The sequence below is a fragment of the Dermacentor variabilis genome, chromosome 5, assembly GCF_050947875.1.
Source record: "Dermacentor variabilis isolate Ectoservices chromosome 5, ASM5094787v1, whole genome shotgun sequence".
Classification (NCBI taxonomy): Eukaryota; Metazoa; Arthropoda; class Arachnida; order Ixodida; family Ixodidae; genus Dermacentor; species Dermacentor variabilis.
In genome coordinates, this window is record NC_134572.1 from 102,932,396 (window position 1) to 103,076,574 (window position 144,179).

At 45.8% G+C, this 144,179-nt stretch overlaps 1 protein-coding gene across 1 annotated transcript; it reads right to left on the bottom strand.

The window, feature by feature from the left end:
* Positions 1-23,953: 23,953 nt before the first annotated feature.
* On the bottom strand, positions 23,954-73,834 carry LOC142581936 (uncharacterized). Its single transcript, XM_075691372.1, has 7 exons — positions 73,513-73,834; positions 30,895-31,245; positions 26,978-27,292; positions 26,402-26,653; positions 25,405-25,562; positions 24,396-24,518; positions 23,954-24,187 (listed from the first exon to the last, which is right to left on the bottom strand). Exons 1-5 carry the CDS (start codon positions 73,625-73,627, stop codon positions 25,459-25,461), a joined length of 1,137 nt encoding a protein of 378 aa, XP_075547487.1. The 5' UTR covers positions 73,628-73,834; the 3' UTR covers positions 23,954-24,187; positions 24,396-24,518; positions 25,405-25,458.
* Positions 73,835-144,179: the final 70,345 nt, after the last annotated feature.

Consider the following 144,179-nt stretch of genomic DNA (forward strand, 5'->3'; position numbering starts at 1 on the left):
ATTTCGCTTCACAATGCGATCTTCTTTCACTGTTTTTTTTTCACTCAGGAACCAAGCAATTCTGCCAGATATGAAGCTTAGTGCTTGTCGACTTGCAATGAAGAAACAACACCAGGGCATCAAGCATGTAAGAAAAACCCGGGTTTGAATTCTTTTCCTCTCCTACCCGCTACGAACATTCTTCCATATTCCCAATCATCGTAGTTTCACAGGCGTTTTCAGACGCACAAACGCATTCATTCAATAGCTGCACCACAAGCCCTCAAACTGAGGAATGGTCTCCCTGATAGTGTCGCTAACATTCACGATCCCCGTAAGGCTTCGATATAAATTACCTGCCATGTTCAGATTTCTCGTCTCTAAAAGTTGCTTGTTTAACACGTACTTGCCTCTGGCTAACTACTGTATGACTTCGCGGTGTTTCAAGGTGTATACAAAATTTTAGGTGGCGTACGCGTCTACTTTGTTTGCTGCTTGTTCTTATATTGCCCTCAATCTCTGCTATGTAATTTCACCTTGTTTCAATGCGTATACCAAAATATTTTTCTAAAGCCTGCGCAGATTTTGTTGATTTATATCTGTATAACACTTCTATATGGTATAACTTCGCTTTGTTCACGTAATCCTGCTACTTGAGTTCTTCATGCTTGCAAATAAATGAAATTTACCATAATACATAACGATTTTGGTAAAGAAATGCCCATTTCCGCTTTTCATAGGCATATTGACGCAGGAAATAGGGTACGGCGTAATGTTGCTACCCTCCCTGAAAAAAATGCTAAGCACAAATGTTATAGACACACAAAAACCCTGTTGCTTGCTTAAACTTAGGCCCATTTCATCATCATCATCATCATCAGCAGCAGCAGCAGCCTGGTTACGCCGACTGCAGGGCAAAGGCCTCTCCCATACTTCTCCAACAACCCCGGTCATGTACTAATTGTGGCCATGTCGCCCCTGCAAACTTCTTAATGCCATCCGCCCACCTAACTTTCTGCCGCCCCGTGCTACACTTTCCTTCCCTTGGAATCTAGTCCGTTACCCTTAATGACCATCAGTTGTCTTCCCTCCTCATTACATGTCCTGCCCATGCCCCCATTTCTTTTTCTTGATTTCAACTAAGATGTCATTACCTCGCGTTTGTTCCCTCACCCAATTTGCTCTTTTCTTATCCCTTAACGCTACACCCATCCTTCTTCTTTCCATAGCTCGCTGCATCGTCCTCAATTTAGGTAGAACCCTTTTCATAAGCCTCCAGGTTTCTGCCCCGTAGGTGAGTACTGTTAAGACACAGCTATTGTACACTTTTCTCTTGATTGATAATGACGACCTGCTGTTCATGATCTCAGAATGCCTTCCAAACGCACCCCAGCCCGTTCTTATTCTTCTGATTATTTCTGTCTCATGATCCGGATCCGCCGTCGCTACCTGCCCTAAGTAGATGTATTCCCTTAACATTTCCATTGCCTCGCTACCTATCTTAAATTGCTGTTCTCTACCGAGACTGTTAAACATTACTTTAGTTTTCTGCAGATTAATTTTTAGACCCACTCTTCTGCTTTGCCTCTCCAGGTCCGTGAGCATGCATTACAATTGGTCCCCTGAGTTACTAAGCAAGGCAATATCAGCGAATCGGAAGTTACTAAGGTATTCTCCATTAACTCTTATCCCCAATTCTTCCCGATCCAGGTCTCTGAATACCTCATGTAAACACGCTGTGAATAGCATTGGAGAGATCGTATCTCCCTGCATGACTCCTTTCTTTATTTGGATTTTGTTGCTTTCTTTATGGAGGACTACGGTGGCTGTGGAGCCGTTATAGATATCTTTCAGTATATTTACATACGGCTCGTCTACACTCTGACTCCGTAATGCCTCCATGACTGCTGAGGTTTCGACAGAATCAAACGCTTTCTCGTAATCAATGAAAGCTATATATAAGGGTTGCTTATATTCCGCACATTTCTCTATCACCTGATCGATAGTGTGAATATGGTCTATTGTTGAGTAGCATTTACGGAATCCTGCCTGGTCCTTTGCTTGACAAAAGTCTAAGGTGTTCCTGATTCTATTTGCGATTACCTTAGTAAATAGTTTGTAGGCAACTAACAGTAAGCTGATCGGTCTATAATTTTTGAAGTCTTTGGCGTAGAAAGGCTTTGGCGTAGAAAGGCTTTGGCGTAGAAAGAAGGTATTCATTATTTGCATATTATTCTGTTCCGCAAACTCTACTAATAACTCTCCCCTGCTATTCCTAGTGCCTATGCCATATTCCCCCACTGCCTTGTCTCCAGGCTACTTCTCACCTACCTTGGCATTGAAGTCGCCCATCAGTATAGTGTACTTTGTTTTCACTCTACCCATCGCCGATTCCACGTCTTCATAGAAGCTTTCGACTTCCTGGTCATCATGACTGGATGTAGGGGCATATACCTGTACAACCTTCATTTTGTACCTCTTATTAGGTTTCACAACAAGATCTGCCACCCTCTTGTTAATGGCATAGAATTCCTGTATGTTACCAGCTTCACTGAGCCCTATTATATCCCATTTATTGCCCTCTAATTCCTCACTAGACTCGCCTCACTCGCCTCAATTCCTCACTAGATTCGCCTCACTAGAGAACGTTCTAGCGTTAAACTTTGCCAGGTTCATATTCCAATGGCGGCCTGTCCTATCAAACACTATCAACCTCTCTTTAAAACGTTCTTGTTCATAGCAGTATATTACAACAATGGCCACAAGCAATGACAAACCTTTTCTGTGTTCGGAATTTCCCATGTCTTGTTTGCACAAAAAAATTAAGGCGAAAACTAGTTGTTCTTTATTTGGGTACTCAGTTTCCCAGCGAAAAACTCATGCCTGATGCCTTGAATGACAAGTAAATAATCCTTTTACACATCGAGATAAGGGAAGGTGGCCGCACAACACTCATTTTTGTACCAGCAATGTTGTTCATATATGTGCTGAAAAGTGCACAGAAGATCTGTTCTGGGCTGCACGCCAAACAGTTTACTATAGTGACGCAGTCATAGCCTTAATACTGTAAGTCATAGCATATTCGAATGTCTTTTTATAAAAGAAGTGCACCTAATTTAAAGCAACATGTTGAATACGCTTGGAAATATTCTTGCTTCCTAGCTGGTTAGCGGCCGCAATTTTTAATTGTCCTATAGTATGACATTTCGAATGGCTGAGCACTTCATTAGGATGGATAGTTGGGGGTGTTGGTTAAGCGTGATGTGAACTAAAGGCGCTAAAACGACGGTGGACGAAGAAGGAACATTGTCTCTCTCTCTCTCTCTCCCAAAAATGTGATAAGCCTTGACAACAACAATAACTACTGAAAGGTAGCAAAATATGACTGTATGGCAGAGAAAAAAAAAGTCATAAAACAGTCGTTATAACTGCTAACCTCCAGGCGTAAAAGAGCTAATCTGGGATCTTTTTTCACTAAGGAAACTACACTCGGAGGTAAAATACTGTCCTATATTCGGATCGTACAATGCAGAAAATTCAGGAAATGTCGGGGAAATCGTTCCGGTCTCCAGAGATAATGCTGGCGGGTGTGTATACAGAGTTGCATCGCTCCCGGTTCCGTTGCTAAGCAACCGTGTTTTGCCGCGTACGACAGTCACGTTTGCACAGCGACGGTGAATTCACAAATGAAAGCGCCAGCGATAATGTTTGCGCTCGGCATATGTCGCGGTTAAGGATGAGAGTGGAGGGAGGGGAGGGGGGGGGCATTGCGGAAGCAAGGTCATGCCTTTATTGGTGTTCGTCCTCATGCCACTGAGGGTCCAGGTCAAACAGAAGGGGCCGGGCGCAAACGTGGCATGCATACAAGATGCCAATGGTGACATTTCACCGGCATCCTCAGACAGGACGAGCTTTGCCGTTTTTCTCGATCACGTCGCCATCTGATGCCCTTTCTGACAGAATGACGGAAAAGCCAGTCAATACGCCCCACCCACCTTTAAGACTGAAACTTTGTTCTTCGGGACGTGAGGGCTTTTTTCACTGCGCCACACTTTTGCTTTCCTCAATAGCAACGTTTTCTTGCCTGTTTTATTAAAGCGGATTTTTATAGCGCGAGGCGAAACGAAAATTCCTCTGACAACGCCGGTGTACGGAAAACTACCATCAGCAGCGATGGCTCGAGCGTCAAGAAAGAAACACAAAGACCTAACAAATAAAAGAAAAAAAAACTTTAACGCACCGTCGGAATTAATCCAGTGATAAGCACCGGGGCCGCACGTTTTAGCTTCGCTGGTGAACGAACTGCACGGAGTGCTTGGGCGGTGATTTTATTTTTATTTTTTTTGTACTGCCTCGGGTACGCTGCACAAGATTAACACCTACGCGAAATTACATGAAAAAACATGTTCGTGTTTCTAAAACGTGTTTCCCTTATTTTATTACTCTCCCAACATAATCACATCACTTCCCGGCACTTGCACAGATTGCCTGCCGAAGAAGTAATTATAATTAAGAAGTATAGAGTGCTGGGAGAGTTGGTAATTATAAGATGGTTCGTTTCTTTAATTGACGAGATAAATGAATTTTCACATCCATAAATGTGAAACTTGTCAGTTTTAATACGCGTCTTTCTTTTTAGGACTGTTTTACTCTGCACACAACAACCCGTCACCTCGCACCTTTCTTCGTGATACGCTTCGACAGGCGGCAACTTCTCTATAAGCGACTCTTCATGCGGCCATCATCGTGACTGAGATTCTAAAAAATGCGCACGCTTCACTGTTAATGAGCTTCATGTTACAAATATTTTTTCTGGGCGAGTTTGTTATGGCAGAGAGAGGCTGTATTTACAAAAGCGTTCGTGCGATTGCTTAATGGGAAAATATACCGCCATGTCGCAATAGCTTCCTTAACATTCGCGAAGGAAGTCGTGTAGCATGACGAATCTAGCTGAACAACATGCCTTGAATAATAAATTGTGAAATTATGGGGTTTTACGTGTCAAAACCACTTTCTGATAATGAGGCACGTGTGGAGGACTCCGGAAATTTCGACCAACTGGGGTTCTTTAACGTGCACCTGAATCCAAGTACACCGCTTTTTTTCGCATTGGGCCTCCAACGAAATGCCGCTACAGTGGCCGGGATTCGATGCCGCGACCTTGTGTTCAGCAGCCCAACACCATAACCACTGAGCAACCACTGTGGGTAATAATAAGTTGTCTAGAAATGCAAGTCTAACTTCACCTTTTGGTTGTTTTCTGTGTCACCTTACCATGGGCTTTTAGAGCGTTGCATTTTTTTCTTTGCTGGCGCAGGTTCTGTAAATTACTTTTGAACACGCTTATACATTATTAGTGACAAATTATATTCCGAAACGGAGTTACGACACCGTCGGAAATTCTCCTTAGTATATCCAAAGACTACCTCTATTTGCTGACTCCTGCTTTAAAATTCCTTTGCAATATTAAATAATGAGCCGGAAGGATTGAAAAAAGAAGCCTGATGAGTTTGATATCCGCGTTTTATACCAGTGGGCGCCCTTGTCGTAATGAGACTGGCAGTTGTAAATGCAGTCCGTGTCGTATTATACGTTTCATTAGATTTCCTGTCGTTTGCTTTTACCAATACTCCCAGCTTAACAAGTGCACTTGGCCCAGTTTTTTTTTCTTTTCGTCTCACTAACACGTACCTGAATGCCGGCTTGATCTATCAATGCTAAGAGTACGACTGTGCCAGAGAGTCTATAAAGAGCGAAATTCCACAAAAACAATAACCAAGAAGTGGTCGAGATATGATATCGCGAACACTGAGCGTACACACGAAATCGATATATAAGTCTGATCACGTGATGTCTCAGCGCACTCAAATACTTATCTACTTCCTGTTTGCCTTTGTGCACCAGTTCCCCTTATTGTTATCCGGCTTACATTGCCCGGAAGGAAGAACTAAAAAGAATATAGGCAAGATGCGTATACGGTAGTTTCCTGAGAGGGAGGCCACGTTTTTGTTGTTTTTATCTTCTAAATACCACCCTTATCATTGCGTGTGGCTCAAGCTCGCCATTGGGTTCCTCTGGGAGAAAGGAGCTTCTTGAAGAAGATCAAGAGCAGAGGAGTCACCGCGCTTCGGGCTGGAGGAAAGACAGACAAAAAAAAAAATGCGTGCAGTAGCAGAGGAAACGAATGAATAAAAAGCGCAAAAGCGGCGGACGTTGTAGAGAGGAACAGATAAACGGAGACGCGAAATTTCGGAAAAGTAGGGAACCGATAAATGAACGAGGTAGGTAGCACGAGGATTCTTTATACCAGATCCACACTTCTCATTCGATACATTACAGTCGTTAGGCCCCCGATGAAGGGATGTAAAAAGATAAAACGGAGAACAACACATGCTAGAGGAAGGAGAGGATGGCCGAAGAAGTCCGGGTGGAATTCAATTGTGAAAGGAGTTTCATCTTTCCCTGGGATTCGAGCGCTAGCCAAGTGCAGAGGCTACAAGCGCGTTTGTTTGGCTATTTGTGCAATCTCCAACGCTTTGGAAAATTCTCGTATGCCGAGCTCATCGTATATAAGAAATCTTTCTTTGTTTCTGCGCTCATGTGAAATCTTGATGTGTACTTTCAAAACCGTTGAGAATAAATCTGTTTTGATCGAAATTTCTGCGTTCCTACAATTATTCTTGCTTTCTTTCTCTAGCGATAAAAACAAGTTATCAATTCATTCCTAGGCGGTGTAGAGATGCTAATATTTATTTATGTCGGCTCAGATAACTCAGCAGTCTTGCGCACTGGCGATGCTTCAGGAATTTACAAAAACTTATATGTTATCCCGTCGAGTTAATGCGCATACATCAAAATGGTTATCCTATTTCCAGTGGCATCTTTTTTGTGCCGTCATGATATCTTTGTTCAGTTTTCTCTGTCCACGGAGTTCTTTTTTTCTCGCCTTTTTCCTCTTTCTGCCACTTCTCGCTGCCCATTTGTTCATCCAAGCCATTATCATTAGGTAATTCACGTTTGTGGAGACATTGGTACAAATTCATTGTGTTGAGGTTTCCGCCTCAGTATTATAAAAAGCAGGCCTTTCAGCATATGGTTGTAAAGTGGACTTCGTAGACCTTTCTTGCGACCAGCGTCTTTCCAAGACAGTTACCGTATACCATTAGAGACAACCAGCGTGCCGGCAGATGGCTGCACAAGGCTGTACTTTTCCATGACTTAATGCATGACAATAATCAGAAATATATTATACGCAAATGAGTTCTGCAAAACTTGAGATAGTTAGCGATTATTTTTTTTTCCGTTTCAAGGGGTGGCTAGAGCACGTAACCCTTTGATCTCCTTCATTGTCGGCGTACCCATTTGCGTTCGCGATTTGTTTTTGCCAATTCTGTCAAGTAGCGACAAGGAGGGAACCACGGAGCTCCGGTTGAATTGAACCATCTCCTTAACCTACGTACCTATTACCCTATTGTCTACCTATTACCCAATGTTACCTGATGTTATTACCCAACGGCACCCTATTGTTACCTGATGTCGCCTATCGTTACCTGATGTTATTACCCTATTATCCTAATGTCTACCTGTTACCAAAGGTTACCTGATGTTATTACCCAAGGTTCGTCCATTGTTACCTATTTCAGATCAATGCTCCGAGTTTTGCTGTGCACAACCGCTTTCTGAAGTCAGACGAGATGTGCGTCGGATCGCGTTTCGATATTTTGGAGACGTGTACGGCAGACAGAATACTAGTAGCGACATCCTGTGACGCAGAGTTTAACTAGAGAGCACATGAAGGTACTACAGCAGTGACCTGCCACATTCTGCTTAACGGCTGATGTAAAGCCTTAATAGCGACATAATTGTGAACGTGCAGTTCATTTATGGTTTTAGTTCGACCATGACACTCACGCGACACAACAAAGTTTATCACGCACATATGTAGCTGCAAAAAATGCGAGAACACCCGTGTTCTTACATTTTTGTACTCGTTAAATAATCCCAGGTGGTTAAAATTATTCCGGAGTCCCCCACAACGGCATACCCCACAATGAGATCGTGCTTTAGGCACGAAAAACCTCGTAATCTTAGCGATTTAGTATAGCGTACGCCGTAAAAAACATATAAACAAAGAATAAATAGGCAATGTTGAGCATATCTATGAAGGGCTTTTTCGTTTGCCCTCACACGTCGAGTTCAGATGGAGCTTTGCGGGATTTGCGTGGATTGCCTAATTAGTATAACACGGCGGCACCCAGGAACGCCTCGACCCAAATTCGTCTTGCTACTTACTGACTCTTCGTCACGACTCTTCGTATCAACAAGCAGAAATAAATTGTAAAGACAGCCTTCGCTTAGACTAGTCATCCCACTTTGTTGACCAAATGGTAGCGAAGTTTTGCTGGTGTGTTGACATCATTTGCATATTTACACGTCGCTAAGCCTGAGAAAGACACCCCAGATGCCATGAAACCGCTTTGATTTCTATCTACGTGGTGGCGCCGCAGCATTCCGCATTGTCCATGAGCTACCGGCGCGAAGCGCACTACTAAATCTTGCCAAGAACGGATGTAAAGCTCTACCATAGCTGCATTGCAGCTCGTTGCTAAGTTATGAAAAGTTATGTCTATACAAGTGGACGAAACTTCAAATGCAGGACGACATGAAACTTTCAGGAGCTCCGTTCTGGCAAACTAAAATCGTGACACATTATCGACCGGTGAGAACAGAGACCCAGTTCAAGCGGCGAACGCCGGCACTTTGTTGCTTGGTCCATTATTTGCACACCGCGCCCAACGGGAGAAGGGCTGCAGCTATTACGTGTAGCCTGGAGCCCATCCTCGATCAGTAAGCGCATGCGCACACATAACGAAAGCAAAAAAAATGTGCGAACTATCGATGGCCCCAATTTGTAGCGATTTTTCGTACTTGCATTTCCGAACACCGAATTCATTTATTGTGGACGACCTGCGGGAGAATTTTCGGTTGTATGTGTAAACGGGAAAAAAGAAGTCGTCCCTCCTGGATAATTCGGCGAATGTGAGTTGTGTAGGCGAAACCAACTTTCACGATTTGCGTTTATGTACGCTTGTTGTCTAAAACGTCTAAAAAGCTCTCTGATATACTTTTAAGAAACTACAGCAGAATCTGAATTGTTGAGGAAAAGTGTGAGACAAAAACATGGCGAACGGGCCCGTGATCTACGCATATGATAGAGGGGGGGGGGGGGCGGCTGTTACAAGTTCCTCTCAATTTGCCGCATAGCCTTTCAGCATTTGCTAGTTTGCAGAGGAAAAATGAATTACAACACCAGCAGAGCATGCGCTCTTTGAACAGCTTCATTGATCTCCGCAGATACAGAGAAGCATAACCTCATATTATTAGTGCAGTTGTTGTAGAACTTGTAGAAAGCACTCAGCTGAGGGGTTTGTCATTTGTCACAGATTGTTCGCACCGAAGGTGGCGCACTTTCTCCACACAGCTGTGGGAACGACTTCAAACGTTAACGCGTTTTGATGCGAAAGCACCAAAAGCACACTGAGTGAAAAAGTCGGCGACGTCTGTAGCAGCGGAACCACACGCTCATGACGCTGGCTCGCACTTGCTGGATCGCGCCTCGACGAAGCATATCGGCCAAAACGGAACACCTGATGCTCCGATAGCGTTACCCATGTGACGCGAGGGGAGAGGGCATCGCCGCGACGCCACGTCACCAGCGAGCATCTACGGAGCAGACACGGCGGACGGGACGCCGCGGGGAGTCGTGTCGATGCCCCGTTGGTGACATCTGCTGCTTCCTCCGTATTTCGTCGTGCAGGACGTCGGTGGTGTGCGGTGTCCGTGATTTCTCAGCAATATCGTCCAAATCATTCCAATCTAGAGCGAACATGCTATCGTAGAAACTGTGCATGAACATAACCCGCAACAATTTAATCGCGAAACTCGATAACATACCCTGCAGCAAAACTAGAAAACATTACACGCAGCGCAAACCTCGAAGGACCACTCAGCGGCACTCAATTCAACACTAACGCTTTCACATTCACAACTCGTATGAAATGTTTAGGTTTCCTCGGTTGTTTGATTACACGCCCGTATTACACTGACCCTGATGGTGTTGCATGCACTCTTGCTCTACCTTTCATCTTCTCGATTTTATCCTCCCCCAGCGCAGGGTAGCAAGTCGGACACTTCCACCTGATTAATTTCCCTGCTTTCTCCTTGAAGGTGCATTCACAACGGCGATTCACAAGACCGACCGCAACTAGAGACCAAGAAGCCGCTTACGGCGACCGATGTTCACACCGGCAAACGCGGCCTGCCCGTTGCCACTCCGAAATGTATAGCAATAATGCCGTTAACATCTGCCATCCGCCGTCACGGCCGAGTAAAATAATCGTCAGCGTGTCCTGCTCCTGCACCGTTGATTGGTTCAATAGCTTTTTTAAACATCGAGCAGCGAGCGGCTCACCCGAAATCAGTTGCTTTCGAGAAAAGCAACCAATTGCAACCACATCTGTCGCGCGACCTCTAGGTCTCGTCAGCATGAATGAGCCCTTACTACTCATATGCGTAACATCCATCCCTTCTCTCTTTATTTCCTCCTCCTCCTCCTATACCGATGTTGGCAGCACAATATAAACGAAAGTGACCTATCCGCAGCGTTAAATACTTCTACAGTGAAGAGGAAATGGGAGAGGCCACTAACGTAGTTCCCAATTAAGGCTCTCCAAGTGTCTTTATAGACGCGAGTATCCATCGACAAAGTATCCATCTACAAAATGAGCAAAAGGCTTTGCAGGAGATACATGACACTATACTGAAACCATTAACGTCCAACGGCCGAGCACGAATAATATTGCTCTGCTACCGGCCATTTACGCTTCGGAAGCTCCAATAAAACTGCTTCAGCTATATATGCAAGAATGTGTCGCGCATTTCTCTATATTGCCCTGTTAACTGCTTCATCGAAATGAAGCTCGTTTCTCTTGTGCTCATGGTGCAATGCGTTGCTCCCATACGTTGCCCCGAGTTCAAAGCAGGTCTCGGTAATTCGACCATAAATCACGGGTAATTGCATTGAGCTCGTCCTCTATACAAACTACGAAATTAGCAGCTGTAGGTTAAACCTCTCAAAAATAATCTTTGGTGTAGAGCGGAAATTTGGATGCGAAAGAAAAAGAAAGACACTGTAGCAAGCACCCATTCGTTTTTACTCGGACAGGCCGCTCGAAAAGAGAAATAGTAGGGATGAACTATTGTTTCGCCGTAAGTGAAAATATTAGGGAAAGCATTGAAACAAAGGCAGCACTGAAAGAGGCCCGATGTAAGCCAAATCTACTTGGAATGCTGATTATATATATATACATACATATATATATATATATATATATATATATATATGTGAAAGCCTCTACCCCTACAGCTAGAATAGAACTGGCAGAACTTTCGAAGTTAATCAACAAGCGTAAGACAGCAGACATAAGGAAGTATAATATGGATAGAATCGAACATGCTCTCAGGAACGGAGGAAGCCTAAAAACAGTGAAGAAGAAACTAGGAATTGGCAAGAATCAGATGTATGCGTTAAGAGACAAAGCCGGCAATATCATTACTAATATGGATGAGATAGTTCAAGTGGCTGAGGAGTTCTATAGAGATTCATACAGTACCAGTGGCACCCACGACGATAATGGAAGAGAAAATAGTCTAGAGGAATTCGAAATCCCACAGGTAACGCCGGAAGAAGTAAAGAAAGCCTTGGGAGATATGCAAAGGGGAAAGGCAGCTGGGGAGGATCAGGTAACAGCAGATTTGTTGAAGGATGGTGGCCAGGTTGTTCTAGAGAAACTGGCCACCCTGTATACGCAATGCCTCATGACGTCGAGCGTACCGGAATCTTGGAAAAACGCTAACATAATCCTAATCCATAAGAAAGGGGATGCCAAAGACTTGAAAAATTATAGACCGATCAGCTTACTGTCCGTTGCCTACAAACTATTTACTAAGGTAATCGCAAATAGAATCAGGAACACCTTAGACTTCTGCCAAGCAAAGGACCAGGCAGGATTTCGTAAAGGCTACTCAACAATAGATCATATTCACACTATCAATCAGGTGATAGAGAAATGTGCGGAATATAACCAACCCTTATATATAGCTTTCATTGATTACGAGAAAGCATTTGATTCTGTCGAAACCTCAGCAGTCATGGAGGCATTACGGAATCAGGGTGTAGACGAGCCCTATGTAAAAATACTGAAAGATATCTATAGCGGCTCCACAGCCACCATAGTCCTCCATAAAGAAAGCAACAAAATCCCAATAAAGAAAGGCGTCATGCAGGGAGATACGATCTCTGCAATGCTATTCACAGCGTGTTTACAGGAGGTATTCAGAGACCTGGATTGGGGAGAAATGGGGATAAAAGTTAATGGAGAATACCTTAGTAACTTGCGATTCGCTGATGATGTTGCCTTGCTTAGTAACTCAGGGGACCAACTGCAATGCATGCTCACTGACCTGGAGAGGGAAAGCACAAGAGTGGGTCTAAAAATTAATCTGCAGAAAACTAAAGTAATGTTTAACAGTCTCGGAAGAGAACAGCAATTTACAATAGGCAGCAAGGCACTGGAAGTCGTAAGGGAATACATCTACTTAGGGCAGGTAGTGACTGCGGATCCGGATCATTGGACGGAAATAATCAGAAGAATAAGAATGGGCTGGGCTGCATTTGGCAGGCATTCTCAGATCATGAACAGCAGGTTGCCATTATCCCTCAAGAGAAAAGTATATAACAGCTGTGTCTTACCGGTACTCACCTACGGGGCAGAAACCTGGAGGCTTACGAAACGGGTTCTACTCAAATTGAGGACGACGCAACGAGCTATGGAAAGAAGAATGATAGGTGTAACGTTAAGGGATAAGAAAACAGCAGATTGGGTGAGGGAACAAACTCGAGTTAATGACATCTTAGTTGAAATCAAGAAAAAGAAATGGGCATTTGCAGGACATGTAATGAGGAGGGAAGATAACCGTTGGCCATTAAGGGTTACGGACTGGATTCCAAGGGAAGGGAAGCGTAGCAGGGGGCGGCAGAAAGTTAGGTGGGCGGATGAGATTAAGAAGTTTGCAGGGACGGCATGGCCACAATTAGTACATGACCGGGGCTGTAGGAGAAATATGGGAGAGGCCTTTGCCCTGAAGTGGGCGTAACCAGGCTGATGATGATGATATATATAATCTATATATATATATATATATATATATATATATATATATATATATATATATATATATATATATATATATATATATATATATATATATATATATATATATTAGCGGGAAGAAAGGAAACCTAGGGGCCCGACTTTTATTAGTTATATAGGAAGCCAACAAACATTGACGCCAAGAACAGGATTTTAGTATCTTAGTCAAACGGATATGCTGCTGGCATAGATTCTCACCTTTGTACTTTTACGCGTGAGCAACTATATTTACTCAATCTGCAGGGGCGTTTACAAACCGTTAATACACCTACACTTTTGTCATATTGCCGTTTTCTCTAATGTTTCCTTCATAAGTATTCGTGGGTGACGACAAATTCCGAGTAAAAAAGATAGCACGATCCCACATTTGGCAAATAATTGTACTTCCCTTACAGCAACTGTAAAATTATTATCTGAAGAACGAAAGGGAGTAAGGAAATAATTTATCTTGCGCTTGCGGATTTACTTGCGAAAAGCAATGATTCTTCAGAAACAAAGCTCGAGGTGTCGGGAAAGCAGCCACACTGTTTAAAATTTAGCTGGCAAGAGTACATTTGAAGAAAAAAAACGAATGATTGATTACTCCTGCGTATGCAGCCTGCGAAAGCTCTGAATGATAATCAAGCGTGAGATCCTGTATATACTTAGGCTTTCGAAAAGCCATATTCGCTATACAACATACGAATAAACAAACTTTCTGCATGCGTGCACTCAATGCTCTGGGCAAGAAACCAGACCTGAAAAATGGCGTCATTGCATTTGCGCTCTAGCAACACAAGGGGAACCCATTTTCGCTTCAGTAGAGAGGAACAAGAAAGAGAGAGCGCTTGTTTCTTGCGATCAAAGAAATCCCGACCCGAGGAAGCGTGCAATGGTCACGTGTTTACCATCTGGGGCAGAAAACTGAAGGCAAAGAACCACGCGATTCGGTGACGCCGAAACATGTATTTTTCCACTTCGTTGGTAAATGCGCTTCAAGAAATGTGCCTTTCGCACCACTGCACAGAGGGTTCTATTAAAGGAGGCCATAGTCGCACGCAAATGGCAAATAATAAATTCTATATTGCAAATCTTCACGAGACTCTAACGAGACAATTAAAACTGGTAATAACACGGCACTGTATTCGCATTTCTCTGGCTGAAATTTGATGACTGTTTCCAGAGGAAATAAAGCAAGACTTGAATTTTGGATAGCGCCGATGTCGTCACTGTGACGTCACAAATTTTACTGCATTTTTGTTAGGTCAGCAGTTGCTGTGCGACTCCACCTGACCGTTAGTACCGCAAGTACGTGCGCAAGCAATTTGCTTAATCACTTAATTTTATTTCGTCAATCTATAGTGACAGAAATGCCACCGCATTTCCAACCAGTAGCCAAAAGCTAGTTGATGGTGCGATCAAAACGTGACACACTGGCAACCTGTTTCCTTGTGTCAACAAACATAAATGCTATAAGCAGGTTATGAAAAAGCATCACCAATCAGAACATTTGTCTTCTCTTATAATAAACAACAATGTTGCGAAAGTAAAGTAATTTACAAAATAGAGCACATTTACGCATCAACAAAGACTCACTACTACGTGATAACACTGTAAATGTGCACACGAAAGACATAAAAAAAAATTAAAAGAAGATGGTAACGCTGGCGTGGTAATGGTAATTAAAAAGCATTCCTCTATAATACTGATGAAGTTATATTCTTGAGAAGTTAGACGTTGCTGTAGTAAAATTAAGATGAAGACATTACGATCACACGAACAGGATAGTAAAGCAGTAATTAAACGACAACAGGCTTTCGGTGAAGTCCTCCGTGCGCCTGTAGCCTATACTACGCTTTCACATCAACGCGTCGGGCAGATAGATGGCACTTTAGAATATGCCTCTGTTTTTCTGTCGGTGATCTGGAGGACGAAGACAGACTCGGAATGTAGACAAGAATGACGCATGATTGCCACGTGTTTCGTTTGGTGCCTCGTCTTTGCCCAGGTTTCCACAGCCACGACATACAGTATATAACATTATTTAACTAGCGACCGTATCACGACTACGAACAGAGCACACGAAAATATGGCGCGCATGTAAAATGTATTAGACCCTCGAAATACTCAGATACTCGAAAGCCTGCAGAAAAAGAATAAAGAAACAGCACTCTGAAATGCACTATCGTGACTTGAGAAACGCCATCTCTGTATTCTGCAGCGCAAACAAGGGCCGACTCGCTCACGTTCCGATGTAATGTCCAAGCCAGAAATTAGGAGAAAGAACTGACGCCACTAGCTCACGCGCCAACTGGTCTTCGCGGGAGAAAGGTCCAGTGGCGACCAAACTAAACTGCGACTGAGAGCCGAACGTGCTAACCTTGTTTGTGCATGAGCTAAACCTGTTCTTTATCCCTGCTTGTTTTGATTCGATTCACGGCCTGCCAGCGCCAAATTGAGATTTACTGGCAAGAGTGCAACAAGGTTCCTTCACTACGTGAGTCCCAATCCCGCCTGAAAGACATCGCGAGCTTTGGTGGCAACTGATTCTTCTTGGAAAACGAGGCGATCCCCTGTGGGCCTTCGCGGAGGAATCAATCACGGAAAGAGAGACGACGTGAACGAGGACGAACGCGGGGGGAGCAATCCACCCAAGCAGCACTCTATATGGCCACTGTAAAGCTCTCGTGTCACTGTTCAGTCATTTACTGTCACTGGTGGAGGGAAAAACAGGAAAGAAATCACGCCGTAGAAGACCCATACCTCCTAGACAAGGATTTAGTGCCTGCAGTCGCTTTTAATCGCTTGTGTTCTTTTTGTGCTTTAGGACGCAAGGCGTTTTAAAAAGAATGTTAACATGTAGACTAACTTTCCGCGTATTTTCGTGTCGCCTCCACCCATTGGTTTCATTAAGCAAATGAGAGGCTGCAACGAGTGCATTCTAAAATTTGTGCTGAAAGAAAGTAAATTATAGGTAAATATCTACTTCAAGGACAGGGGAGGCTTGGGCTAAGCGTCGAAACTACAGTGGGATTCAGAACGCTAATGGCAGACTTCTGTCATTAAATAACGAAGCGGGAAAGAGCGGCGTGAAGAAAAAAAATAGAGGGCAACAGTACCTTGAGGTTTCTGGGCTCCTAGCCATTCAGGATGGGCGAACTCGGCCAGAAAATGTTCGGCCCCGGCTTGTAGATCTGAAGTGTGTTGCCTTGATTTATGAGAAGAGCCACAGTACCATGTTCCCGATAGCCTCAAACCTAACTCGGCGAGATACGTGGCAGTTCATCTCAACGAGCGGCACTTCCGCCACTAATGCGTACCGGGCAGCTTTTCGTGGGCGGATGACCGCGACAACGCTGCCGCTATGAAATCTTTATCGAACCCTCACCACACATTTAGCTTTGCGTCGAAGATCGCACTTTTCATTGTCATGACAGTGCAGACTTCCGCAGTTTCTACATGTGCGGCAATAGTTCAGATTATTGATTATTGATTATCAGAAATACTTGGAAACGCTATCACTTCTATCTGCGGCACTAGCTTCCCGCATTGCGGAAACGCAAGAGCCCATGGTAATGCGACAAAATTGGCTAGGTTTTTGGTAGAGGTCTGCTCCGCATCACCCTAAGTTTGGTCCCAACCTACCCACCGCGCTTCCTCGTGGTCGCTCGCGCCGATTGCTCAAGACAGTTGCAACGAAACGAAAAAAAATTTGCCAAGAACACTCATGACTGCTTGCGTGTGGGAAGGCGAAAGCAGTATGCTGTTTGTAGACTACTCCATAGAGGTAATGACTGCGTCACCCTCACCGCAGTACGCCGTATACAGGCGGGCTCGTCAGCCGGTGGCCCAGTAGTCTGTTTCGCAAGTCATGTCTCGAGATCAGGTTGATTGATTCGTGGCTTTTAGGTCTCAAAGCAACACCGGACAGTGGAGAGCGTCGAAGTCACCTGGACTACCTTCGGTTCCTCAACGTGCACGAAAATAGCGCTGCACGAGTGTGTTTCGCATTTCACCACCCTAAGAAATGCAGCCACTGGGGCCGCAAATCGATCCTGTAAACCCCGTGCTCAGGAGAAGAGCATGATATATCCCCGCAGTACCGCGGTGGTTACTCTTGCGTTCAGTACACTCAGTACTTGCATGTTTATTTTGCTGCTGAGTACGATTTTACAGCGGAGAGCACGCAACTGCAGTGAGGTGCGGCGGCCTAGTGTAATGCACTCTATTATAGTATTTGTTTCTCATTTTCCGAAACAAGCCAATGCGATTAACATGTGAGAATTCTTTTTTGTTTAAAGTTATTATTACAAAAAAGGCAAGCTGTGACAAAAGCACTTAAAGTAAAACCATCGAAGCTGTAATTGGATTAACGTAGCGAAATTCTGTGTGCTTCAGAGGCCCGAGTTAAATTAAGTAGCTGTCTTTAAGCGTAAATACTCGATAAAGAGAAAAAAATAAGAAAGCAATAGAACGGTGGATAATCCTTGTCAGCTGAAGGAACGCCTATGCTCCACGGGGGTGTTATTCCGTTTTTTTTTTTTTTCAGACGACAATGACTTTTTCGTAAGCCGCTTTCGAATGCAGTTTTCAACACTTAGAGGACTAGCGTATAGTGCGCGCATAAGGCTCTTTGGTTTCCGGAAACGAATTTGTCTCGTATCGCACCCGCTGTTGTGGTTAATCCTTTAAACCAGTTCAGTAATCTGGATAAGCCTCAGACACTGTCGCTCGTCCCAGCTACTCTGACAGAATGCATTTCACCGCATCCCTCGAGCGGAACGTCTTTATCGGCGTGTCTGTCTGAACCCGACCGCCTCAGCTTGCACTCCTACAATTTGGTAGGAGGGCAGGTGATACTATCTGCAACAACTAAAGAAAGAACACATACACGCAAGCTTGAATTTTTCGTATAGTAGACAGTCTAAAATATGAGCTTTACCTGAAACTTCGTTGCGCAAGATGTGAGAACAAGAGCCAAAGAAAGCACACAGAGAACTGCTCTAGCTTACGCAAGAATCATATGAGAGAATCTTTTGTTGTTTTCTGGAATTGTAATTTTCTGTTTAGGTGTAGTTACTTCATTTCGTTGTCTGCCTGTGCCTGATTGAATGACAGTCAAGCCCTTGTATGGACCCACACACTTTTGTCTAGTGTGTCTGAACGGTAAACGGCGAAGTGAAAGTTGCGTTTAGTTTTCGGCATTTGAACACCTTTTGATAGCGTGCCAAATATTGCCATCACCAGCCAGACATGCACCTCTGAATCACGTAGCATTTATGCTAGTACCTTGAACATTTCCGCTCGTGTATTATTAGAATTTAATAACAAATTTTAAGGATAAATTAAGAAGGTGGCCCAGAGGGTGCTGTAGAAATAACGGCAATTTGGCACGAGAATGTGAAGCTTGTAGCTGCAAAGAGACGATCCAGCCCCTTCTATGCGATTGTCCACGTTTCAGTGTGCATAGAAAGGTCCTCTGCACCACACTCGAGAAGCTTGATAGCCATCCCCTTAAGAAAAACAGAACCCCTGGGCCCTGGTGGCAGCCGACATCAGTCAGAGTAGCTATAGAAGAGCTACAGTGTTTCTCAAAAGCATTGAAATTGATTGTAAAGCAAAAACTGCCACCAGTTAGCTTAACTGTGTTTCTGCGGACATGTTTCCTTCATATCTTCTCTCCTTGTCTCCTCATCTTTCCTCCCCTTTTCCCATCCTCCACTGCAGAGAAGCCAACCTGACACTCAGTCTAGTTAACCTCTGAGCCCTTCATTTCTCTTTTCTTTTTCTCCTGCCAATTTTCTACGGAAAGAAGAGGGCATTCACTTTTTACAACTGTTGCGTGCCCCTGTTATAAATATTTGGAACTCATTTTCCAACGCGAGAATCAATGAGGTTGTAGGACTTTCCTGCTGTTCATCTCACCTCAAAAGCAAAGTTCGGACGTCCTCCCAGCGGGGTTCTTGCGATTGGTTTTTACATCGAGAAATAAGGCCATGTCTGTGGTAACACGAGTACAATGGCGGCTTGGCACGTTACTGGCTTTAATTGGCGTTGCTTCAGGCAGCGTACCCGAGCATGCGCTCGTCATCGTTGATGGCGGCTCACACCTTGGAACAGTCGAAACCGCCACTGACTTGCAGAAGCGCACAAATAGGTCGAAGGCTTAATTTAAACAAATGCAATGGCGCGAAATAAACTAAGACATAAAAACAGATGTCCCTCGTTTTAGGAATCTTCCTGAAGACGGATAGATTGTACATTATGAGGCTTAGACACGCTTGAGGTGTACACTTATTTGTTATTGTGCTCCAGTCATGTGGCATAAATAAGCCACTACAAGGCGAAGATTCAGTACTATTGAAAAACGCCTAAGGACGCAGAGAGGAAAATTATGAAAGCTTCTGACCCATTTGGCTACCCTTTGCTCTCGGATCTCACGTCTAGAGACTATTGAAGCGCTCATTGGCGTTCACAAACGAACAAACGCATCAGATCGCATTCATAATTTTTTCCCTAGTTCTAAATGCATTTTCCGCGATCCGCGCTGATCACGAGTGGGCTATAGAGAAACCTCAGAGTTTCAGTTTTGATTCCTTATTTCTAAGCCGCAGCGAGGCACCTAATTCAGCGCTACTTCACGACAACCCCTCAAGGGAATTGTCGCGACAAAACGCTGCATCGATGTCAACTAGCTGACGGACCGAGTTAGGCAGCACCGCTAAAACGAAACATCGGGCCGATGATCTACGAAGCAAACAAGGAATGCTGTGAACGTGCTATTCATGCCCACTAAGACCATAGCAAGTGCGTCCGACTGGCACACCCCCCATCATTCATAAATAGCAGAGAAGAAGACAACCCATTCGCGCTGTGTCATCTCTTCTTGTTTGTGCCCGTTCTTCAGATTGCTACGTGGTGAACGTAATCCAATTCGCCCGATTCTGTGTTCTCGAGTGCCTCTTTATGGTTGCTTCCGTTGCTCTTGTAGCTCTCGCTAGCCACATCGCTCGCGTTCGCTTAGTTAGTTTCAAAATATCAAATCACCCTATTACTTTCCCGCCAAAGTCAAGTAGTCAAAGTGTTGATAATCAACTTCACAAGTATTGCACAAGGTTCAACCACAAATCGCCCCTTTAAATTACAGGAAATTGCTTGTATCGTGGTGAGCAAGTCATTGAGGGCGCAGTAGAATGCGAACAAACTTTTAAAATTCTCTATTTCAAAAGTTGGCATAAGGTTAGATCAGAGCTTGTAATAAGTTGCCCTCTACCGTTATGCATGAAGATAAACTCTAATGATTTTAGTGTAAGCGGCACTTTTGCGTATTTGGACCACACGTTTGGTACGTAGGGCCCTCTTTTAGCAATAGATTAGGATTGAAAAGTCCGCTTATCATTCAGTTAGCGTCTTGGACAGACGTGAAGTGAGCTCTGCGCTGCGGCGTTGTTATCTTAATTTGTTTATTCTCACTTATTTTCCATTCATTTATATGTTTTAGTATTACTACCATTTCTTTAGTTTTTTCCAATATACAATTTAGAATTGGAGCAGCTGAGGTACTCTCTACCTCAATCTCGCTGCAGCAACCCGTGTATAACAGAACAGAAGAGAACGTGGCAGATCTGATGATCACCACACAATGCGGTTGTTTACAGTCACCACATGCATATGCACACCAATGACACATTAGGCAATCTTCAGTCGCTTGCTTGAGAGCAATTTCTTAGCGCATGAAAGTTTCTTCGCATTTAATGGCCTATCCTATGTCCTGATATATGCTTTAGATCGTAAAACACTATGTACACATGCTGCTGGTTTGTATGAATAAATTTCTGAAAGTGTCAATAGTGAGATTCTTAAATCATCAATGACACTCGGGCTTATTGCAACCAGGCACGTACCCAAGGTGGGGGGGCCGGGGGGGCCCGCCTTCCCCCCCCCCCGAAATTAAGTGGCATACCCCCCCCCCCCCCCATATCCGCCCACGTCACCACAACTCACACACATTCCTGAAACGCTGTCAAATAAATCTACTTGCCGGTCAACATTCTGCTGCCTTTTACAGCGACAGCAGTCTATGTCTAACTTCCGTAGTTTTTTTCGGCCTCCGTTAACAGAAACAATAATTATGTGGGCCGATCCTGGTGATCGTTAAAAAGGGGTCCAAGATCAATGGCCCATACGCCTGTGGACTCGGGAACCTATAACGCGCGCTTCCGAATCTTCGGGATGGGCCCACATATGGATAGTGCTTAACGCCTGCTTCACCTCCGCCGCGGGTGGGCCCGGTATTGCAACATATTCGGGATCGGCCTACGTGTGGGGAGTTCTTAATGCCTGCTTGAAATTGCACTATCTTCAGGCCGACCCGCAGCGGAGGTAAAACACTTTGCTTTTCGTTTGAGAGCTTTGACTGTCGTCAGCTTTCGCTGCCATTCCGTCTCACGGAGTCGAATGGTTGTCAGATGTTTCACTCCTTTTGGATGGCGATAGTTATCGGCATCTCCTGGGGTGTGGAGGCCAGTTTTCTCATCGATGCGGTGCCCGTGCGATTAACTCAAGATGAATTCAGTTAACCGCCTGCAATACTTAGGTGCAGCAGGCAGGGCTTAGTCTATAGTTTAATTATTTTTATTTTTCAATAATTTTGATTGCCCAACACAATCTTTATGTCCCCATCTATTCAAGACATTATCAGTTGATATTATGAATTATTGTAATTTATGCATCATTTTTCAGTAAATCTCGCAGCCATCCGTTCGTTTGGCCCTGGTTTCCACGGTGGTAGACTCTCCCCACTTTTTTACAATACGAAATTAATTGACTACGGTCCTTTTATTTATCTTTCTAATTTGGCAGCCTGGCAATACTTAGGTGCAGCAGGCAGGGCTTAGTTTTTGTTTTAATTATTTTTATTTGTCATTATTTTTATTACCAAAAACAATTTTTATGTCCCCATCTATTACAGCAGACAGGGCGTAGTTTATTGTTTTAATTATAATATTTTATTTATATTTCCAACATAATTTTTATGTCACCATCTATTCAACGATCACGCGCATCGCTGTTGCTTCGTTAGTCCAACCTCTTTGTTTAGACTGATCCAGGGGCCAGGAAAGAAACTCGGTTCATAATGAGCTGGTGTGTATGTTCATGGAATGAGTTGCGGCAGGAGGAAACGCCAGTTGCGTTTAAGTTATCCTTTTGCTTGATTATTTCTTTGAGTAATGGCTCTCCGCAAAGCTAGCAGATCCTCGGAACCATATACCCGCGATATGGGTTAGATAAGGTGGAAAATAGTATATAGCGAAGCAGCGTCCATCATCAGACCCTCCCTTAACCTTTCAACCCATAAGTAATATGACTGTCACCCCTACCTCGTCTTGTTTTCCCGCATTGTACAGCACTTTTCGCGCAAAATTGGCAACTGGAAACAAGAGTCGCAAGGAGATGAGAAATTAAGCGATCTACTAAGCGAGAAAGGCAAGGCAACAGCCAAACAGGGAGGAAAAGCAAAACTTGTTTGTGAAAGTATTGATGAATCAACTTCTGTATTTAAAAAGGAAGTAAAGAAAACGCTGCCGGAAGTGGAGAATAATTTCATGTGTTTTGAATGCCTCTTCTACTGTTATCAATCCAGCCCCTGAAGTAGCCACTTCCCTGCTGTGCTAATGAGAGTGTTTTTCTAACCTTCCGTGGTGGGCGCAGTACGTCTAGAACCGTAGCGTCCTGTGCTATACGCGGTTGTACAGGACCGGTGATCAGGCATCGTTACGCAACTTCCCAAATAACAACAGGAGTCGGTTTTGGCATTTGGTAGAGCAATAAAAGAAGAACCCAAAAGAAGTGTGGTTGTTCCGAAAATATACATTTCGCAATAATTCTTCCAGAGATCAATCACAGAACGCTACTAGAAATCTCTATTTTGCACTTCTTCTGGTTAACTTGTTCTTGGCAAGGTTCTTCCTGCGCATCTTTCATGCCCAAGTCCATTTGATGTGGTTTTCCAAGTAAAGAAGAGGTGTACCTCACAGGCGTACCTGTGAGATACCCGTTATTTCTATTCTCTTTCGCGGTTTTAGGCGTCTTTATGGCGAATGGTGGGCATTATTCACATTTGTACGAGTAAAGATACCCTCCCCCTCATTTGCATAGACAAGTTACCTTGGGTTGCTCCCTCACCCCCCCCCCCCCCAGAAAAAAAATCCTGCGTACGTGCCTGATTGCAACTCTCACAGAAATCCATATTAGCGGTGAAGTACGCGGCAACATGACAGAATGGCGTTCAACGTATTCCAAGGCAGCAGGACGAGGTGGCGAGAGACAAATCGAGGCATGTAGTTCGGCGTTTCCATGGTCGTGAAAATGTTGCAAGCCAATGTTGCTGCAACACTTGCGCGGATTCATCGAACCACAACGTCCTCGTATCGGCAGAGGCCCCGCGTTCTGTACACTCCTAGAGCAGTTATCATTAGGTGTATGGGGGGTGGGGTGGAAAGGATTTCGTTTCGTGCAGGCCATGTTTGCGATGGACGTTTTGGGAGTAGTAGTAGAAGGTCAGCAGCCAGAAGGGACGGTGTCAGACTGCACCTTCCATCCTGAATGTGTTCTGGAGAAGAATGATATTGGGTCATTGTAGCTACGCGCAACTCTTGCAAAAATGATAAGACGACATAAAAAAAAGAAACAACGGCAATGAAAAATGACGCTCGGTTCTACTGAAGTGATTGTTTTTATTCTCCGCACGTAGCGCAGGTGGCGCTGCATAACGCTTCAACTCCACGCTGCAGCTTCGCGTAATGTCTTGTAAGTTGTTGCCGTCGTATTTTGTACATTCGCACCCATTATGCACACGAGGGCACTCACAGTCAGCGGAAAGCGCCTTCAGACGAAGTCTACAATGTCACAAATTCCACAGATGTCTGAATAAAGCTCCTTAAAACTTGCATCACCAACTGAAAATAAAAGAAGAGAAGAGCGGTAAGATAATCTCAAGAAATGTCCTCACCATTGTAAAGTAGTACCAACATTATAATCTCATAACAGCCAGGGATAGGTAATGCCACTGACAGCGGAGAGCAAAGAAGTCAACGGCAATCACAACTCGCACTGCTACGGGCACGTTTCATGAACGATCCGAGAAGCTAAACTTAGATCACCTACCTTGCGGACAACAGCGTCGGAGGCCATAATAAAGATTTGCGGATCGGCCAGCATACAACCATGTGGGTCCCGGGGTGAACTGATGGCCAAACGTAAACTAAGGCACGAGCGGATACCAGGTGACTGAAAAAAAAAGAAGAACGGCGAAGCGGCTTGAACTTTTCTGAACCTCGTCCATAAGCGCTCTACTTCGCAGGATACTATGATGGAAAAACACGTATTTAGAAACGAAGGCAACATATGCGGCTGAGAACGCAATAAACTGCAGACAAATTTTTTTTTATCAAGTGTGGCAATTATTGCAGGAGTAATGATAACCAGGAGCGATATTTCTCGCTGGTTTTTGAACAATCGTGAACAAACGGAAAGGTTTCATCAAACAAAACGCAATTGTCAATTAATCTGTTTTATTTATTATATATGCTCTAAAACAAAAAAAAGCATTGAACCGTGGATAGTTTATCAATTCCTTAAAGATGGTAAAACAAAGAAATATATACAATCGTGTGAAGGAAAGACAAATGGAATGTAAGAAGAGTAGGAGACAAATGAAAGCCTACATGCACCGCTCTTGGTCAGATTTCATCACTCATCACAAGCTAACTTGAGACTTCATTTATTTAATGGATTTATTTGTTTATGCATTTATTTATTAATTCATTTATTTACTTCCTCATTTGACTATACTGCCAGCTGCATCTTGGCAGCCAAAAACAGGAATGGTAAATGACATAACAAAAAGAAAGCGGAGAGCTTTCACAAAGCAAACTGTCGTGAGATGATTAAAAAGAAATAAGACAAACATACTTATTTGTAGCAATATGCATTTTTCCACAGAACAACAGCACCGAATACAAAGGACGGATATTCAATAAAACAAACCACAAAGTGCATCACTGACGTGGTGATAATTGAAAAGATAGCACTTATTAGAATCGGTACGAAAGAAACTTCGCGCTTCACTCATAAGCGCCTTCGATTTGCAAGAAACCTAGCTTTGATGCCCCACCTGTTCTGTCTGCCTCCATCCAGCATGTCCTGGGCAGGTTTGAAAGGAGTGGCTCTATGCTGAAGACGGGATAAGGTGGAGGGACAGTAGCACGGGCAGTGTTGTCATGAAGGCAGTGAAAAAGCGGTTGAATGCAACGGTGGCTTGGCAGCTCATCTCTGGGGAAGAAAGAAAAGGAGGGATCGGAAATGAAATAAATTTTTCTTTGTACACATTGAACATATGCAAGAAAAGAAACCAACAAAAGATATGCTGTCTAGTAGGTTTGTTCTTGAGAAAGCTATTTTTATGAGCTCTTTGTACAGGGAGACGTTGGTAGATTGCTCATTTGCCAAATAGGAGCCACTTTGACCCGTCGAAATCACGTTCCCGAGGGCACGGAAAAAATCAGCGCTTAGGGATTGTCAACGCTTGACAGCGTATTTATTGCTCGATCTAGAGTACGCCGGCGCTTATGGTCGGGTCTGCTACGGCCTGCATATGTTTCACATAGCTTCATATATTTATCTCGAATGCACATGAGCTATAATATACAAGCCTCCTTTAAGCTCACTAGGAATACCATTATTCTGAGGTGGACGGTCATTTTCGGAGACGCACAATGCAGGCAGCTTTAGTACTCGTGTGACCTCGGATGCATGTGCGTTTGGCCTATTTGCTATCTGCATTAGGACTGTCCCTAAACATAATCACTGTCCGGCAGCGCGAAGCAATACACACAAGTTACACACGTAACTTGATCTGTAATTGTTGATGTTTGGTGCAATGTCTTCCCATATGCGCAGTCCAATATAAATTGAACACTGCAGGCAACTTCCTCTCTCTATTGCCGACTTTCATCCAGCCATGTCGATTTTTATGTCGACCACATGGCACCACCTACCTCGTCTCTCGATCAACGTGAGCCTGTAACACGCGTGGCCTGAGCACAGGTTACACGTTAGTCTGACCGCTACTGTATGCATCCGAGACGCTTTACTCTAGTGGAGGAGCCTACCGCAGATGATGTTCTTTAAGGGCCTTCCAGCTGCTGTAGTATGGTGCCTCCTTGAATAGGTAAATAGCGGCGCCGGCACCACCCAGGCGCCATTGTGACAGACCAGCTCCCGGGGACCCCGCAGTTCGAACCCTTCGAGGCAGTAGTAACGCGTCAGCGATCCCTCGGCCGGCGTGCGCCAGCAAGTCTCCTCGCCGCTGACATTGTAGTAGCCGTTCACGATCTCCGGAGGGTCAGGCGAGCACCCTGAATCTGCGTATACGAGAAAATTAACATCCTAGTGCGTTAGAGAACATGTTCGCGGCTCTATAACGAACGCTGCAAGGACGTTGTGGCTGCGAATGGGAACAAGAATCGAACACATATTATAATGTGTAGTGAATACGTAGAACTCTATCCAACGTGCTTCGCAAGCTGTCCTGGTTCCTGCAATATGGCCGAAACTCACATTCGTAATGATTAATTATATGTTCGTTAGTAAACAGGAGAGCCAGAATACTCAGAAAATTTCTCTACGGAATCCTTTTCCGTTGTAGTAAAAAATAAGCGATGCACATTCAGGCAAGCGCAACTAACCTCCGAATAGTTTATGCGAGATTCCAGTTCGCCAGTCCGTCCCAAGCACAATGACGTGGCAACGGAAGGTCAGGTTACGGAAGGCGAGCCAGTCTTGCACGTGGAACACGCGATGCAGTCGCACTTCGTACGTCGAGTTGGCCGCTGTCTTTAGGCGGTCGAATGGCATTGTGTTCAAGTACACTCCAGTCTGATCATTGTAGACGCCGCACGCTGGGGAAGGCTTGGGGAACATGCCACCGCAGTCTAGTTCCACAGTCTCAGTGCACGACACGCGGTCCGAGAACGTAGTCCAGCTGTCTTCCTTGCAGGAGTCTGCGGTATAAGCGAGGTGCGGACAACACCAGGAATACACATGTGCGTATGCGTGTATGTGCGTGTAAAGAATATATATGATCTCACAACACAGGGGCTTAAGAAGACATCGGGGTACAAATATCAACGATTGTCAGGACAGCAGATTGATGGTCAGGTATCATATTCATAAAGGTACGCTTAATGTGTTGAAGTATACGCAAAATCATAAGCACCCGTAGTGCTGCCTGATATATTATTGAATGTGTTCGGTCAATGAAGAACAGCATGAACTGGAGAAACTTTGCGAGTTTGGCCCTTAGATTTTTGACACTTAAGTAAGATGCATACAGAAAAGTAATAATGAAAATACTTGCATTCAGCACGGTAGATTTCAGCAACGTGTTTCAAAAGTAAACGATGACTGAACTACCCGCCGTGGTGCTGTAGTGACTTTGGCGTTGTGGTGATAAGCCCAAGCATCCGGGATCAAATCCTGGCCGGGGTGGCCACATTTTTGGTAGGGGCGAAATGCAAAAAACACCTGTGTACCGTGCATTGAGTGATCGTTAAAGCCCCGAAAGTGGCCAAAGGTAATTCCGACACCCCCGCTATGGCGTGCTTCGTGATCATATCATAGTTTTGGCGAGTAAAACCACAGAAATTATTGAATGAACGAAAATGGAGTAAGCCTTAGCGCACAGTAGGGGCTCTATAACGTAAAACTATTCCAATATGTTTTTATTCCAATCTCCTGACGTCATGTTTGCGTAACCGCCGACGCAAGCATAGGGCGATCGATCGCCCGCAGGGCGGTCTCAACAGACCAATCAAGCGCTCTCCTCGTTCATAGGAAGTAACTTTTGTTTGCTTCAAAAACGAATAACATCGTCTACACTGATGCGGCTTGTCGTATCTAATTGGCTGGCAATAGGTGGGCAGCACGCTCAAGTGGAGAGGTATTCAATGGGGCCTAGCCAGTGCACTGAAAATCGATAACCAGGTGAAGAGGGTGGTGCCAGCGTCTACGATTGGCCCACTTTCCTTTACTTAGTTTGCGGTGACTGGTCGAAAATCGCGGCGGCATGCAACGAAAGCTTAAGAATGACGGTAAAAGGGATCCTAAGCAAAGAGGAGTTGGAAGAACAAGGTCGTAAACGTACCGAAAGTGCTCTAAAACGTTACACGGCCACGCAAAAAGTTTCATAATACGCAAATAAACCCATGCTTTCCGGCTGGTGCGAGTAGCCGGTGCCTGCGCTATCGGTGGCAGCCATCTTTTATTTCTTTCAGAACAAGGCAGCCTGCGGCTATTCAGAAAAAAAGTCAGTTCTGTTAGGCATATTAATGCATCTTTAACGTGTACACGTCACTTTGACGCGGGGAGTATTCGCAGTTTTCTGACGTAGCGTGTCAGGAAGGTGAAGTGCGTGCAGCCCGAAAACTTTTGACCAATAGCCGATGTCAATCGCGAATAGGCATTGAATCAGAAATAACTATTTTTGTTTCGTTCGGTCAAATCATGCATAATCAGTGTGTACACGCCTCATCAAATGGGAGCTATCGCGGTTTTTTGCGACGTCGCGTGACAGGTGAAGTGGGGGTGGTCCAAAAAAGTTTTTGACCATTGGCCGAGGGCTGATTGCAGAACTGGAATAGAAAAGTTTGGAATAGTTTTACGTTATAGCGCCATATGATACTGTTCTAGGCGACTGACTCAAGAATCAAGAAGACGTTTGTTTGTAAGGTGACTATTTATTTGAACACGGAATGCGTAATTACGTAGACGCTCGCGTCTACACGGGGCACGAGCGGCTGGCAGGTTTCGGCATGGGCTAGCGTTCCGAAAGGGATTAAAAAGAATGCTACGCTAAGAGATCGAGTATCGGTTTTTTCTCTCCCTTGAGAGCCCGATACGTTACCGGTATACGTGGTCCCTGGTCGCCACAGCTTCAACGAAACTTTCAGACCTCTTGTATCCTATTAGCATGAACAGAGCTGTGATACACGACGTTCAAGGGATATGCAGGAAGCAAGGAAAAAAGTTTAAAGAACGAACAAAAAGACGTCAAATATCTACACGTAGGAATGACCTACAACCAATATTACACAAACAGTGAGTTTCATAGATGTCATATTCACCGCTAAACTTGTGCCCTGCTGCATCGGCTGAATTACCACATAACATTTTAAAATGTTGTGCAAACTTTGTATAACTCAAATGTAACTTTGTTTGTGATAAAACCGACCTCCTATAGAAGATTTGAAGGCAGCAATGGTCAGCTTCGAAGGCGCAGGCTTATTCAAGGTACTTCTCGCGGTGTTATTAACAGATCCCTGAATTAGAAAGGAACAGAGCCGACTAAGAAGATCACGAGAGCGAGAACGACACAGGACCTGCGTCATCCTGTGTCGTTCCCCCTCTCGTGGTCGTCTTAGTTGCCGCTGTACCTTCCTAATTCATCTACGCACTATCTAGCCCAAATGAATGTTGTTCTGAGCTATGTTAACAGACTCTTCATCATTCGGCATTGTATTTCCGTGGGGCTTGTTCGGGCTCGCACCTTGACTAGGCGCGGAGCTTCGTAGCCCTGACAGTAGACTTCGGCAAAGCACTTATTATTAATTGCACCAACAGCATTGCCTTTTCCCGCTTTCTAGGCCTCCATAGTGACAACACGTGTGATTGGGCCGAATTCGAAGACGTGTGCTGCTTACGAATCCCAAATTGTGACTGCGTGACATTGGGTGACTCAGTGCACTGCGTGATTTATATGTCTGCGCGTGGGAAACTGACACTCTACTGGGCTATGTAGTGACGTGAGATTCTGTGGCAGGTCCCACAGAATAGTGCAATCTTCACATACTGTTGACACGTGTAATTATTTATCTTTATCGGGTGACCACGTTTCGCCGCCTGACAAATGTTGTCGCACAGCGCAGGACGCGCCTGCACGCATCGGAATTTTCCCGAATTTTCTATCCGCTGTCTGTTGTCGCCGAACCTTGAGTAATCTGATTTTATGAATGCGCGACGTGAATGGTGTAGAACTTTCTGGAAGAGCGCAGGCACCAGTGATTACTCTGGAACCTTCGATGAGTGATGTACAAAAGCCGACGCACTTGACTCACTGATCAGATTTTCGACGACCACCGACTGTGTTCGCCGCTATTCCTGTGCTTTAAGTGTAGCCTGTTTTTGAGGGCACAGGTTCACCCAATAAAACACTAGTTTCGCCATTCACAATTTTCTGCTTTCTTCACCGTCACTACCACGGGACAATATCGCCATTTGATGTATAAGCTAGCTTCGGAATGTTTAATTATGCGAGAGAGCAAGGCACGAAAAAATTCGATTTCATCTGCCGCACTTTAAGACATGTTAAAGCTTGCTTATGTCATCAATGAGCGCAATTAGGCGCACATTCGCGCGATGCGATTTATTAAACTCTGAAATAAAAACGCTAAGGTTTTCCACGGACTTCTTGAACATATTGTACTTGTTTACGCCCTCTCCACTAGTACAGGGTTGTGACTATGCGCTCGCTCCCATCACCGCAGTTCCTCAACAGTGAACTCGATAAGTGAGCGAAGTAGCTCGAAGCTTCCCACAGAGGGCTCACCGACGATAACTGTGAGGAAGAGGTCGTTCTGTGACACGCCCACGTCCGTCTCCACCCTGCACGTGTAGTTTCCCTGCATGGACATGTCGGCGTTGAGGATTGTGATGAAGGAAGGGGAGCGGTTGCTCAGGTCGACGCGCTTGTCGAACAGGTTGCGCGCCAGCGGACGGCGCCCCTTGCGCCACACGTAGACCTCGGCGCCGTCCTTGAACCAGAGGACGCGCCGCAGGTCCTCGCCCGGCGACAGCACGAAGAAGCAGAGCAGCGTGGCGCCCTCGCCCTGAAGCACGTACTGCGTCTTGTTGCTGTCCGACAGGAGCCGCACCTCGGTGACCACGATGCCCAGCACACCTGCGTCGATCATGTCAGACACAATGCCTTTTATGTAGCACATTTACTTTGTATCATTAGTTCATCTCACCAACAGTACACGCACTGTAGATTTAGCTCAAAAGTCGGAAAGGGCATTGATAGACACTGCAGGCATTTGCAACATTACTGATAAATCAATCGCCCTTTGTGTGCACCGATAAATACTGGTGGAAAAAAAATTACTTTGGGGACGGAGTTGTAGGAATGACGTTACATCGCCTGTAATTACGTTGTCTGATGTGCAACAAATTATGTAGCTCGCATTGGTGTCATGGCAACTCAAGAAAACTCTTTGCTCGTAAATACTTCCGACACTTAATTGACAAAGGAGCCATTGGTGCGACTCTGCGACAGCTCGACAGCCATCTCCGTGAATTCTCACCGCGCTGTTATCGAGAGCACTCATTATGGGTTTAATACAGACAGTAAAGAGGGCCTCACGCCAAGTTCAACAATGATGAAATGTAAATGGCGTTATGGATGACGTACGTATCAAAGGCGACCACCACAACAAGTGTTGACAGCGTATGCGCACTTAGAAAATCACGCTGCTGAGCTTAATGTGAGCGTACCTACGCCCTCTCCGCCCCAGAAGAAAGGAAAAATGAAGGAAGTCGTTCGGCAAACGCGAATTTGTTAAACATGAGGCCAATTCTTGTTGCAATGTGGAAGCTAAAAATGAATAGAACACCTTTTCACTGCCGGGCGATGTCATACAGGGCGACATGCGGTTATTTTGCAAAAATATACAAGTTTACTTTGATAGAAGGCACATATATATCGCAGGTTGTTGGTAGTACAGAGAAAAAGGTACGAGAGAATAAAGATTACATATATCAGAATTATAGATCAAGTACTCCTCATCAAACCTCGGCCCTCAGTCCCCAGCAGCTGCGAAGCAACTGACCACGGCGGCGGTCAGTCCTGCGACACAGCAGAGGGTGCTAAGAATCCCTGGCTTCGGAAAGCCCGCCTTTGGAACATGAACCTGGCAACGTTTAATGCTAGAACGTTATCTATTGAGGCGAGTCTAGCAGTGCTATTGTAGGAATTAAAGGGCAGTAAATGGGATATAATAGGGCTCAGTGAAGTTAGGAGACCAAAGGAAGCATATACAGTGCTAAAAAGCGGGCACGTCCTGTGCTACCGGGGCTTAGCGGAGAGACGAGAACTAGGAGTGGGATTCCTGATTAATAAGAATATAGCTGGTAACATACAGGAATTCTACAGCATTAACGAGAGGGTGGCAGGTCTTGTTGTGAAACTTAATAAGAGGTACAAAATGAAGGTTGTACAGGTCTACGCCCCTACATCCAGTCATGATGACCAGGAAGTCGAAAGCTTCTATGAAGACGTGGAATCGGCGATGGGTAAAGTCAAAACAAAATACACTATACTGATAGGCAACTTCAATGCCAAGGTAGGCAAGAACTAGGCTGGACACAAGGCAGTGGGGGAATGGGGCATACCAGGGAATACCAGGGGAGAGTTATTAGTAGAATTTGCGGAACAGAATAATATGCGGATAATGAATACCTTCTTCCGCAAGCGGGATAGCCGAAAGTGGACGTGGAGGAGTCCAAACGGCGAGACTAGAAATGAAATGGACTTCATACTTTGCGCTAGCCCTGGCATCATACAAGATGTGGACGTGCTCGGCACGGTGCGCTGCAGTGACCGTAGGATGGTAAGAACTCGAATTAGCCTAGACCTGAGGAGGGAATGGAACAAACAGGTACATAAGAAGCCGATCAATGAGTTAGCGGTAAGAGGGAAAATAGAGGAATTCCAGATCAAGCTACAGAACAGGTATTCGTCTTTAACTCAGAAAGAGGAGCTTAGTGTTGAAGAAATGAACGACAATCTTGTGGGCATCATTAAGGAGTGTGCAATAGAAGTCGGTGGTAACTCCATTAGACAGGATACCAGTAAGCTATCGCAGGAGACGAAATATCTGAGCAAGAAACGCTAATGTATGAAAGCCTGTAACCCTCCAGCTAGAATAGAACTGGCAGAACTTTCGAAGTTAATGAACAAGCGTAAGACAGCTGACATAAGGAAGTATAATATGGATAGAATTGAACATGCTGTCAGGAACATGTATGCGTTAAGAGACAAAGCCGCCAATATCATTACTAATATGGATGAGATAGTTGAAGTGGCTGAGGAGTTCAATAGAGATTTATACAGTACCAGTGGAACCCACGACGATAATGGAAGAGCGAATAGTCTAGAGGAATTTGAAATCCTACAGGTAACGCCGGAAGAAGTAAAGGAAGCCTCGGGAGCTATGCAAAGGGGGAAGGCAGCTGGGGAGGATCAGGTAACAGCAGATTTGTTGAAGGATGATGGGCAGATTGTTCTTGAGAAACTGGCCACCCTGTATAAGCAATGCCTCATGACTTCAAGCGTACCGGAATCTTGGAAAAACGCTAACATAATCCTAATCCATAAGAAAGAGGACGCCAGACTTGAAAAATTATAGACCGACCAGCTTAATGTCCATTGCATACAAAGTGTTTACTAAAATAATTGCAAATAGAATCAGGAACACCTCAGACTTCTGTCAAGCAAAGGACCAGGCAGGATCCCGTAAAGGCTACTCAACAATATACCACATTCACACTATCAATCAAGTGATAGAAAAATGTGCGGAATATAACAAACCTTTATATATAGCTTTCATTGATTACGAGATAGCGTTTCATTCAGTCGAAACCTCAGCAGTCATGGAGGCATTGCGGAATCAGGGTGTAGAAGAGCCGTATGTAAATATACTGAAAGAAATCTATAGCGGCTCCACAGCCACTGTAGTCCTCTATAAAGAAAGCAAGAAAATCCCAATAAAGAAAGGCGTCAGGCAGGGAGATACGATCTCTCCAATGCTATTCACAGCGTGTTTACAGGAGGTATTCAAATACCTGCATTGGGAAGAATTGGGGATAAGAGTTAATAGAGAATACCTTAGTAACTTGCGATTCGCTGATGATATTGCCTTGCTTAGTAACTCAGGGGACGAATTGAAATGCATGCTCACTGACCTGGAGAATTAAAGCAGAAGATTGGGTCTAAAAATTAATCTGCAGAGAACTAAAGTAATGCTTAACAGTCTCGGAAGAAAACAGCAGTTTACGATAGGTAGTGAGGCACTGGACGTGGTAAGGGAATACATCTACTTAGGACAGGTAGTGACTGCGGACCCAGATCATGAGACTGAAATATTCAGAAGAATAAGATTGGGCTGGGGTGCGTTTGGCAGGCATTCTCAGATCATGAACAGCAGGTTGCCATTATCCCTTAGGAGAAAAGTTTATGAAAGCTGTGTCTTACCAGTACTCACGTACGGGGCAGAAGCCTGGAGGCTTACGAATAGGGTTCTGCTTAAGTTGAGGACGACGCAACGAGCTATGGAAAGAAGAATTATGGGTGTAACGTTAAGGGATAAGAAAAGAGCTGATTGGGGTCAATGATATCTTGGTTGAAATCAAGAAAAAGAAATGGGCATGAGCACGACACGTCATGAGGAGGGAAGATAACCGCTGGTCATTAAGAGTTACGGAATGGATTCCAAGGGAAGGGAAGCGTGGCAGAGGGTGGCAGAAAGTTAGGTGGGCGGATGAGATTAAGAAGTTTGCAGGGACAACTCGGCCACAATTAGTAAATGACCAGGGTAGTTGGAGAAGTATGGGAGAGGCCTTTGACCTGCAGTGGGCGTAACCAGGCTGATGATGATGATGATGATGATGATGACGATGATGATGATGATGATGATGATGATGATGATGATGATGATGATGATGATGATGATGATGATGATGATGATGACGACGACTCATCCACTATAGACGAAAATCGGTCTTTTACTTCTTGAAGAGCACGAATTCAAGGCACACTACAAGTGTCCCGACACAAAGAAGAAAGATTATGACAAAGGCAAAAAAAAAACGTGCCATGTATTACGACATCCAAAAATCGCGAGGACTCGGAAGCGATGCAGATTCCCGCTTTTAGAACGCATGCCTCATACCGAAGGTCGCCAGAACAAGAAAAAAAGGTGCCTCGCGGCATTTCTTTAATTTCCTCAACCACACTATATAAGGGCTAACAGAATGTAGAAGTTCCCAACATTCCTATCCTGTTTAGCTGCTAAGAAGGCCTGACACGTGTAGCTCTATAACTTAAGTGACAATTTCACTGCCTGTAATTTTTTATTGTTCTGCGTTTTGGAAGTTTGTTTGGCCATAAAGTGTTTTTCTTTTGCTGAGGCGACGGAAAAAAATACTGCCCGTTTCTTCGCCTGACCTTACACATGCATTTTTACTCGAGACTAGAAAGAGAAAAGGAAAACGACTCCAACCAACAAGAGAAGTCAATAAAGCACTTAGAGTAAATAACAGAGAAATAAAAAAAAGTAAAGGTCTCAAAGCACCATCGCCTGCCAGCCCTGCTCTTTCTCATTTTTGTTCTTTCTTTCCCATTCTCTTTCATTCCTACACAGTGCTATGGATATCAACACGCTTTCTCGACAAGGCCCCGTGCTTCTGTGTGTCACACGTACTCTTGTTTTTCTCTCAGCGCTTCGTATGCCATTTCTCCACGGAATCCGTGAATGTAAATGGGGAATTACGACAACAGCTCGGCGGAGCGTGAAATGCCCAAGTTTCTTTCGCAAACAGCGGTAACACTATTTACGAAAGAGAGGAGAATAGTTAGCGCCCATCTGCTGTGTTTAGCTTCTGCATGGCCGCGGTGACGCGCTAAACTTGCAGCAACGTTGCGCCCACCCCCGAAGTGGATGTAATTAGGGAGTTACCATTGGGACAATAATTTTAGCGGAACCCTGCTGGCGCAGTTGACTGTTGTGCATATTTCGTATTTTTCGCGTGTTTCCTTGTGCGTTTTCAGTCTTTTGAAGTTCTCGGCGTCAATTGTGCTTCATATGCAGCCACCCGGTGGCTCGAATGTTCTGAACGCGAGAGCATTTCAGGATGAGTTTCCTGTGCGGTGCAGCACTTAGTATGAAGACAAGGCTGAAATAGAGAAATGAAGTAAAGTGAGTAGAAAGAGTGCGTTTTTGCAGAGCGTGTGACATTGAAAGAGAGAAAAAAACTGAAATATCAATTAATCTTATATGCTTATCAGAAGGTTACAGTCGCTTCATTAAATCAAAGCTCCGAAGTCACCAGTTCATACAAATTCGACTAGGAGATGTGCTTTTCTGACAATTCTAACAGGTCTTAAGCAGCTACGGTTTTTTGAATATAAACGCTGCATCCCACATAAAAAGATATTCACATACAAACGCAAGTAACGAAATGAGCAGAATAAACTTGTAGCCTCTAGTGCCACCACCATGATGTTAGCGAAGTAGAAGTACGGTTATTTTAAGCTGCTTATATTCTTGTCATGTAAACTTGAGACATTGCCAATTGCCGCAAATCCCCGCGATAAAACCGTCAGATATTTTGATTGCAATATTTTCCCCTAGCATCTCGCTTTCTAGGTGAAGAAATTAAGTTTTCTAAGAACAGGAGCCCTTTTTATGTACTTGGGATGACGTTTTTTCTCTGCAGAGTTTGCGTTGGTTTAAGTGAAGCTTATTAGTCAGTACATTAGATTTCAGTGGTTCCGTTGCGTTGATAGTGGAGATAAATGATTGCCTAAGAACGCAGAGAGCATAAGGCAACCCCGTCTCCTCCCTCAGTAATATTTGTTGCTAGGCTAGTCGGTTCGTACTGAATTACGAACCATAAGAACTGTGGTCCGTAACTAAGTCCCTTGCTCCCCTTATTTTTATGTCGATCTGCGCTAAGTGGCCATACTTCTCCCCGAATGTTTCTTAAACTGAAAATTTTGCTGTTTATTATTATGGTTTTAAACTGGTTTACTGTTCTTTTTATTCTGTTACGTGGCAGCATAGAGTGGAAGGGAAATGTTTGTAATCTCTGAGCCAATGGAGCTTGATAAAATAGACTACACGGTACATAATACGTTGCACGCAAATCTTTAGCTGCTTCTAAACCTCAAACTCACAGAGGGAACTAGCTCTGTTATCTGACCGCGTTTACCGACATGATTACAAGAAATCAATGTTCGGAGATAAGTGAAGAAATTCCTCTTCCGGCCCTACGAACGATGTTAACGCTCGAACTCTACTGCTTTACTAGATTGGTAGGTGCTTGATATTTCCTATTTCGGTAACCAAACATTTGTAATTTTGATCCAAAAGCACTCTTACAAAAGTGAATGTCTATAGGAAAGGTTGTTCGCTGTTTCTGTCTAATCCCGGTGCTCGCTTGTTTTCTCACGCTATGAATTTCTCACCATACTGTTTGAACGACAACGTAACTCAAGCGCTGCAGCTCCTTCATTCAAGCAATAAAGCATGGTCGTGTACTAACAACTGGCGAATACACGCACGAGTATGCAAACGCATGCGCAAGTTCGTACTCGTGAGCCGTCGACCCGAGTTTGGCTGCTCTTTACAGAAGCTGGCCACCAAAATCGAATGAAATGTCCTCGCTGAAGTGCGTACCGTGCGGTTCATGGCCCTGTAGAGCGCTATTGCTGCCCGCTACGGTTAGAGTTAATCTATATGGCTCCGGTTAGAGTTACTCCAAATGGCTCAAGTCAGAATTATGCTATATGGCTGCGGTTAGAGTTATTCTATATGACTCCGGTTAGAGTTACTCCATATGGCCCTGGTTAGACGTACTCTATATAGCTCCGGTTAGAGTTACTCTATAGTGCTCCGATTAGTGTTACTCCATAGGTCTCAGGTTAGAGTTACTCTGTTGAGCTCCGGTAAGAGTTACTCTATATAGCTCCCTTTAGGGAGTCAGAATTGCACTACTATTTTCCGCATGCCGCTCGCGCCACCTCCAGTGATGCATACTAACGCCGCTATTCAGCGAGCTGCACCCCGTGTTTCCACCACCGAGTTCCAACAGCAGCACGTTGTGGAGAAGCCAATACTTCGGAGGCGCAGGTGACAACGCGCTTGATCCCGCCGACCAAGCGCTATCGAAATCGCCACTGTTTTTATTCTTGTCGCTTCTTCCACAATACTGCGGGTCGAAATAAGTGTGTTCGCAAGTTTTTTCTCGGTTAAAGTGCGAAATCAATCGTCATACGACGCACTGATAGCTCTTGCTGTATGACGGGGTTTAGCGTGCCGAACTGTTACAACCGCAGAGAAAATGATTATATACGTATGTGCATCCGTCTAACCTGCTCTATCTGCTTAACAGTGCATGCCGCCACTGTATACGTCACGCCACTTGGCACTCCACGTGACTGAGTACATATGCAGGTAAACAAACGCGTCCATCAACTACGTCACTCGTGGAAAGCCATCCGCGGAGCTTTGCATGTCTGCCAGGCTGATCGTGCGTCTGCACTCACTGTCTTGTGTCAAGGAGCCATCGCCAGGCGTAACCCGCGTACACCGGTGGCAGCCGCTCGCGCGGACTGCACAGTGGTAAATCACTCTGTACATGTCATTCTGTGTGGAAGCAGTACAAGCTCATCTTACGAGTAACCAAGGGCAAATGATAATGAACGCTGTGGATAGGAACCTGGGGTCAAATTTTCAAAGCTCATTTCTTCGTAAGTGTTATTTGCCACAGGTCCTCCGCCTTCGCTAGTGTCCAGCAGAAGGATTGTCTGGAATTCTCTCTCACTAACAATTGTAGGGTAAGAGCTGTTTGTGAACACGGGCGCTGATGATGATCTTTTTTTATGGGGACGGGGAAGGCTATAATGCGCCTCTTTCAGAAAGGAAGTGATAAAGTTGCAGTAGATCAAGAAACTTGAAGGGCATCTGCGGCACTGTTTACCTTTTAGCGCGACGTGTTCCCGTTTTCACCAATGCGATTGTCAACTTCCTCTGCTTTTCAAAACAGCTCTAGAGTAATAAACGCGGATATGCTGTGAAAACCTGTGCTCTTGCAAACGTACGTAGAAGCCATCCAGAGGAAGTGCCACGAAGGAAACTAGTTGGAATGGTGTGTGCTGCCGAGTTCAATGTTTTTATATAACGTAAAAGGGTCAAGACATGTCTTAGTGAATGGCAATATCTATTATGGCAAAAATTGTAAGGTATGGCCAAATGGCTCTTGCTGTGTCCGAATGAGGAACAAACACTAAGCCAATTTGAAAGATGGAGTGTATTATGTTGCATTGTTACAAACTTAACTCATAAATTCAGACAACTAGGTAGGAGAAGAGTTACATAACTTTTCGGGTCATTTGTGACAGAAAAATAAAGAACAAGCTTGAACTGTTTTTTTTTTGTTATATGGAGCTCAATTCATTTTTTGTTCATCAGCCGAACAGCAGAACAACATAAAACGGCTTTGACATCTAAGTAGAACTTCAGCGGTGTTATCTCCAGGAAATAAATGCATGTAACCAGTGAATTTTACCCTGTATCGCTTGCGTTGCTTCATTAACAGTATATTTGTGGATACATACGCGAATTCATTAAATTTTGCGGTATTTGATGCCAAAAGAACAACATGATTTTGACGCACGCCGTAGTAGGGGCTTCGGAATAATTTTGACAATCTCGGTTTCTTTGACCGGCACCTAGTCCACTGTACATGGGCGGTTTTTTTTTGCATTTGGCCCAGGTCAAATTGATGGCCGCCGTGGCCGGGATTTCATCCCGCGCTCTTGGGCTTAATAGTACTCACTGAAAGTCATGTAGCGAATAACAGCTGCGAAGTTACTAGTTTAGAACTACAACTCGTATTGCGGTTTGCTGCAGTGACATTGATTATGAATTACACTAACTGTGTCTTGCAAGTAGTACTACGCGAGAACGCCTGAAAAGTTATTTCATCATCGCGAAGGGGTTTTAAAGGTGCGCGGGTGACAATATAAATTTCTATGCCAAGACAGTGCACTGTCACAAGGACTGTCTGCGCTTGCTTTCAGCGCGACGGATCCTCTCCAGTACACGCCTCTTAAGGAAACATGCGAACCAACGTCATCCTTGATGAGCTGGAAACTCTATTGCATCATTGGACCTCAAAATTTCCCGAGGCTATATACCCAAGCCTCTACGAGTCAAATTGAAATCTATGTTTCGGGCAGATTAAAAAGAAAAGCCGCTTTCGTGAAAAAGTATTCAGTTAAATGCTCCCGCGATCTTTATTTTATTATTGAAATTAATAGTAGGAGAGATTGGCGCCTTTGCGACTGGCCAAAGGAAACAAATATGAGCAAAAAAGGAGAATGATGCCAGGAAATATGACACTCAGTAGAACACCAGATGAATAAAACTATACAGTCCAACAGTGCATGAATCGCAGTTTTCTGCATGAGTTCAGTACACATACGCATACATAAAGTCAAACATTTTGAATACCCAAGCGCAGAACACATACAGTTACACTGCAATCACAGATAGAAGTAATCACATTTAGCGTAAAAATTACGATCACAACATAAATCAATTTTGAACCCAGAACAACATTTATATCACTCATTTAGCTCATTAGGGTCAACTGAAATTTATATGTCCCCGAATAGTTGGAGTCCTCAAAAAACTTTCTCAAAGCAATAAGTTCTCTTTTCTTGAGGGCCGAAGTAGGTCATGCACCAAATATCTTTTTTCGAAGGAATGATCTTCTGTTTAAAAACAACAAATTTGCTTCGAAATATCCTTCGTTGTGGATTATATTTAGTGGACTCGAGGAGGAGATAATGCACCTTTTCGTCTGGATGGCCAGAAAAACACTGAGGACTAGAGGCCCGTTTTATCCTGTATCAAAACTGTCTCGTAAACGTTGTACTAAGCCACAGGCGGTGCACTAATGTTTCGAATTTCATCTTGTATCTCAGATTTGGCGGAATTCATAGGTTTATACGTGGATATATAATGTATAAGTCCGTCCTCTTACACTGCTGATCAAACCAGGTAGTTTTGCTGAGACAAAAGGATATCTGTCTCAGGAGCAGGCGGACTTCACTGCGCAAAATAGGAAGACTGATGGTTTCTGCGTCATTGTTCGCTCGATTCGCAGCTGCGTCCGCTGCAGTATTACCAGGAATATCGCAGTGCGCGGGTATCCACTCAAATGCAATTACGTGATTCACTGCGCTTGCTTTTGTTCTGGCGCACAACTGTGCCGGCCCGACTTATCGCTCGACGCACTTTCTAGAAGTTCAACAACTTTCACACTCTGTCAAACCGCAATTAAATGGCAACCATATCGGCAGGCGAGGCCTGAAGAAGATAAAAGGGCACAAGCGCATAAGGAAACGAGAGATGCATTTCATGTTGCACTGAAGTATCGTGAAGTTCAGGTTAGGAAAACTCCTCTTGGCTGTCACGCTTCGACGAGTGGCCGGTGGGTAAAGAGTTCCTAGGCCCGCTATTGCGTACCGCCTCTCAATGGCAGCCTCTGATGCCGCTGCGTATTTCCCTCCGTTCCAAAGCACTTTTCGTGAGCCGGTGGGTTTCACTAAGCGAAACAATTTCGTGAGGATTAAGCAGGGCACGTGGACAGGGCGAACTAGTCTTTGAAATAATGTTATTTTAACACGATGTGGATTATGTCCTTAATTACGGCCGTGTTCTATCGCGAAGGGCGCTTGTTTTGCTTTCTTTATATAAAGATTATATCGGGTTTTGCCCGCTTAAAAGGTTCCTTATTTGTCATAAAAACAGGCTGTAATTTTTTTTTTTGATAAAGGATTACTATTAAACACTATCATGTTTCAAATTCTCACGGAAAGCTCTCATACCCTATGAATCCTGTAACTCTTGCAGAGATATAACGCATGTTTATTTTATTTTTTCTGTCTTTATTGTCATAGAAACCTAATTACTTTACGCGAAGTGTTATGCATTACGTTCGCGGCGTTTCGCTCGAAAAATATCGATTGTGAGGGAAATATTGGCAAGTGAAACGCATTATTATCTGCGTAACAGGCCGAAAAATACTGCGAACACTGCCATTGCAGTCTTTTGATGAATAAAAGGCTGGTTCTGCTAACTTTTCAAATGTGTATATTGGAAATTTTTAATGTCAATTAAAGCGGGCCATTCTTTGTTGGTAGCTCTTTTTGTGTCATCATACTTTTCTGCCGATTATGAATTTCTGCCTATGTTCACTTGGACTACTGTCAGCAGTTAGAGTGCGCTGGGTAGGCTGGCTACCTCAGAAAGCTTTTCGCAACGTTTCTTAACCAAGTTCGAAGTTGCATTACGAGAAGAAGTTACCTTCACTTCGAACTACAAATGAAGCAATCAAAGCAACCCCGGATCATGCGCTCGCACACAGCGTGCGCTCCAGGAACCTAATCTTGAAGATCTCGCCTGCTTCTGTGAAAGGAAGAAATTTCTATAGCACTTATAGCCTGCCTCTCAACTTCCTTCCCGGATCGATGAAAGAGAGAAAACGCGAGAAGAGTGGAAGGAGAACAAAACTAAAAAACTATTTCGTTGAAACTCTCCGTCGATCGCACTTTCTTGAGTGTCTAGCGATATAACTTCATTCTGCGTTCGTTTTAGAGCCTGGGTAAGCCCTCATACACTACTCAGGTTGAAACGGAGTCGCGATAAATACAAACTTTTCTTTTTGATGGCGTTTATTTTGTGCTCATTGGTTTGTAACTTTTCAGCAGTAGCAGCGTGAACATGGCACCTGCAGCAACACGTGGTTTAAGCACATCGCTGTCATTTGTTATCTTTGTCTCCCCGTCTATGCTTTTCTCTCGGTTTCTCTCTTGCATTCCCAGAAAATTTTAGCATCAACTGAAGAAGAACCGAAATGTAATATGTGAAACAGAGCGGCATTTTAACTTAACAGACTTTGATTTCGTTTTTTCATTGCCTATCAGCGCAGCCATTCGGATGGTCTCAGAAGCCTTGTCTCAAGCCTACCTACCACAAGTATGCTCGCCGCACAGTGTAACGGGCCCATTGTAAATGTACGTTTAATTATTATTCCCTTCAAGCAAGTAGTATAATCCCTCTTTAATCTTCCCCGTTCGAATGTTCATTAGCCTTCACGAAAGGTTTTCTTAATTAGTCGATCGCAATGTACGCTTCACCATGCCATGTCAGTAGATGAGGATCCGGTAACATGCTAACTAATCCCGCAAGTACTACGTTCCTCTATACCACTTCGTTAAATGCTGTGTTCATATAGATGCAAATTTACGGTTCTCATCAGGCGGTCACGAAGACAATAATTATTGGTTCGGGCAATCGGTGGCTTACTCCCTAATGAGTAGAGGATGATAAGCTTGCACGACCTCAAAGCAAAATTTTACTGGCCATTCGCCGTCCCGTGCGTATTGTCATAATTTATCCGGCGGTTTACGCATGGGCTGCTGAACACTCAGATTACAAACCCCGTTATGGACCCCTTTTTCCGCCTCAATGAGCCCCTTCTGAACAGTTTTTTTTTTCATCTTCTTTTCGGCAAAGGTTAAAGTATCATGTTAGGCAAGCTTCTGCCTATTAATCTTCGTGCCTCGCTACTATATTCCTCTATGAGCCGTGTATGTTGACCTGAGGCATCGGATGGCTACAACGCGCCCCCAGATTGGCGCTGGAGCTCTTAGTGTAAGTGCGTCATAAAAGAAGCTTGTTGTGTCGGCTGACGCTGCGTTTATGGGGACTATAGAGACACCATTCTATATATCTGTGCTCTCATAAACGTCAGCCCAAGTCCACTTCTAGTGATTTTACGAAAGGGTTGAGTGGTTGGTTATGCGAGCGCCTGAGAACTGCCGTAAAGGACCTAGGGGTTGTCGGAGTTTTCAGCGGATATCGAGCAACGTCAACGGATCGTTCTATTCTGTGCATTCTTGTCAGGCGTACTTGTGACCTTCCAGACCTCACCGTCTTAACATTACGAGGTCGCTGTGAAAACATGCGAATGCTGTACGACGCATAAACAACGCAATATCTGCTGTGATCGCTCACAAATATCTTGTTCCCATTGGCCACATGCCAGCACCCAGGGGTTCACCCCCTCATTCATTAATTCATTCATTGTCATAGCACCGCAATACCTAAGGCATCTCGGCAATGGCTCTGCAGCCGAAAGCTCGATTTTGTGCGAATGCACGACCGTTCGCAGCAATGCTGCAATTCTACGTTCCGTATCCCTGTTTGCTTCTCACATATTTGATTGTTACTGATTTGATAGGTGCCCTTGATGAGCGTTATCGGTGAGCTAAAGCAGAATTTTTTAGCGTGGCCATTAAGCTTGGTCAAAGGGTTGTATAAAACGGTACTCGAACCTTAGTGCCCAAAATTATGCTCCTTCTCGCAGAACGTGCAACCAACGATTTTGCCAGAAAGCTAGCTTTCGGCTTCTCATTCCTGATTAAGGTATTGAATACCTTCCTTAGATTTTCACTCTATAATATTATAGCTTCGTTCGCGCCGCAAAAAAGAAATGTCTCCTATCGGCAGTATTCCTGCGCTGCAATAAGTGACAGTAGTCATATAATTTTCAGATACGAATTTAATAGTATTAATTGCAGAGCCGCAGAAATAATAAAAAAGGAGCGATACGTTGGCTCCTAGCTACACCATTTTTATTTAGCTGCCACTGAGAGTATGCAATATGGGAGTATTCTTTGAGAGTATGCTTTATAGAATTCGCATTTTACATCCAATGTTGTCACAGGAATGAATGATTCACACTCGATCTGTTGGTTTGATCACTCTCGCACGTTACACACGCCTTATGCCTCCTCATTGTTAGCAACACACACAGAGCTTTCTCAAAGATGCTAATTCGAATGTATTACTCATTACTATATGTTCTGCAGACAGAGATTAGAAAGGTCGTAGGGCTGTACCGTGTGCAGCATTCATAATCAATATTCTAGTACAGCCAGTAGCGAGCCCAACTGCGCCCGCTAGAGCTATTCTCAGCGGCATTAATTGTAGTTACGGCCACGTTTACAGCTTGCTGGCGTGATACGAGCACCCATTACAACTCTGACATTAAGACAACATTTTCCCGCTCGTTAGAATTTTGTAGGAGCGGTAGCTTCGTTAAGAATGCACAGAGTGGGCTGAATCACCTGCCAAGCAGGTGGCCCTTGCCTGCACCGACGTAAACCATCGTTTTTAGACGACATCGCTGCTTGGGGAGCCATAGAAGCGTAAGTGCTTATTCTAGGTCGTTTGAGCAGCACACGCACATTAAATTGTGACATGAAGCGGCTCACACGATGTGTGGTGTCTTCTCGGTATAGGACCACACAACACTCGGAATGGCCACACAAAAGCGTTCGCTATAAGACCACATATAACAGTCTTCGTAGCATGCGTGTCACACCAGTATTCTAACTTCCATCGCGCATTACGACATGCTTTATTAAGATTGCTGACCATTCCTTTACCGTTCAATATTACATTGAATAACGGGATAGACTTAACGTGCTCTTAGTATATTTTGCTATATATCTTATGTTTTAATGTGAAATCATTATAAGCCCAATTGCGCGAAAATCCGTTGGCATAGTCGGCGTGACCAAAAAGATAGCACCAAAAATGAGCGACGATCAAAAAAGTAAAAATACGTTAGAAAATGCTCAGATTGATGTCATATTTCTCTAGGCGGTTCCCATAAACAAAGTAAATTATTGCCTTTGAAAAGCAAGTTGGAAAATTTCAGCCTGGGTGCGAATCGGAACCGAGACCTCCGGGGTACGAGACGAGCACATTTCTCTGACACCACGGCGGCTCCGCGGTTCTGGTTGACCAAAGGTGTGCGTAGTTTGTACGTCACTGCACGCGTTACGGCGCAGACAATGTTGAGGAGGTGGCGCCACTTCAGGAGTGTATAAAATGAGGGTATAAAATATAAAGCGTTCAATCGAACGGGGATGAGTGGTCCTTCACGAGTTTTGAACTTCTCTCGGGCAAGCGAGTGCGTTGAGACGCTTGGCGCGTTTTGATTTGGTCTTGCCGGGGCGCATTTAGGATACAGGCGAGAGCTTGCGCGAGCAAGGAACACGCGGAAGAAACATTCCGCCACAGGGAGCATCATGCTTTCACATTATCGCACGTAAGCAGTCGTAAGTGTCCCTGTCGAATTTTTTTCTGGTAAAGCTTAGCGTCTATACCCATAACGTTGAGACCTGATGTTCCTTTAAAATTCTGTCAACTTTTGTCTGCGTCCGCTGCTTTAGGAATTCCAACACAGGGACAATTCAGTATGTTTTGGTCAGTATTTCAGGAATGCTAAATATGTGATGATTAAAAAATATCCAGGCTTGATCAGGTAGCTAAGAAATCGAGGCGCTTATCTTCTGCCTCTTTCTCGCACATGGCCCCCTCCCACTTGCTTCTCCTATCTTTCTTATATCCAGAATTAGAAGTGATGCAATACTATAAGGCCAAGTATATAAAAGGACAATGGAACGTGCAGCAGAAACTAGATTCTCCATTTGAATGCGGGGTTTGTCCCTCAGAATGCCACTGTCAGTCAGCCGAGAATTGTTTATGGTGTCCACATGAATAATTAACACGTGACGCTTCAATTGTCGCAATCTCGCTAAAAGCTACAGAAGCCAGGAATGCAGTCGTGCTCGATCGGTCACCAGTTATTAAATGTTAAACGCGCTTTTGGACACGACGAAACGAATCGACAATCATTAATATTGCGACTTGAAAATTTCCTTCCACATCACTCGCCTCTGCTATATTACTAGGCCTCATGATGACAATCAATATGTTTGCCTAACAATTAAAAAGGGCAAACTCATGTTTACACTTGTAGGCGTTTATATATTGCCTTCAAATAAATTTGATCCCAAAAGATTAAAGAATATCTTGTCGGTGTGCTCTGCTCCATATGTCATCATCGAAGATTTTAATGCGCCCCGTATGGCATGGAGAAGCACAAAGGCAAATGCAAAAGGGCGAAGACCTGCAAACTGAGCCGGCAACCACGGCCTTTCACTCTTGAATGACGGCAGCCCGACGTTTATACAAGGCGTGAATTATGGCAGCTGTCTTGACCTAGCTTCCTTCTCCAGCTCTTTCACAATATGTGTTTAATAGTTTTAGGATATCGAGACACATGGGAGTGATCACATTCCCACGTACCTTGTCATCAAAGGGATGTCCAGGTCCTTCCCACAGAACACCATTCAATTGATTGACTGGACTAATTTTACTTCCACCATGGAGGATGCCTGTCGGGAGGACTTGTCCTCTGGATTAGAGGAAACAATGAAGTCTGCAATGCGAAACGCCACGCGCACGGTCGCAGTTTTGTCGAAGCACATGGATTTGGATATAGAGTTGGAGCGACTTCGTGCACTCCGTCGTCGTGCGGAGTGACGTTACCGGCGTATAATCATCGAAGAACTCAGGACGACCAGACGACTACAAAAGAAAATTCAACGTCGCATGGGTAAATTGGCATCTCGACGTTGGACTGTTTTGCCAGTCGTTAGACCGCCGAAAGCCACTTTCCCACATCTGGAGAACCATACGTTGTCTGCGTTGCCTCCCTGAACAATGTTTTCCATTCAAAGCGCTGGCGCACTTCCAGAGGCGACTGGATTCTGAAGTTGCAGAAGACTTTTCTGCAAGGGTCGCTAGCCAAGCAACCGGCCCAGGCTCTCCAGCCCACAGTGACATCCCTGTTTCACGCGACTGCAGCATGGATCTTCCTTTCACAATGGAGGAACTAGAAGCGGCTCTTACTCTATGCAGGCGTTCTTAATCCCCGGAACTAGATGGAATATCCTACCACGCCTTGAACAACCTGAGTGAAGGCGCACGGAGAGAACTGTTACATCTTTACAACGTATCTTGGCAAGATGGCATGCTTCCCGAAAAATGGTAGGCAAGCCGCTTGGCCCCTCTCCTGAAGCTAGGCAAGTACCCACTGTACTCACCTCATACCACCCAATAGCGCTGGGCAGCTGTATGGGAAAGATAATGGAAAAGATTATCCTTGCCCGCTCGGAGTGGTACCTGGAGCACCACAACATGTTACCAAATTGCGTGGCTGGTTTTTGTCGAGATCGCTCATCAGTAGACAGTTTTGTTGAACTCGCTACGTATGTCCAGCATGAAAAGTCATGGAAAATATTATCTGCAGCTTTGTTCTTGGATGTGAAGGGGGCATACGATAACGTATCTCACGAGGCCATCCTCGATGCTCTTGAGATGGTTGGCCTAGGTGGTCGAGTTTTCCAATAGATTTCTTGTTATCTTTTTATGAGATCGTTCTTTGTGTGTACCGGCGAAGGTCAAAACGCACGACTCTACACATACCGAGGTGTTCCTCAAGGCGGTGTACTAAGCCCTACCCTATTCAATCTGACACGCATTGGTCTCGTCGATCATCTGCCAGCAGCTGTCAAAATATCAACGCACGCAGACGACATATGTATGTGGACTTCAGGTGGGACACGTCCTCAGATACGTGCAAGACTTCAAAACGCGGCTACTCTGACACCTATATACCTCCGCAACCAAGGTCTTCAAATCTCGACAGACAAATGTGCACTGATGGCATTCACTCGATATCCAAGACACCCTACGCCATCTCAATAAATGGCCAGATAATTGCTTATGAGAAGACTTACACATTTCTTGGCATAATCATTGAGAGAGATCTATCATGGAGCCCGCACTTGACCTACTTCAAACAGCGTCTGACAGCAATCTCCCAGTTTTTCAAGTTTCTGGGCGGAAAGGCTTGCGGAATGTCAGTGCATGCAATGTTGGAATTGTACAGGGCTCTTTTTCTGGGCTTCTTGAGATACAGTTTGCCCGTACTGACCAACACTTGCCAGACAAGTCTTCGTACTCTGCAGGCTATTCAAGCTCGGGCTCTCAGGGTTTTTCTTGATTTACCAAAATTCACATCGACAGTAGCGACTATTGCGATCGTCCGGGACCAACCCATACAAACACAGATTGCGGTGGAAGTGTTGAGAGTGCACATGAGGCACTTTGCCCGCGTCCATTCCCACCATCTGGCAACACTACCCTCAGAAAGGCCGCAGGCATAATTTTGTAGTACGATTTCGGATTATTACACCTACCTCCATCAGGCTTCACCCCCGCCACTAAGCCATCAATTCCTCCATGGTGTTTCGCTCGACCTGCAGTGCACCTCACCGTACCAGGGATCAGGAAAAAATCTGAGCTGTCATCACCTGCTCCTAAACAACTAACTCGGCTCCTTTCTTTCTTTTTGCCCGAGAGGTACGCCGACCACGTACATAATGATACTGATGGATCGGTAACTCTCCAGTGCTACTCTGGAGCCGCGGTTTTCCCAGTGAAAGCTACCGCCATCAGTTTCAAGACATGTCACCCAACGACACCGATAGCTGTGGAACTTGCAGCTCTTCGAGCTGCACTACGTCTCGTAAGCCAAGAACGACCTCGAAGATGCTCAATATTCAGTGACTCGAAGGCAGCACTGCAGTCTTTGCTATCAGCCCTGCGGTGCGGACCACACGAACAACTGGTATTCGAGATTAGAGAACTAATCCATAACTTGACTGAAAAAGGACGCCACGTGACACTTAAGTGGCTTCCAAGTCACTGCGGCACCATAGGGAACGAGCACGCCGACAACGCTGCTCGGTCGGCTCTTCAAGGAGACGAAGAGGAGCCGATACCATTATCAAGGACAGATTCCGGCAGAAAACTTCCAATGCTCAGCCGTGACATCACGTTCTCCTTGTGGAACGCAGGAAGCTTTCAAAGCAACCGGCTGCACAACCTAGACTTTTCTCTACGCCTTTGCATTCCAGCTGGACTTTGCCGTTGCGAAGCTACCCTGCTTTGTCGAATATGGCTAGGGGTGGCCTTCACCAAGTCTTTTGCTTTCCGAATCGGGTGGGCCAATGACGCCTCGTGTGATGACTGTGGTGACGAAGAGACTCTCCAAGACCTTCTCTGTGACTGTCCTCGCTACAATTTACGGAGACGATCGCTCGCAATCGCCTTAGCGCGCTTTGACCGAAGATTTCTAACGGAGAACTTATTTTAAAATACCGCCATCACAAGGGGGAGTAGGAGGGCCATCGTAGTGGAGGGCGACGAGGGCACTGTTGCAGTTTTTAAAGGCAACAGAATTGGACAAGCGGCTGCAGCCAGAAAAGAGGTTTATAGTGCTGCAAGTGCTACTGTGCTGTGCAGTGACAGTATGCGGTGACAGTGACCGGCTGTAATTGTATGTCTCTGCCCCTTTCTTTCTTTATCCCTACTTTGTTGTCACTTTACCTCCCCCTTCCCTCTCTCCCTCGCGTAGGGTAGCAAATGGATCTTCCCCTCTGGTTAACCTCCCTGCGTTTCCCCTTTCCTCTCTCTCTCTCTCTTTCTCTCTCTCTCTCTCTCTCGCCCTGAAATAACATACTGCCGTTGGACCAAACGCGCAGCAAGCGCATACGGTGCACCTCGCTTGGGTCAAGAGACCTGGGTAGCGGGCTCTGACTCTACAAACTTCCAAGGAAAACGATGAAGGCAAGTTTTGAAGGGCAGCAAGGAGGGCTAGTCAAAGATGGACCCATATGGATGACTAGGGGTTCAATGCAAACGCAGACGTGAATCTGACGAGAATGCAAGGTATGCGTGGTAGCAGCTCCAAGCTACGCTACGCCGAAAGAAAGCTGCCGCACTCTAATAGGGCGCGGTATGCGGATGCTTGCGAGGTCAAAGCCCCGCTGAACAGAATGCCGCTATCGGGAAATCGAGATCGATGGCGACTTACCTCGTCCGCCGCTGCGCCGATGAGAGGGGGGAGGGCCCCCAAAGAGGAGTCTTAACATTTGGGGAGCGAACATCCGTGTGGTTTCCACAGAGGCGGAGTTTATTAGGAGGGCCTGAATGAGCCCCGGTGGCAATTGCAGTGAGCTTTGCCGATGGAATTTTGTTACTTCTGCGGGTGAAATAAAACAATCGCGCACCTTCTTTGTGAGTGCCCTCGGTTCAACCCGCAAAGAGCAGTCCTCTCAGCCACCCTATACAAAGTGGACAAGCGCCCAATGACAGAAAACAACATCCTTGACACTGGCCTACGCGAAGAGCAGCGCGATCCGCTATGAAGGCACTGCTGGGGTACTTAAAAGACAGGCTGCGTGACCGTGCCCACAGAAGCAGTTCGTGTGCATCTAGTGTACGTTTGTGCGTGTGTGTGTGGGTGGGTAGGATCTCATTTTCATTTTTTAAATCTTTTCATCATTTTAACGCGATAGCGTTAAGGAGCTCGTGTCGCAGAAAAGCCGGTGTCGTCGGTGTCGGGTGTCGGCGTCCGCGGCGTTGGCCGTGAGCGATAAATCATGGCAGGCACTTCATAAATAAAAAGCAACTTCCAAGATGGGCTGGGTGGGAATCGAACCAGGGTCTCCGGAGTGTGAGACGGAGACGCTACCACTCAGCCACGAGTTCGATGCTTGAAATCGGTACAAACGCGCTTTTAGTGAATGCGGTGTTGCCTTAAAAACGTGCCGTAGAATGTTATACTGCGGTGTATATCGGTAATTATGAGCACGTAACTTACAGAAGTCGCATTTACACGAATAGCGAAGTACGTTTCCGCTACATTTCTTCTGCGCTTACCGCACACGCAGAGCCATCTTGCGGCAAACACAGAAGACCCCTCCTCTCAATGTACGGCGCTGCCCCGACAGGTGGCGCGCCATGCGCGCATTGGGGCTGTGCTGTGCGCGGACCGGTGCCAGGCGCGTTGCGGCCCCGACTCCCTCTCCCCTGGCGACGCTTCGCCGTGCTCCCACGCGGGTTGCAGAATCGAGCGCCGTTCCTTTCTTTAGATTACTATCTGTCTATCTCTCTGCCCGTGCCGATCACGACGTTTGGCTGGCGTAGATCGTTTCCCCCTCCGAGACACCGAGTTCTTTGGTTCGTTCCGTTTGCTCAGGCGCACGTTTCGTTGCCGCGCAGAACCCTGCGTTGCTCGACGCTCTCCGTGTGATAGGTGGGCGCAAAGTCCGATGCGGGGCGCCTCGTAAGTGATCCCTGCGCCGTTGCGCTTTGTCTTACACCCCTTGGCGGGTCGTATGGGAACGCTGTCGCGTTCAACTCTTGAAGGCGAAGCTTAAGCGTCCTCCAATTTTTCACTCTCTCATCTATCGCATCCCTTTGCCCCTACCCCAGTACAGTGTAGCCAACCGGACGTAATCTCTGGTTAACCTCCCTGTATTTACTTTGTCTTTCTCTCTCTCTCTTTCTTTGCCGATGAAAATTATTTCCACAAAAGCGCCGAAGGCGCCCTTTCTCTGTGATCAAGCCCACGCCGAGGATGTACTTACAGAAGCCACGCTTTAAGGAGGAGAATCACAGTGTGCGCACCAAGTGACGCTGCGTAAAATGCGGCGCGGTGAGTGGCGCATCGCGTGGTTTGAGGGAATCGAATCTTACGGGCGCTTCTCGGCAAGGTCACAAAAATCAATTTGAACTTCTGTTGTCATAGAGGACCGTCCTGTTTTTGATAGGATTCCGTGCTCAAAGAGACTAACCTTAAACCTTAATGTCGGCTTCTGTGCTAAATACGGGCCAACATAACGGCGGCGCAGAGAATATTCAAATGAATAGAAATGAGCGCGGCTATAGAATTTTATTGAACGACTTGCGCGGCCAGAGCGTTCACCGGAGTGTTTGGTAAGCATTCAGTCTTCTCTCGGACGAGCACGGACATGGAATTGTAATTGTGCAAAATGGCAACGTGGAGAAACAAACCCGTTTGTAAATTGTAAATGCCTCCCGTGATTGCACGGGCATGCTGTTTGGTGGCGCAAACATTGCGACGAGTCTGTACTGATCAGTAAACTCACGCTATATGGGAAGTTTATGCACCTCCTACTTCGCAACAAATCCCACCCGGAATCAAATCAACTTTACGGGCGCTTCTCGGCAAGGTAGCAAGAATGAATTTAAACTTCTAGTGTCATAGAGGGCCATCCATGTTTGATAAGATTCTGTGTTCAAAAAGACTCATTTGAAACCTTAAAGTCGGCCTTGATGCTAAACGGAGGCAAACATAACGGCCTGTTACTTACGCCTAACGTGTTATTTTGTTGTGCTGCACCGTCATAATACGTTTGTGGTCGCTTCCGTGAGCGCTCTGCCGAACTATCTTCCCGAATAGCGAGGAATTAACTATAATCACTTTGACAAGGGGCCTACAGAGTTATCATGGAAAATTGGAAGAGCGCGTATACAGTGCCCGCTTTCTTTCCTGACGTTTTTCGCTGTCAGCTAAACCTTCACTGTCATAACAACGACTAAATGAGAGGCAGTAGTGACTAATTAAGAACGGTGGCCTCGTTTAAAACAGCGCATAAGCCTCTGCCTCACTTTCCGTACATTTTCTCATCAAGTATCTTTCCGTAGTTTTGTAATTGGCAGTCTACCTCCAGAGCTTCATTTGGATTGCACGTATGCTAACTGTGCGCTATGACACTCGCAGTGAAAAAAAAAACATTGTCGAGCATTGCGGTCGCGATAACCACACGCTTATAAACTGAAGCGCCAAAGCTGCAAGTCTGGGGATCAAGTGCAGATTACGAAGTACCTGGTGGTATTCATTCACTGGCATACTCAGGCTAGCGCCGGGTGAGATGTTCTAAAAAGGGAGGTGAAAGCGGTCGTGCAGTAGACATTTCAACAATGGTTTCCGCTACAGCGTCACCATCATGAATGCGGAGCATGCCGACCCGCCAATAATGATTTCCTTTTATGCTCCAGCGCAGGAAAAAAAGGGGCAATTCCTATGGATCTCCTTTGGTGTGCACGAAATATGTTAATTACCATCCTTTTCATTTATTTTGCTGCTTTCATTGGTATGATGATGTTTGACAGCGCGAAATTAAAAAAAAGCAATAATAAAAATCCTGATTAAGTTCGTGCTGTCAAGCATCATGGATCAACGATAACTAACCCGGTAGCATACCTTACAACAGTTGATTGGTATGGTCTGCTGAGTTTTATCTGAACTGGAATACGTGGAATATGCATAGAACATGCACGAAATTTTTTTTCGCCGCTTGATGACGCCCTTTGTATGCTAGTAGATCAATAAGCTTGAAACATGCACTGTCAGAAGTTTCAGGCGATAATGGTGGCCGCTACGACTTTACAGTGCTCGCGCGCAGAAGAAGATTGCTCTTCCAAGGGGGGCTGCCTTTGGGCACGTGAAAAATGCAATTAGAAAGAAATAAAATTTAAAGAATGAGCTAGTTTAAAGAAGTGGTCTTCGGTCTCGAGGGCTGCGCCGGAGGATTCTTGTGGGCGGAAATTGATTCTTTTTTCTGCTGGGAGGGTAATTGAATGATTGATGAATGCAAAAGGGCCTTTCTGCAGCCATTAAGCAACTGGTGGGCCGCTAGGCATGCCTTTCATCAATTTCACGGGTCTCCTTACGGCGTTGGAACGAAGAGCGTCTATGAACTGGTAAGTTTGGCGCCTGCCATGGAGATGACGATCCACTGCTCTAACCAGTCAAGGTGGCGAGGCGGGCTAACTGGTTGCTGGAACTAGCGTTCATGTTTGCAGCGTAGGCTTATTAAAACATGAATGTGAGCGCCATTGTTCTAACTTGACTCGCTATGCCGACAGCGCTCACAAGGGCATGTGTCTCAACGCAAATATTTCTCTCGTATGGCCTTAATCATAACGTGAACGAAACTAGTAGAGTCCTAAGTGTATCTCATAGAACCAAAACAGCGACAGTCACTGTGCGATACTGTCGCGCCTTTTACGGACACCAGTAATGAACGCAACGTGCTAAACGGAGGTGTAATTCAGGTGGGCAGGCGTTCTTCATTTATTGTCGCACGTCTGCCATAAAGCGCCTTGACTAAAGGCTTATTGTAACACAGAACTATGAAGCGTACGCTTTAATGATTTATGAGGAGGGGGAGGGGAAGAGGGGGCTAGTATTAAACGCATGGGACACGTAAGTTACTTGTGCTGTTACAGTGCTACCAATGCTTCTAGTTCGGCCCAAATCACTTTAAATGGCGGTGCAAGCGTGTACGTAGCGTGATGTATTTACTTTGCGCAACCACTCCAGTTTTATTTTAGGAAAACGTAAGCAGCAGGATGTTACAACAGAAATACATGACAACTCCGGATGTATACAAGCAAGTTAGGAGTTCGATGAGACAACTGTCACAGTTCGCTGCAATATGGGGTTTATGGTAGCGTTCTAGGGAATGACAGCGGCGATTTGCACTCCTATTGTCATATCCACAGAACACACACAAAAATATAATCGTGAAATTTTATGTGCCAAAACAACGATATGATTATGAGGTACGCCATAGTGGTGGATTCTCGGTTAATTTTGACCACGTGGAGTTTTTAACGGGCACTAAATTCCCGGGACACAAGCGGTTTTTTTTTTTAATTTTGCCGCCGTCGAAGTGCGGCCACCGCGGCCAGGATGCGATTCCGCGCCGTCTGGCTTAGGAGCGCAACACTAAATCCACTACGCCAGCACGGCGGCTACACACAACAGGCTGCTGCGCCGAAGATAGCACATAGAAGTGAGGACTGTTATTTATGGCGCTGTTTGCGCTGTAATGTTCGGGTGTTGTAATCACGGCACCTATACAACTTCTTGTCGGCCAGCCTTATGAGTACCGTCAGTCATCTTTACTAAGCGCCGTTATAATGACTGCAATGCAGTAAACTGCTTTTTTACCAATTCCTAGATAATTTAAACTTTCAGCGTAAAGAAGATTTCAGAATAGCGTGGACACTATTAGAGAGGAAACAAGGAGAAGAACGGCAGGAAGGTTCACCAGACGAGTGTACGGTTTGCTACCCGACACTGGGGGAAGGGAAAGAGGGAATAGAAAGAAGAAAGCGGGAGAAAGGGAACACTGTGTGTGCACGCAACAAAGCGTCTTAAAATCAGTCAAGTCCAATGAAGTGCCCCGCTTATACATTCGGCTGCCATCGTTCTGCTATCTGAAGCTAATATTGGTGTTTCCCATAGCTCGTGATGCACAGTGAAGTCCCCTGGGAAGATCCAGGGGTCAGTGGTCGTTAGCATTAAGTTGCAGTACGTGGCAGTATATGGTTAAAGTAGACCGCAGCCTCTTTTTTGACTTCAGTGCGAATAGAACGTTGCGGATGAGCCACGATGCTTCCTAAAGACTTGCAAGCTCTGAATCAAGATCATCCAGCACTTGCACTGCACTTTGCGCTGACGGAGTATGTAGGTTATTCAAGAGCATTCGAAAAGTATTCTTCAGATACCGGAGCACCATAACCACTTACCGGTCATCTTTGGGCAAATTGTGAGGAACCCGCGTTGTGCACACTACAGCGATGTGCTGTATCACTTGAAGTGTCGCCAGCTTCGGCTGGGGCATCGGCTGTGGCTTTGGTTGTTACTTCGCTTGTGACTTCGGTTGTGACTTGCGCTGTGGCTCTGGTTTTCGGTGTGGCTTTAGTATTGCGTACCTAATTCTCCGCCATGACCTTATGAGATTTAGATTGGATTCCACTATGCCTAGGGGACAGAGCAGGACATGTGGTCGGATGTGACGTGCTCTTCACAGATCCATCGACGTTCTTCGAAGCCCGATGACGTAGGGAGCATAGCTTCGTGACAGCCGCAATAGCTTCCCAACGAGGCGAATGGTGTCTCGTCATCTGCTTCAAGACCGCCTTTTCCTTCTTCATTTGGGGCAGTCCTTCGGGGAAGCATCATGAGACTCAAGGCAATCGGTGCATTTGAGAACCGTGGCTGCAGAGGAGCCTGCAGCATGGGGCTCGCTGCAGCGCGAATAAACTCTTGTGTTCTCGCGCAGGGCGTTGATGTTTCCCAGCCTCGTACAATTGCGGCATTGGAGGGGCCTTGAGATAAATGGTCGCACAGGGTGCCTCAAGTGACTGACTTTGACGTGCGAAGGGAAATACTCGCCCTTGAAAATATTTTCACATAGCGGGATGTGCCTAGGCGAGACACGTGAGTTATTACGAAGACATCAACGGCTAGCTTCACTAGAATCGGCAAGTCAGCGCTAGAGATGGAGATGTCCACATCGTAGATGACACCAGTAATGGAACCAATGTGCATGTGGATATAAGCAGGGAGCTTTACGCCACTAAGTTCTGTAAGTTTACACAAAATGCTCAACGCAGTCTCATCTGCGACGTCTATAGCCAACGCATTTTTTTCGTGGGTCGCCTCTAATCTCTGTGACTTGTTTGACGCCACCATTTCAAGTGGCACCGAGACCGACTGTCTGTTGAGTCCCCTCAGGTTGCCGGTAGCGAGCTCTGGTGCAAACAGAATCGTACTGGCTGCGGCATTCCGAGTTGGCCCTGCCGTTGGCATGCCTGAAGACAGGGGTGCCTTGTTGGTGTGTCTCAGTTCCGCCTTACGGCTCCCCACAAGCTCGAAGGCGTCGTCCGAGAAGACCTCACTGCTGAGCGAGCGCTGGTGTCGTCACCGTCGGTGTCGCTCTGGGGCCGCTCCGCGGCCTAGACGCAGCCGCCGCGCAAGTCGCGACCCCCGGCAGCTGCACGCAGACGTCAACTTGCATCCGCGCCACGAAGCATGGCGGCTCTCCAAAGATTTACGCAGAAATCAGGAGAGAATAGCTAAGCTGGAGAAATAGGGCCCTGGCTCGCAGACACCTCCTTCTTCCTCTCGAAATTGCAAATGAGCTCTGGTGTTGTGCTGTTCCCCAGTTTGTGCAGCATGAAAGTGCGAATATCTTCGTGGGACCGTGTAAACCTGCTCTCCCAGTGCAACAACCTTGCGAAAAGTGAAATAGTTAATCTGGGTAAAATAAGCAGTGTACATTCATCATTATCATCAGCAGCAGCCTATTTTATGTTCACTGCAGGACGAAGGCCTCTCCCTGCGATCTCCAATTACCCCTGTCCTGCGCCAACCAATTCCAACTAGCACCCGCAAATTTCGTAATTTCATCGCCCCACCTAGTCTTCTTCACTTACTCTGGCCGTGGGGTCGGACCCACGCAAACAAGGATCAAGACTCCGCCAGGCTACAAGAAGCATTACGCAGCACATACCAGGCGGTGCAGCTCTGGGCCGTCCAGCGAGCCCACGATGTGGCCAGGGAGTTACAAATCCCTGTCCCAACGTGGGAGTAGCCCGCTCTATGGGACCTTGCGCCCCGTAGCTCGCAGGACCTTTTATTAAAGTTATTCCATCCATCCATCCATCCTAGCCTTCTGCCGTCGTCGACTGCGCTTCCCTTCTCTTAGTACTCATTATGTAACCCTGATGGTCCAACGGTTATCTAATCTACGCATCACATGACCTGCCCGGCTCCATTTCTTTTCTCTTAATGTCGATTGGAATATCGGCTATGCCCGTTTGCTCTCTGATCCAAACCAATCTCGTTCTGTGTCTTAACGTTAGGCCGAGCTTTCTTCGTTCCATCGCTCCTTCCGCGGTCCTTAACTTGTTTTAAAGCTCCTTTGTCAGCCTACAAGTCTCTGCCTCTTATGTTAGCGCCGTTAGAATGCACTGATTGTACATATTTCTGTTTAGAGATGGTGGTAAGCTTCCGGTAGGGATCTGAGTATGCCTGCTGTATACGCTCCAACCCAATTTTATTCTTTTGTAAATTTCCTTCTCATGATCAGGGTCCCCTGTGAGTAATTGACCTAGGTAAACAGATTCCGTGGCAGACTCTAGAGGCTTACTGGCGATCCTGAACTCTTGTTCTCTTGCCAGGCTATTGATCATTATCTTTGTTTTCTGTATATTAACCTTTAACCCCACTCTACACTCTCTCTGTTAAGGTTCTCAATTATTCGTTGGAACTCGTCCGCAGTGCTGCTGAATAAAACAATGTCATCTGCAAACCGAAGGCTGCTGATATATTCGTCGTCGATCCTTACTCCTAAGCCTTCCCAGTTCAATAGCTTAAGTACATCTTCGAAGCCTGCACTGAATTTGCATTGGAGAGATTGTGTCTCCTTGTCTGACCCCTTTCTTTGTGGGTATCTTCCTACTTTTCTTATGGAGAATTAAAGTAGATGTGTAATCTCTGCAGATACTTCCCCAGATATTTACGTAAGCGTCCTGTACTCCTTGATTACCTAATGCCTCTCGACTGAATCAGTGCATTCTCATAATCTATGAAAGCCATATAGAGAGGCTTATTGTACTCTGCGGATTTCTCGATTACCTGATAAATGACATGGTTTGACAATGACAAGTTTACATTACTTCATTCAAGAATCATTCACGTGCATAAAACAGGAGGTAAATGGAATGAGTTAGACGGAGCGTTGCTATAGACTTACTAGAATTAAACTCAACATATTCCTCAATTACAGTGACGTTTCCTTCTTATAAGAAAGCTGCTATTACGAAAACAAGTCGAGGTGTACTGCAAATGCTTTCGTAGTGAAAATCGCAGGCTAAGTTCACAGCGCCTTCTTGAGATGAAACGCAGAACCTGCGCAATTTTTGTTTAATTGCCTGTGCACTTGGGCTTTTCGCATGCCAAATTGCCCTGAATTAGTGATCGTTTTCTGATAAAACCACACTTCTCAAAAACGATATCGGTTGTTCTTTTTTCGGTTTTAGCAGAAAACGACAAACGAGAATTATAAGCAATCATGTCATATTGCCCGAGCTACTTGTCAAAATACAGACCGCAACAAACACAGAGGGGAGGAAACAGTGAGGGCACTGACTGAAGAGTGTTCTTCCGTACATTTTGTAGTTTTGGCAATGTTTATAATCATACGAGGATAATTACACCGAGGATTGGCACGGGATGAAGCTGTGCGTATGATGCCCCAGCATCAGATTCTTACTTTCAGAAGAAACGCCGGAAGAAAGGCGAGCGGACAAAGGCGGAAATGCTTTGTTCTCTCATTAACTAGAAAGCTAAGCGTTACTTTATGTTGTATTACATTTTCTGAGAAGCTCTCGTTGTGCTGGTCTGTCAATCATGGAAAAAGAAGGGAAAAAAATTTCGTAACATAAACCTAAGTGATAGAGAGCCATAAGACAGCGAAATCAGGAGATAACAGAAAAAAACTGTCGAGCTGTCTTTCTTTCAACCACAAAAACAGAAATCTTGTTTGATTGATCAGTACACGCTGCCTTGGTAACTGGTGCTCCCGATTATGTGATAACAAACTTATAAATGCAGGTCTACTGGAAGGTTAGAAAACAATTACGCCTTACCAAGGCCTAAAAAAAGTATGGGCTTACCAAACTTCATTTTTATAACTGATGCTGGCGGTCAATGTCGTTAACATTGTTGTAGAGCTTACGAGTACAAGTTTACGATAAATACAAAAACAAAAAAAACAATAAAAGTTATTCCTTCTATACGAGCATTGTGTATATTTAGAGAAAAAAAAAACAAATGGCAAAATATATGCGGAGTCAAAAATATTTCATGATAGGAGTAATAGTTGCTTGCAGTCTCAGTCAGAATGCTACTTCATTTAGCTAGTTTCGTCGTATTACTTGCACCGACGAGATCATTTGAATTTTCCCTTCAGTCTGCAAGCGGTTTGAAAATATTAGGAGCAATGACGGCATGAGCTTACATAACTGGAACTCATTCGAAAAATGACGACGCTCACCCTGTTCAGCCATTCTCATACCCAGACACCCCCCCCCCCCCCCATTCCACTCCTGCCTCTACGTAAACACAAAAAAGATTCTTGGTTGTGTAAACGTTAACCCAAGGAGCCTCACATATGCAGTTTAGCCTTGCTTTCATTTCGTCAGCTCGAAGTAGTAATAAAGGCACCTCGGGCAAAGAGGTATTCATTTCGTACAATGACAGGGGTTTAGAATTAGGCAACTGAGAGACGCCGATTGCCGACTTTACCGACAGTTCTGACCTTACAGATCTGCGACACAGAAAATGGCGACGTGTGACAGGCCGACCATCGGTAAAGATGTTGTGCTGACCTTGCCGCTTTTTTTTTTTCTACAGTAGTCGAATTGGTGCCGAGGCAGCTGCTGTGATCAATCTCGCTGTTGGGTGAAGGTGGCATGCATATAATTTTTCCCTCTAGAGAGCATTTGTGTCTGCGTCCATTACTCTGAATCCTGCTGACTGGACTAAGTTAAAGTTCTATCTAGGAAAATACAGAATGTTGAACGAGGAAAATAAAACTAACAGGTTTTCATCTCCGATCAGCTGTCCCTGTGCCCGAACCGTAATTTTCTTGGGTTACCATTCCCTGCGGGAAGTTACGCTTTTTGCACTACTTCATAACGATACAAGTGCACGCTCTCTACGTTGCAGTGGGTAAGGTAACAAACATCGTTGTCACCATTATGTTCAACGTGTGGTGTGTGCGGTGACATAGGACATTACCGCATGTGCTGTACTCTGGATAACGTGGAAATGAGTGTGTTATTCGGGTCCCTCAAGAAGACAGCACTTCCTCACAGTTCTCTTCAGGACATTGTTTTCCCGCATGGAAACAAGTTGTATAGGAAGGAGGTTTCTCGCCTTCTTTTAAATTACCTGCAGGACATGGATTTGGCCTCCACATGGTGGCCTTAGGAGTGACTATTTGTAATTGTGAAGTCTGTGACTGATTTATGTCATTTATTTATTTTAAGTGTCGCTACGGTGGGGCAATTGCCGGCAGCAACTGCAAGACTAATCCCACCAGTAGCCTACAACGACTCAACTCAACTCAACTCAACTAGTGAATGCAACAACGCCGTCAGCGAAAATTGCCTCGCACACGTTTTCGACGGCGGAAATTCCATCTCGCATTTGGTCGGGTCGCGGCGGAAGGCGAAGCGACGGGAAAACAGTCAGCAGCGTAAAACCGAATAGGAAATTGCGAAGCCAAAATGGTGTTGAAAGCGCATTAGGACTTAGCATGAAAGGAGCAAAGCAAGAGTGGAGGCAGACATAAGAACAAAAAGGGAAGGGGGCTAATAAAACAGCAATATTAGAGTTAAACAAATAGATAAAGTTGCGTTAGGGTGGCACAATTTTCTGTTTTAGGGCCAGAATTTTATCCTTCTTCCTCGTACAAGGCCCGAAAATTGCTTTGTAGATGCGAGGCTTCCTTATCTCTCGCGCTTTGCGTACAGCCTCAAAGCCACGCGCTGGCCTCTACAAGGCTCGATGAAAACACTGCGCGTAATAGCGAACCGTCAACAAGCAAACAAGCGTGTGAACGGCGCATCTGCAACGCACAACAGATAAACGTACATAGAAAAAAGGGTTGAGAGCAAGAGCAGACACAGGCAACGGGCTCCGTGCAAGTAAAAGTGGGAAAAGTACACCGCAGAGACTTCGGTGGCAAGGAACACGAGTAAAAACGTCGTCATGGAAACAACTATATGGTTTTGACAAGATCTATGCCGTTGACAATTTCCTTGCTGTTTCCTGTCAATAGCCCCGCTAACATTCTTTTCTTGTCTTGTTGATGAATGATTACAATATACATTTAAAAGCGCAGCTTTTCTTTGCGAACATCGTCGGGCTTTCGTGGCCGTGGGGGCTGCGTGGCTGTTCTGTCGCAAATAGGCCAACCAATCATAGCTGAGGAGGTGCGCGTCGCCGCCGCTGGGTTCCTTGCATCACCACCAGATGGCGCTCGTCTCCGCGTCTCCGCGGCAGCGGTGGCGCCGGCCGTGCGGAGGAAGGTGAACAAACAGAACCAGAAAGCGCGCCTTCGCGCATCCGCGGTTGTACGGTAATGAAGAAGTAAACGCTTGTTGTGGATAAAATGGATTCGAATTGCGCTACGTACGTAGGCGCATGCTGCCTCCGAAACAGCGATGCGTTGACGGCTAATTAACGCAGAAATTTGGGCTAGTTGGTGTTGATGCATCTGCGTCCCTCGTGTGTATGTGTGCGCGTGCGTGCGTGCCTGTATGCATGTTCTGACTTTCTTTTTTTCCTGTTTTTATACATGGAGCAGTCATTCCTTACAAGCAATATGAAGCCAGTTTGTGATGTGTGGGCCATTTGCACTGAATCTTTCACGATCTGAGTAAAAACAATTCTCGCACATTAACCATCCGAGATAATCCGGCAATGCTCAAAAATGCCGAAACCATTGGTAGTTCATCGCTTTAAACGGTGACTTCTGGGATTGAAGAGATTTGTACGAGCCCGTATCCTTGCAGTTTCATTTCAATTCGCACCACAAGTAACACGCGGTTTCAGTTTGCCGCTATCATGCACCTTTGGATTTCCTGTTTTCAAATTTACGTTGGAAAGGGCATTATTGCCGCCGTGGCAGAGCCAATCTAAACGCTTCAATTCGTTGGTCTAATGATAGGAACAGTGGTAAGTTAGGTTTAGATCCATCGCGCTTGTACACCGTCAAAAATGTGCGACAAACCGAAAAGGACTGCGTATTGAATTACCGAATTGGTTTGCATTTTCATTTCGTTTACTTTTCATCTTTGTCCGACAGCGCTTTTGGGTTGTGCTCAGCTATTCTATTTGTCGATGCGTCTCATTCACATTGTAATGATAACTTTCAACACTCAATTTCTTGCCTCTCTCGCCTAAAAAGGGCTCGTAACACCGCGATATGTCAGTAATGTGGGCAATAAAGTCTGCCGAAGGGAGACGAAATGAAAGAACTAAATAAAAGGCACGCTTAGGCTTGAGTCTGATCTGGAAGAATTAGGAATAAGAAAGCAGCAGCTGTGAGATAATATGTGTAAAGAAAGGGGGCGGGAGTGGAAGCGGCGGGGGTTCCCAATATCGGCGTGGAGAAGGTGTTGGCCGAGCGATGATTGCAGAGGAATGAAATTGGCACCAATTATTCGAGAGCGCTTGTCGCTGTGCTACCGGCATGGGATAGCAGCATCCTTCTAGTATTATGCTAGCGCCAAGGCTTCTGCAACCGATGGCATCTGCCACCGAAGCAGATGCCATCGAGAAAGCCGATGTATATCGGTGTAAGCTCGGTGTAAAATGAACCTCTGCATAATAGGAATAGAAACAGAACGCCGACCAAAATAGAGTTGTCTAAAAATTCTTAAGCATTTACGTTTCCGCACGGAGTACTTGTTCACTGAGCTGAGAGGCATAAAACCTTCTGCTTAAATCCGCCTCAGTATTCGCTTCAGGCGTCTTGCGTATGTTGGCGGGAGATTGCCATCGTTTCTATTAAGCTTGTGTGCGCGTATTCGGATAGTCAGGGATTCCAGATAGTGTCGCTTCGTCCAGTTCTTGGGCGATGGCTGAAGCTTGGCTCCACTTGAAATCGTATTGCTTGGATTCTGCGTGTTCAGCGAGGGCACAGGGTGTAAGTTTTTTTTTTTCTTTTTCACATCTTTCAAGTGCTCCTTTAGGCGCCGCTCAAAATTGTCACTTTCACCAATGTAGACATAATTGCAGTCCGCGCACAGTACCTTATATGCAACGTCAAGGAATCTTTCTTTTCTTAGTTTTTCCTTGATGCTGAGAAGCTCGTTACGTAACTTGCGGCTGGGAACATGGACAACTTGCACGTTGCATTTACGCAGGACGCGTGCCAAAGCAACGCTGATGCCGGGAAAATACGCCACGGCAGTGTGACGTTGGTCGGAGGAATCACGTGATTACGTGGGCACGAGGCTCTTTTTCCTGGACTCAATAAAGCTTTTTGGGTAGCTGCACAGGACGAGCTCGCGCCTAATAAAGGCCAAATCGGAAAACAAGTATTCCGGCTTGCTACAAATCCTTTGGGCTCTCTGTATCAATGAGAAAGCCACGAAGCGCTTGTGGGACACAGGTTCTACAGAAGTGAAGTGAAGATACCACCCTGTGTGCGTGTCCTTCCTGTGAACTTTGAAAGATAACCGCTGTCTGTCCCGTTCTACCACCACGTACAGAAAATCTAGCCGTCCGGAATCCTCCTGTTTGACGGTTAAATTTATGGCTTCCTCAATACTATTTTAGGCGATCCGTGAAAGCAACCAGGGCGTCTTTTTTATCATGTAAAAGCAATCGTGAACATAGAGGAAGAAAACTTTCGAAGGAGGATAAAAGGAAGCCGAAGCCCTGTTTTCCGTGGTAACCAAAGCCATATTTGCAGCGGTTACAGAAATCGACGCGCCTATAGGGGTACCGTGCACTTGCTTGTAAGCGACACCGCGGAAATAGAAGTATTTTTCAAGCAATACTCCAGTAATCTTGCGAGGTCCTGTATCTCAAGTGCCGTATGTTCGCAAAGCATCTCGTCATCCAAAACTGGAGTCAACTGGAGTCAAGCTTAAGTCATTGCCCAAGAAAATAACTGGACGAAGCGACAGTATCTGGAAATTCCTGATTATCCAAACAAGCGCACACACGCTTAGTCGAAACGGTGGCAATCTCCCGCCAACGTACGCAAGATGCCTGAAACGATTACTGACACGGATTTCAGCTTAAGCTTTGTGCCTCTCAGCTCAGGGAACAAGGCATCCGTGTGGAAGCCGAAACGTTCTTGAAAATTTTTATGCAACCCCATTTTGGTTGTCGTTCTGTTTTGATTCCTACTATGCCGTTACTTCCCGACCAGATGAGATTTCGTCAAACCCTTGATTTCACAATGAGCCTCTGAATGAACATCTGCTTTTCTCTCAACGCCGACATCGTCGATGCCCGTTACCAGGAAACGCGCGCGTCATCCTAGAATCAGCGCATACAACGTGCACGAAAACATACTTGCACTTGAATTTACGAGCTTGTAGTTTAACCTGTTTCGTTTTGCAGTGCCACGACTCATAACTGTTTTACATTTTCTGACAATATTTGCCAGGGAAAAGAGATGGGGGGGGGGGGGGGAGGAGGAGAGCGGGAAGGAAGGTCGCGATCTAGGTGTCAAGCGCTCCACACAGAAGGCAATCGACACTATGGCGAGAAACCAATATGCGGGTCTTCAAAGTCGTGAAACTCTGTCCGCTCGGCAAAAAGTAGAGATACCCAGCTTTTCTGGGTCATTGTGTACGCAGTGTTTAATTCTATATTTTTGTATGCTGCTAAGCCTGTTCCTTTGATGTAACGATCAGAGCTCGTGTTCCCGTTCTGTGAGTTTTTAAGACGAGGGCGTTGACTCGGCATATGCTGTCGACGGCTGCGTCGGCATAGATATGTATCAATATAGCAATCGGGAGACTTCTCATTCACTATTCTGATGTAGCGTATGATCCTGTGCTGTGATTTTCGAATACGGAAGTCGTTGGAGTCAATCTGCAAGTATTCAACTTCAATATTGCCAAGATGAAAGCGGTTTCAATTGAAGCTCTGCGACCACGGGAATACGCTGCGAAGTGTATTTTCGGCATGTTGTTAGATTCCAGAAGAAACCGTCTTTATAAACTTGAATGTTCCATTGATGTGCCGCTGATAAAGCGCTAGGCAATAAAGTTTCACTAACCCGGCAGGAGCAGCGTTATTGGTTTCCTGTTCTCGAACACCGCATGGGCTAAATTGAATATTTCTTTTTCTTTAGGTATTTTTTACCACAAAACATGGTGGCAGCAAATATTATGACGACGCTTGCGGGAGCCTACTCTAAAATTGGAAAATGTATCCACCAAGGCTATCACTATGAAGATCCTGAAAAAAATTGTTGCTAATGGGCTCTTGATTAAATGCTTTCCCACAGGAAGGATAAGCAGGTGGCGAAGCACGCTTGTAAGGATGTAAAATCCGGAAGGGGGGGGGATGAGGGGAGGAAGGCGAGGCCTCTGAAACTCAGCTCAAGGGTTTTGAATTGTGTTGCAGTGTACATTCTTTGGCGTACTGTTGCGTTGGGTTTTAGAGCTTTTGCTGACGCATTTCTGTGGCATGGCAAGGGACGCTTAGAAAAAGCAACTGAATAGTATTACTAACACGTCCCCCCCCCCTCAAACCCGTCTCTAGTTACCGCTAATGTGCACTCTAACACCATCACAATTGCAACTCGAGAAATGCGCGTAAAGTTCTACGCATTAATTCCTACTTGGGATGAAGCAGGTACGAACAACACAAGCCACTGCTTTCTTTTTTTTTGCTTTTTTTTTACAGCGCAGCTTTAGGCATGACACACGCTGTTCGTGCAGTCGACCGGCAGCGCTTAATGTTCGTAAGAGAGGGTGAATGCAAAACTTATAATTAATTTGGACCGTCAGTTGGCTAGGTCCGAAGAATCTCCCTGTGCTTATGCTAGAAAGCGGCTAAAAGGGACAGTAAAGGTGGTGGCTGGGCGAGCGGCTCAAATCAAAGAGCACGCGACAAACGGGATTGCATACGAAGAAAGTTTACCTTGCATCTGCGATCTTGGAGGGGCTACGATCTGCTTTGAATAAATTGGTCGAACATACAAAAAAATACACTTTACCAAATATTGTCAATAGGGTCACGGAAAAAGCCATTTAAGTGAGCTCCTCGGGATGTATACCCAGTAAAATTTTCTGACCTTATTATCTTGCAACGCGACTCGGTTAAATTCTTGGCGTATTGCCATAATACAGTCCGCGCCGTGATGACGAAGAAAGAAGACGACGAAGATTGTTCGGGTTTGTAATGGTGGTCGCGTACTATGAGCTAACAGTTGGAAGAAAAAAATAACAATGGCTACTTTGTTCTTTTTGCGCCAGCGTTTCTGGTACGCCAGTGTTGATTTGATGCGCGGTAAGGTTTGGTTAGGATGCAGGGTGGTTTCCGCGGTCATCATGGCGCGAACGACGTGGTGGTTACTGCGGTAATTTAGTGCCGCGTCGTAGGGAATTTACTGACAATTTCATCAATCACTTAGTGCAATTTTAGAAATTACCGGAGGGACATTACACGTTATACGAAGTTTCACAGAGGCATCGTCAATCCTCTGCTAAAATCGGCTTTAATTTGTCGCTTAAGAAAGTATTGCTCTTCAGTAGTTCTTTGGGCATGTAAGAGCACTCAGTAATGACTTTGTTAACCTCCCTGTCTTTCTATACATCCTTTTCTCTTTCTCAGTAATCACTTTGAGGTATCATTGTTGTTTGCCGTCAGTGTTCCTTAAAAATGAAGACCATCATTTTGCGTGGACATACAGCGGCATGAACTCTTGGAATGCTCCCGCCGCGACACCTTAGAGGGCAAGGTGTCGCAGTCGCAGTCGACGGCAAGGCAGTCGCAGTCGACGGCAAGGCCTCCCGTCGCAGTCGGCGGCAAGGCTGTACCATGTATTGAACTGTTATTTTGCTGTTGACAGGTGAGTTCAAACGACCACCTACCCACGTTCGTTTTTCTATTTTGCTCTCTGCCGCCGACTGCACCACAATGCCTGATTGTACCGCTTGTGCTGAGCCATTGCCGCGAGACGATAAGTTTCTGACGTGCTCTGTTTGTAATGAAGCTTTCCACCTGGGTAAAAACTGCTCGACGGTCGCTGAATCAACCTTTTCGAAAATGTCGGCAGCAAAACGGGGATCTTGGGTATGCCTTGCATGCAAGACGCAAGCCGTCAAGCAACCTGCAATGGGCAATAAATCGGATGGAGTACTAGAACAGCAACTTTTGACTGTAAACGATAAACTGGATCGGCTGACGACTACAGTCGAAATGTTGGCTAGTCGAGTGGAAGAACTACTGACCTTCAAAGCTATCGGAGAAAAAACTGCAGAAACTGTTCTGCTAATACAGGGGTCGCTCGATTCCCTTGCTGTTAAATATGAATCGGTGTCATCCACGGCAACTGCGAACCAGATAGCAGTCGGCAAGCTTGGCACGCAAGTAGATACACTCTCCTCTAAGATTGTTGCCCAGGCTGAGCTGCTTGAGAAGGTTGGCTCTGAAATTAGCGAATTAGAGCAATACAGCCGGCGCTGCAATTTTGAGATTCATGGCCTGCAATATAACCCCAACGAGGATTTGCCTTCCTTCTTGACAGGACTGGCGGCGAAGCTAAACATTTCTGATTTCAAACTGACCGATGTTTCTGCCGTTCACCGACTTCCCGCACGCAGCAATGCCATTCCTGTAGTCCTTGTGCAAATGCACACTGTTTCAGCCAAACAGCAATGGCTCTCTGCACGAGCAATTCTACGTGAACTTGCTCAAGATAGTACCTTTCCGCGGCTTTACTTCAACGATAATCTTTCGCGTGCCCAACGGGAGCTGTATCGGCTGGCAAGGCAGAAGGGCAAAGAAACAAAATTTAAATTCGTTTGGACGAAAAACGGCAGGATACTGGCTAAGAGGGATGAAGATGCACCTATTCTGTATATCAATAAGGCATCTGATCTCGAGAGTATTGCATGAACATGAACAAAGTTGCCTTCAAGACATGTACTAATCTAAACGAGGTTCTTAGTTTCTTTCCAAATCCTAATTGTTGCGCCTTCCGTGCTGTTCACGTCAACATTCGCAGTATTAGAAAACATTGGGACCATTTTCAGGCCTTAATTACTCCTTTGAACTCCTATTTCGATGTGATCGTGCTTACCGAGATTAACATTCCGTCCGACTGCATCAATCAGTATCAGATTATTGGATACCAAGTTTTTTCATACACTAGGCCAATTAAAAGGGGAGGAGGCGTGGCAGTTTTCATCCGGGACACATGGGCGACAACTGAGCTGACTTTCTCGTTTTCCCAAGCTGAAATTGTGGCAGTGCGTCTTTGCGCACCTTCCTTGTCACTAATTCTGCTTGCGGTTTATCGCCCACCGTGTTGCAACGGTCGTATATTCCTGGATGAACTTGATGTTGCCCTGGCCTCGATGTCGTCAATGGACCATGTTTGCCTAATTGGGGATGTCAACATAGATACGCTACGCCCTTCAGCAACGACAGTTGGCAATTATTTGGACGTCATTTCCAAATGGGGCTTGCAAAACACGATCTGTAACCTACACGCGAAGAATTCCTTGCTGGTCATCTTGTCACATCTTGCATAGATCATATAAATATACGTGCACATAACTTAAGTGTCAAATCTGCCGTTATTACAACGAAACTCGCTGATCATTACATGGTCTGCTGCTCTCTAACAGATGACACTACCAACTTCGTCGCTCCAAACGAAATCAAGCAAATCTCAATTGTTGACCCCTTGGCTTTCGAAAAATTTGTAATGAATCACGACTGGCATAACTTTTTGATGACTGTTCCTCCAGGCGACGCCTATCACAACTTTGTAACACTGTTCACCGATTTCCGGCTTGCAGCTACACGGGTCTGTAAAATAAAACAACGTAAATTGGACCAAAAATGGATGTCGACAGAAATACTCGCGGCAATACAGGCAAAAGACTTGTTATGGGTTCAAACAAAGAGAAGTCCTAATTGTACTGTTTTGCGGCTTCGGTTCAAAGAGCTTCGAAATAAGGTCAATGCTATGATACGTCTTGCAAAACGTAATAACTTACGAGCGAAATTCACGGACGCTCGTTGTGACAGCAGGAAAACATGGTCCCTAATTAACAATCTTAGAGGTGGTGATATAAACGCTAATCGCCATCTTGATCTGATGTCTCGTTTTTCTTCAAATGGTACTGCCACCGCTAATGATTTTAACTCATTTTTTTCAAAAGTGTCTGGTGTAGCGAGACCTCATCCAGATATTTGCACATTGCAGACTAGTATTTCAGAATCCGCCCTTCTTCCCATGTTTTCGGAACATGACCTCAAATCAATCCTTTTCAGTCTAAAACCAAATAAGTCTCCAGGAATTGATGGTATTTCAATATTAGAGCTGCGCAGAACTTTCGAAGCAATAAAAGATGTGCTACTACTCATTTTAAACAATATTATTACCACTGGTATCATTCCCGATAATCTGAAAAATGCGCTGGTCATTCCTCTTTTTAAAAGTGGCGCACGTAACAATATCGAAAACTACCGGCCTATTTCAATCCTTTCATGCATTGGGCAGATATTGGAAAAACATCTGCTCACGACAATGAGCAGCTTTTTAAGCAATCATGGCGTGTTATCTCCTAGCCAGTATGGTTTTGTGCCGAATCGGGGTACGCAGTTGCTGCTTGAAGATTTTTCCGATACACTAAACTCTGCGTTTGAACACAATCAGATTGCTTGTGCATTGTTTCTAGACGTCCGCAAAGCGTTTGACAGCGTCTGCCATAGTATACTGCTAACCAAACTTTCTTTGCTAGGCTTTCGGGGTGCGTTTTTGCGGCTTCTGAAAAACTTCTTATCTCATAGGCACCAACTTGTGTCTATTGGAAAATTTCGTAGCAACCTGACCAAAATTAAAGCTGGCGTCCCCCAAGGTTCAATTTTAAGTCCGTTATTATTTAATTTATATTTTAACGATTTGTCTAATGTTGTGAACGTCAAATTATATCAGTATGCTGATGACACTGTCCTTGTTTCACACGCTCGAAGTTACACTGACGCCATCTCTTCTTTACAAATGGCAACAACAAAAGTGATGGACTGGTTTCAGAATAATGTAGTCCATATCAATGAGTCCAAAACTCAACTAATTTGTTTCCACAACCCTGTCAAGCAAGTTACCCTATCGTCCCCATTATATTTGCACACATCACATTGCAATCACTGTTCGTGTGCCCCAGTGCAATACGCTTGTTCAATTAAATACCTTGGCGTGTTTTTTGACAGTGATTTATCCTGGAACTCTCATTTCGCATATATTTGTCAAAAACTTCGCGCAGTGTCTTGTGTTTTGTATAATATAAAATTTTACATGCCATTGTCTGTCCGAAAGCTTGTAGCACATGCCTTATGCTACAGTGTGATCCGGTACGGGATATCTACATATGGTCATGGCGCTCAACATTTGGTAAACCGGGTCAACTCCGTCCTTCGTGGCATTCTGAAGCATGTTGCTTATGATGTCTCCCCCAAATCTGATGTGTTCAAAACTTTGTCCTTACCTGATTTCAATTCTTTGCTGCTAGAAACTGTTGTCTTAAAGCATTTTTGGATACGTCAGTATAAAATTCCTTATGTGCCTGTTCGTTCCCTGAGACCAAAGAATCCTTACGTTACACCCCGCTGTAAGACGAGATATGGTCGAAGACTCCGTAACTATTATGTCCCAACAATGTTTAATTTACTCCCTCAAAGCATACAAGATGTGAAAACGAAATATGGTCTTAGAAAGGCTCTTAGACACTTTAATGCGTGATGGGAAGCCTGTCATTTGTGTTTTTTTTCTCACTGTTGTCTAATGTGTTTCTGATGGCTCTGTCGCTGTCTGCCAGGCACTGCCGTTCAAGCCCACTGTGGCTTTGGCAGGCCCGATTTCTTCCACTGTAATGATTCTCAAGTCATCAATAAAGTATTATTATTATTATTATTATTAACGTGAGTCACTGGCGGGAACAAGATCTTGTATTAACTGCCGGTCGCGGAAGCCAGGTTACGATGGAAATTAGGTTTGCTCGCTACGCCCACGTACTGCATGCTGGGTCACGCATAACTGGAGTAAATCTGTAAACACCGAACTCAGTGCAGCGGAGACACCCTCATCCAAGCACACATATAATGACATAACATATATTACAGTGAATGTCCCATTGGTATGCTTGAAAACACTTTTGTCAGATCGATTCTCATTTACGCATATATTATGACCTCGCAAGGGTGGGTGCTTGGTTATGATTCGATACCCATCTGAGATCCGGCGTGTTTAAGATTGCTAAAATTACGCCCTCAAATGAGCGCGCGATTTCTACATTCCCCGTCAGACTACTTGCTAAAAGGAAAAAATAGGACGCATTCGAGTGCTTTTACAGATTAATTTTTTTTGTTTTCATTTAAACGCCGCTGATGTCCTTCACTCGAAGCTAAGCGCCCATATAGAAGCAACGCGTGGTTCACATACTTATTTTTTTTTATTTCCCTGCAATATCGGGAATCACAGACATTCCGCTTATATATACGTGTTTATCACCTCGTAACTATTGTCTCTCCAGGAGAGATGTCCAAAGGCACTAAATATTTCCAATCTTTCTGTGGGCACTTCTGTATACGAAATAGCAAAAAAATTTTAAATTTACACCACGAACGCTGCGCCCCGTATGGCTTCCCGTGCCAGCACTGTGTAAATCTAAACACCGCAGCTGGTGCCAAAGAATCGCTCGTTTTCCGCACTTTTTAAGGACGTCGACCAACCTCATCGTTCAACTGCACCTTTTACCAGCCGGACTGCCGGCGTTCGCCAAGCGGTGACACAAATCCGCGAGAGTTTAGGGAACGCAGGCACGCGCGCGTCCGAGCGTGCTCGACCTCCACCCAAAATGAACACGGGACCCACGCGGCCACACGGGCCGCGCGTGACCGCGCGCGCTGCTGCTCCGCGTCACGCCGGTCGGTCACGCTGCGCACCCACCTGACACGGCAGCGGCCAGGAGTAGAAACAGAACGACCCAGCGACGTTGTCGCACACCGCGCTGGTCACGTCCGATGGTCGTAGCACCGGTGGGGCTCGCGACGCACAACTCCATGGCCGGCACGTTGCCTCCATGGACGCGGCTGCCCGCCGAGTCCACTCAGTGACGCCGCCTACGACGACGGCGGAAATGCGATTCCCTCGATGAGCGCACGCCGACAGTGGGCCAGAGCCCGAAACAGGCGGCCGCGGGACGGCGGTTTCGATCCGCGGGCGCCTTTCCACGCGGCGCGCGAGCCCTCGCCACACGGACGTCCGAACACCGAGTGAAGGGATCGGGCTCTGTAGGGGGCGGCGCTGCCTGCGTGCCCGACGCGCCCCGACGCGGCTTCGAGCGCCCTCTCTTTTCACGAAAGCGGGGTGGGAGAAAGTAAGGGTGACTACTTTCGGGCGTACCGAGGGGTGCCTCCGGTGCTTCTCCGCAGGCGCTGCTCTTTGGTCCAGCGGGTAGTCAGTGCTTCCTCCTTTACATCTGAGCGTACCCGCCGTGGTTGCTCAGTGGCTATGGTGGTGGGCCGCTGAGCACGGAGGTCGCGGGATCGAACTCCGGCCACGGCGACCGCATGTCGATGGGGGCGAAATGCGAAAACACCCGTGTACTTAGATTTAGATGCACGTTGAACAGCACCACGTGGTCGAAATTTCCGGAGTCCTCCACTACTCATAATCAGAAAGTGGTTCTGGCGCGTAACACCCCATAATTTAATTCTTTTAACATCTGAGCACGTTGCTCACTTCTATTGTTACTATTTCTTTCTTTCTTTCTGTTTTTTCTTCTTTAAGGCAACAAGAACACGTGATCTTACAACGAAAGTTCCGAAACTCTGCTAGCGCTTCTATTTGTTCATAACCTATTTCTTTAAAGCACCAAGCTTTGCAACCTAACACTGACTTCCAAGTCACGGACATTGCGGCACTGTAAAGAGTGGTATATTGCGGCAGGCCAAGAATGCTGTCGCCTTAACAAAAGTCTGCGAACTCGAGAGGCCTCAACCCACCGTGGTTGCTTAGTGGCTTTGGTGTTGCACTTCCCCAAGTCCAGGGTAGCACACCTGACGTACGTCTGGTTAACATCCCTGCATTTCCGATCTTCTATTTCTCTATCTCTCTATTTGCTGTAGCGCTGCTAAGCACGAATTCGCAGGATCAAATCCCGGCCATGGCGGCTGCATTTTAATGGGCGAGAAATGCAAGAACACCAGTGTACTTACATTTAGGTTCAGTCTGAGTAGCTCTGCCTACATTTATCGTGTACTTACATTTAGGTTCAGTCTGAGTAGCTCTGCCTACATTTATTGTTATTTTCGTTATTTTCTGGTAATATTACTGGTCAGAACGGTTCAAGACGTCTGTCGACTCGAAAAGTTACCTTCCGTATCGGAGACCGACGGGTGCTGCGCCACCCGCCGCCTCACAAGGTGCTAGAAGGAACCAAGCTGGCACCGACGAGCACCCCGCCATGACCTCCCAAGGGCTGACACCGGGTCAGAAACGCCAGCTGGTTTGTACACGCCATCCTGACTGCAAGCGACAAGACACTGGTGAATCTGAAGACGAGTCAACTATCATCGATGACGAGAACGTGGCGAACGCTTCAGACCTAGACATGGACAAGGGTGGTTTCCGAATTGTGCGCCATCGTAAACACAGGGCGGAAGGCATTCCAGTGTTAATCACTGCAACATCCGAAAGAGATGATTTAAGGCAAGTAAACCCTATTGTCCTGTATTCTCAGCTTGTAACGATTCTCGGTGGAGCACCAGTGAAGAGCCACTTCACAGCACAGGGAGCACTGCTCTTAAATGTAGAGACAGAAGGACAAGCCAACGTCCTTCTAGAGACCAAGAATATTGGTGGCATAGTCATATCTGCCCGTGTCCCACACAGTTATATGAAAAACACGTCCATTGTTAGAGGAGTCCCTAAATGGTACTCGGATGAGGAGCTGCTCACCTACCTGAGACCTCAGGGAGTATTCCATGCAAGAAGAATCATCCGTCGGGTCCAAACTTCATCATCTGAATGGGAGTCAAGGCGCACTAACTCGGTGGTTCTCACATTTGCTCCAAATTCTGAACGCCCGGAGAAGATCAACCTTGGTTTCACCAGACATGAGCTTGTCGACTACGTGGAGACACCACCACGCTGTTTTAAGTGTCAGCGCTTCGGACATATCGCTAAGTACTGTCGTGGGGAACAGAGGTGCAAGCGCTCTGGGGGACCTCATGACTTTAAGACGTGTGCAAGTAAAGACAACTTTGTGTGTGCAAATTGTGGCGGTGACCATCCTGCTAGCTACGGTCGATGCCCGGCGCGGACAGCTGCTCAGCGAAGAAATAAGATGTTTGTTCTGGGTTCAAAGAGTGCAAGCGCACCATCGAACACGAAGAAGACGTCCAGAGCGCCACAACTAACTGGTTTGGAAACAGAGTACGCATCTCATTTCCCGCGTTTCACACCGATAAACGAAGTATTTGAGCCAACGCAAACGGTCACAGCGGCTGAGAAACCTGTTCGAAAAGAGTCCGAAAAGCGCACCTATGCGTCCGCAGTAAACCGACCTCAAGTACCACTTGGCAACAGTCAGCAGGAAAACTGCCAGCATGTGATACGCGCTTTGTTCACGGCACTACGTTCCCACGTCGCGAAGATGCCTGCTAGTTCAACTAAGGATATGCTGGAAGCAGTGCTGGCTCTTGAGTCAGTAATACTCTGCTCTACTTCCACATACACTCAGTAGCATAATGGCAATGTCTCGCCCACTTGGTCCATTCCGCCGTCCAAAAGTGCCCTTAATAATGCAATGGAACTGCGCCGGTATTCTACAGCGTCTTTCTGAACTCAGCCTTTTCCTTTGAGACATACCTATACCAATTCTAGCCCTCTTGGAGGCCGGTCTCCCAAATGGAAGGACGATCCCAGGGTACATCAGACATGGAAATCCGAGTATACCATCATTTGCAAATGGAAGTGCGATGATATACATCAGGCGAGAAATACCTCACGTCACCTTACCAGTGCAAGACCCTTGTTCTACCTTCTTGGAAGTCGCCGCTGTGCAAGTGTGCCTAGGAAAACGAAAACTAAGTGTGGTGTCGGTGTATATAAGTCCGCGCAGGAAGGTCTCCATGGAGGCGTTCATAAAGGACCTTTGCATTCGTTGCCCCTCTCCTATAATAATCTGTGGGGACTTTAACGCACATCATTCGCTTTGGGGAGATAAGACTGCAGATTCCCGAGGCAAGGAACTAGTCACAGCCGCGGAAGCTGCTGACTTGTGTATCGCGAACGATGGCAAACCGACTTTCTTCAGACCACCAGATTCATGGAGTGCCATAGACCTCGTGATCCATTCTATAGACCTTGTCGTATCGTCAACAACGGCCCCAGACAGGATGGGCAGTGACCACTTTCCGATCTTCACCAACATCACCGGATTTCACACTGCTGGGCGACAATTCTGTGCTGTGACCCGCTGGGACACATACAGAGAAGCGTTGGACGAATCCCCTGGTGAGCTATTCGCAAATATGCTGCGGAGCAAAAGAGTGGTTACCTCAATGTTGAAACTGCCAGATCATTTCCCTACTCCTGATTTGAAACTAAAGAACCTCTGCGCAGCGCGTAGGAGAGCGGAGCGAAAACTAATGAGAAAAACGGGAAATCCATCTGCGAAAACTGAATACAACAGGATAAACGCTGTCATCCGTCGTCACACAAAAAGATTAAGACGAGTTCAATGGGCTGCTTTCTGTGAGAGTTTATCGGCGTTTACTCCCATGACAAGGATATGGGGAGTAATGAATAGCCTATCCGGAAAGATTCGCCTACACAGGCCATTCGAAGCACTTGCTTTAAAGCAAGGAAAAGATTTGCAAACCCTTGCAGAAGATTTTGCAGACGTATATACATCTGGCAGATCAGCAGGAGTATCGAACCCTCTGTTGTCTGAAGCATTCCATACCATGGATACGCCGTTCACCTTTCGTGAGTTGGATTTGGCGCTTAGCAAATTAAGAAGACGCTGTGCTGTGGGTCCCGATTCGATCAGCAATCAGATGCTGACAAATCTGCCATATGAACGAAAACGAGCACCTCTGGGCATATTTAATCACGTCTGGAGCACAGGAGAGATCCCAGAAGCGTGGAAGACAGCATGGGTGGTGCCAGTGCTCAAGTCCGGAAAGGATCCTGCAAACCTCACCTCATATCGGCCAGTATCGCTAACATCATGCGTATCAAAGTTGATGGAAAGACTAATATGTACGAGGTTAACATGGTATCTTGAGCAAGGAAATCGACTGCCATCATGTATGACCGGATTTCGTCCACGGTTGAGTGCCCAGGACAGTGTCTTGGATCTACTGAGCCATATCGAGCACCATCGCGTAGACGGCCTTTCCACACTCGCCATCTTTATGGACGTTGCCAAGGCATACGACTGTGTGCTTCATACAGGCATCATCAACGGACTCCGAGCCATGGGCGTCTCGGGAAATGCTCTTCGATTCGTCCATGAATTTCTGAGTGATCGATGTGTACAAGTTAAGCTGGGAAGTATAATGAGTGTCAAGCGACGCATTTCCCTCGGCGTCCCACAAGGAAGTGTTCTATCCCCCTTGCTTTTTAACGTTGCCATGGCCAGCCTTCCAAATGCCCTGAAAGTAGGTCGGACGGCAGTTAAAATGTCCATCTACGCAGATGACACCTGCATTTGGATCTCGGGGTACCAACACAAGCGTTTGGCCCGGATAGCCCAGGCCGCAATCTCCACTATCGATCGCCACTTATCGACGCTTGGCCTATCCTTATCAGCAGAAAAATCAGCCTTCATGCTCTTCCCGGGAGTGAGACGCAAGTCAACACGTCTGACGCTGAATATCAGAGGGCATTCAATTCTTCGTGCAACTCATGTTCGATTCCTGGGCGTCACCATCGACAACACGCTACTATGACGTGGTGCGGTCGAAAGTGTTGTGGCTGCATCGGTGCAAAGAATCAATGCACTTCGTCGATTGGCAGGTGTACGTTGGGGAAACAATCCTATATCCATGCTTAAACTGAACGCTGCACTGATAACAAGCAGCATTCTCTATCAGCTCCCTCTGATATCACCGTCATCGAGTCAATTCGAGCGCTTGGAGGCAGTGCACAAAAAGGGACTTCGCTTGGCGATGGGAGTTCCAACGGCGGCTTCAAACAAGAAAGTCACTAATGAGGCAGAGTCTCTTCCACTCCGCCTCTTGGCATCTCAGGCCTTGCTGACGCAGCTATTAAGGCTGGTCGAGTCACGCGCAGGCACGGCGCTTCTCCGGCGGCTAAGATCAAGAACTCGCTCACATTTCCATGCGGCGCTGAACACCTTCCGATTTTTAGGATTGGAATGGCCTAAACGAAGTCGCCTTGGCCCGCCATGGTCTTTTCCGGACGTTACCTGCAGCCTCAATGTACCCCCCCTACCGACGAAACGCACCATTTCAACTGCCGAAGCCAAGTTTATTGTGTTGGACCACTTGAGCACTTTGTTTCAAAGCCATCTACAAGTGTACACAGACGGTTCGGTGTGTGCACAAACAGATAGCTGTGCAGCGGCATTCTGCATACCATCCCTTGATGTGTCATGGTCTGGCCGACTGGATCGCGTAGTTTCCTCTACAACAGTAGAAAGCGCCGCAATCACCGCGGCTTTGCGGAAACTACGTGCCTTTTCTGCACGAGATGTCGTGGTGCTGACGGATTCCAAGTCAGCATTACAAAGATTACATCGCGGCCTACCTCTAGAGAAATTTACAAGGCAGTCTCTGGCACTGATTGACGACTTCACGAGCAAAGGATTTACATAAGGTTTCAGTGGATTCCATCACACGTAGGAATTGATGGAAACGGGGAAGCTGACGCCCTTGCACGCCTAGCGCTGATATGTGTCCCAAAAGTGCAAGCTCCAAAAGCTTTTCAAAACCCTAAGGATGCAATCCGCCTTCACTTTAGACAGATGCACAAGAATCCACACGAATCCTGTGTGACTCATGGATTTACACGCGAACAAGCGACGCCTTTATACCGAATCAGGACCGACTCCGCATACACCCCAGCTTGGTTATTCAAGACTGGGCTTCGCGCTTCCCCACTCTGTGTTTTCTGTGGTGACATTGGTGACATCGAACATTTCATTTGGCTATGCCCACAGTTTGACACAGAAAGAAAAGCGTTGGTCGACCATCTGCAAAAAAGCGGTCTCACGCACAGGACCTTTGAAGACGTTGTTTTCCCCGGAGGGCCCGCGGCATTCAGGAAGAGAGCGCAACGCCTGCTGATAGCCTTCCTGCGAGACACGGGGCTCATCGACACCTGGTGACACATCCCTGATCTCAACTTGAAGGAGGATCAGGCGGAACAATTGCCGGCTATGTATGCCAGGCTAACCCCGCCTGCTTCAACATCACCACCACCACCACCACCACCACCTACATTTAGGTTCACGTTAAAGAAGACCAAGGAGGTCAAAACTAATCCCGAGTGCCCCCCTACGGCGTGACTCATAATCAGATCATGACTTTGGCATAAAAACCCATAATTTCATTTTTTTTCTTTCAAAATCGACAGATCTTGACGGATCACATCCATTTTCAGTAAAGCTGTGGTTTATTTAGCGGTTCTTCTTTTTCGATCAGCTGCATAAATATTTTCAAATTCTTGTATGAGACGAATAATTGGACATAAATAACTAGAGCACCTAAATAACGATAATTAATAGCATCAATAATTAAACACTACGTTCCTAGAAAAGTAAAACAGCATTGCGTAATTCGTTTGATTTAATTTGTACTCGAGGACCAAACTGGTCGTAGTCGCGGCGAGGGATCGAAAACTCTTTTGTTTGCTGCTACTGGTGTTCGCGCATTCATGTTAGAAATCAGTCTGTTTGCGCAAGCATGGTAAACAGTCCAGGAACCAGGCAGGAGAGTACACAATCCACGAGAACTAGTAAAGAGTAAGGTCACGCGAGCCCACTGGTACCGTGTTTGCTCTCACTTTATTTGCGCTTCTCTACACCCAACTGTCAACCGCTCTGTGTGAGTAACCTATGCTTGGTTGGCTTACAGCTTGTCCTGATCAGAGGCTCACGAGCAGCAGCCAGTACAATGCATGTACGGGAGTAACTACATCCAACTTTAGTTGTGGTTCTGGTGCAAGGGCTGTCATTGTTCTCATGACTTACGGCTTTTGTTGCAAAAAGAAAGTGCCTGCAGTTGCCTGTTTCCCCTAAACTGTGTGAGTTGTCCATATTGACCTTTCGATCTCCCAGCTACATATTTGTTCTTTTGTTTTATAATGCTAATGCATAACTTTGAGAATAATTTTATGGTATCGCCGTAGTAGAGGGTCCTGGCTTAAATTCCAGCACATCGGTTTGCTTGTTAATTAACGTGAACCCATAGTGGGGCACACAAGCGTTCTTAGGCGATTACATAAGGGCTTTTACGCGGTTACATAAGCGCTTTTACATAAGCATTCTTACGTGGTTTCCCCATCGTATGCAGGAACTACGATCAAGAATATAACCAAAAACCTCGCGCGCACTAACCGAATATCATATCTATTGCTTTATGACAGCGCACAGTCACATAGAAAAGAAAATATTAAGGAATAGAAGAGAGAGCTCCACAGCAGTTGCTGTCCGCAGACTTCACCTGTCAAAGAAGGTAGTGCCAATGCCATTTATTCTGCCAAGTTGTTGTATAGTTTTCTTATCCATTTCCACCAACTTGAAATGTCGAAATTGAGAACCAAGGGGGGGGGGGGGGGTACTCAGATCTCGTTACATCTCTCGAGTCGCCAACCAAAATTTGTGACAACAATACGCCCACTATGGTCACACAGAATAAAGTAAATGCGATAATAAAAAAAGAAAAGCAAAACGTAAAGCATGCGCGAAAGAAAGAAAATCCGAGGCAGCTATGCGCTAACAAGGCTGTCACTAACGAGTACGAGGTGCTCGAATAGTGTTCTCATCCCATCTCAGTTTTTCTTTCCACAATGAACAGTAGCTGTAGAACAGTTTCTTTCTACAGTGAAGCTAGTAGCTTCACTGAGCCATAAAAGCCAACTGTCTTAACGGGAACAAGCTTTGTCAGAGACTCCCACTCGGCCGTCTTCTTGCTGGAAAAAGAACAGCCCAAACAAAAAGATGTTTGGACAGTAACAGTCCTGGACGTGAAAGAGCATAGAGCCAACAGAGTCGAAATTCCGACAGCATATAAACTGCACACATTGCAGACCAAGCACAGGAAACAAAAGCGGTCGCGCCGGAGAGACGTGCCGATCGATGAGAGCCAGCAAAGATAGCACTCGCCTTTATTAAGCATGCCTTTCTTGTTCGGTTAACGGTCTGTTCCTCTCATGCGCAGTATCTTCTTTCTTTCTTTCTTTCTTTCTTTCTTTCTTTCTTTCTTTCTTTCTTTCTTTCTAAGTAACTCCCATTAAAGTTTTTGCCAATGCTTTGCCTTTATTTGCTTTCGCCAGCAATTCATTATTATTTTCGTTTTCTCTGGAGTGGTGTACTTCCTCTATGAATTTTTTTTCTTTCGCCAACTGGGGCCACATGAGGAGTTCGTGAAATGGATGCTGAAATATTCACAAATCGTTGGCGATTCCTCAGCCTCCAGATGCCGCTTTCGCTGGTCGTGAATGAGTCCTTCCAAGACACAGCCCAAGCGTGGCGTTCATTAACAAGTCAGCCAGGTATTCCCGTTTCCCTTACGCCAGTTCGAGTAGAGTGGTCTTTTTCTTCTTCGTTTTTTTTTTCATCTCGAATTTTTTTTTTTTTGTTCTCGGCTAATAATGGTTTTTTAACCAGTAAAGTCTGAATGCAAAGATCGAAAGAAAGAATTAAACGTAGCACGTGAAAAACATGTTTTGTTATGAAACAATAGTACGACATTGCGAGTGTGCTGGCTCTCTCACAGAAAGTAGGAACAGTTAACATGTTCACGGCATAACATTCTTTACGGGGTGTCAACGAAGTGACTCTTCACGATTGATACATATGTTGAGAACTGCTACATATGTAGAGAATTTAAGTCTACGACTGATTCAAAACATTTACAAAGCTATATAAACACTTGAGTTTCGTGTTCGGGGTGATGAAACATGAAGCTTAATTTCTCAAATTGCAACATCTTTATGTTTATTATTTAAAAGAAACAAGATCATTCGCTTATTGACTATTGCATGGGTTGCTCGATTATGTCTTTTGTAACCTAAATCAAATATTTAGAAGTGGGTCTCACTAACAGTTTGTCTTGGAATTCCCACGCTGTGGCAGTTAACTTAAAAGGCGAGTAAAGTACTGAACTTGACGTGAATATATTTCCAGAGCGCACATGTGATACTGAGGGAAACTGTATATTCTCGAAACAAGCATTCATCCTGTCCTAGAATACTCTTGCGCCGCTTGGGACACTACCAATAAATCAAACACCTATAATTTATAACGACTCCTCAAAGGAGCAGCCCTTTCTGTGTGTAGCAATTACGATTTCACGAAGAGAAAGTCAGAACTAAAAGCTTTAGGCCAATGCTCCGAAAGAACATCGGCGTTGAATGCCTTACTCGCGTTATTAAGGCTCCTACGGTCTACGGGGCTTCACAATAACTCTAAGAAAGCCTACCCCTACCGCTTTGTAGTGTACGCGCTTTGTTCGTGCTTGTCTCTCTCTCTTTCGATCTCCCCCTTCCACTCTGTTTCTCTTTTTAGCCACCTTAACCCTTCCCCCTGCGCAGGGTAGCCAACCGGAACTACCTCTGGTTAACCTCCCTGCCTTTCCCTGCATTATTTTCTCTCTCTCTCTTCTCAGAAAGCTTCGATCGCTTTTACTACACGAAAGACGTAGATGCCTCACGTTGTGCCTCTTCATCGACTTTGTATCGTATTGTATGGCCTTCGCGGAATTATGTGTCGTACATTTTTTTTAATCCCTTCCCCCTGCAATGTTGCCTAGAACGGGAGATGCAGATCACCTGCGTAAATTGTAAAGGAATAAATGTTCGGAGTACGAGTGTAGTCCCGCAGTCCCTCAAAAGTAAAGGGGCACCCCCGTCCTGTATTCCACTAAACTGGCCGCGTGGCGCTGAGTACCATTCGTAAGTTATCCCTATCCACCAGAGAGAAGCACAAAAAATTATCCACTATTGGGCAAGCCGGGAAACAAACATTCTCAGCAGCAATGTTTGCATTCTACATTAGACACTGCAAGATCATCCAGTCGCAGCGCGTTTTCCCAAGATTAAATTAACAGCTTCTCGCGAACATTGCCGAATTATTTCTCCCAACGCAAACAATGTCCGGAGAACAAGTGAAGCGTGAGACGAACATGCTTACCAAATGAGAAGAAAGTGGTCCCACTAAGGTTAAGAAAAGGTCACTTTGAGCATGACTGCGCATGCCGCCGCACGAAGCTTCATGTTACTACTTAGTTAATGTGTCTGTAGAGGCACGTGGTGTGTCTGTGTCATTGTACCCATAAAATCACTATTGGTTATTATCAGGTAGATGTCAGATAAACGCATAGAACAGGTCAAAAGAAAATGCTGCCACCACATTTCTCGCTGGTCACGCGCACGTGAAGAAGAGAGAGATATTTGGTTCTTTACTACATGAAGATCGAAGGGTCTGTTTTTTTTTTTTGTTCCCTTCACTTCCGCAGAAAAACGTCCATGGCCTGCCTTTTGTGATGAGGAAGTGCCTTATTTTTACCGCACATTGAAGCGCACCTACCTCAATTTGAGCGGATTTAAATGAAGCAAAGTTTCTAACAAGTGGCTGCTGAAGGTGATACTATAGATGTTCATGTAATAGCCAGTAATAAAATTCGCAAGAAGTCTTTCAATGAAGGCGGAGAAGGCGGAAGAAAAACAAGAGGCCGAATGCGTGCAAGTTGAAACATACTGCGCTTCAATGCATAGAACAAACAAAGGAGGGCAAGAGGGTAACTATTATTATTATTATTATTATTATTATTATTATTATTATTATTATTATTATTATTATTATTATTATTATTATTATTATTATTATTATTATTATTATTAGTTACTCAAACATACAAGAGCACAAAGGAAGCAGGGAGGGAGCAAGCTGACAACTGCCACCGAGAGGGGCACGACGCTTGCGTACTCTTTCGGGAGGAGGGAAAAAAGAAGAGGAGAAGAAGATAGGAAACAAAGAAATAGGAAAGAAAATAGAGAATAAACAAACGACAGAGACGCGGACAAAAGAAAGTAGGAACACGGAAAAAAATGTCTACAAACGGGAGGCCGAATCAGTTTTCTGCATGAAAGTTAGCAAGGCACTATGGGCCTGGTCGCTGTCAGCAGCACTCCCTCTTGGAAACAGGCAATCGACAAGGGTCGTACACTTGAGTCCAGTCAGTCCACATTGCTTGACTAGCTGTGTACGCTGTGTGACTAATGCGGGACACTCCAATATAAGGTGTTAAAATGTCGCACAGGACGCACACGACGGACTGTCCACACGTCCTTGACGATACAAGCGTTCGGGCACCAACACAGAGCCAACTCTTAATTTCACTGACAGTGTTCTAGCACTACTAGGTAAGCCACGACCATGAACACGGGGAAGGAACGAACCGTTTGCAACCTGGTGGTCTGGGTACTCCTTTAGGAGAAACGCACGTTGCAGCCGTGTGTATTACCTACAGCGCCTCCATTCACATTTTCTTATGCCTTAGCAGTGCCTGAAGATGGGCTGTCCGTACAAGTACGGGATGGCGTGTCGGCTAGGTCGCTTCCTGTCTTCTTTCCTGAAGGGTGCGATAGATGCGCAGCCATCTCCAGAATATTACAGGCACGCTTCTAATCAACGCCTTCGCCATCTCGTCCGATTGTACCCGAGCCGCCCCCCTCCCTCCCCTCAGCTTCCACTGCACACCATGTAGCAGTCACTACTGAACTGGGTCACTTCGGCACGGCCTCGATCACGCTCGTCTATGTAATATACGACGGCCTTCAGGAGATAAGTATAAATAAAGGAAAAGCGAGTCACTGTAGCCACACTGAATTCAGACCCTGTGTTGTATACAGGAGACAGGAAAATAAGAGAGCCGCAAAAAGATTGCCTTCGCTCTGAGCGAGGTGACAGCGCTACAAAGGAGTTGGCGAGAAATCGTCCTGGGACCTTGGGACTGCTATTTGTTCGGTGGGGCGGAAGAGCTTGGAACCGATATCAGCGACAGCTCTAAGAGCAAGTGATTGCTGCGCAACAAAAAAAAAAAAGAAGAACTAGGAGACGATAACCAGACGGAGTTAGTTACAGGATGTCTTCCTGCAGCACTGTTTCCGGTTCTAAATTTGTAGGTGACTCAAATTTAATACCGTTTTCTCTGTTTTAATCGCACGAAACATTCCATAATATCATTTGCGGCGCAACGACTTTAATATATAATTTATGTCACCATTTGAACTATTTAGCAAACACTGAATCATTCAAGGTATTCCCGACATGCACAGGGTGTTCTACGTAACTTGAACCAGGAATTCGAAAAGCTGGTTAACCGCAGATGAATGAAGCCAAGTCATATGGTTAGCCGTTATGTGGCGCTCTTTAGAGTATCTTTTATATTCCGCGTAATTAGTTAAAAACTATGATCAACAATGCAAAATGTTTATTTATTTTAGGTTCAAGTGCGTTTCGTTGCATTTTAGAGGGGATTCAGAAACGACCGATCAACTTTTTGATGATTCGGACCAATTTTTGGAGAAAATACGTCAGCAAAAACTAATCTTTAAAGACAGACAAGTATTGAGCAATAAGATTTAACGCGCGAACGGTTTTTAATCCACCTAGACCAGCAGTGGATTTGCAAGCTCAGACAAACAAAGAGCTTCAACTCTCATGCAATCACCTCCAATTTACACATCGGAACAAATTAGCCCAACAAACGGTAAAAATGTAGATTGTGACACGATTGACGAATATTTTCTTAGTTATTGTAAGTCGGTGGCAAAATTATGAGACACAATCCAATAGACTTGCATGCGCGCGGGAAATAGGAAATAGAGGCGCTTTATTAAAAAAATACAGGAAAAAGGTATAACGCCTGTACTGACGCGTTGCAGACACCCGTATATTTCCACCTATCACTAATGTACTTAGCGTGGTTCCGTGATCCTCCTTCTACGTGAAGAGAACTAGGTACATTTAATGTTCATTTTAGTAACACGCTCTCACTCTTCTGTTACGTCCGACGTTACCTTTACACCAAAATTTGAAAAAAAAAGGATTAAGATATCAGTAACCTTCAACGTTTGTGTTCCTTTCTTAGAAAATTGCGTAGGTCGCGTAAAGGTTGAAGCATCACGGTGCCAGCTTCGACGGAAGCGGGCCAGCCAAGCCATCTGTCAAGCGGTGCGTGTGTCAACGCCAGACAAAAGCCCACTGACCCAAGTTTATTCGACTGTGCTGCTGCGTTACTTAGGGGACAAAGAAACGACACATGCAAGGGCCTCCCGCATCCACTCAGTGCCTGGGTTTAGTGAATGGTGGCGCCTCCTGTAGCAGACGGAGCGAAGAAAGCCGTTACAAAGCGTAAGCGGAAACAGCACCAAGCGCACGTTTCGCAGGACGTTGCGAGCATCACCAGTGGACGTCACCAGTTGGACGTTTATTATGCGATCCCACTCCCCCCTCGTCTTCTCCTTCTCAGCGAGTAAGGTTGCAATAGCGCGCTGGCGCTTAAAATTCCAAAAGTGCCTGTGTACTCAAAAAGCAAGGGAGTCATCCGAGCAAATGTGACTTTTCGCTTGATTCATCGTTTGCCTTCGTGCTCTTGCTGTGCAAAAAAAAAAAGGAATTTTTTTGCTATGCAGTGTTTCATTTGAGCTCTCTGCCTTCCGGCAACCGGTCTCGATGGGGTTAGGTATGCAGTTTTTGCTTCCCTTTGAGTCCTCAGTTCACTGCTGCACTGAATTGATTATGCAAGCAAGGGCTCAGCTGGTTTTGTTCACACCAATAACTTAATTTCTTGGAGTTGGGCAAGGCGCGGCAGGGAAGTGGCTTGCTTTGATGGGCACAGTCTTCCATTAACCCATTAAAGACCAGCGTGACCATATGGTCACGCTGGTCTGCACAGTGGATTTCAATTAATTAAGATTAACAAAATGGCACCAAAATCGCCTTTGACGTGCCGTTTGACCGATTAGAGTTCCCTTTATGGATACCAAGTGGCAGCAGCTGTCAGTCGTTTTGTAGGAGCCCCTCGCAAAAGCCGGAATAAGTGTTGCTCTGCGAGTAGCGTTACCATGCATCGCTCCAAGGGGTAAGTGTGTTTTTTTTTACTACTTGTTTAAGCAACAGTCGGATATCCTTACCTCCGTATTGCTCTTTAAATATGTGACCTTCGATGACCATTTGTGAAAGATTAATGTTTGATTTATTCATGAACGAGCGCGTTATCTTGCGCGTTACCATATGGTCACGCTGGGCTTTTGGGCTACCTAACTTTTTATTTTCTTTAACTGCGTTCACATCTCGTGCACGGCTGCTGGCGCGTTCTCGCAGTGGTTATTTCTTATTTTATTGTCTGAATAGGTTGATGATGGAAGAAATAGTGAAGCATTCGTAGAGGAACATGACGACGTGTCAGTGATTTATATCGAGCCTCCAGAGGCTAGCACCTATTCGGACGAAAACTCGGCCGATGAAGACTCAGGTGGGCTCACTGACATTCTAAGCAGGTGGTAGCTATTAGCCGGCGCTCAAACTGTTTTCTCTGACGGACGCCGCATTGGTGGATGCGACTCGGACGATGACGACCCCGGCGAGCAAGGTGACAGAATATCAGAGGTTTCTTCTTCTGTAGTTGATGTGGCCATTCCGGCAAAATTATCCACTGCTTCTAAGTGGACGAAGGGTGATCTCCAGACAAGCCTTGGCATATTTCCCGATCCAAATTTTGCTGCTTACAGGGACTTTTCACCTGTTGAGTTGTTCGATCTTTTTGACAACTCCGTACTCGATAGGGCAAGTACTCGTATGTGGAGAAGAAGCGAATCAAGGTGGCCCATCGAAACACTGTTGCCAAGTACAAGATTTATAGGAGGTAAGGACCAGATGGATGCAAATGCACGCGCCTATAGGAAAGCAATCCGTGGCAAAAAGTGGTGGTGGCCGATTTTCACTTCACTTTGTGATGCATCTATCAGCAACGCTTGGGCGCTAATTCATAGCACAGGGTTCAACGTCACGCAGGTGGAATTCCGCAGTCAAATTGCACAAAGCTACCTGATGCGATGGGACAATAACCCCAGAGGACCTGCTCAACGCAGAATACCAAAAACTGGTGATGTCCTGAGTGGTACACCGTATGATCAAGTGGCCCACTTTGTTGCACCAATATCTAATGGCAAGAGGTGGAGGTGTGCATGAGATAATTGCAACAGCGCGGTGCACACACAATGCACAAAGTATGACGTCGGCATGTTTGTTCCATGAGTTAAACCATATCACACTAAATAAGTGCTCGACTCTTCGCTATGTATGTTTTTTGTAATGTTTCATAGCTTGAAATAAATGTTTTTAACTTCGCATATTTTTCTGTAGCGTAAGGGCCCAGTGTGACCATATGGTCACGGGCTATATTTCAAAAAGTAATTAGGCAAGAGTAATAATTCTTTGCATGTGAATTATTAGTATAAATGTAAGTTAAGATATGACATTTATTTGAAGATAGCAAGAAAATAATGAAACCGGTCCCTAATGGGTTAAAAGAGCACTGTTGCCTTTCGAAACGGGGAGCTCTGACGTCCGAAACCAATTGGAGAATCGTTCGCTTTTTAGTTCAGTGGGCCAGAACAAGCGCGTAGAATGAGGTCGTCGAGTTTCAGAGATCACGTTGTCGGGAAAGAAGTTTGGCTACCCGTATATGCCGTCGTTAAGACACACGTGTTACCTGTCGAGCGGAAATAACTACCATGCATGCGCAGTAAGGAACCGAGTTCTCGAACACGTATATCTTGCGGTACTTGAAATAGTTTCTAAATATGGATAATCTGAACTAATATTCAACCTGCTGTACGGGCCGGTACAATATTTCATTGCTTATGGTTCATTTCGTTTGATGAGAGTTAATGTTGGGTTTTTCTTTCGTTGCCCACTACGACGAGGTGACAGATAATTTCAGGCATAAAACCCAGAGCTCCAGCGATTATCATGCACTAAAACACAAGTGCTAATAAATGTTATACACTGAAGACAACTGATAGTGACAGGATAGTTTGCTTGAGACCCGCTTTCAATCCTAGGAATACAAAAACAAAAAGAAAAAAAGGAAAAGGTTATTGCTGGCAGTGACATGATATACATGGCATTCAAGTAGTGCGTGTGGAAACTGTGTTTTTCTTTAGTTCTAGGAATATTTTATTCTCGGGCACTCAGAGAGCAAAACTAAGCATATCAGGGCTTCTCTGTGTTTCCAAAGTCTCGATCGTTTCCGTAAATTACCCTCAGAAAGTAATTCCCAATGTTAGGAAACTACATATAAGAGACTTCAACGACGACATTCGTGGAGATACGTATTTCAGTCGTGGCTCGGCACGAAGGTCTTTCTGCATAAACTTGAGCCATCCTAAAGGCATTGAAGCTCTTACTCTTAAAAGATTTTATTGCGATATCAATTATTTGTACACTCCAGGTGCATTTCTGCCATTGTTGTCGCCGTCGCCTTGATGTTCTGTGTAAAGTCCAAGGACGATAATATAGTCGCCGCGCACCGTACGCTGTATGTGCGAATGAAAGCGCACGAGGGTGAGCCTACAAAGGTGGCTCAACCTTGCGCACGGAACCGAGGAATGCGGTGGGGAAGCGCGCCGTCTTCAGCCACGCGCAAGGCATCGGGGGCATTGAGGACGCGTTACTCCGGCGGCGGCTGCGTACGGCGCGGCTGCGCAGGCCCTATCTTCAAAGCAATCTGCGATGAGTACAGAGTCTAGATGCAAGGAGGGCTGATCGCTTCGTGGGCGCTCTGTCCTCGTCATTAAGTTGTCGCTGAAGCGAGAGGTAGTACGAAAGTAAAATCGCTCGCTGCAGCTGCCGCGCTCTTTTCCTTCAACGTTCTGACAGCGAGCGTGCGCGGCCACCGAGATAAATGTAGAGTGCCTCAATGTCCTCATTGACCGCCGGAGCGGCAGTCAAGGAGAACATCGAGGCACTCTAGTAAGATGTGCCCATGTTTAATTGGGCGCGCCTGACGTCGTGTTTGTCAATTTATAAGCGAATGTTTACAAGCTTAAAACTGATATCTTTACTTCGTATAGCTATCCACTAATTTAATATCGAAATCGATGCTGCGCGTTTCGGGCGAAACTGCGATTTTATTTTTGCTATAAACAATATCAAAATATCAAAGTTTATTTCCTTAATGAACACGAATGCCAACAAGTGATGCAGGAGAAAGCGAACGGTAAGAATAAGAAAGATCAGCTCCTCCTCGGGTATAAAAGTTTAGAAAGTTGGAAAGTTTTTCAACCTCCTTTTGAAGTCGATGAATCACATTCTTCCTGGGCGAAATGGAGGGGGGGGGGAGAGGTGCAGAGATTTGGGTGAAGTCACTGCACATCGTACTTTTTCGCGTTACTTTTCGTGTGAGAGAAGCAGGCGCATCGGACCTAAATTATTTTTACTGCGCGATCTTCGGGATCAGGCTACAATTGGCGTATGGATACGTTAGGAAGAATTGTACAAACAAGAGGACGAACGTGGGAAAAAAACGAAGTAGACGGTAAGAATGCAAGGTATATATTATATTACACTGTAAGTTAAAGTTTGCGTTCTTTCCGTCTACTTCGTCTTTTCCTGTGTTTGTCCTTTGGTCCACGCAAATCTTCTTAACATAGCCATGCACCATCTTGCTCAGCAAGGAGATTTGCTAAATTGGCATATGAAGACATGTTAATTTAGTCTAAATAATTTCCGAGATTTATTATGTCAGAAGGCATGCCCTTATGGGGAAAAGCGTCCCTGTCATGATGGTTACAATATCAGCCTTCTGTGCTAGATGACCTCTGTTCGATCCGGCCGTTCGGGAGTTTTTAAGCCAAAAGCTTTAGGTGTCTATGTTGGTCGTGCCCTTGGCGAAACTGTGCCGTGACAAAAAATGGCCGACGCCGCGTAGAGTCGAATCACGTCAGAAATGCTTGCATTGGCCTCCCATTTCTCAAAGAGGTTCCTCTAAACAAAGTAAATTAGTGGCTTTGAAAAGAAAATTTGGCACATTATTTTGGCAAATTATTAGCGTACAAATCCCTTGTCAGACCAAAATTAGAATATGCCTCACCAATTTGGAACCCGCACCAAGCTTACCTTATAAATGCACTCGAATCAGTCCAAAACAGAGCAGCCAGATTCATCCATTCATCATATTCTTACGACATCAGTGTGTCAGCTTTGAAAGCTGAATTCGACTTATTGCCCTTATCACTTCGTCGCCTCATTGCCAGCCTTTGCTTGTTTCATAAGTTTTTCCATAGTTCACTAGGTCGCGCACCCTACATCGTCCCTCCAGCCCGCATATCTCATCGCACTCGTCATCCGCTTCAAGTTTCCCGACCTCGTGCCCGAATTGCCACTTTTGCCGCATCATTTTTCTCCCGTACTGCAGCAGACTGGAACGACCTACCCAACGACATCGCAGCGATCACGTGCTCGTTCAACTTTGCCAATAATGTTACCAGTCATGTTTCGTTGTGTTAACACTCGCTCACCAAAATATATGTACCCACCCCTTATGTAATACCCCTCGTGGGTCTTTAAGGTAATAATATGAAATGAAATGAAATGAAATTTCGGTGTGGGTGGGAATCGAAGCCAGGCCTCCTGGGCGCTAAACGAGCACGCTTCTCCGAAACCACGGCTACACCACGGCTCTGGCTTACGAAGGGCGTGCCTATACCAGGTGCCTGATTGCACACGTCACGTGGCCACATAGCCGTGCTCGTGCCAGTGCTCTCGCGTTCGTCGTCGTTTTCTTCCACCGCTGGCTCCGATGCCGCTCATCATGCCAAGGTTTCCACACTGCTCCTCCCTCTGCGAAAGCGCTGACGACACTCGCCCACTACCAGTTGATGCGGCGATTTCAGTAAGTTCTGTCGTGCACTTCGATGGACATTTACCGGAATTCTTCATAAACATATCTTAAACATGAGAAAAAGTGTGCCAAATGTGCGATACCGCTTTCGCCTTAACATTTTGGAAACGTGTAACACTTGCTTAATCTTATTGATTTACTTATTCAAAAAATTCAGCGCCCTTTCACTCTATGAAGAAGGGAATGACCAGCGAAGCTGTGAATGTGGCCGCTTACTGGCGAACTGCACTTCCGCCGCGGGTCGGTTCGGTATTGCAGCACCTTCTGGATCGGCCAACGCATGGATAGTGCTTAACGCCTGCTTCACCTCCACCTTGAGTCGGCCCAGTATAGCAGTATTGCACTATCTTCGGGATCGGCCCACGTATGGGGAGTGTTTAACGCCTGCCTCACCTCCACCGTGGTTGGGCCCGATATTGCGCTATATTTGGGATTGGCCCGCGTATCAAAAATTGTTAATCTATGCCCACGGAGACTAGATCCGCCAGAACCTAGCCCATAAACAGCTTTGCTGTAAAAATTGCAATTTTACCGTAAGGGCGAAACAGCCAATGCTATTACAACACGTTAGAATATTACACGAAGTAAGGCTCGTTGCTTTAGTGGCAGTACGAAGTACAGCAAACGCAAGCTCTCTAAGTAAACACGTGTTGGGTGACGTACGCAGGCACATTTATGGACAGAAAGAGCTCGATGTCCGCGAGCAGCATCGGCTGGAACTACAGGCTCTTGTCGGCGTCGTCGCCTTGCGTCGGCCTCGCGTTTATGTGCTGCGGCATGCTCACGGTGGGCACGATGCGCTTCGGTTTCGCGTTCTTTTAAGTGCAAGCTGTGGTGGACATTGTCGCTTAGCCTCGGCCTCCCGTTTCCGCAGCGCCGCGTCTGGGCGTCTCCGGTGTATAGATGCAGTGTGTGCCCCACACGTAGCAGCACATTGTTCCTCGCGTCTGGACCACGGGGTGGTCTTGGGGCGTTTGCGGGCCCTGCTTACTTTCAGTGCGATTAGCGTTTCACAGGAACTTCTCGGCTGGCGTTCTAGCAATTACCCCGCGCAGGCATGTTTTCGCGACGGTATGGCCGCGGTGCTTCGCAGCAGAAACACCGCATTGACACGTGGTATACGAAGAACGTTCGTGCGGATATTCACAAGTGACGCAATTATTAGAGTTCCCCAACGGTATATTTTGCTCATTGGATGAAGCTTTTGACACCGGCTGCATTCTAATTGATCTTCAGAAGGCATTTGATAAGGTTTCTCATCCTCTTCTTTTTGTCAAGCTGTCTTTCCTTGGTTTACCCACTAATGCTCTTTTGTGGCTGTATAATTATCTAACAGGTCGTTTTGAAAAAGTAGTTGCTTACGGGGATCAATCTGCTCATGTTTGAGCGTCCTGAGGCGTTCGACAGGGACTGTACTTCATTTGCAGTTTTTTATGCACATAGTGTAGTGTTTTTCATGTACAAATTGGACGCGGAGACAACCCCGGCAAAGCGTAGCCATGATGATGTGGTGGCCGTGTCGCAGGAGCAGCGCCTGAGGCAGATTGAAGCATCGGTGGAAGCGAATGGAGGGAACAAAAATAAAAATAAAAACGCATAGATGCGCGAGTCGTCCTGACAAGGGGCAGCAAAGAGGCTAAATTTCAGCCGCTACTATATCGCGAATGCGCGAGAAGTCGAGATGGAAAATGAGTGCTTCTTGCCGTTCGTTTCGTCCTGCAGGAAAATGGTGTCGTTGAAGAGGTTTCTGCGCGTAGGAAGAACTAACGCGCGTGTATTAGCGACTAAACGAAGGCAAATTCACGTGTATCCTATTGCGACGGAACAAGAAATAAATGTAATCGCAGTGCAGGAAAAGAAAGTTGAATTCGAGGACCAGACCAGCGAAATGTCACGCCCGTTCTTTGTAAATTATAATGTGTGTGTCAGTCATGCTGCTGGGATGGAAGGAGAGCGTGTTCTATTGCTACGTATTTGCTTAGGGGTTGTTATACACTCGGCTACAAGCTGTCCATCGGGTCACGTTGTAGTCTGTGACTTTTTTTTTGCCTGCACAGAATGCCGCGTGATTTTCCTCTATGCTCCAACTGGATATCGCACAGTGTCTAGAATTCTTCTGCCATATGAGTAAGTATTCAAACACTGATCGTATACCTCTCGCTGATTTAATTGTGCATGCTCATCGCGAGAGCAAACGAGTACTATACACCGCATCGTGAGACTAGCACTGTGAAGTTAATGGATACTATCAATCAGTCGCCCTTGAAGATGTGGGAGAACGCATTACCAGTAGGCATGATGTCCAATTCCCACATTTTCAAGGTTATAGTCACGCACGCTTTGAGCGTGTATATGTGTCGCTCGATATTGTCCCTCTGTGTAAGGATTATTGCGTAACCACTTTCTCTTCCCCTGGCCCTTGCCTCGTCGTGATTGGCATTTGCAGCAAAAAAAAGAAAAAAAAGTACATTAGCTGTGATTCATGGAAAATTTATGTTTAAATTTTCAATGACGAACCTTTCAAAACTTTGATGCTTGAGGGCATGCAAAACTGTACGGTGACAATAACTCAGAAGTTAGGTCGAACTTAGAAACGCTTGAACAAAAAAGTTCGAATGAGAACTATAGCAAAATGCAGCATCTTTAAATATGAAGAACAATTTCGTGAAAAACAGTTACGTACCAACTTGCAAACTCTTGTCGAGGAAGAGCGTCAAACGCCTGGAATATTTAAGGTATATATCCGTGCGGTGAAACAAAATTTGGAGTTTTCAGACATAGGAGGATTTCGGGGAGCAATTGTAATAGCGAGAGCAGAGAAAAAAGTAATGGTTGAAAAGGCGTACAAAGCTGAAAAGGTTCTTGCGCCAAAAAACAACACACACAAGAAAGACGACGACACCACGGGAGCTAGGTATGCAAGATCACCAACTAGCCCAGCAGTTAACTCTTCTAGCGTACAAAACGCACACTATAGGGACGGAAAAAAGTTAAGCAGAACGTGGTTTACTAACAGAAATCGTATACAATGGAGCAGTGACAAGCGCGAAAGACGAGACTGGGCAAGCCTCTCACGAGTGCTCTGTTTTCGGTAGGCTCTGTAGATAGTGACCACTTCAAAAGTGAGTTTTTGTCCTTCATGCTATAAGTAAATGACGAAACAAAGGATAGATCGGAACTTTCAATCTCGTTTGGGGACGTAGAGAAAGCGATCGATGTCCTAACTCTCGGAAAATCTTCTGGTCCTGACAGCCTAAGCACGGCTTTGTATAAGACCTTCAAGCGAGAAATATCTCCAGTATTGGTGCACTTACTCAACAAGTCTTTGAGTTTAAATCTCTATCTCCGTCGCTTCACTCTTCGTATGCTATTTTTATTCCTAAAACGAACGATTCTATCAAAACTTCGGCAGGTATCAGCCTATCGGCCAATCAGCCTAACAAACGTAGATAACAAAATTTTAATGAAAGTAATGGCTAGAAGGTTCTAGAGCGTAATTAAAGAAATAATGGGCCCGCTTCAAACATGTGGATTAAAGGCTACAAGGATATTTACCAACAATCTCAAAGAGGGTGTGTATTACAGTGTTACACTCTCATGAAGGATGAAGTTGCGGTGCTCCAGATTGATATTGAGAAGGCCTCTGACCGTGCTCCACAAAACTTCCCAATAAATTTCTTAAAACATGCGTCTGTTGGTACAGTAATAACAGAAACTGTTCGTATGACGTACAGTGAATTTAGCACTCGGCTGGCTATTAACAAAGAGGGGAGAAATCTTCAAGGGTGGCGGTCAGTCAAGGATGTCCTATTTCTCTTCTCCGTTTTTGCATGTTTATTGAAATCTTTCACCTAAGTATTATAAATCACAATACAATGAGTGTTTTGAGGCTTCATGCGCGTGAAGTGCACGTTCTGGCCCATTCTGATGGCATAGCTGCTTTTTTTTTCAAATCTCGAAATCATTGCGGGCGTTACGGACATAATCAAGCGCCTTTGTGAGGTAAGCGGAAGTGCAGTCAATTAGAGAAAAGGTCTAGGTTTTTGGCATGGTGATTGGGATATCACGTCATAGTTTTTCCTGAATGTGCAGTGCGTAACACCGGGGAAGTATTTAGGCATACCCTTTAAATATTATACCAGCAGGAATTCTTACTGGCGGAGGCCGACAGATGAAATCCGAGAAGCCGAAACATGGAAGGGCAAATATTTGAATATATTTGCTCGTGCTAGAGCTTGCAATTCATTGTTCATTAGTAAATTGGGGTACGTGCTGCAAGTCCCCTACTGTCCTTGAACAAACGTGCAGAGTTCATCGATTTTTTTTCCGTGTTTATATGGGGATCGGCATGGGAACGAACAAGCCGGATGAACATTTTTCAGCGTGTCCGCGATGGCGGCTTGAGTTTATCGAATTCATTTCTGATACAGCTTGTAATTCGTTTTTCATACCTTCGAGATGTTCAGGATCCTTTCCTGCGCACTGTTTGCCAAGAACAACAAGCCATTGTTCTGCACTAGTTTTTCATCTTTTCCAATAACATGGAAGGTCGACTACAAGGTTGCTTTAAAGAGAAAGTTGAGTCGTGTCGCCTCTAAGAAGCCCGATTTTCAATTGAATATTTCAGAACAAGGTGCTCTAAATATTGTATAAGTATTTACGCAATGTTCTTCTCCCAGTTGCATTGTACAGGACTCCGTTTTCTTAGTGAACATGGCGAAAAGTGCTGAAACATGTAAGAGCATGCAGGCATGCTGCGCGCCATGAGGTGAAAACTTTCTTCTTCATATTTCATGCACGCGTTCTTACAGTTAAGACATGGCTGTCTAAGCAGCAATTTTTCGTTCCGTGTGGCGAGCAGTCTTTTTACGCAGCAAACCAAAAGCGATTGAGCAGGTATTCCTGGAATGCTTGGTTGGCATGCACTTCTGGGATGTCCTGCAAAGCACGTTAGAGATGGATTTTCATTCGCACGTGCAGGGAAAAAAGTACCTAATGGTTGATAACGAAGATGGCCTTTCTATATGATATTAACATCTTATTGGCTCTGCCTGGTATTTGGACGTCACGCATAGCTGTTCGTTTGCCAAGCGGAACTTGATGCTCGTCCTGCTAGAGAGTACTTTAGAGAGTCTGATTTCATCTCTGGAAATGAAGAGAGCGAGAGAGAGAGAGAAAGAAAGAGAACGCTGCATAGATCCTTTTCTCTCTCTCTCTCTGTTGCATATGGAATAATAGTAAAAAATATGAATACCATTGCAGTAAAGAAAAAAGACGCCCGTTGGTTAGAGCATCAGGTTACTGTGCTTTGGGTCCTCTGGGCGAATCTTGCCGTCGGACTTTTTTATTTGTGTTTAAATTATACATTTTTTGCAATAGGTCTCCTGAGTTACTAAGCAAGGCAATATCATCAGCGAATCTCAAGTTGCTAAGGTATTCTCTATCAACTTTTATCCCCAATTCTTCCCACTCCAAGTCTCTGAATACCTCCTGTAAACATTGAATATTGAATAACATTGAATAACATTGGAGAGATCGTATCTCCCTGTCTGACGCCTTTCTTTATTGGGATTTTGTTGCTTTCTTTATGGAGGACTACGGTGGCTGTGGAGCCGCTACAGATATCTTTCAGTATTTTACATATAGCTCACCTACACCCTGATTACGTAATGCATCCATGACTGCTGAGGTTTCGACTGAATCAAACGCTTTTTCGTAATCAATGAAAGCTATATATAAGGGTTGGTTATATTCCACACATTTCTCTATCACCTGATTGATAGTGTGAATATGGTCTATTGTTGAGTAACCTTTATGGAATCCTGCCTGGTCCTTTGGTTGACAGAAGTCTAAGGTGTTCCTGATTCTATTTGCGATTACCTTAGTAAATACTTTGTAAATACTCACTGACCTGGAGAGGCAAAGCAGAAGGGTGGGTCTGAAAATTGTTCTGCAGAAAACTAAAGTGATGTTTAACAGTCCCGGAAGTAAACAGCAGTCTACGATAGGTAGCGAGGCACCGGAAGTGGTAAGGGAATACATCTACTTAGGGCAGGTAGTGACCACAGATCCGGATCATGAGACTGAAATAACCAGAAGAATAAGAATGGGCCGCGGTGCGTTTGGCAGGCATTCTGAAATCATAAACAGCAGGTTGCCACTATCCCTCAAGAGAAAAGTGTATAACAGCCGTGTCTTACCAGTTCTCACGTATGGGGCAGAAACCTGGGGGCTGATGAAAAGAGTTCTGCTTAAATTGAGGACGACGCAACGAGCTATGGAAAGAAGAATGATGGGTGTAACGTTAAGGGATAAGAAAAGAGCAGATTGGGTGAGGGAACAAACGCGAGTTAATGACATCTTAGTTGAAATCAAGAAAAAGAAATGGGGGGGGGCATGGGCAGGACATGTAATGAGGAGGGAAGATAACCGATGGTCATGAAGGGTCACGGACTGGATTCCAAGGGAAGGGAAACGTAGAAGGGGGCGGCAGAAAGTTAGGTGGGCGGATCACATTAAGAAGTTTGCAGGGACAACATGGCCACAATTTGTACATGACCGGGGTAGTTGGAGAAGTATGGGAGAGGCCTTTGCCCTGCAGTAGGCGTAACCAGGCTGATGATGATGAGGATGATGATACACACACATACACACACACACACACACACACATATGTGTGTGTGTATATATATATATATATATATATATATATATATATATATATATATATCACAGCGCCCAAGAGGCTAAAACAAAGCCGATACGAAAAAGAAGTGGGGACTAGAGCTAAACACTCCTTCAACTGCGGCGCTTTCTTTCGAACAAACCCGTGTTGGCTTTTTTGTACTTTCCTGGTACAGTCGAATGGATGAGAATTTTCCGTTTTATGAAGCTTCCTCCACCTTACGGGCTTCAGCTGAACTAATTTGCCAAAAATGACAATAGTGTGGTTACTAGCCACACTTCTCAATGTAGGAAGGTGGTATAAGACATCGTTGGTTGTTGTATTGCTTCCATGTTGCAGTGGTGCTGCGAAACGTAATTATTGGGCAAAGCGTCTCCCTGTTGGGCCCAATTAGCGTTTTTACCGTCGCGCTACCACCTATACTAAGACAAGCCTGCAGATATGACATTTCATTGAGCGTAACTCACAAAAACAACTGCAAGCAACCTAAACAATACAACTTGCAATCCCATATTACGGAAAGAAAAACAAATACGAAATAGTAGGCGCAATAAAAAAAAATTAATCTAGTCTGACTAGTTAAACATAAAAAGAGAGGCGAAGATGATGCAAATAATGCCTTTGATTAGTTATTGCAGGTGTTTCTGACCACACGTCATTTTTTCCTGCTAATAGTAGACAAAAATAGGCTTGCTGCAATGGCTGTAGTGAACCAAGATACGCGAATCAGAAAATGAAAAAAAGAAGTACAGTTAACAGAAAGCCGGAAGGTGCTTCCAGGAGGCTGGAAAGAAACCATTGCAGGAAGAAATTATGCAGATCCCACGTACTGTGTAAATCCATGTAAGCGAAGCTTTCTGTGCTGTTTGCTTTGATTGTCGATAATTAGCGGTGATGACGGTGATGAATGTTTAATTTTTTCACTGTTTAGTCCAACACGAGAGTGATGAATTGATGTTAAACGTTACCTTGCGTGCACCACTGCTGCCTGCGTAGTACACAAAATAGAAAGTGAGAGAGATGTTTCCTTCAGGCGCTGCTGTGTGCCATATTTCATAACCTCTGAGAGTGTTGATCATTGTCATTGCCTCACATGGCAGATCGCATAGCGGCAGGAGCATTAAAGTTTAATTGGATTATGGGGCTGTACGTGCTAAAACCAATATCGGATTATGAAGCAGGCCGTATAGTGACGGACTCTGGATTAATTGTGACACCGTGGTTTCGTTAACGTGTCCCTTCATCTAAGTGCACGAGCGTTTTCATTTCGCGTCCGTCGATATGCGGCTGCCTCGGTCAGGATAAAATCCGCGACTTCGAGCAATGCCATAGCCTCAAAGCTACCGCGGCGGGCACAGAAGTGTTGATTTGACGCGCTACCGCTTCCATTTTGTCGCCTTGACCCTGCCATGCGCTTTAATTAATGTGGCTCTGCTTCTGCACGCCCTGCGTAAGTTGTGCGCTAGACGTATATGGATAGTTTTATTTTTCAGAAATAGCAGAAGCGTGCCGTACCACCCCTTCAGTTTGTCCACAACCGCTCTTTCTTTGCCTTGTCACACCATCTTTCCCCTCTCCCGCCCTCTCCTCATGTATGTGAACCGTGAGATTGGAAAGGCTGTTATTCACTCGTTTCGCGACTGCATCTGCTCTACCCATTCTTTGTCTCCTCTCTCGTCTCCTCTCTTCAGTTCTATCTACGTCCCCTCTGGACTAGCACGTTGGTTGAAAGGTAAGCACTGCAATTTCTGCACAGCTTTTGAGGGGGTAACGGATGATTACAGCTGTCAGGAGGCTAATTTGTCTGCGCCCAGGGAGCTCCAGAGTCCATTGTGCACATGCCACACGATGGAAAGGATACGAACAATTTTTTGATGTCAATATTTCTCTCTGCCACGCTCCTGTCATTTGTGTACACGCTCTGAACCACCCACCAGCGCGGCGTGCAACAACAGGGCAGCATCAGCAGTAGCAGCAGCACAAACGTCGAAGGAAGATGCGAAGAAAGCGTCGTTTTAAAACTAGGCCAGAGCTTAGCATCGCTAACTTACTAGGTCATGTGATAGAATGCTTAGTTTGTGATAACTGTGGAGTCTCCACAGCTTGGCGCGCGTGTGTCGCGGGCGACCTTGGACGCTCTCATTTATGAAAGTGGCGTGTGTATACCTCGTATGCGTTAGAGAGCCGCTGCTTTGTGCACACTTTTATGCCGCTCACGTACGCACAACACACCTCGAGATTTCTGTTCGGTAACTCCAGGTTGGGTGAAGTCCACCCATAATGATACAAAGAAACGCGTGACCGATGGTGGGATCAAACCTCTGTCTTCCAGCACAGCAGCTCATTGCTCTAGCCATTAGCCCACGATTACAAGCATGCTTCTCAAGTGCCAAAGTGGCTCTTCTAAGCGTCTGGCACATGCATCGCGTGCCAGGTTCCCGCATTCTTCTCTCGTCACAGCTAGCACTTCGAGTCGCTGTGTTAAACTACACTTCCACTTCGGGATAGTGCACTTTATCCGGGGTCGGCTCGCAATTTTTGTCAAATGCCCCCGACGTGGGTGGAGTTTGCCTATAATGGGGTCGCATTAAAAAAAGAAGAAGAAGGAAGGGGGCACACCATTACTGGCTTTAGGCACAGGTTGCATAGCCTCGTGGCACCCGGCTCAACGAAGGGGCCTCGCCAAGCATCTGCGCTAGGCATTAGTTCCGGACAAGTACGAGTGAGCGACCATCGCACATTCTGCCTCCTCGAGTGCTTAGCTACGAAGGCAAAAAAAAGAAGAGAAGAACGCATACACCACCAGGTGCGCGACCAGAAGGATGAGAGTGCGGGAAGCTGTCTGCGGCAGGCGACCATCGATAGGACGGAGAAAGATGAAACGTTAATGTTCGAGCCGATTGGCCGATCGATGAGGCACGCGAAAGCGAGAGACCACGTTTGTACAACGCACCGTGGTGGCACAACCCAGACTCCGCTACCGATCTGCGCTGCCGTTATAGATGCAGAGCGGAGTAAGGATATTTTCGGCCAATGTTTATTCGTTTCGTTGGTAGCGACAGCTGTGTGACAGGGATCACCTTGATAGATCTTCAGAACATCTTGTCTTGATTGTTTGTTTTTTTAACTTTTACCTTTGTATTTAAGACATTGTGCCGCTGCCAAGCACTGATTTCAGGAACTGCGGACCTCGTCAAGCTGCCGAAAAGCAGCTTCTTTCCATTCAAAGTCTAAAGCCCCTTCATATTTTAATAGAAAATTCCGTTGTCCTTTTCTATTACATAAAACCTAAAAAAGCAACAAAATCTTTTTGGAAGACCTCCCGCTCTTTTAAAACTCTCTTTATAGAGAGTTTTAAAAGACGAGGAAGGATAGGTATGGTAAACAAAGAATATTACCGTTTGGCTACAGCGAACTAGGTATGACGTAAGGGGCAGCGAATAGAAAGAACAAGAAGGTTACTTCATTTTCAATTTGCGGAACTGTGCCTTCGTACGCTGGAGCCTTTCGATTTTTTTTTGTTTTTTTACCGTTTCACACTCTAACAATGCTGTATAGACTTGTGTAAAGGCCGCATCTCTGTCAGGGCCACACACCCAACTTGGCAGTGCCGAACTTGGGAAATAAATTTCCAAAGGAGAAGTAATCACCTCCGGTGTCCCGATGCCGCCCGCTCGCATACGCCAATTTGCACGCTCTGCCTGCTCCCGCGCGTCGCTACTAGATAGCGAGCGCTGCGTGTTGACCTCTTATGCGATGACACATCCGCCGATCCGGGATGTGCACAATTTTGAGCACATCGTTCGGTCCCGTGTAAGGGCCGCACCTTGTCAAAATTGTGAAAACAAGTGCGGCGCTTACACGAGCCTATGCGGTACTTCCGAAACATGAAAATACCATCATCATCATCAACCTATATTTATGTCCCCTGCAGGACGAAGGCCGATCCCTGCGATCTTAAACTACCCCTGTCCTGCGCCAACTGATTCCAACTTGCACCTGCAAATTTACCAATTTCATCACCTTACCTAGTTTTCTGGCGTCCTCGTCTGCGGTTCCCTACTCTAGGCCCCAGTTCTGTAACTCAAATTGTCCACCGGTTAAATATCCTACGCATTACATGGCCGGCCCAGCGTCATTTTTTTCGCTTAATGTCAATTAGAATATCGGCTAACCCCGCTTGCTCTCTTATCCACCCCGCTCTGTTCCTGTCTCATAACGTTGCGTTTAATATTTTTTGTTCCACCGCTCTTTGCGCGGTCCCTAACTTGTTCGCGAGTTACTGTGTCAACGTCTTAGTCTCTGCCTCATACGTTAGCACCGGTAGAATGCAGTGATTGTACACCTTTCTTTGCTATGATAGTGTTACGTGATGATCGCAAGTGGTAAGTTTGCTGTCAGGCTCTGGGACTGTCTGCCGTATGCACTCCAACCCATTTTTATTCTTCTGTAATTTTCCTTCTCATGATCAGAATCCCCAGTAAGTAATCGACCTAGAGAAACATACTCTAACTGACACTAGAGGTTGACTGGCAATTCTGAACTCTTGTTCCCTTGCCAGCCTATTGAACATTATCTTTGTGTTCTGCATGGTAATCTTCAGACCCACTCTTTCACTTTCTGGGTTAAGGTACTCAATCATTTATTGCAATTAGTCCCCAGTGTTGCTGAACAGGAAAATGTCATCTGCAAACCGAAAGTTGCTGAGATATTCCCAGTTTAATAATCCAAATACTTCCAAACATGCAGTGAATAGCATCGGAGACATTGTGTTTCCTTGCCTGACCCCTTTTTGGGATTGTCATGAAAATTATAATTCCACTCGAAATTCTGCGTCGACGCCACCACGCCACCACGCCACCGCGCCACCACGCCACCACGCCACCACGGCACCGCGGAGCCTACTTTTTCGTTGAGAAGTTTCGAGACGTTTTGAAAGAGCATTGACTTCTTATCAATTAAACGTAGATTTGACTCTATCATTCTGCGTGGCCCGCATTTGTCAGTAGTATTTGTTGAATCTAACCATATGGAGGTGGTGATGTGACAGGATACGCGAAGATTATTAGACGCGACCGGTTTGGCGCTGTCAATGTTGTTGAAGTACAGTAATCTCTGTTCCAGTGTGCTTCGTTCCTCATAGTTGGTGTGGTGTGAGATGGCTACAGAAGCATGCATATATGGAGTCGCATTCTAGTATCAACTTTGCAGAGGGCCTCGGGCCGTCTGTTTCAACGTAGTGCTTTTAGTGTAGGTGCTATTGTAGTAGGCGATGAAATGTGTCCATAAGAAATGTTTACTTCAGTAGTGTCTCCGTGACGCAAATGCACCAAGTCTCCGTGACGCAAATGCACCAACCATAGCCTTTAAAGGGACCATGAAACGGTTTTGACGATATTGTACACACGTACTGAGTCGTTAACGTAGAGCCTTCTGATCAAGAAGCGACAAATTTAAACGCTCCGCGTGAAGCGTGAAATTTATTATAAGGTTTTAAAAATGTGACTTGTTACTGGTCGCAGCGGTACCACTCCCCTGAATTGTCAGCCGTAGTTGACGTAGTTAGTCCAATTGACATCATTTGGTGGAGCTATTCGACTGGCCATTAAGATGGCATCATCGATAACTTTTCAAGCTTTACGTTAAATAAGTGTTGCAGGTAAGAGTTGAAGTGTTGGTTATTTTGTTTCTGTAAAAAAGTTACAGAAAGTGAACACGCAACGACCATTTATCACTGCACTCAAGCATTTCCGGCACACAGCAAGTGTAGCCTGCTTGTGTTACAAGTGCTCCTTGTTGATACGAGCTGCATGGTTAGTTTCTCTCGAGGTTTCTTTTGGCGAAGACCATGAATCGTCCTTGTTGCGTTGTAGGCTGCTAACCTAAAGATTGGCAGCATGTCAAGCTGCGCCATCGGGTCCCTTTACAAGGCAACAGGCGAGTGGAGTGGCTGCAGCGAATAGGGCTGCCGGTATCCGATTGGCGCCACGATGTATACGCGTTGGCGGCCGTAACTTCAAGCCCGAGGATTACTACCACAATAGAGAGTTTTAGCAAGCAGGCATTCCTGTAAACACAGGCGGACTTGGCGTTTTGCCAGATGGGTGGAGGCACTGTCTTGAGCTGCCTTCAGGGCGGAGCCACCTGGTGTCACAGAGCTCAATCAGACAAACAAAGAGCTACTATAACAGCAACCAAGTGTGTTCTACGTTGCTGCCGGTGTAAATTTTGTGCAGCAGCGTAAATGTGAACACGTTGTCTTTTTACAGCCAAGCTGCTTATGGCTAGGGTTCCGTGCATTTTTCGTGTCCACCAACAAATCTGTGTGGCCAAAAGCTATCATCATCAGCAATGGCAGCTGCCACTGCTCGTGCGTAGTTCATCGCCTTCTACCACAGCTTGCTCGTCGGCACCCCTCTGCGTGACCGCGCGAACGCGCTGGTGCCACTGCTCGCGCGTTCGTCGTCGTCGTCTTCTTGCACAGCTGGCTCCGTTGCCGCTCATCATGCCAGCGTTCCAATTCTGCCACTCCCTCTGGGAAGGCCCTGACAGCCCTGACCCACCGCCTGTCAGTGCGGTGGTTTCGGTCTTAAATTATTTGCATCAATATATCGCTCAGCGCCTTCATCGTCGTCTTCTTCCACAGCTGGCTCTGATGCCGCTCATCATGCTAGCGTTCCCATACGGCCCCTCACTCTGCTAAGGCTCGGATGGCATTGGCCGACTGACATTCGGTGTGGGGATTTCGGTCTCAAATTGTTTGCCTAAATATAACGCGAAATGAAAACATGAATGAATATAACGAATGTGTATAACGAATGTATAACACGAATGAACGCTAATGAGCAAAAATAAATGTGTGTGCGTACATTTCGTCACGATGACCACCGATCAAGACAATAAATGTGTTCTTAGCTTTGTTCTAAATTATGTGTCATCTCTTTGTCATGTTCCACGCACCTTCGCTGATCCGCCACCTTAACAGAGTGTAATCGCTCATAATTTTTTTAATGTTCGAAATGTTTTAGACTTGGCTACAGCCATATTAGCTCTGCGTTTGGCTCGTTGAGCTCTGCGTCACCAAGTGGATGCACCGCGCAGGCCGCTCAGGCCGCTCACGTTTAGGCTAAAGCCCCTTCATCACAGCGGTAATAGTATGGAGGGGCTTTGGCCTACACTTCCGCCCATCCGCCGAAACTCCCGGCTCGCCTGCGTTTACGGCATTCCGGGCACATTCAGCGCTTCGACAGAACGCTCGCATCGCGTGCTGCTTTGCGGCGGCCAGCGGGGAGGTTGGAAAGGCTTCGCGCGCTGGCTCCAAGACCTGAAGTAGACGACACGAGGTCACGTCATGATGCAAGTCGAGTGAATGCGGAGATTTGCCCCGATCGCTCGGCAAACGGGTTGAGGAGAGGAAAGCATGGGTATGTGGAAAGGTGACTTCTAATCCTCCGTCGCTCTCTTAATATGGGACTCTTCACTGAAATGGTGCGCGAATGTTTTACTGTAGCTGTACCTTACGCGTCTACAAAATTTTGTCCAAACCGTTTCAGGCACACTGTAAATTAGAAATATGAGTGCTGTGAAATGTTTGCGATGAGGTTTTGCTTGGCTCAAAGGATAGCTAAAACCGAGTACCAGGCAGCACCTTTCTCTCTGCTCGAGGATTAAAAAAAAAAGCCACATGTGTATAGTACCAAAGCAAAACTCCCTTTGCTTCATTAATACTAAAAGCGGCTGTTTCCGTTCCCTGCGCGATTAGGTATTTTGCGAAATATGTATCGACAATTTCTTTTTGCACTTTGGTGGCGAATAGATAAAAGTAAGACCTGTTCAAACCGGAATAATGAATGAAGTGATGTCGCAGTGACGCTAGAGCTTGCACTCACGTGTGGTCATCTATAATTTAGAGCCCTCACAAAACGGCCGGCGAACCGGAAGCTTTAGCAGGTGGCTACTTTTCTGATTCATTATTTAGACGAATTTGTCACCTATAAGTTCGCTTATACCGTTCTGTCGTGCATTTTTGCCGACAGAACGCGAACAAAGCGAAGAAAGCGAAGCGAAGTACGTGTACCTCTATCTAACGGCCGTACACTCTGCTCTTCTCTGACGCTCTTCGAGATTGCCTGTCCGCAAGGTTCAATGTGAGCGCTGAGACGCAGCGCATTATTGATGGCGCGACGTAGGACGGCGCCAGTTCGTGTGAAGAGCGCGATCGCCTCCTGCCCACTTGACGCCCGCGCTATAGAAGATCCTCTGTTGGCGCAGGAACGGAGGAACGTGAGACGAGCCTTCCGGAAGAGTTGCGCCTGCTTTCCACGTTCTTGGTCCCAAGTGCTCTTCTCAGGTCTCAAAAGAAATAAGGGTAGAAGAAATTCGAACCAGGAAGCCTGTAAATAATAGAAACATGGAAACAGAAAGCCGATAATAAGAAAAAAGAAGGAATGGAGGAGGAAATAAATGAAAGACCGTAGGCAAAAAAAAAAATCGATAGGGATTTAGAAAGAGAGGTAATTCAAAAGGGAAGAGCACAAATAATGAATGGAAGACAGCAGAGTCGCATCTGCTTTTAAGGCCTATATTAAGATTGTTGTGGGACTTCCCGGAAGGCTTTAGCAGGAATTCTGTTTTGTTCATTTAGCCATTTTGTTACGTAATGAGATGCGTTCAAAGACATTCTAGTGTAATGTACCGGGTGTTTCACGTAACTTGAACCAATGATTTAAAGAATCTGACTAACCGCAGCTGAATGAAAACAACGACGCATGGTTTTCAGTCATGGGCTGCTCTTTATAGAGTATTTTTATATAACATTTAATTACTTATTTCACTAACATCAGTTATGAATTTTTTTCAAGTTTCACTTAAGGCCCAAGTGCATTTCGTTACGTTGTTGAGAGAATTAGAAAACGACCAATCGAATTTTTTGTGGCAATGTAGATGTTGCGTGGTGTTTTTTCTTTTTTCGGCGTTTAAATAAAGCCCGTGAAATAGGAAATAAAATTGCGTGATTGCGCTTGTGCGCTATAGCATTGCAGCGCTCTCAAACTTTGCTTCGAGTGGCAGAACTGTGTGTGTGGGCCGTGGCGAAGCGAGCGGCCGTGGCGGTAGGCATGCGCTTCACAGTTCGTCAGCATATTTGACGGTGGCACACGGAAAGAATTCACCGCCTTCCCTGATAAGCGATACGCTCAAAGCACGGTTGAGAGCGTTGCAAAACGATAGCGCATGAGCGCAGTCACGTGGCTTTATTTCGTATTAAGCGGCCTTTCTTTAAATGTTGAAAAGTATCACTGCGCAGCATGTATGTTGCCACAGAAAATTGGATTGGTTGGTTCTGAACACCCTCTACAGCGTAACGAAACCCACTTGGCCCTAAAGTGAATATTAGAAATTTTGAATGTTTGATGTGAGTTATTTAAATAATTCAGCAGAATGTATGAAATATTCTGAGGGGTGCCACATGACGGCAAACCATAAGTCATTGGTTTCACCGAACGACGTATAAATAAGTGGTTACCCACATATTTAAAATCCTTGGTTCAAGTTAAGTGAAACACCTTGAATAGTGACCTCCTACCTAATTAGTACATGACCGGGGTTGTTGGAGAAGTATGGGAGAGGCCTTTGCCCTGCAGTGGGCGTAACCAGGCTGACGAGGATGATGATGATGATGATGATGATGATGATGATGATGATGAACTAATTAGCTGATTTGTCTTGCCAAAAACATTCGATCTCTTTCTTATGCAAGAGATTCAGGCGAAGCAGTTTTTCTACGCCGTCCTGTTGTTGCGCAAACCCTATCCTGTTGTTCAGCAAACTTTCCAAGTCCTCTTTCCTATTGCGGAACATAGAATGGGGTTCTGCGCAAAGCTTTCGCGGATTCCTGTATTTCTCTGTCTCTCTCTTTTTATTTCTTGTACGTGGCTACATAATGATCGAAGCATGCACTGTTCAAGAAGTATTTCTATACTCAGTGCGTCTCTATTTTAGTTTCTTTTGTTGGGCGCTGAGTAACAGTTGACAGAAATGTGGGGAAAACATACAAGCTCGCGCACGAATGCGACAACAAGCATCACAGGACATGGACTTTCCCGCGTTATTTACGTTTTTCATTCTTGCTATCATCCGACCTGACTTCGGCTTTCTGCTTCAGAGACCGCGCTTGCAATGGCTCAGCTCTTCTAGAGAGTCTGACAATAGTGCAGAACAAGGCCGGGGTTTAGTCTGCAGTTAATATAGTTCATGGTCTGCTGTGCCCCACCCGTTTTGTTGTCTGTCTGGGAATATTGACGGAATAGGGCACATTGAGATAAAACTGTGTGCGTGCGCTCGCGTGTGTGCATGTGCATGTGAGTGTGTGCGTGTATGCGTGTGCGTATGTGCGTGTGCGTATGTGCGTCTACGTGTGTGTGTGCGTGTGTGTGTCATCCGCACCACATGAAGCAAGCCGGGAGCGTATGGTTAGGGCAATCACGTTCGCGCCCTTTGCAGTGGTAGAGACGTAGGCGTTCACGTTTTCCAGCGCTATTAATGATTTATTAACTATTGGTTCCGTCAATGGCACTCCTTTTACCGTGCCACGGAACCACCATGCTCACTACTCATGCGCCTCTGTGTTGCTTTTTTTTCTTTTTCCGTGTTTCTTAGCGAGTCACTCCGAATGGCGCATTAGACTGTTCTAGCTCTCTCGGTCACTGCTTTGCAGTTTGCGCGTCACAAACTTCATTGTTAGAACTTTGTGCTTGAAGCGAGCAATGATGACATACATAGCGTGATTATAAGATATAGTTTCAGATACAAACTGCTCGTGGCGGTAGTCAGGATACGTAGCCGTCTGACCCATGGACTTACTCGGGAAGAAGCAATGCTGTTGTACCGCATCCGAACCAACTCCGCGTACACCCCAACTTGGTTATTGAAAACGGACCATGCGCTTCCCCGCTCTGTGCCTTCCGTGGTGATACGGCCAAGTCGAACATTTCATTTGGCTATACCCGCCGTTCGACGCAGAAAGAAAAGTGATAGTTGACAGCCTGCAGAGAAATTGTCTTTCGCACAGGACCTTTGAAGACGTCATTTTTCCCGAAGGACCAGCGGCTCTCAGGAAGAGTGCAACGACTGCAGATTGCCTTCATGCGAGACACGGGGCTCTTCGACACCTCGTGACGCACATAGTAACACTCACAGCTCAGGCGGAACAACTGCCGGCTATGTATGCCAGGCTAACCCCGCCTGCTGCAACGCCACGACCGCGGCCACTACCACCTACATACAAGTACTCTTGGGCTGTTGTCAGATGTTTCGGTTCGCTCACACTATATATACAAGGAATAAAGCCTCTAACAGATTAGACCGCCATCTTGAGCTTGGAAAGAAACCTGCATCATCCAGCGCCCTGTATCACAGTGTTCAACCACTTAAAAACTCAATTTCAGTGGCGTCCTTTTTTTTCCCTTAGAACACTGATTATTCAGCCAGCGATCGCGCATCAAAACGTCGGAACCTTTGATGCGCACAGCATTGTAGATCAAGATTTTCAGATGTTGAAGGCAGTTTATCATGTAACATGTAGACATGTTTATCTGTGGCGGATTTCTCAAATTTAAGATTCGTAAAGTACCTTTGATGACTACACATTTTTTCTTCAAAAGCGCAGCGCAGCAATGTAATCCTGGATACAAGCTCGTTTTTGTGCAAAGTACACACAAAATAAATGTACTAAAATGCAGTAAATAGGTTGCGGTTCAGTGTAAAAATAAGTCTTCAAATGACAGGGGAGTACAGAGTCGAATGGAAATCAAATCGCTATTAAATGTAAAACGGAGATTGTGCCGTCACGGCTAAACGTCAACAGCACGGCTAACGTGAAATCCAAGCATTCTGACTTCAGAGAGGGCGATACTGCACGACACCGTTGAAAACAACTTTCTGTTAAAGTTACTTGGTCTTCAATATATCCTCTACAAAAACTTCTGTAAAAATAACGGCAGAAATATACATCCATCCTTCCCCACAATCGCCAAAAGAAAAACGAAAAAGAAAAGAAGACAAGAATGTTACTGCCGTCTTCGCTTTCCCAACGTTGCAACAAGCATACGCTTACATAGTGGGCACGCTGATTTATGTGCCAGTCAAGATTATTACAAGAACAATAAGCAAGAGATCTGAACAAACCATTCGACAACTTGAAAGATTGCTGCATTCGCCGCCTTGTAATGAGCCGTGATAACCTAGTTTGATGGTTCTTCCTGTGTAGATATTTATAAATTGCACTCACTTCACTCAGCCAGCTTCTCTTTTGTTGCTGATTGTATAAAAAACGTCATTTTGCTGTCACCGGAGTATATTACTGTTCATGGCACGGTCTTCTCTTCTTTTCTTAGACTCGTACATCAACGACATATTTTAAACGGTATGGATGTATGGTCCATGAGAAAGAATTATGGGCTTTAATGCATCCGTCAAAGTTTGCTGACAGGAATCAGAAACTGCATCATAACTTCTGTAAGAATATTTTGTTACTCTCAAATTATTCCACCCGAATATAACATGTATGCTTGGCAATAGGCTCATCCTGAACACCATTTGCCTTCGGCATTAAATAAAAATAAGCATTTTCTTCCAATATAAATTACTTCTTACGTAACCGATTTTTCACTATCTGTATATATTGCCAAAATTAAAGAATGCGATCTAGAGATCCCATTGTTTGTGTGTAACAAAGCTATTTTATGCTGACTGACAGCCGTACATTCTGAAGTACATCACTGTTTCGCACTAGGCTCAGCATGTTTGTTTTCTATACTTAGCAATGAAATCATGATATCTAGAGACGAAAACATTTGATCTTAAGGATTGACAAAATGACAAATAACACATTAAAACCTTAAAACAATATTATATTTACCCCATCAGCGCTGTTACTCACAGACTGAGAATTTAGTGAGCAAATAATGACAAAGGGCACTTAACCTATCCCTTCTCCTAAGAAATTTTGATTCGCCATATCAATATCGAAAATGTTATTATGTTATTTTACGTTCACATCTGCTGCACATGCAGCTCTATGAGGACATTCGCGCTACTTGTGCACGGAGTCAAAACATCTTGACTCAGTCTAGGCTCTGCCATGGTAGCCGGGTGACGTATAATGAGCATGAGAAGTTTACAGGGGTAGTCGGCAAGATATGTTGGAAGTTATCAAACGCGACTCTATTGCTTTGCTTTCGGAATCTGCACTACCTTTAACCTGGCTGTCATAGATTATAAGTGGAATCTGGGAAAGTTTTATGGCAAGCTTAACTTAAATAACTTGGTGCACGCGCTAACTCCATTCCATATACAGCAGTCAACGCTGTGAAGGCTAGGGTGACTTCTTGCACCGGCTTTGTTCGCAGTTTGATATTGTTCGACGCTTCTTTTTTTACCGCAATTGTGCGCAACTCTTTTTTAGATAGGCTCATTATTGAAAGAAACAAGTTTTTATTCTTAGAAACAAGCACACTGTGGTATACGGCTGCTAATGCATAGTTTTTGGACAGTGTTATTTTTGTTGTTCTTTTCGGGTTTTTTTCATTTGGAAGCCGTCGGGAGGCGCCTCCCGTGCATACTCGTGCGAGCGAATGCTGTTGGTGCGCAGCGAAGCATGGACGGAACGCGTGGAATGATAACTTTTCTTGACCGAGAGAGAGAGAGAGAGAGAGAGAGAGAAACTTTATTTTGGTTCCTTCAAGGATTTAGCGTCTCGAGGTCTCGGTCGTCTTGGGCGCCGGCGACTTGGAGCCTCTTCCAGCAAGGGTGGGCCCCTATTCCAGGGCTCCACTGAGCCTAGCTACCTGACTAGCGTGCTGCACTAAGGCCCTTTGGGCCGTGAGCTCGCAGCTGGTAAGCCGACTCTCCCATTGCTCCGCACTCGGGTTATTGTGTTGGTGGAATGATTGATTGTGTTTACATTCCCATGTGACATGGTATAGTGTGGGTGTGGCCCCGCATCATGGGCAGGTGTCTGTGTATTGTGTTGGGTACATTTTGTTTAGGATGTATAAATTTGGGAAGGAGTTTGTCTGCAATCTGCGCCAACTCCTTGCTTCCTCCTGCGTTAGAGCTTTGTGGGGTGGGGGATATTTGGCTCTCGTCCCTCTGTATAAGTTTAAGATTTCTGTGTATCCTCCCTCACAAGCGTGTGGGTGATACTCCCGGGCGCGCGACTGCTCTGCTCGGCACGTGGTCTCTCGAGCTAGGCTGTCTGCCCTTTCGTTACCCTGTATGCCTGCGTGGGCCGGAATCCAAATTAACTTGTGCGTAACGTTCCTCTCGGCGAAGTTGGCTCCGCCAAGAATTCTTGACCGAACTTCTTGCATAGCTTCCACAGCCTTGACTTCTATGTATGGAACGTAGTTATGAGAAAGAACGAAATAGTGAGCACGTCTTGAGAGCCTCTACCTTGAGTGCCTTAGGCAACACATAATAATGCAGTATGGCTATGCTTGTTTCGTGCGCCTAATCATTTCCAAGACGCGCATTTATGTTTGAAAATTCACTCTTTTTTCTTCCGTTGTGTTTTCGCATAACCGCGAAGTCGGCACTCGGGCTTCTTCGGCGAGATATAGGCGTAATTTGTTGATAATAAGGAATATGTGCTTGTCACCTCAGATGGTGTTACCGTTAATGTAATTTGCGATCTGTGTTGCTGCAGATGTTTCATTTGTGGTAAACCCAAATGGTGGTGGTAACCCCAAATAACCCCCATTTCATTATTTATAGCGTTTTTTTAAATATAGGATGCACGCTACAATTTAACTTTATTGCTCTTACGATGAGAGGGTACTCTGTAGGTTCCACTTAAAGTTTGTGGTAAGCATTTTCTTTTACTAGCTTGACAACAGCAATGAGTCTTATTCTCCACTTTAGTGCCACAGTCATGCTCAAGATGCAAAGGAAGAAAAAGAGAGGGTTTATGAAAATCAGCAGAAACATGTCGAAGATGCTATGTTTATTTTTATTTAAAGGAACTGAAAAGGTAAAACAGTTTCGCTGCATTCCACGGGAAATTCAGGGAACTCCTATTTAGTAGCCGCATATGTTGATCACCTATAGTCATTTTATTTCACCCTCAGAAAATCTTATTCTGAATGCTAAAGGCTGTTTTTATAGTTTCTGTTAGCCTCCTTTCTTCACTAACAAATTCAGTAACAAATCAGAAAAGTATCGTGCATGAAAGAGTAAATAGGAGTCCTATGCCAGGTATCGCGATTTCATTTTTTTTAAAGACTACCTCCGAAATCGCGTCAAGCTCCACGCGTTCAATCTATGCAGCAGTAGGGCAAACAACAAGATAACCAACCCAACGGTTGGGTGTGGCGGAGTAAAGTGAAAAAAAAAAAAAGGCAATGCGCCTTCCGCAAGGCACCTCCGAAGGTGTGACGAATTCGCAAAGAAGCGGAACGGCAGTGCGTTTGCTCCTTTGTGTTCGACTCACTGCAAAATTCATGCCAACTGCTCGTTCGCTTGCATTATCCAAACGAGTTGCGTCGAAGAAAGTAGTGGCGGCTTGTGTGCTCCACAACTCGCACACACACATAAGAAAAAGAAAAGTCCTACGTCAACGAAACCCATTTACTTCGTGGGGCCGTGCAATAAACGAGGTGTTCTAACTATAGCCGACTGCCCTATATATACGTCGCACGGTGTGTACGATTTCTTGTTACGAGGAGGAAAGAAATTTTGCGAGCCTCGCTGAAAAGCACTTCTCAGACAGAAGTAAACATTGGTTTCGATTACTTTCGTAATGGTAAGCATGTTGAAAGAATTTTTTTTTTCATTTTTATCGCCAAGAAAAAAATTTCACCAACTTCAAGGGATGCATCGCCAAAGGCAAATGTTTGCTGCTACCCAAGGGTGACATTGCAACAAGACATTATATGAAAATTTTCTTGTCGGCGTAGACGTCTTTGTTGTTTCTTTTGTTGTTCTTAAGAAGCTGCAACATGCCAAGCCATCCGCAGTTAGAATAATGGTAATTTTTTATCTCCACTACAGGACAAATGGCAGCTATCTCCACTCAACTGTGTATCCAGTCAAGTGGCTTCTGAAAAATTTCATTACACTATTACAATTTCATTACATCTCATTACACTATCTAATCCTCCGCCATCCTCGACTTGTTCCTCTTATCTTAACACCCATATTCTAACTCTATGCCACATCCATTTATCTGTTTTACTTGTAACATTCCCTACCGAACGCCTTCTTTTGTTCTTGATATCAAATAGAATATCAGCTACTCCCATTTGTGCGCTAAGTCACTTGCCTCTTGACGTTGTTCTAGTCACTTTCCCTTCCATGGCTGCTTGTTATGCATTAGTTTCATTTAGAGTTCCTTCGTTACTTTAATAAATTCTTGACGCAGATATAAAAAATAACGGCTGTAAGCAGTCCAGAAAATCATTGCATTGTGCTTTATAATGGTGCCATACCCTTAGTATCTTGTCGTTATGCAATCCTCCTTTCCTTTCGGTGCTAAGTAGCTACAAGGTACACATCTTTTACTTCAGGTTTAATTTTCGTTCATTTCGTTGCGTCGATTTATGTACCTCTGAAATTTTGTCTAACCTTGCAGCAAGATTCGCTCGTAAAGCGGGTAAGCTGACGCAAGTTAAGATAAAAAAGCAATGCCTGTAGACCTAATGCGACAATGCCTTATTTGATGAGGCCTTACGACGTCTAAGCTACAACGGAAGGAAGCATCTGGCGGATGATTCCAACAAGGTTACCGTGAAGTTCAGGGAAACTCTGCGGATTAGTTTTGAGAACACTCCTCACAAGCGCGGACGCCTTTAGTGCTGAAATGGGGTGGCGGACAGAATCACGGCTTTCCCGCAGGATTAGGCCAGCCCATTAACTCCCGCGCTACTGGGTAGGCGTGCCTTTCGGAGATACCATGGTTCAGTTATACACCGTGGTGACAATGCGGTAATCCGCTTTTGATTATCCACGGGGCCGCCTGCGGCGTCTTGTGTTCCTCGGCGGTGCTTCACCGCCTGTTGGAACTTCAGGTGTCTGAGTAAGGATGGTGTGTTAGATTAAGGCGCCCGTCTGCCAACGCTGTGCGGCAGTGTACTGAATATATGAACTTGTCAGTAGCAGCAAAGTTGAGGCAATAAATGAAGAGACTCATTAAGAAAGTGTGAACTTCTTCGGCGAGTCGGTAATTTATGGCAAGCTTGCAAAAGTGCATCGCGAGCGGTAACGAAGGAACAACATAGGTAGAAGGAAAAAAAAGGCGCTGTTAAGCGATGCGTATACGTTTGTTCAAAGATATCCTACTAAGTCGCTAAGAAAAACAGTCGCTAAGAGTCGCTAAGAGTCGCTAAGAAAAACAAGAAATGGCTGCGCAGAATATAGCCTCTGGCGAGCGCCAGAGAAAATAATAACTCTAAGACTTATAACCGCCTACCCTGAGAAGGTGCCACTTAGGCTACTTGCTGAGACAGCAATTACTAAATAAAATAAGGCACATTATGGTCTGAAAATTGTTGATCCCTCCGCGCGCGTACACGCATGCCCCGTCGAGTGTAAATGCAAGACAACGAAGGCTCGATTTCATATATGTGTGCTGTCGTGTGTTTGGCTATGTGGTGTGATGACGTAGTTCCCGCGAAGCAGAAGTCTGCGAGAGACCTCGAGAAAACCCGCTGCTGCTGTAAAAAAAAGGAATATTAAAAATTCCTGGCCCCAGCATTCTCTACGGATGGTTAACCAGCGCAGCTGAAACGTGCGGCCCCGGTGTTTGCCACCGGTTTAATCCCGACAGTTCATGAAACGGCGGCTTGGCAGGCTGCCGGACTCTCGGTACCCAGTTGCTGCTTGCACTAAGCTGCACGAGCCTGTTCTTCTTCTCTGGCTGCAGCATCGTCAGGGCGAAGACGAGTTCGTTACCGATTCTGCTCGCCGCGTTGCTGATTGAAAGCTGCCTGCTCCTCAGCAGTACGTATGACGAGTGGCCTACCCTTTTCGGAGCCGGAGAGTAACTGATGCGCGCGCGCTCGGGTGCGACGGATGGCAACACCGCCAATACTGGCGCAGCTTAAACCAACACCACTTAGATAGCACAAGGCCCTTTCACTCCGATGCATGACGTCGTGTTACCTGACCCGACTGCCATATAATCTAATGGGGCTGCTCCCGAGTAAGCAACAGTGATTATGACGTCCCCGCTGTCCTCACGCCAGCCTTGTCAATGGAAATTTCGAGCCAGGTAGAGTGATGGCATGAATTGGAGTACACAGAACTTGTGCTGTCTAGGTGGTGTTGGCTAATCGTGCGCCTCTCTCTCTCTCTCTCTCTTCGTGCACGTGCATGGGTGTGCACCGGAGGAGTTTTCGGCGCACAGGCGACCGACCGACAGACGGACGGACGGACGGACGGATGGACGGACGGACGGACCGACGGGCGGACGAATGAGCTAGCCATGTAGAGCTTCGGTGTAAAAATCCAAGGACACCTAAGCACTTCTTGAGAGTTGTGAATGCGAAAAAAACAATATCCACTTGAACGCTGCTTAGTGGTCGTTCGAGTTATGAACACCTTGCGGGCAAGCGAGCGCACTGAGACATTTGGAGCGTTTTGGTTTGGCCTTACCGAGGCGCAGTTAGAACGCAGGCAAGAGCTTGTGCCAACAAGGTACGCATGGATAACACCATCCGATGGTGAGAGCGAGGGCGATTAGGCGTCGCGGTGATGCCCTCTCCCCTCACGGAACACCTCGCGTGCTACTGCGGCAGGAGATGTCCCCTTTCCCACGCTCTACTCCGTCGAGGCGCTTGGGACGTGGATTCGCAGCCAACGGGAATTTAGGTGACGTTTCACTGCTACAGACGCCTGACGTCGGCTCTTTCGCTCAATGAGGCATTTGATGCTTTCGCATCAATAAAGAAGTGTCGTAGTTTCGCCCGAAAGGCGAAGCATTGATTGCGATAGCAAACTGGTAGATAGCTATAAGTAGTAGGGATAGTAGTTTTATCGATCGCATGAACTTGTAAACATTTGCTTACTAACTAAATTAACAATCGCGGTGTCACGCGTGCACAGGTAAACATGAACACATCGCGCCCTAGGACAGTGGAAACTCGCTGACAAAACGCTGGTGTAAGGAATCGCGGAAGTAGCAGCGAGCGAATTGACCTTCGTGTATTTCTCGCTTCAACGCGAACGGAACGTCGAAAGCACCGCACAGAAGAAGCTAGCGGCACTAAGCGCACCCTGCAAACATCGCAGACCGCTTAGAAGATGGGGCCCGCGCGGGTGCGTATTTTGGCCACATCGGAGGTCATATTCAAGATACGGCGCCCGCACGGTCACGCCATAAGCAGCAGCCGCCGGAGAAGAACAACCCCCCACCCCCCCACCCCCCCGCCCTCTTGCCTTCTTTCCCTCGCCTCGTCCCCGTACTTCGCGCGCTACAGAAGAGAGCGCGCCTCCAACCAACTTCCTCGCTCGCACACGCGAGATTGAGCCACGTTCGCCGGCTCACCCTCGCACGTTTTCACCTGCGCATACAGCCTACGGCGTGCGGCGACGATTTTATCACCCTTGCATTTTATACCGAACCTCACGGCGAAGGCGACGAGGAAGGCAGAAATTGGCCTGGATGTTACATATAATGTCGCAATAAAAGAACCATCGGGTAAGTTGTATACCAGAGACGCAGCGGCGGAAGGCGAAAAGTTTCATGCGTGCTGCAGACAGTGTAGGGGTACTAAAGTGACGTAACCAAATAGACAAGTTGCATTTATTCACGCATTATAAAGCTTACATTACTAACTTATGTTACAGTTATTGGGGGTCTTACGCTCTAATTTTGCAACCATGCGCACTCCCTATTCGTAGAGGGCCCGTTTGCATTACGGAGGATGTATGGTTACTACAGGGTAAGAAAATGACCTCCTCTACCGGTGGTGCCCATGACTGCCCTGAACCGCCCGAGCCCGCTGCTTTCGTAAAGGTGGGGCCCTATGCACTTGCCTCATTCTCTTGCAGTTGCTCTCCTTGTAGTAATGGACGTGTTCCGCCATGGTCAAAGAGGTTGCATATCCCTTTAATTGTCTTGTGGCGCGAATTTCTTAAAGAGGTCCTGAACGTCCCTTTGGAATTGGCGAAATAACATAGTATATGTGTAGCATACGCTGCTGTGAACATCTCAGCCAACTTTTGTTGTCGTACGCGGTGCGTGGCGCTCGCAAACGGACCGCGAAGTCACCTTTCTCTGAAGCGCTCTCTTTTCAAATAAGAGCTGTATGCTCACTCTCTACGGGACGTTTTATTTCGAAATAAAGCGGATTCCCATACGCGGCTGCTATATATAGCGGCGGTCGGCTACGAAGCGTAGATACCGCGGCCACTGTGGGGTGCTGCCATAAGTCCCCTAACTAAGCGCACTGCGACCCGTTGAGGACAACCGCGTTTGGCTTACGTTTAGCGCGTCGTGGGCACTAAACCGGAAGTCGTGGCGTCTATGTTATCATCCAATATAAAATTTGCACTGCGCTCCACGGTGACATTTAGAAGGCAGAGCGTTGCGGGCATGCCCAACTCCGCCGTAGCCTTCGTATTGCAAGGCATTGCAGGAACAGGAGCACAGCGGACGCTATGTTAGAGCGCAGCTCTTTGGCGTCCGTTCCTGGGTTTCGCGTCGGCGTCGTCGGCCTCGTAACCAGCTCCGCCCCCCTTTCATCCCCCCAGCGCTAGCAGCGACCGACTGATACCGCTGGATGCCGCTGACGCCGCTAGAGAGTCAAGATAACGTGACTGCATAGAACACCGTCGCCGCCATGCAGAAAGAGGAGGAAAGGGTCCCCCCCCCCTGTTCTTGTGTGGCGGATAGGGTGCTCTTCAGTTGCCGACGCGCCGGTTATTCGTTGTCCCTGAAACCAACTCCGCAGCTGGGGTTGACTCACTATCGGCGTCAGCGGCATCAGTCAGTCGCTGCTATCTCTTCCCTCCTCCCTTTATCGTGTTGTCCGCTTGCTGCGCGCGCTTCTGCCCCCATCGTTTGCCGCTGGGTGTACACGCCGCCCCCCTCCCCCCTCTTCCTGCGAGTCTCCGGTTGTCAAAGCGCCGGCTCGAACTTAATTCCTTTCTTCGCTCCTCCTCCAATGCAACCCCTGTGCGGTGGCAATCAGAGAGCCAGATCGGTGGCGGCGGATCTGTATATGTGCACCGCCCGAGCCGAAATTGCCGCTGCCGTTCGCCCTGTGCGGTGGCAATCAGAGAGCCAGATCGGTGGCGGCTTGACATAAAGACAAACAGCAATTTCCTAACATTTATGCGGGAGAACATCCCGTTCCTCTCGCTCGTAACGCGTCCCACGGCTGTGACAACCTCGCGAGGCAGTTGTATAGATCTCGTCTTTGAGAATCAAGCATTGGTGTACCAAGTCGAACATATATCAGTCTATTTCTCCGACCACAAAGCTTCCTTCATGACTGTCAAGAACTGTTAGTGGAGTCTTTGTTAAAGGAATACGTGTGAAAAATAAAAAAAAATTCTGTGATAGCGCATACATGTGTTGCTCGATTTCTTTGCCTCAATCTATCGAAAAGGTGAAACAGCTTATTTGCTGCGCTCAAATTTCGCATTAGGAAGTAACGTAATCGTCGGCAATTTTTTCATTGCCAGTGTATCCGCTTCTGCTGAACGCACTACAGTAGTGTTTGCGGCAAAGTATTTCTGAAAATAGCCAATTCTTAACTTCAGATGCCTTTCTCCACTTCGATAAAAAGTGGTTCAGGGCTCCTTTAACACCATTTCTGGGTCTTACATGTCGAAAGCAGGAGTACCATAGGCGGGAATGCGTGAAATTTCGGCCACAAACTGGACACTTATAGGCGTCATAACTCCTGAAGAGCACGAGTTTGAGTTTGATAAATTACACTTACTATGGCATAGTGAACTCTCAAATTCGACTACTGCTGCTCAGATGGAAAAATGCACTGCCATGCTACGCCTATCTGAACGCCGTGCGCGAGGTTACATTTAGCTCCCGATTACGTTATTGCGTGGTGCCACAATGGCGCCATCTGCACACGCGAGGTTTGCATTATCTAGTAATTACTTCTTTCCTTTACACAACGATAGCATAGTAGGGCACGCGGCTAATATAAGCGGCAAAAATACAAGGAATAATAGTATAACATATTTTCCTTACATGCAGCTTTAGGAATAACCCCCTCTGACTAATTTTAGAACGTCTCACGTCAAAAACAGAAAAGGAAAGGAGAACGAACCAAATAAAAGGCGAATGTGGAGAAGCAAAGCAAAAATAGATTAAAGCATACAGTCGGAGCGTGCTCGCAGATAGATAACGCAATAGCCCCACCCCTGAAAAGTAAAGGCAGATACACAACATAGTGCTAACCTGGCAATGTGCATGCACCTGTTCTGTTGTGTTGTGTTGTTTGGTCATAAGGCGAAAGCCTAAGGTGTCTATCTAGGCGGTGTCCTTGGAGGTGTCCTTGGTCCGACTGCGCCGTGGCGAAAAATGGCCGAGGCCGCAGAGTAGAATCACGTCAGCTAATGCTCGGATTGACGTCGAACATCTCAGCGAGTTTCCTGTTCACAAAGTGAATTAGCGGCTTTTAAAAGAAAATGTAGTACATTTCGGTCTGGATGGGAATGGAGTCCAAGCCACCGGGGTGCAAGACGAGCACATTTCACTGAAGTCACAGCTGTTCCACTGTTCTGGCTTACTAAGGGCTGTGCCTAGTGCATGCCTGATTGCCAACGTCACGCGGTCACAAGGACGCGCTCGTGCCACTTCTCGTGCTTTCGTCGTCGTCTTCCTTCGCAGCTGGCACCAACGCTGCTCGTCATGCCAACGTTCCCATTCTGTCCCTCCCTCTGCGACGGCGATGACGGTACTGGCCCAATACCAGTCGGTGAGACGATTTCGCTGAGTTCTGTCGTTTGCTCCGATGAACAGTTGCCCCAATTCTTCATAAACGTATCTTAATCCTGACAAAAGCTGCGACAAATGTGCCAAGTGTGCAATCAGGCTTTCGCCTTAACGTTTCACAAACCTTTGACACTTGCTTAATTTTTGCGCTATGTATATAAAAGTATGTGATACCAAGTTGCCAAGTCTTCTACAATGACGTATATACAGTGAACTCTTTTTCGGAGCTTCCTTCTGGTAGGTGGTCAGAGCTGCGCTGAAGCGGTCATGCGACAATAAGAACATTTAGAGCAACAGACAGAGAAGGAATGTGTTAGTTTAGAAAAATTACTATGCCGCATATTTTCCCTTTGTTTGTAAGCACTGCTTAATGCCCTCATATAGCCAGGTTGTCATGATCGCAGCAGTTCAGGTGCTGATCCAGTCTGCTGACTTGGTCAGCAGTAGTGGCTCTCCCAACAGGATTCATTGAAAGCACAATTGTAGTGTACTGACATATTCTATCGCACGGAACATACAGCGCATGCCAGCACATTTTATGGAACCTGATTTTATGTAACGGATTTCTGAATGCTGAGCCGTCCCGTGTTGTTTTCGTCATAGGCCGTATGCCATTATATTCCGGTGCAACTGCAATAAACACATACTGCCGTTAGCCTGTGTTGCAGGTCAGCTCATTTACGGAAGCCATTTGTTTTACCTTCTGTTTTTGTCATCTGCCGATCTACGTTATTCCATAGCGCTGCAACTCGAGTGACCCAAACAGCTTGTTTGCTCTTTCGCTTGAGGCATACGCAAGAAAGCAACACGAGCGTACCCCAATCTCTGCGACCATTTGCCAGGTCACGTTTTTACGGTCTCTGTATTGAGGATCCGGCTGCCATGTATGTTCTGCAGGGGCACCTCTTTTCTGCTGCAGTGCATATCCTTTGCGATACCTTTATGAGCTACAGAATGGCGTTAATGCGCAAGCCGTAAAACAAATCAGTCTGACGGTCAGCGAAGCACTTATGAACTTGATAAGCGCTGTTTCTAAACACCCATTCTGTGTTCTCTTTATACGCCTCCAGTAACACGCAACCGAAAGAGCACTTCGACGGTAAGCGGCTATAGCATTTTAGCCGTGGCGAAAGCTGGAGGGTTTATGTAACCTTTACTATGCTGATAATTTGTGGAGGTATTTGGTTGCAATTTTTTTTGCGTGCGTTTGATTGTTTTCGGCCAGGACAAACGCATAGCTAGTCGCCTGCTCAACTTCACTGGTGGGTTTAAAAGGCCTTCTTAAGTTAGTGTTAGTACCACACAAATAATTACTTGCCTAGACGCCGACAGCAGTTCAAGCGAACGAGCATCACAGTGAGCACGGGATGAGGGTGTTGTCTCATGTAAAATTGGACATTTGATGCAGTTGCGCACTGATACTACCAGTGAAATTCACGCGATTGCTAAGTAATTGCCGCAAAAACACTAACTAGATAGTGAGGTTAAACTCAGGACGAAAATCCACGATCAAAACCTGGCAGAGGGCCATCCTTTCTTCATCCCATGGTGCCCACTGCAGCCCTCCAAATGATCGTGTTCGTCCGGGACAAAAGTACGCCGAAAGCAGTTAGTTGGTGGATCTCCGTACGTTTATTTACCTTTGTACGAAAAGACGGGAACTGAAAAACATGGACAAGGCACAGTGATCGATCTTACAACTCCTTTATTAGCGTTAGATCACGTATATATAAAGGCTAAGGATCATATTTAAACGGAAATGTAAAAAAGTAAAAACAAATAAAGAAATAAGATTGGACTACAATGCACGCTAGGAACGTAGTTGGCCAGCGAAGCTGCGGTATCACCTGATCCGATAGACCAATGTAACGTAACCTTGGAGGATTGAGCAATGCGCTACCTGAAATGGTTGACAGCAAGGCAATTATGTGCAGTGTACGAAAACTTTATTCCTTTGAAATAATATTGATAACTGCTTTATGATCGCTGAGTTAAGCACTCACGCTTTCCGTTCCTACTTTAGAGGAGTTCTTTAGCTAAAGGTAAATCTATACATGGCCTGTACACAATGGTTGGCTGACTTGCATTGGTGAAGCACATGTGACCAAAATCTTCCATCACGAACTGGATAAACCATTTCTGCTCTGGTTTTGAAATGGCCACCTTAATGTTTCCGGCAATGATCACCGACGTGACAGGATCAAGTTTCACCCAAGGGAAATGAATATGCACGACGTACTCGTCTTTACGCTGCTCTTCGGGTGTCCTATGATTGACCTTCCCATAGGGCAATCACGACACAAATGAGATCAGTTACTAGGCGGGTTCTTGTTTTACAAATGAAAGTTTAGTGATGTCATTCTTCCCTTCGTAAGCTGCAGTAGCGGCTTTCTGGCAACTGCAGCTTATGCAACCGCAGTCTCTACCGGGAAAATCTTGCAGCAAACTCTACGTGCTTCGCAATGTTCGAACGCGCCTTACCATCTATCTCGTGGTTTTGACACTCGTTTTGTGCTTTTCTTCATTGAAACGGATACTGAAGTGTGTCTTGCATGCGTAATTCCAGTGTAGATGGGCACTTTTCGCTCGAATTCATGGAATGGCTTTCTGTCGACTGCTCTGTCGACGGAGATGAAGGAATCTCGGTATCCGAGTCACGTACAACTTTGATGTAAAAGTGGGCGGTTTGGCCAGAAGGGCGAAAGACAAAAATGTGACAGCGTGAAAACGAGGTTTAGGTTACACGGAATCTCCTCACACGGCATTTGGCGGGCAGCCTCTGCTGTGAAGCAAAATTGGCTGCGGCTTAGCTCAGCTAACCATGAATATGAAACATGAAAGCTTGGTTTAGCCTGGTTAAGTCTTGGTGTCACTTGGTTAAGCTTTGGTTTAGCTGTAGTTGTTATACTTAGATATAGAATACTCGTTAAGTTAGGTATGACGGCTGTGGCTAAGTCAGTGGCTAGACATGGCTGTGATTAGGCTTGGGTAGACAGTCATTGTTCGACGATGCGACGCCTGTTGTGCCACAGGGAAAGCGCAACTGCTAAACATCCACAGACACGCCGCGAACATGCGCAGCATCGAAGCACAAACGAACATGGCGTGAACGCGGTCGCTACATTTATCGCGACTCTGCAACGCCTGTTGCATTCCGGACCATCTCCAATGCAGCCAGTCGCTGGACCATATCCGCGGGGTGGTCAGACGCCGCTCGGCGATGACGGCTCAAAGCCTCCCGCTCCCGCGCAACACTCAGAGAAGACGGCCCAGCCTCGCTCTCATTCATGACGTGTCCATGGCCAAGCTCGCACTGACTAGGCGAGCGCGGCGTCCCTCTAGCAACGCGCGTGGCGAGTCACGTGGTCAGGCAGTGACCTAGCTGCGGAGAGCGGCTGCGCGGAGCTCCGCGCGAAGAGTCACGTGATGCGTTTCGAAGGCTACGGCGCAGCTGCAGTCATACGAAGGTCAAACTGCTGGCAACGGCGAAACTCAGCTCGACGCGGTTAGTAAAGCTTTCACTTTATAGTACCCTGGCAGCTACCAGGCACCTCAGAACGCTTGTGGTATGAGGAGTGCCGCGAACGCCACAGCAGGCGCCGCACCTCCGTAGTGCACGACATGAGGCCGCATAAAAATAACCGGTGCTTGTAGCACTGGCAATTTACGGTCTGTAGCGCTTAAACCACTCTAGGCACATAGCTCATCAGCAGGAACGCTACTTTTTGTGCGCTTAGCGCTGATACCAGCAGCAGAAAATGGAATGCTGCCGTGGCTCAGATCGATGGAAAAACGAATGAGCAGAGGTTCACGCTGCGTCCATCTGGCTTCGTGGTTTTCGCAGCCAAACTCACTGCGCATCTGTGGCGTCTCTGGTAAACTTCTGGCTTTCCGCGTGCTGTCCTCGATAGCGTGACAGCACGGCGGCGTCAGCAAAAGCGCGCCTCGAGCATCCCTGTAGTTGTCATCGAAATAATGCGCGGCAACCACGGCGTTTTATAAGTTTGCGTTATACAAGCAGCGCGCACGAATCACTTTTTATCACCCGATATAGACTCTATGAGCTTTTCTAATGCGCAGGAGACAGCTGTTCTCACGGAGACAGCAGTTGCGAACCACTTGTGCTACTCACTAAGAGGTCGCGGATTCGGTCCCCGCGGCGGAGGCGACATTTTCATGGGATTGGAATGCAGAAACAATCATGTATGCCGCTCACTGGGTGCACGTTAAAGAACTACAGGTGAACAAAAATAACCTGTGGTCCCACACTACGACGTGCCTAATTATCAAGTCGTGGTTCCAGCCGGTTAAGCCTTCAGCTTTAATCCACCCGTTAAGCGTTAATCCACTCGATAATCTAATTACAAAGCTTCGGTTGATTGGCATAGCAGAACTATTCATTTCCTGGATTTCACCCTATCTGAACAACCACAACCAATATGTTCAGGTAGAAGAAGAACATTCTGGCTGCCTTACGGTAACTTCTGGCGTTCCGAAGGGGAGCGTACTTGGCCCTCTAGTTTCGTTGCTATGTATTATTGATATTGTCAATATGGTTAAAGCCATAGCCCAAATTCGTCTATTTGCTAAAGATTGTGCTTTGTTTAGAGAAGTTACTTGCATTAGTGACCAATGTGACCTTATCTCTCACTTAGGAAATGGGTTAAAATGCTGTGAGCAATGGTGGAATGCTGCTTAATGCAACTGTCTTTCTATCTCCCCATAGCATGCAAAAATGTCCCCTTAGAATACGCATACACTTTGGCGGCAGCACCTTTTCTACTAGCCTGCTATAAAACAGAGGTCTAACAATAACTAGTGTCGTATTATGGAACTTGCACATAAATACCATCTGCTCTGCTGCTTTTCAGAAATTATGCCTTCTACGCTACAAACTCAAGACTTCTCCACCTACACTGTTAAACTACTATCTTACTTTTCCTTATTTAGGCCAATACTTGAGTACGCTTCCATAGTTTGGGACCCTCACACAAAAATTAACATTAATGACCTAGAAAAAATTCAAAGAAAATCAGTATCATTTGTCTACAGTAAATTTAAGGCTACTGATTCTCATACTGTATTACTAACCGCAAATGACATTGAACTATTACAAATTTGAAGAAACGAAAATCGGCTAGAGTTTCTTACAAACTTAACTAATCATAGGATAGCCTTAGACACCGCAAAATACGTATCACCCTTGATAAGCAGACCCACTAGACACGACTACCCTCATCATATAACACCAAACTTGCCAGAACTTTTCGGTGATCTTTTTTTGCTCAAACAATAGCTTACTGAAATAAACTAAATGAAGCATATCCCCAGCGACCGTGACATACAATTTGTGTGAATAATGTTGTTATTTCGTGTAATAATTATAGTTGTGTTATAGTCAAGTTAAATTTTTCTTAATCGTGTACCTTGTGGCCAAAGTATTTGTGTGAAGAAACGTGTTACACACTTGTTTTATTCTGTTCTTCCGCGTAAATAATCTTGTGTATTCTGCTCATCCGGCTTGGACTTGTGCGCAGTATTTTATGAATAAAATAAATAACAAACAATCTTATCTTTATTTCGATCTATGAAATCAATTGGCTCTATCCTTTCGGCGCGTACACGTCTCACTCTGCACTGCGCCGAAGTCTCTCGAGAACTGATGCACGCCAAACCAACCATTCGCTTGTCTAAAAGTGAAACATATGTTAAAAGACATCAGCTGGGAGCAACTTTCTTACCGAGTGGCCTGGATATACATATGATTGTGCAAAACATTGCCAGAAGAATTTCACAAAAGGGAGGCAGATGCTTTTATCGCGTGTGGAATATCTATATTATAGCTTGGAAACAAGAGGCGTTAAGTAGAGATGTAACTTAATTCAGGTAAAGAATAAAGTTCGGAAACTAAAAGGGCTCCAATTGATTAAAAACAACAATAAAGAAAGCACTTAAACCCGAAAGAGAAAGCGTTGATAGTGATAGCTAAGTACTAAACAACTAGACAAACAAAGTTTTATTTTTGTCGTCCATATAAATTGCAGTAGACATTCACTTAGAAATTATATTATCAACTGAGGTTGTACACCGCGAATAAAACAAGGACATGAGAAAACAAATACCACAGACAAGTGCTTGTCTGTGGTATTTGTTTCCACGTGTCCTTGTTTAATTCGCGCTGTTCAACCTCAATTCTAAATATGAACCAACTAGCCCTCATCAGGACCTTACTAAATTGTCAAGCATGGCATTACGCGTGCGCAAGCAAGCTTCAAAAGATGTCACTCGAAGGCCGCGAACACTCTTCACAACACCTGGCGTGATGAAGAGCCTGGGCAGCGGGTGCCGAACGCTTCGTGCTGCTTGTCGTTTCAAGGCGTCTCCAAATCTTGAGATTACGCAAACTCCAACAGTGGGCGCACAGGAATTCATAGCACATGAAGTTACCAACCATCTTGGCTCGCCTAGCGTTTGCGCTTGCCACAGATTACCTTGAAAATAGGGCGCGGGATCCGCGTATGCAGTGAACCACGCCTTGCGCGCGCGTTAGCGTAGCGCACCCTTGTTCACGTGACTTCCAATACCGGGCGGGCAGGAAAGCAGCGCACACCAAGCCAGCATCCTTCTCAGCTCACCCTCGAACGCTTTCCCTGGTTCCAACAGACGCGCGGAGAGCGACCTTATCGCACTTGAACTTTACGCGGAACATCACAGTGACGCCGACACCGATACCGAGGGTGACGACAATGGCGAAAATTCGCCTGGCGCGTCCATCTGATCGCTATCGCAACCGAATGTGTAAGTTTCGCCTGAAGGTGAAGTACCGAAAGCGGTAGCAAGGCATAGCGTTGTGCTGAAGGTGCATCAAAACGGCGATGTCATGAGGAGTATGCTAGCGGCGTTACAGTAGTCCTACCTCGATGGCACAGGAGATGAGAGTCCTACCGTATCCGTAACTCCAACGCCGCGATTAAATTTTCTAAAGACTGTCCTGCGACTAGGTCTGTACCAATTGATGCCAATGGTTCATTTATCGAAATCCCGCAAAGACGCCGTTGTCGTGTGAACATTAAGAGAGAGAGAGAGAGCGAAATTATGCATTCAAATGCAGGAAGGTTAACCAGAGGTAGTTCCGATTGGCTACGCTGCATGGGGGGAAGGAGTAGGGGGATAAAAATAAAATGAGAGCGGGAAGGAGACAGAGAGAAAGAGTGAACATCTGTATGCTGCCAACAATTACAGAGCAGGACACCTTGCTGCGCAGTGGAAGAGATGCGCATTCGCACTACTCGGTAAGACTGAGATTCTCGCGCGTGCAGGTGGCAAGTATCTGAGAGAGACTAATGGAATGCTTCCTACTATGGTGGGAAGAGAAAAGTGTGTCAGCAGGCTAACGGTATACAGCTAACTGAAGCTCAAATTGCTTTCTTCTACAAAAAAAAGAAAACAAAAAACAAAACCTCTAATATGAATGAATGAAAACCAGTAACCTGTCCGTATAGCCTGTGTAAGCATCAGATATTTTCATACACTCTTGTTTCCTTGATTTTCGCTCTTCTTTTTCTTTCCTTATGTTTCCGTTTCAATTCGGTCCTTACCTTTCATATATACGCAATCTGACACTAATAAACAAGTTGTAAATTTGCGCGACGTTCACTTGTCTGTGTTTTTTTCTGTCGCCATGATTTCATACAGAGCGCAAGAAAAAGTTAAAAGTCATTCGCGATACCGCAACGTAACTGTTGCGGCACGGCTAGGGCAACCGCTCAATTAGGGTGGTGCAGGAAGTCTTGTATTGTGGGTGTTTATAGCCGTTAGCCCTTTGTCAGGAAGTAACCCGCACCGCCGTTTCTGGTAATGCCGTTGATGGCTTGTCTCGCCTGTAGGCAGCAGCATTAGCTGATATTTGATCTACAATGCCTGAGCTTAAACATTTCGCCTAATTCCGGCTGACCCCGTCCAACCGTGTTGCACAGCCAAACTTCAAGTTGTAGACATCCAAGAGAGGCCGCACACAAAGGAGTGACATCGCTGTTTGTTTGCTGTTGATTTCTCTATACGGAGTGTTTTATTAGGCATGCTCTTAGCTCCCGTTGTCAGCGACCTTCAAGAGACCTTGAGCCAAAATGCTGAGCCGTTATCCGGGCACTCAAGACACTAATGGAATGAGAACATGCGCGAATCGCTGCGAGAACAAAACGAGATCATCCGGGCAACCAGCCAAACTTAAAGACGGCCCCCAACGCTTTACACAGGACTGCATTACTTAAGCTAGTTACCGCCCGAACAAGTTACAAAACAGTAGGCTTCCGAGTTCTTTTTATTGTTTGTTCATAATATCACTGAAGCAGTAACTTCTTGTACTCTGAAGTATTATTTGTCATTTCCAATAGCAACGTTCAAAGGGCAGGTACAGGGCACTATACACCTAAATGTCATATTTTGGCGCTGAAACAGGGTTGCCTGTGCTTTGTTCAACGCTTGCGGTCCGCGACTTTCCCGGCGTGCTACGGCTGATAAGTAACAGCGTAAAAGCGATGCGATCTCTGCTGCAATGTTCGATCACGGACAGCTCTGAGATAACAAAGATTTTGCGAATAAAGGCCCAAGGGAGCCGGTCTTGCATTTTTCTCCTTTCTTTGTATCGCGACGGTTGGGCTAGCGTTTCAATTGTCCAACATAATTGGCAGTGAGCTGAAAAAGATTTGAAAGCAGGCAGGTTGGGGACCCGTTTAATAGGGTGCCACGTTAACAATGACTCATGCACAAAACAGACATGAATACCCCGCGGGCCTCGGTGGGAGGTTCTTATTGCAGGTGTCGGAACACACTGGACCTCCATGTTTTCCGGGACATAGTTGCCGCAGTAATGAGCTCGTTAACGTGCGCCGTCCGCAAGTCACTGGAACAAAGGAATGCGCCGACGTGATTAGAACGCTTTCCGCTTTAGTTATTTATGTTTCGTTTCACAATTTGTGATTTGCCAGAACATGTGGCTTGCCTCTCCCACGCTTCTTTTGAGTTACCTCGTCGTGAAAAGCAAAGAAAAAAAAAAGGAGTACGTCAAAATCAATGTGCCCCCTGGGGACTATAGACTTGCAGACGGGAAGAATTAAGACACTTGCGATTCATGATTTTAGCTGAATGGCTAATGAACGCGTCCCATGTTTACAATTCTTAATAACGAATCAATTAATAGGAACTTATAATATTAGGTCCGCGTAGCCGTTATAGAAATGCATGCACTGAGAAGGACTCTCAAGTGCTACAGTACTTATTAGAAACACCGTGAAAAGTAACGTTTAAAAAATAAAAAAGAAAGCGCTCTGTTCTTTCTTTTCTTTCTCTTTCTATTGTCACATAGAAACACATGACGAAGAAGGAAAAAATTGCGGGATTTAATGCCCTAAAATTGCACTGTGTGTTATAGGGGACGCCGTAGTACGGGTTAACTATAATACCCTGGGCTTTGTTTATGTTGACAATGGTGAATGAAGAAATGTTGGCACTAGCAGATACTACCGGTTACCTATTTAACCTGGGCGGAGCATCGTTCTCACCACTGAAGCGCGAAAAGCTGAGGGAGGGGAATTTAGGGAGGAGAACACGAAATTAGAAAGAACACAGATGAATGGAGAGATGAACGAAAGGCGGAGTGAATTCCGCAGTTCTATGGTTTTTTTGTGTGTGTGTTTTAAGACGACTGGCCATTGTCAACGCCTGTGAGTGCAGTGTTGTCCGCCCACACACAAACACACACACACACACACACACACACACACACACACACACACACACACACATATATATATATATATATATATATATTCCGCCCCCCCCCCCACACACACACATATATATATATATATATATATATATATATATATATTGTTAGGATGAGTTGCGAAGAAATGGTTTTATTTACAGGCGATGGATGATGATCGTAGCGTGATAGTAGCGCAGCTCGGCCTCTCAAACTCCTCATTCTCTTCGTCTTCTCTTCTTTTCTCTTGTCCGTGCCATTCGTATCTGTTACATTTCCCCTGTTTTCTTCCTGTTGCGTTCCGTGGTCCTTCGTCATGGCCCACCACGTGTCATCATCAGCGACCGTGGTCGCCAGTTCACTGCTGATGCCATTGAAGAGCTACTTCGTTTGTGCACTTCCCAGTTCCGTCATTCAACGCCGTATCATCCACAGACCAATGGCCTCGTTGAAAGGACGAACAGAACGCTGACCAACATGCTTGCCATGTACGTCTCCTCCAATCATAAGAACTGGGACGACGTGCTGCCCTTCATCACTTACGCATACAACACGGCGAAACACGAAACCACGAACTATAGCCCATTTTATCTCCTCTATGCCAGGTTACCGCGAAGCCCTCTGGACAATTTCTTACCGTTTGTTCTGCTCAGTGACGATTCTGTATCGAAGACTTTGTGTCTCGCCGAAGAAGCGCGTCGAATAGCTCGTCTTCGTACTCTGGCCTCGCAAAGTCGTTCGAAAGAGCGATACGACAACCGTCACGTACAAGTATCGTTGGAAAAAGGTGACTTGGTCCTTCTTTGGACACCGCAACGCAAGCGGCGGTGGAAGACGGTATGGCTGCAGTTTCTGCATACCGTGTAAGATGGTCTACGCAGACAATTATCCAACGGTTCTCGTTGCTAGATAACGGGAATGGACCCAAAAGGTCAATGCCTACTTGCTCGAATGGCGTGTTAGGTGGTGTCAATGGCCGAAGGGGAGCCGGGGCTGTGGTGGTCGGTCGCTTGTGACGTTGGCACGTTTCACAACTAGCGACATAACGCTTGGTTATTTCGTACATCTTGGGCCAGTAAAAGCGCTCCTGCGTGCGGTGTAGCGTTCGTACGAAACCGAAATGGCCGGATGTCACATCGTCATGCATGGCGCGTAGAACGTCGGAGCGAAGGCTCTCCGGGACAACAAGCAGAAAACGCGCTCCATGGCCGGAATAATTAGTTTTGTAGAGTAATTTATCACGGACGGTAAAGCGACCGCTGCCTGGAGAAGTACGGGCGGCGACAAAAAGCGGATCGAGGGTAACATCACTCCGTTGTTCTCGCTGAAAGTCTGCCGCGTCAGGGAACGTGGAAGTAACAGCAGCGAGACAGTCGTCAAAATTCTCAGCATCGCAGTCGGTAGCCGCAAGAGGAATCCGAGAGAGGCAGTCTGCGTCAGCGTGACGACGGCCACTCTTGTACGACACCACAAAGTCGTATTCCTGGAGGCGCAGTGCCCAACATGCGAGGCGACCAGAGGGATCACGCAAACCGACCAGCCAGCATAAAGAATGATGGTCGGTGATAGTCTTGAATGGTCTACCGTAAAGATAACACCGAAACTTCTGTATGGCGAAAACAGCTGCCAGGCATTCCTGTTCCGTAACCGTATAATTCCGTTCAGATTTGCACAGGCAACGGCTGGCATATGCGACTACATGTTCTGCGCCACTGTGACGTTGTACAAGCACCGCTCCTATCCCAATTCCACTAGCATCAGTGTGAACTTCAGTTGGGCAAGACGGATCGAAGTGACGCAAGAGCGGTGCTGACGTTAGTATAAACTTCAGTTGAGAAAATGATGCGTCACACTCTGGTGTCCAATTGAAGGATGCATTTTGTAGCAAAATACTTGTCAACGGGTAAACGATGTCGGAAAACCTGGGAACAAAACGACGAAAATACGAACATAGGCCAATGAATGAGCGGAGTTCTCGTGCTGACTGCGGTGGTTTGAAGGAGCTCACCCCTTCAATCTTACGAGGATTGGGTCTGACTCCATCCTTGTCGACTAAGTGTCCCAGGACCAGTGTTTGACGTTCACCAAAGCGACGTTTTTTTGAGTTTAGAACCAGTCCAGCTTTCTCGATGCAGTCGAGAACAAGGCTGAGGCGTTCATTATGTTCTTCAAACGTGCGGCCAAAGATTACAACATCATCGAGGTAACACATGCATATCTCCCACTTCAGACCACGTAGTACTGTGTCCATGAATCTTTCGAAGGTGGCAGGAGCATTGCAAAGGCCAAAAGGCATAACATTAAATTCGAATAGGCCATCTGGAGTCACGAAAGCGGTCTTTTCCTTGTCGGCAGGGTCCATAGGTATTTGCCAATACCCCGATCGCAAATCAAGTGTTGAGAAGTAAGAAGCAGCGTGTAAGCAATCAATGACGTCATCTATTCGCGGTAGTGGATAGACATCCTTCTTCGTCACTGCGTTTAGATGTCTGTAATCCACGCAGAATCTCCAGGAGCCATCTTTTTTCTGACCAGGATTACTGGGGCTGCCCATGGACTAGAAGACTCTTGAACGACACCTTTGTCCATCATCTCCTTGACTTGCTGTGCAATAACTTTGCGCTCGGAGGATGACACTCGGTAGGGCTTCTGGCGGATGGGGTGTGCGGAGCCGGTATCTATTCTGTGACGAGCGCGGGACGACGGCAAATGAAGGGGTGCATCTCCATGCGTGAAGTCGAATGCAGCCTCATGCCTGGCAAGGACATGTACCAGTGCTTGCCGTTCCGACGTACCGAGAGCCTTGCTGATCATGCCAAGCATTAGCTCTTCAAAATGGCTATTATCGCAAGGAGAGCAAGCTGTAGAGACGTCCGTAGTTAGGGCCGCCATTGAGTTACATGCGGCTTCATCGAAGAGAGCGATTTTCATACCGCGAGGAAGGACAACCGGCGTGGCGGAACAGTTCAGCGCCCACAATGTGGCGACTCCTTTCGTCATGCACACGACAGAGCAGGGCACAAGTATATCTTTTTAGCACAGTTTATGCGGAGAGGCCTAACTACAAGATCAACACAATCAGCGTCAACAGTAGTTGCAGAAACACGAACGGGCGTCAGGCACCACGATGGTGCAATCACTTCATCAAGAACACTGAGTGTGTCTGTGTCCCTGTGTTCGCCACGCGAGCTTTGTTCGGAATCTGTTGTTATAATTAACTTGTTCAATGATATTTCGCCACAACCACAGTCCACGGAAGCGCCGCACTGTTCAAGAAAATCAATACCAAGAATAACATCGTGCGAACAACGAGCAAGAACAACAAATTCCGACACAAAAACTTTCCCAGCCAACAAAACACTCACAGCACAAACACCAAGGGGATGAAGCCATTCGCCGCCCACTCCACGAAAAGTAATACCGTCGTTCCAAGAAAACATAACTTTGTGGCCTAGACGGTTCTTGAAAGCGAGGCTCATCACAGTCGCCCCAGTGTCAACTAACGCCATGGTCGGTATTCCGTCAATCGAGACATTCACTTTGTTTTTGAGCATCACAACAGGCAGAGGAATTTCTGGCAAAGACCGTCCGGCGACGTCACCTCCATTGGCTGCGGCTGCTAGTTTCCCGGCGGCGGTAACGAAGAACGGCGCCGAGGGGACGGAGAGCGACGGGAACGATTATTTGGCGGCGTCAAACTCCGCTAAGAAGTTGGCGAATCGCTGCGTCTGGTCTCGTGTGGGAAGTGGTACATTGGAAGGGAATCGGTCGTCCGCAAGTCATATGAAGTACGGGTTCTGGGTGGCGAGAACATTGGTGGTGCCCTTCGTGATTGACGGCATTGGCGACAATACCGTGCTATATGGCCTGTGGAACCGCAGTTGTAGCACACGGGAGGGTCGCGGTGCACAGCATCTTCCTCGAAACGGATGCTAGGCTGCTGCGGGCGGCGAGAAAGTTCGTTGTCATGTGGATAACGTGTCTCTGCGCCTCGCTGAAATCCGTCATATCGTTCATAAGTCACGTCGTGGTAGTAGGGTCGGTGCCCTTCTTGTCGCGGCCTGACAGAAGGCACAGGACCTCGGGGGTAAAAAGGCGGCTGCTCTCGTTGTGGCCGAGCGTCATAAGTAGCGCCTCTGTCTTAGAGACGTGGCTGCTGTCGGGGCGCGAGTTCATAATCCTCGGTGCCCCTCGCCGCAGGATACGGGGCGATGGATGCCACGCTTGACTCGAAATCTGGTGGTAGGCGGAAGCTGTGAGTGCCTGAATGTGTCGCTTGTGCGTGCAGGCTGAGCTCTTCCCGAACTATTTGTCTGATCGTTGATGCAAGATCGAGGGGCTGGTTGCTGTCCACGCTTGCAACTGTTGTCACATTGGCTAGCCTGCCAAACTTCGGCGTGAGGCGCCTCGCTTTCAGCTGCTCGAAAGTAGGACAATGCCGAATGATGTCAGTGACGGAAGCCAGGTTGTCCTTTGCGATGAGGAAATTATAGACGTCTTCGGCAATTCCTTTCAGGATGTGCCCGACTTTATCTTCCTCAGACATTCCAGAGTCCACCATCCTACACAGTTTTATTACCGCCTCAATATAGGTCGTGCAGGTTTCGCCTGGCACTTGCGCACGTTGCAGTAGCGTCTGTGCCGCCCTTTTCTTTTTCGTCGCGGAGTCGCCGAATCTCTCTTTGATTTCGGAAACAAATCTTCCCCATGTTGTGAACGTTTCCTCGTTATTGTCGAACCACAGCAACGCAGTATCCGTTAGGAAGAACACGACGTTCGAAAGCTGAGAAGCGCTGTTCCACTTGTTGGCGGCACTCACCCGGTGATAATGGATGAGCCATTCCTCAACGTCTTCGTCCGATCTTCCGGCGAAGGGACGCGCATCTCTCAGTTGCAGAACGGAACTTGTCGGCGCAGCTGTTGGAATGAGCCGTTGTTCGTCTGCGTCGTGGGACATATTCAGCTCCGGTAGATACGGTGGGAGTCCAGCAATGCGACGGCTCCGTCGAAGAATTTCTGGTTGAGCCTCCGTCTTCGGGTGTCGATTACCCCGCACCTTCCACCACAACTGTTACGATGAGTTGCGAAGAAATGGTTTTATTTACAGGCGATGGATGATGCTCGTAGCGCGATAGTAGCGGAGCTCGGCCTCTCTAACGCTTCGTCCTCTTCGTCTTCCCTTCTTTTCTCTTGTCCGTGCCTTTCGTATCTGTTACAATATATATATATATATATTGTCACGGCTCACTGGAGACAAGAGCGGACAGCGGTATTAATTCGAGAGAATTAGGGCAATCGCGCAGTCCAGGCTTCTTCTTCTCTAGCGCCTTGCTTGCACAGGCGAGGTCGGAGGTCGTCGTCTTTATCGTCAACGCGCTTGGGCACAGATGGTGTCGCGGCAACATATATATATATATATATATATATATTTTCCCGAGTGGTTTCTGTATGCGGCAGCCTTGCTAGGACGCAAGGTAGCAAGGAGGGCACCAGGGCACCGGTTCGAAACAGGCACAGCCATGCCAACAACCTACTCACCAATACAAGCACCACAACGCTCAGCATAGGCTCTAGGATTGTCAATACAGTGAAGGTAAAGTAACAGAAATCTTTAAGAAACACAACATTCAATAACGAACGCTCTAAGAGTGGCAGATGGACTTGTCAGCCGAGAGCGTTACGGTGGTGATCTAACTCTTCGCAATACTCAACGTTGCAACTGCAGCAGACAATATACAAAGATAAACTTCAGAAGGCCACTCCCATAAAACATATTACGACATCCTTTGAAATACAGGACTCGGAGTTGAAATTAATAAAGTTTCAATTCTTCTTTCTATAGCACCACAATGTTCGAAATATCCCTGTCTTTAAATATCGGCGATTAAGGAACTCACAGTGGTTTCCCAGTTGGCCCCCAGAAGCCTGTGCAGCTTTTCTTATTCCTTCGCTCGTTCCAGCCAGTCGGTGATGGATTTCGGCGAACTGCAAGCGTTACTCTGAATGGCCGAGCGTTCTGGGCGCCATCGCACATTTCCTCTCACCGTGTCGCTCCGGACGAAATAAACGATGCTATATAAGCACGAATATCGTGATGGCGAAGACCGAAACGCGAAAGCCAAAAACGCATTAGGCGCTGTTTCCGCAGAAAAATAAAGGCGAGCATGGAGAACGGCAACAGAAAATCAAGAGCCGTCCCCGATACAAAGTTTCATGAAAAGAGAAATACCAACGCTTCGCACCAGTCTTGACATTTTCTCTCTTTGTCTGGTTGACATAGACAAAAAAATATATATATACACAGAAATACAAGGCCGCTCAATCTCGCTTTTGCATTATCATGACAAGGGTAGCAGAGCGGAAGAGCTTGCCGTTGAACGATGGGATCGGAAAAAGTGTCCACGGAGCAAGTGGCGACGATGGGATGGTGAGCGATAAAGATGTTCAAAATAACACACCGAAGATTCGCGATGCCTTTCCTCCGCACGAGAAAAAGGGACATCTGTATATATGTCTCGCGCGGGGATGTTGAAATAGAAAAGAAGTAATAAAGTAAACAAAGAAGAGTATCTGCGGCCGGAGCATTGTCATCAGAAAGAAGCATAATATGACGGCGAAAGTAGGCGAATCGTGGACGATGGTTTAACCAAGCTGTCCTCTCCGTTGTAAACCTCCCGCTTAAATTTTTCTATCCGTAAAGCATTGGCATTGTCATGTCATCACTCCAAAAAGCAGTAGCTTCGTTGTATTTTTTTTTTCGCTACCGTTCTTATGTTCTCTCTCTCTCTCTCTCTCTCTTGTAGTTTCCTTTCCGTCCCCCATTCCATTTCCCACGCAGCGTAGCACATACGCTCTTAGAGATATGACTGAAGAAACCGCTGGTTTTCAATAAAGAACATTCTCTCTTGTTTACTGCGAACAGTAGTGATGATCAAAACATGAAAGCTGAGAGCCTGGAGACTCCAAAGCTAGCGGAACCTGCCTTTCTTTCTTTTTGTTTCTTTCTTTTTTTGACTGACCTAACTTGAAGAGGTTGGCGTTTCTGGGTGTAACAACAACAACAACAACAATAATGCTAATAATTATAACATTATTATTATTATTATTATTATTATTATTATTATTATTATTATTATTATTATTATTATTATTATTATTATTATTATTATTATTGAATAACTGTCATTCAATCAATTGCACCTGTGCATACATAGTTTATAGTTACGACTACGTCATTCGCCCCTTTCCGCATGCGGTCAAATAAGCACTGCATTCGGTGCCCTGAAACTAATTTAATTTTCTTCAAGGGATTCAACGTCGAAAAGTAATAACTGGACTATAACAGATGCCTCCGACATTAAGGTCTTCGGATTGATTTCGACCACCTTGGCTTTTCTGCAATATGCACATGAATCTATGTATGCCAGCCTCTTTATTTATTTATTTTTTTTTCATTAAGCTCCCATTGAAATGCAGTCACTGCATCCGTGAGTAAAACCCGCGAGATCTCGCTTTCAGCTGAAGAACGCCACAGCAACCACGCCACACAGCGGGTGCTATTGTTAAAAATCGACAAAGAGCCAAAGGTTTTCCGTCGGCGCCGTTTTCTGCAACGCGGGCGCCACGCAAATGGTCTACATGCGCCCTGTGGCGTGCTCTTTTATTGCGATAGCAATTATATGTGGACACTCTGGGAGAATTTTCGCTGTCGTTGTTGCCGTTGCCGCGGGACTTCCCATCTGGTCTTCAGGTATATGTATGTTAAAAGTTTATTTATTTATTTATTTATTTATTTATTTATAGTGTTGAGACCATCAGGTATCATGAGAGGAAGGGCATTCACATAGTTATCTTACAATGTAACAATGACAATTGCTTGCCATCCATGTAAGGTATATTGCTGTGCTATTCGACCGTCAAAGTTTCTGAAGCCAGGTCTAACGTTCTTGTCTGAATGATTCCTCAAACCTTTTTAGCACGGCAGCTCCATAAACGAATGTCATCAAAAAATAAAGTTCAGAGCGCATGCCTTTTGCGTTAAATCTTCTCGGACTGTTCAACAACAAATGTACAAGGGCTGAAACCTGAAAGTCGTGAAGCATGACTGGAGCGGCTCCTTGCGGACAGCGGAGTGGCGCCTCGGCCATGTCATTACAGGCCCTGCGCGGCACGTTAAAGATTTTAACAGATATTTTTCGCTCACCCGCGTACGTCCCGTCCGCGTTAGCCACACCCGCGTATATTCAGAACGTCGTCCGAGAAGTTCTGATGCAACGTTGAACCTTGCTCTCGTAGACAGCGCTTCGCCCTTCGGGTGAAACCGTCAATTAATTTTTTCGCAACAATGACGTTCACCTACCACCACACGGTCCGTACGCTGGTTCGAGAATTAAACTTCACTCATTGTTTTTTTCTTAATCGAGGGTGCCATGTCTTCAAGCAAGGACACCGGCTTCAGGAACATAAGTGTGTTGGTTACGTCAAGGCGCCCCTTTGGTGAGCGGTAGCATGGTCTTAAATGTAGCGGTGCCGTATTTTTCTCCCAGCCTTCGCAGAAAACCGCCTGCCCTAATTGACTCCGTGCGGTATACATTTGCACGAGGACACATTCAAGCGCATAGGAGAACCGGCGAAGAGTGCTTTGGTGTTTCAGGAAACGCCTCGGCCCGGGGCACTTGCATTCCGCCTTCTGGCTCGTATCGACCGTGCGCGCGAAAGATATCTGCGTGTGGGGGAGCCTTGGTTGGGTAATTATGCATGTGCTACCGCAGGAGAACAATGCCGCTCCCAAGTTGTCATGGGGACGGCGTAAGGCTTCGAAGGCTTTCTTGACTGCATCGACTTCTTAGCACGGTGTATTCTCGATACACCAAGAAAATGTTGTCTACAAAGTGGTCTTTGAACGGTCCTTGACGGTCTTTGAGCGGTCCTTGACTTTGAGCGGTCCTTGGCGGTCCTTGAGGAAAATAAAACTGGTTCTGATTCTGATTCTGACACAAACATATTTCTGACCGTGTAACTCAAATGTTCCTATCTGTTTGATATCATGCGACTCATATACACCTGTTTTTGCGATTATGAGCAAAACGAGAACAAGGTGCACAAGCCAACGTTTCGACAAGTAGATTTGCCTTCTTCAAGGCGACATAGATAGGCGACATAGGCGACAAGGCGACATACGCTACAAAGATGACTCCACTTGTAGAATAGTCGGCTCCTGCTTTCACTTTGTCGTTTTGCTCATCCACTTGAATTTCCATCTCCCGCTTCTACCATATCATCCCTCTCTTTTGGAGATAATAACACACGAACAGGAACATGCCTCAGTGATAACAAGCATTATAGTAAATTATTTGAATGGTTTGGACAACCTTTGAAGCAGCTAGAACGTTTGGCGGCGTCCGTTAGAGTCAGTCGTTTCAGTCTACATGGCTATCTAGTGAAGGGCACCGAAAAGAGGTCCACCAGATGCTCAACAAATTGAAATGCAGCTTGTATCTTTCGATAGCGATGACCGTTTTGGAGGTCAGTGCCAGGAAATCACATTATACAATTTTTACCTTTTTCTATGGCCCAATCGGGAGATGCTCCTGCTAGCCCCAGTGACAATGAAGTGCTGCTCTTCATTGAGAACCCATATCCGAGTGTCATGGCATGAAGTGACCAAAATATTTTGAGCGAAGTGTTCCTACGTTACTACACAGTCCTTCTGTCTTCAAAAGAAAACGAGGGAACATTACCAGACAAAATTTTGAAAACTATTTCTGGGTGACGATAAAGAGCATCTGAGCGGCTGCAAAGGACGCATTGAACGAGCCAGGCGAGCTCGATCTGTTGGCTTTATTTGTGCATTGTTAATAAATGTAGGGACGAACGTAAGGTTAAAGTAATGGCATGGCATGGCAAGAACCTTATTTTGGTCCAGAGAAACTAGGGCCCGAGGGCACAAGCGCCCAGGCTAGTCGGTGACTCCGCCCACGTAGGCACCGGTAGGCCAAAGGCTTTCCCGATGTCGTGAGCTCTCCGGACGGCCAGGAGTTGATATTGGAGGACTTCGATGGATATGCGCCTACTCCAGTCCTCCTCACTTGCTAGATCTGAAGCCCTTTGGTTGGGGCACAGCCAGAACATATGATCAAATAGACACAGATTGTGTCCACAACTTTTACATTCCGCGGAGAAATCCTGGTCAATTTTGTTAAGCACATTAGGTGTGGGATTACATTTTGTTTGAATAATTCTTAATGTAACTGCCTGAGCTCGGTTGAGCTTCTGATGGGAGGGAGGAAAAAACCTCCTGCCGCCCCTATAGTGTGAGGTGATCTCGTGAAAAGTAGTAAGTGGGTCTTTGCAGGAGCCGCAGCCATCCTGGAGCCGTTCCTGATCTGATGCGCGGCATGTGAGATCTAGCACAACAGAGTGAGCTTGCTCGTTAGGATTGCAGCCATTGGGGCTGACCGAATGGCCCTGATGAGCCGGAAACCAGACTAGATGTGAGCTATCCAGTTGCTCGTAATTATGAGCATTAATACTGTGTATAAGTAACTTGTGTGCTTCCATTGAGACGAAGCCGGCTGAGTAATTCCCAATAGCTGTACGGGAATAGGAGAAAATCGTGGAGCCTCTCCTCATTGTGATTGCAAGTGCTATGCTTGCTTCTTCGGCGGCATGAATGGAGCTCGTTCTTAGTGACGCCGCGCTTATTAATTTACCGCGCTCATCGACCACGGCAATAGCGTAGCGGTTGCCGTGGTAATTGATTAAATTTTAATAATTGCTCAGTTACTTTCTTGGGACAGTAATTAGAAACCGTAATCAATATCACGTTTGAAAGAGAGAGAGAGAGGACAGGGAAAGGTACGGAGGTTAACCAAGGACGTGCGTGGTTAGCTACCCTACACTTGGGCAGGGGGAAAGATGTTTTTGTACTTGTATTCGGTTACTGATTATAATTTGCACTGATTACAATGCGTGTAATCTACGAAGACCGCCATAGTCACCTGTTTTTTTGTTTATTCTACTCGGCTACCGGACACAGAGTGCGGGAAATTTTCGTTCAACATTTAGTTCACTTTATAAACTTCATGCGCGCGCACAGATGGCCCTCCTTTCCTATCCCCATCCCCCCTTGTAACTAATTTCGCCCCTTTAATCCGAATTTACAATGACGGGTAGCAAACTCTATGTGCATATGGTTAGCACTTGCCTGTGGTTCCGATTTGTTTTCCTCTCATTTTTTTCACTAAAACGCGTAAGAGGGGACTGCAAATCTTCATTTAATTTAGTGTTTTGTCTAAGTTATGGACAATATTGTAAATCGATTGTGTGTGTTAGTGAAAGTTCGCTCCTCCTGAGGACAAAAGGCAGATTTTTTTCTTTTTTTCAGTGGTTAATGGAACCCAGCAATCGAAAGTTTCGAACATACATAGCAGGACCGGAAGGGTTCGAGGAAAATCGAAAACGCACACCATGCCTTGATAACCTCCACCTTGAAGACGGAGTTTGCTGAAAGACGAGCGCCCAACATAGGAGCGGTTAAATGAGCCGAGACGAGGGTCATTAAACATCATTGGCGCTGAGCGCAGCGTTATCTTCTACGCAAAGGGCAGCGGTACGCACATGTTCTGTAAGTGGCCACGTCAATACTGTGCTGCCATATAGCAATATCGACGATCAACTTTCATATATGTTATTTTTTATTCTTATATTCGACCCTACACATTTCCTTTCTATTGGTTTCGGCGACATTCCGTGTGCGGTAATGGGATGTCACCGGTGTTCCTGCATTTGTGCATGGACAAACGTTAATGATTACCTCAGCTTTGAATTACTAAATGTGTTAAAGCGAATAGCTTTTTTTGGTTTATTTCCTCCTTTTCGTGGTCGGTGATCGGACTTCTCTACTGGGAGCACGTGATGTCGCGCGAAGTCACGCGCTCTTCAGGTGACGCTTTGCGGCACCTGCAGTTTTAGGTGCTGCCTTTGGTGGTGGCGCTGGGTGGCGTTTCTCCGCCACCTGGGTTGATATTTGTGCGTTTC

Excerpts from the sequence above, each read along its gene's own strand:
- LOC142581936 (XM_075691372.1), bottom strand. The coding sequence starts at position 73,627 with ATGGAGTTGTGCGTCGCGAGCCCCACCGGTGCTACGACCATCGGACGT. Across the intron at positions 31,246-73,512 it reads CCTGGCCGCTGCCGTGTCAG|GTGTGCTGGGCATCGTGGTC; the intron begins GTGGGTGCGCAG and ends TGATCGACGCAG. Across the intron at positions 27,293-30,894 it reads CTTCCTCACAGTTATCGTCG|ACTCCTGCAAGGAAGACAGC; the intron begins GTGAGCCCTCTG and ends CTTATACCGCAG.